We start from the raw sequence: 129,679 nt of genomic DNA, 5'->3' as shown, positions 1-129,679 counted from the left end.
TCACGCCTACAATCCCAGCACTTTGGGAGGCTGAGTTGGGCAGATCACAAGGCCAAGAGATTGAAACCATCTTGGTCAACATGGTGAAATCCTGTCTCTACTAAAAAAAAAAAAAAAAGTACAAAAATTAGCTGGGCATGGTGGCGCGTGCCTGTTATCCCAGCTACTCGGGAGGCCGAGGTAGGAGAATCACTTGAACCTGGGGGAGGCGGAGGTTACAGTGAGCTGAGATCGCGCCATTGCCCTCCAGCCTGGGTGACGAGAGTGAAACTCCATCTCAAAAAAATATGTATATGTATATAATATTAATATGAACTCATGTATTTTTTTCATTTTCAGTCAGCATGCATTTTGATGCTCAAATTGGTCCAAATTGGGCCAGTGAGACCTCCTTTAAGCTGAGTCCTATGCTTTTTTTGATGGGAGGGATGACTTTTTATCCCAATATTATTTCAAACTTAGCTGAGCAAGGTGGCTCACACCTGTAGTCTTAGCTACTCAGGTAGCCGAGGCAAGTGGATTGCTTGAGCCCAAGTTCCAGCCGTAGTGAATCACTGTCTTACCTGTGAATAACTACTGCACCTCAGCCCCAGCAATATAGTACGATACCGTCTCAGAAAAGGAGAAGGAGAAGAAAGAAGAAGAAGGAGGAAGGAGGAAGAAGGAGAAGAAAAGTTTGCAAAAGCAGTATGAAGAATTCCTGTATATCTTTTTTTTTTTTTTTTTTTTTTTTTTTTTTTGAGATGGAGTTTCCTTCTGTCACCAGGCTGGAGTGCAGTGGCACAGTCTCAGCTCACTGCAACCTCTGCCTCCCGGGTTCAAGCAATTCTGCCTCAGCCTCTCAAGTAGCTGGGACTACAGGTGCGCACCACCACACCCAGCTAATTTTTTTGTTTTCTTTTGTTTTGAGACGGAGTCTCTCTCTCTTGCCCAGGCTGGAGTGCAGTGGTGCAGTCTCGGTTCACTGCAAGCTCCGCTTCCCAGGTTCACACCATTCTCCTGCCTCAGCCTCCCGAGTAGCTGGGACTACAGGCGCCCGCCACCATGCCAGACTAATTTTTTTGTATTTTTTAGTAGAGACGGGGTTTCACCGTGTTAGCCAGGATGGTCTCAATCTCCTGACCTCATGATCTGCCCACCTTGGCCTCCCCAAGTGCTGGAATTACAGGCGTAAGCCACCGTGCCCAGCCTAATTTTTATATTTTTAATAGAGATGGGGTTTCACCATGTTGGCCAGGCTGGTCTCGAACTCCCTACCTCAGGTGATCCACCTACCTTGGCCTCCCAAAGTGCTGGGATTACAGGCATGAGCCACCATGCCCGGCCTCCTGAATATGTTTTAGCCAGATAAATCAGTGTTTACATGTCACCCCATTTGCTTTATCATATTCTCTCTCTCTCTCTCTCTCTCTCTCCATATATATGTAAAAAACTTTTTCTGGCCAGGCACAGTGGCTTACACCTATAATCCCACCACTTTGGGAGGCCAAAGTAGGAGGATCATTTGAGCCTAGGAGTTTGAGACCACCCTGGGCAACATAGTGAGACTCCAGCTCTACAAGAAGTACAAAAGTTAGCTAGGCATGGTGGCATGTCCCTGTAGTCCCAGAGATTTGAGAGACTGAGGCAGGAGGGTCACTTGAGCCCAGGAGGTCGAGGCTGCAGTAAAGACATTGTGCATCTTTGCCACTAAATACTTCAGTTTGTGTATTTCCTAAGAATAAGGCCAGTCTCAGCCAGGCACCGGGGCTCATGCCTGTAATCCCAGTACTTTGGGAGACCAAGGCGGGTGGATCACCTGAGGTCAGGAGTTCAAAACCAGCCTGGCCAGCGTGAAACCCTATCTCTACAAAAAAGTATAAAAAGTAGCCGAGCATGACGGCGGGAGCCTGTAATTCTGGCTACTTGGGAGGCTGAGGTGGGCAAATTGCTTGATCCCAGGAGGTGGAGGTTATAGTGAGCCAAGATCATACCACTGCACTCCAGCCTGGGCAACAGAGCAAGACTCTGTCCAAAAAAAAAAAAAAAGGCCGGGCGCGGTGGCTCAAGCCTGTAATCCCAGCACTTTGGGAGGCCGAGACGGGCGGATCACGAGGTCAGGAGATCGAGACCATCCTGGCTAACACGGTGAAACCCCGTCTCTACTAAAAAAAAAATACAAAAAAAAAATCGCCGGGCGAGGTGGCGGGCGCCTGTAGTCCCAGCTACTCCGGAGGCTGAGGCAGGAGAATGGCGCAAACCCGGGAGGCGGAGCTTGCAGTGAGCTGAGATCCGGTCACTGCACTCCAGCCCGGGCTACAGAGCAAGACTCCGTCTCAAAAAAAAAAAAAAAAAAGAAGAAGGCCAGCCTCTTATATAGCCACCATAATTTCATACAAAATTGGGAAATCTAACATTGATATCATATTCTGAGTTAATCCACAGTTAATTGTCCAAGTGTGGACATCTTTCCTGCATCCTTTTGACATTTCCATTATTCTTTGGGCACCTCCTCCCTGCCCAAGCCCTGAAGTCAGCCATTTTTCAGAGAAACTCCAATCCCTTTTACAAGGAAATGGGATTTAGAGGCCAAGCTCTGGGTGCTGAATGTGCTCATGGCTACTGGGGTGTCACTGCTTTCTGGGCCCTCTCAGGGGACACGGTTAGTGTCATGAGTTCATCTGAATATTTCTAAGCCACACCTCAGCCTTCTCCCCCTTCTTCCCTCATTCCATATTTGTATTGGGTTGAATTCTATTAAATTGCCCTAATTGACCTTTTTTTCTTTTCTTTTTCTTTTGAGACAGAGTCTCACTCTATTGCCCAGGCTGGAATACAGTGTCACAACCTCGGCTCAATGCAACCCCCCACCTCCCGGGTTCAAGCGATTCTCCTTCCTCAGCCTCCTGAATAGCTGGGATTACAAGCGCCTCCCACCATGCCCAGCTAATCTTTGTATTTTTAGTAGCTATGGGGTTTCGCTATGTTGGCCAGGCTGGTCTTGAACTCCAGACCTCAGGTGATCCTCCCACCTCTGCCTCTCAAAAGTACTGGGATTATAGGTGTGAGCTACTGCACCCAGCTAATCATTTTTGATCTATAAAAAAATGACAAAACCTATATGGTTCAATCTAATACCTCCTTTGTCCACAGTGAGAACCCTAATTGTCAGTAAATCAATATATTTATTCATTTGGTTTGTTCTAAAATGCCCTCCAAATAGTTTCAGAAGTACTGTGGCAATCTTGCTATTAACAACAGACCTACTATGGAAATTTCAAGATCTCTTTGTAGCTATTTTTGTCCTTTAGAGTATGTCCCATTAGAGAAAAATAGAGTATTGTGTTCAAAAGTTATTTGAATTAATTGGTGTTTTTTTGTGTTAGGTTAGGTTAGTGTATTATAGGCTTCTCCAGAGAAACAAAACCAATAGGATATGCATAGATATATACAAAAGGACAGCCTGGCCAACACGGGAAATCCCCATTTCTTTTTTTTTTTTTTTTTTTTTTTTTTTGAGACGGAGTCTCGCTCTGTCGCCCAGACTGGAGTGCAGTGGCGCGATCTCGGCTCACTGCAAGCTCCGCCTCCCGGTTCACGCCATTCTCCTGCCTCAGCCTCCGGAGTAGCTGGGACTACAGGCGCCCGCCACCACGCCCGGCTAATTTCTTTTTGTATTTTTAGTAGAGACGGGGTTTCACCGCGTTAGCCAGGATGGTCTCGATCTCCTGACCTCGTGATCCGCCCGCCTCGGCCTCCCAAAGTGCTGGTATTACAGGCTTGAGCCACCGCGCCCGGCCGGAAATCCCCATTTCTACTAAAAATACAAAAATTAGCCGGGCGTGTTGCCACACACCTATAGTCCCAGCTACTCGGGAGGCTGAGAGAAGAGAATCACTTGAACCCGGAAGGGCAGTGAGCCAAGATCACACCATTGTACTTCAGCCTGGGTGACAGAGCAAGACTCCATCTCAAAAAAAAAAAAAAAAAAAAAGAGGAAATGTATTATGGGAATTGGCTCAAATGATTATGGAGGCTGAGAAAGAAGTCCTGTGATCTGTTGTCTGCAAGCTTGAGACAGGAAAACCAGTGTATTATAAACCAGTGTGTAACTGAATACTCAAACCAGTGTAAAACTCAATACCCCAAACCAGTGTATAACCCAATACACTGGTTTATAATATAATTTAATTCAATCCAAGTCTGCAGGTCTGAGAACCAGGGAAGCGAGAGGTGTAACTCCCATCCTGAAGCCCAAGAAGTGTAGGATGGGCGGCTGGTGTAAGTCCTGGAGTCCAAAAGCCTGAGAACCAGGTTGCCCTTCTCCAATGTCCAAGGGCAGGAGGATGGATGTCCCAGCTCAAGAAGAGAGAATTTGTCCTTCTTCCACCTTTTTGTTCCATTTGGGCCCTCAACAGATTGGATGATTCCTGGCCGCTGTGGTGAGGGTGGATCTTCTTACTTGGGCCACTGATCCAAATGCTAATTTCTTCCAGAATCACCCTGCCATGAGGTTTTACTAACTCTCTGGGTACCCCTTAGCCTGGTCAAGTTGACACATAAAATTAACCATTATAGTCAGGTTAGGTTCATTTAACAATTTGATACGTAGTTAGGTTAGGTTTATTTATTTTGGTTTTTACTAAATTTGGGGGTTTCTTTTTTTTCTTCATCCTTTTTATAGTGCTATATTTTCATTATTCAAAATGTTTATTTGGGCCGGGCGCGGTGGCTCAAGCCTGTAATCCCAGCACTTTGGGAGGCCGAGACGGGCGGATCACGAGGTCAGGAGATCGAGACCATCCTGGCTAACACGGTGAAACCCCATCTCTACTAAAAAATACAAAAAAAAAAAAAACTAGCCGGGCGAGGTGGCGGGCGCCTGTAGTCCCGGCTACTCGGGAGGCTGAGGCAGGAGAATGGCGTGAACCCGGGAGGCGGAGCTTGCAGTGAGCTGAGATCCGGCCACAGCACTCCAGCCTGGGTGACAGAGCGAGACTCCGTCTCAAAAAAAAAAAAAAAAAAAAAAATTATTTGATTCAGGCAGGATGTGGTGACTCATGCCTGTAATCCCAGCACTTTGGGAGGCCAAAATGGGTGGATCACCTGAGGTCAGGAGTTCGAGACCAGCCTGGCCAACATGATGAAACACCACCTCTACTAAAAATATAAAACTTAGCTGGGCGTGGTGGCGCATGCCTGTAATCCCAGCTACTCTGGAGGCTGAGGCAGGAGAATCACTTGAACCCGGGAGGTGGAGTTTGTGGTGAGCTGAGATCACGCCACTGCACTCCAGTCTGGGTAACAGAGTGAGACGCAGTCTCAAAAAATATATATATATATATATACACACACACACACATATATATGTGCATGTATATATACTTATATGTGTGTATACATACATATGTGTATATGAATATATATGCGTGTATATATCTGTGTGTGTGTATATATACATATATATGTGTATATATTTGATTCCAAAGTATAAAGACATGGCCTGACCTATTTCTTCTCCCACTCATCCCAATGGAAAACCATTTTCTTTTTTTATTTATTTTTATTTTTTTATTTTTTATTTTTTATTTTTTTTCATTTTTTAATTTTTTTTGAGACGGAGTCTCGCTCTGTCGCCCAGGCTGGAGTGCAGTGGCCGGATCTCAGCTCACTGCAAGCTCCGCCTCCCGGGTTCACGCCATTCTCCTGCCTCAGCCTCCCGAGTAGCTGGGACTACAGGCGCCCGCCACCTCGCCCGGCTAGTTTTTTTGTATTTTTTAGTAGAGATGGGGTTTCACCGGGTTAGCCAGGATGGTCTCGATTTCCTGACCTTGTGATCCGCCCGTCTCGGCCTCCCAAAGTGCTGGGATTACAGGCTTGAGCCACCACGCCCGGCCAGAAAACCATTTTCTTTTGTTTTCTCTTTTTAGAGATGGAGTCTCGCTCTGTTGCCCAGCCTCCTGGAGTGCAGTGGTGAGACCACAGCTCACTGCAGCCTCAAACTCCGGCCTCAGCCTCCTGAGTAGCTGGGACTACAGGCACACACCACCACACCTGGCTTTTTTTTTTTTTTTTTTTTTGAGATGGAGTCTCGCTCTGTTGCCCAGGCTGGAGTGTAGTGGTGCTGTCGGCTCACTGCAACCTCTGCCTCCTGGGTTCAAGCAATTCTCCTGTGTCAGCCTCCTCAGTAACTGGGATTACAGGTGTGCACCACGACACTGGGCCAATTTTTGTGTTTTTAGTAGATGGGGTTTTACCACGTTGGTCAGGCTGGTCTCGAGCTCCTGACCTCATGATCTGCCTGCCTCAGCTTCCCAAAGTGCTGGGATTATAGGTGTGAACCACTGCGCCCATCCAAGAAAACCATTTTCATTAACTTCTAGGGTAGCCTGCTTGTTCTTCTTTTTGCAAAGATGAGCAAATTCCTGTGTCGGGTGCCAGGTGGGCACATACGTAGATTCTTTTTTTTTTTTTTTCTGAGACAGAGTCTTGCTGTGTTGCCCAGGCTGGAGTGCAAGAATAGTGGCGTGATCTCGGCTCACCGCAACCTCCACCTCATGGGTTCAAGCGATTCTCCTGCCTCAGCCTCCAGAGTAGCTGGAATTATAGTCACCCACCACCACACCCGGCTAATTTTTGTATTTTTAGTAGAGATGGAGTTTTACCATGTTGACCAGGCTGGTCTCGAACTCCTGACCTCAAGTGAACCACCGACCTCAGCCTCCCAAAGTGCTGGGATTACAGGCGTGAGCCACCACACCCAGCCAGATGTAGATTCTTAACCTCTCTTCCTCCTTATACAACAGGTGACCACAGGATACCACAGTCTCTTTTGCTGTTGTCACTGCAGCCCACGTTTTCAAAGATTTATGCATGATCCCACCTGCAGCCACCTGTGACTCCACTCTTCTCCACCATGCACTAAGTCAACAGCACAAAGTGCTCACTGCTGGATGTTGCAAGGGAAGTCACAGTGTCCAGGTGTGGAATGGTCCAGGCATGAGGTCCAGCCCCCTACCTACACTGAACTGAACTTTGACCTGGTCTGTGCTGGCCTCCAACATAGAGCTTGCCTGCCCAGGCCTCGGATCCTCACCTGTAGCACCCGCCAGACAGGTGAGTGGACCCTGACTTGGCACAGGAAGGCCAAGAGGTCATTGCAGGCAGTGAGTCCCTGGTGGGCTGCAGGAAGCCTGAGCTGGGCCAGAAGATGAGTTTGGGTTCCTCCCCGCAGGCTGCACAAAGTCAATCCCAGGGCTGACCCGGCCCCTGCCAGGCCCACTGAATGCCCAGCACAGGGGCTGTTTTCTGCCTGGCTTTCCCGTCTTCCCTTCCCGTCACCCTGTCAGGGAGCTCCTTGAACAGCTACTTTTTATCATCTGCCTCTTCCAGAAGACAAGCCCTACAAAGGCACACCTGCTATCCCAGCCCCATCTTCCCACACCTGGGACGGGGCTCAGGCGAGTAAATGGGAAGTGGTCATGGAACCTTCCTGTGGCTCATGGAGCTGGCTAACTTCTGGCCTCAGTCAGTGGCCTCCAGGCAGGATGGATACCTGGGCAGGTTCACAATCCCACCTCAGGGCCAGGCAGGGTGGCGCACCACTGTAATCCCAGCATCTGGGGCGGCTAAGGGGGAGGATCATACGAGCCTGAGTTCAAGCCCAGCCTGGACAACATAGTGAGACCCCATCGCCACAAAAAAAATTAAAAAGTGTGGTGGTACACACCTGTAGTCCAAGGTACCCAGGAGGCTGAGGCAGGAGGATCACTTGAGCCCAGGAGTTCAGGGCTCAGGCAGTGATCGCACCACTGCACTCCAGCCTGGCAACACAGGGTAGGACCTTGTCTCTAAAAATAATAACAACAAAAGAATCGCCACTCATACATAAATGTGCGAGAGGGCTCACGCTATTTATTTTATTAAAAGAATCTAGTTTCTATGTTGCTGCCGTCTGGCCACTTGGGACCTTGCTCAACCTCAGTTCTGAGGACAGCATAGTGCTGGTTCTTCTTCTTGGTCCGACCCCTCTCCGGTTTAACTAGTTTTGTGTTTGTTTGTTTGTTTGACACAGAGTCTCACTCTGTCACCCAGGCTGGAGTGCAGTGGCATGATCTCAGCTCATTCTAACCTCCATCTCCTGGGTTCAAGGAGTTCTCGGCCGGGCATGGTGGCTCACGCCTGTAATCCCAGCACTGTGGAAGGCCAAGGGGGGCGGATCGCAAGGTCAGGAGATCGAGACCATCCTGGCTAACACGGTGAAACCCTGTCTCTACTAAAAATACGAAAAAATTAGCCGGGCGTGGTGGCGGGCGCCTATAGTCCCAGCTACTCGGGAGGCTGAGGCAGGAGAATGGCATGAACCCGGGAGGCAGAGCTTGCAGTGAGCCGAGATCCCGCCACTGCACTCCAGCCTGGGTGACAGAGCGAGACTCCGTCTCAAAAAAAAAAACCCAAAAAGAATTATCGTGCCTCAGCATCCCAAGTAGCTGGGATTACACAGGCACGCACCACCACCATGCCTGGCTGATTTTTTTTTTTTTTTTTCATCCCATGGGTTTTCCTTCTGTAATGATTTTTGTGTTTTTAGCAGAGACAGGGTTTCGCCATGTTGGCCAGGCTGGTCTCGAACTTCTGACCTCAGGTGATCTGCCTGCCTCGGCCTCCCAAAGTGCTGGGATTACAGGCGTGAGCCACCGCACCCAGCCCAGTTTAACTAGTTCTGAGGAGCAACTGTAGCCAGGTCTGGAGAGGGCTCGGCTGCCACCTTCCCTCCCAGCTAGACAGCTGCTCCCAGAATCTGCTTTGAATTAAAAATGGCGTGGCCCTTTAAGAGAAGCATCCGCTGGCCGCCCCCGCCGCCGCCGCCCCTCTTTGATGTCGCTGGCGCTGAAAGGTTCCCAGTGGCAAGATCTGAGGGTTTGTTTCTGCCTCCCCAGAGGCCACGTGGGGATCACAGGGAGGGAGGGAGGGCGAGCGAAGGTCACATGGCCTCCCTGGCCTGCTGCCGCTGTTGCGGCAGGAGCAGGAGCAGGAGCGTGGGGACCAGCAGGCTGGACGGGTGGGGGCCCGGCCTGCAGCTCGTGAGGGCGGTGGAGCCTGGCAGCTGGGAGGGCAAAGGACCAGCCTCTCTGCCCCTCCCCTTGGCATCCAGGAGCCTGACCTCCAGCCTCCCTCACCTGTCCAGGAAGGAGCCACACACTCTCTGCGTGATGTCCCAAGAGGCTGCATCTCCACTGATGAGCTGGGACTCCCCCATCCCCATGCCCCTCCTCCCCCAGCTCTGGAAGGTGGCCTTTCCCTGGTGGGCCTGCCACTCCCAGTAGGCTACATGTTGGCACCAGCCAGGTGAAGCCTTAGGGAGGAGGCGGGATGGGGCGGGGTTCAGCTGCAGGGGTGCCAACAGGGGCAGATCCCGCCAAATACCTGGGTCCAAAAATGACGGCCTCGCCTCCCCACTGGGTTCCAGGAGCTCTCACCTGGGTGAAGGACATCCTAAGGCAAGGCGGATCCTTTCCACCAGGGAACTCAGAGGCCACTCAGTCCAGGCACTGGGGACGGGGAGAGGGCAGCCGCAACACCAAGCCCAGTAGCAGCCGCCCCGCCCGGTGGCCCCCCTCGCCCCTCCGAGGACCTGGGCGAGAGCCACAGCAGCTCCTGACGAGGGACTTGGCTCATTAAGGTCCCAGGATATGAGGCCAAGGGTCCTTCTGATGGATGGGGTGACTAGAAAAGGAGGTTGGGGAAAACCAAAAGGGGGCCAAGCTCTGCGACGGCAGCGCTTGGCCTCAGGGCACCTCCCCCACTCTGAGCCGACTGCAGAGCAGGGCCTCCCCCAAGAGCCAGCCAAGGGGAAAGTGGGCGGCCTCCCCCAAGAGACAGCCACATGGGGAAGCGGGTGGCCCGCCTCACTTCCCTGCTCACTTGGGCCTCAGAAGCCAGCAGCTGGGGCGCAGGGCAGCCCAGGTGGCCAGGCAGGGCGGGGCGGCTGAGGCCAGCACACAACAGCTGGGCCCCAGACGGCCGGCAGCAGCTGGAGCCCAGAGCGGCCCTGGCGCTCAAGGCCCTTGGGGGAGGGGCCCGGGATGTGCGGCAGGGAGCCGCCTCCAGTCTGGACAGGGAAGCCGGGTCCGCGGCTGCCTGACATGCTGTGTGCTGGAGGCTCGTATCACCAAGCTCCAGGGCCCCACACGAGGTCTCCAGGGGACCCCTGTACCGCCAACCACCCTCCATCACACCCTCCTCCCTCTCCGCCTGCACCCGCCCGCCAGCCTGGGCCCTTGCTGACCCCTTTTTCCCACGGAGTGGGCTCCGGCCCCCCAGCACAGCCGTGACCCGGGTGGGTTGACTCAGAACCACCTGGGCATCCCCAGCTCCCTCCCCAGGGGGAGGCAGTGAACTGAACCCTCACCCCATCCTGTCTCGGGGTGCCTCCCCTGAAGGACAGAGCCCCCTTTGGGCCTTCATTTCCCCAGCTTTCCTGCCGTGGGGCACACAGAGTCTAGGCTCAGTCAGAAGCCCCAGCGCCACCTGAATGGGAGCCTGGGGAACCCGGCATGGTCCTCCCTGAACAGGACAGTGGGGATGGGGCAGGGCCAGGGAAGCAGAGAAGGGCACACCCTGAGAGAGACACCACACAGAACCATGCTTCTCCTCCCCAGGCCCCCGTGTCTGCCCTCGCAGTCAACCTTGGTCCCTGGGGGATCGCCAGCATCCCCACGGTGCCTGGGCAGCATAACTGCCATTTATCACATGGTCATTGCCAGAGACGCTGAGCGGAGCCCCCAAACATCCTGCACCTTTGATGCTCACGAGGACCCTGTGGGGCAGGTGCTGTTCTCATCCCCGTTTTACAGATGAGGAACCCGAGACCCAGCTGCAGGCCTTGCAGCGGCCAGTACTTGGCTGTCCTACCCCATCCGCTCTGGTGCAGACGAAGTAGGTATCTGTCTAATATGCAAAAGGAGGATTCTGGAACACCCTACCTACCAGGAGGATTTCTAGAGTGGAGCCAGCCCACCCCACCCGAAGCTGGCCACTCCCCTCACCAGGCCTCAGGCCTCACCCCCACCGCCTGGTGCCCTGTACCCAGCCTGATGGTCGTTGGTCTTACACTGATACTTTTAGATAGAAGCAGGGTCTTGCTATGCTGCCCAGGCTGGTCTCAAACCCCTGAGTTCAAGCAATCCTTCTGCCAGGGCCTCCCAAAGTGCTGGGATTATAGGTATGAGCCACTGTACCCAGTCAAAATTAATTAATTTAAAATATCAGGCTGGGTGCGGTGGCTCATGCCTGTAATCCCAGCACTTTGGGAGAACAAGGCAGGTGGATCACCTGAGGTCAGGAGTTCGAGACCAGCCTGACTAACATGGTGAAACCCCCGTCTCTACTAAAAAAAAAAAAAAAAAAAAAAAATTAGCTGAGCGTGGTGGCGCATGTCTGTAATCCCAGTTACTCAGGAGTCTGAGGCAGGAGAATCGCTTCAACCTGGGAGGGGGAGGTTGCAGTGAGCCAAGATCGAGCCATTGCATTCCAGCCTGGGCAACAAGAGTAAAACTCCATCTCAAAAAAAAAAAAAAAAGAAAGAAAATCTAATCACATGACAGAGTACATTCAGAAAATTGTGCAACCACCACAATCCATTTTAGAACATTTTAATCACCCCAAAAAGAAACCCTGTATTGGCTGGGCACAGTGGCTCATGCCTGTAATCCCAGCACTTTGGAAGGCCAAGGTGGGTGGATCACCTGAGATCAGGAGTTCAACACTAGCTGACCAACATGGTGAAACCCCATCTCTACTAAAAATACAAACAATTAGCCGGGCGTGGTGATGCACGCCTGTAATCCCAGCTATGCAGGAGAATTGTTGGAACCTCAGAGTCGGAAGTTGCAGTGAGCCGAGATCGCATCACTGCACTCCAGCCTGGGTAACAGAGCAAAACTCTGTCTCAACCAAAACAAAAAAGAAAGAGAGAGAGAAACTCTGTACCCAATAGTAATCACTCCCTGTTTCTGTTTCTCCCCACCTCCGGGAAACCACCAGCGGACTTTCTGTCTCTATGAAGTTGCCTCTCTGGACACTCGAACTGAATCATACTGCATGTGCCCTTCCGTGTCCCGCTCATGTCACTTGGTTGATATCCTCAAGATTCGTCCACAGTGCAGCGTATGTCAGAACCTCGTTTGTTTCACGGCTAGAATACATTCCGTTGTATGGCCGTGTTCCATTGTCTTTTTTTTTTTTTTTTGAGACGGAGTCTCGCTCTGTCGCCCAAGCTGCAGTGCAGTGGCCGGATCTCAGCTCACTGCAAGCTCCGCCGCCCGAGTTTACACCATTCTCCTGCCTCAGCCTCCCGAGTAGCTGGGACTACAGGCGCCTGACCTCGCCCGGCTAGTTTTTTTTGTATTTTTTAGTAGAGACGGGGTTTCACCGTGTTAGCCAGGATGGTCTTGATCTCCTGACCTCGTGATCCGCCCGTCTCGGCCTCCCAAAGTGCTGGGATTACAGGCTTGAGCCACCGCGCCCGGCCCATTGTCTTTACCCACTCATCTGCCGATGGACTTTGGGGCTGTTTTCTGCCTTTTGGCTATTGTGACTAGTCCTGCTGTGAACATCCGTGAGCCAGTTTTTGTTTGAACACTTGTCTTCAATTCTCTGGGTGTATCCCTGGGAGTGGGCCTGCTGGGTCACGTGTTCTATGTAACATACTGAGGAGCCACCAAACTGTTTTCCACGGTTAGGGACGTGGCCACCGCACTGTCTATCCCCACAGCCATGCTCTAGGTCTCCAGTGTTGCCGCAGCTGCATCCACACTTGTTATTTTCTGTTTTTGATCGTGGTCATCTTAGTGGGCATGAGGTAGCATCTGACCCATTACTGGTGGACCTGGGTCCCCCTTCCTTATACCTGTCAGGGCCAGGGTGGCCCCGCCTTGATGCATGTGGACTAGAAGCAGAGGCCCAGAACCTGCCGGCCCACAGGACCTGCCATGGGAGCTGCTGCCAGACTCTGGGTGCTCAAAATTCCGGGTGGGGAGTTCCAGGTGCAGAGGATAAAGCTGCCCCAGGGGCTGGGGGAGTGTGAGGACAGAGCCAGTTGGTGTGAGTCAAGAGGAGGACATGGGTGTGAGCAGCTGCAGAGCCTCAGGAGTCCTCTCCCCAGCCATGTGGTTGCAGCCTTGTCAGTCATCCGGTCATGGCAGGGGCTTCAGAGGAGAGGGGGATGGGAGAGGTGGACAGAAGGGCAGCGGTTCTGGGGAAGTCTTGGGTTTGAGCCCCTTCTTGCATATGCTACCAGTGTTGAATAAACCAAAACATGAACTCACTGTGGTTCAACATGCAGGTTCATCTGCATTGCAGGAGATGTCTGCATCTATAACAGAGAGACTATAACACGCATATTCTTCTCCCTTCCTAGAATTTTCATCGGCGATCATAACTGCCACCCCTGCCATGCACTTTCACAAATGGGCTCTTATAATCCCACAACAGTCCTCTGACGGAGGCACAGCCATCCCCCCGTTTTAAAGGAGAGAAAGCGGCTGGGCATAGTGGCTCACACCTGTAATCGCAGCACTTCGGGAGGCCAAGGTGGGTGGATCTTGAGGTCAGGAGACCATCCTGACTAATACAGTGAAATCCCGTCTCTACTAAAAATACAAAAAAATTAGCCAGGGATGATTGCACACGCTTGTAGTCCCAGCTACTCGGGAAACTGAGGCAGGAGAATTTCTTTTTTTTTTTTTTTTTGAGACGGAGTCTCGCTCTGTCGCCCAGGCTGGAGTGCAGTGGCGCGATCTCGGCTCACTGCAAGCTCCGCCTCCCGGGTTCACGCCATTCTCCTGCCTCAGCCTCCTGAGTAGCTGGGACTACAGGCACCCACAACCGCGCCCGGCTAATTTTTTGTATTTTTAGTAGAGACGGGGTTTCACCGTGGTCTCGATCTCCTGACCTCGTGATCCGCCCGCCTCGGCCTCCCAAAGCGCTGGGATTACAGGCGTGAGCCACCGCGCCCGGCAGGAGAATTTCTTGAACCTGAAAGGCAGAGGTTGCAGTGAGCCGAGATCACGTCACTGCACTCCAGCCTGGGCAACAGAGCAAGACTCCATCTCAAAAAAAGATAAATAAATAAATAAATAAGAGGAAGCTGAGGCATAGGGAAAGGTCACAGGCCTTGCCTGGCATCTCCACACTGCACCAGGAGATGGCTCAGAGCCAGGGCGGTTTGGAGATCAACCCTGTGCAGCCAACTGAAAGACGCCATCACACTCTGGACTTGGAATAGCAGGTACCCGGTGGGAGAGGCCTCCTCCAGACAGGTTCCTGCTGGATGCTGAAATCTGCCCTGGGTCAGCCTTCCCCGCCAGGGTGTGGGTGGGAGAACACCTCAGGATGGGACCTACGTCTGAAGCTACTGCCCCTGGCCAGCCCCACACGCGGCCTTTAAACTGACCCGATGACAGGGGGACAGCAGGGGGGATTTTTGAGTGAGTAGAGAGCTAAGGGCGAGTCTCAGCTCTTCTGTTAGTGTCCCTGAACCTCAGTTCCCCTTGTCAGGGAAATGCTGCAACCCGCCCTGTGATGAAGGGGGAGGCTGTGGAATGGACTTGAGTTTGTAATAGCCTGTCTCCCTCTTTGAAAATGTCCCTAGGCCAGGCTGACCTCCACGGCACCCCAGCCTGATCTTAGGCCTTGTGGTTTACACTGGAGTGCCTTACACCCATCAAATGCATGGGGCAACAGCTCTCAGGGTTTACTCTGTTTCACAAGAGCCCAGGCAACGCAGTTGTCTGCAGGTGCCAGTGGTGCTGAGACTTTCTGCCTAAGCTCCTCACTCAGCCTGGGGCTGGCAAGGAGGACATCCACAGGGCCCCAGCCCTCGGCTCAAGGGACATCCTGGCTGCAGTCACAGCCCTGCGCTTCTGCTCTCCTGCCCCACGTGGTGCTGTAGGCTCCCCACTGTCCTGAATTAGGAGGGATTCTGGAAGCTCTGCTTGGGTCTAGATCCTTGTCCTGAAATGTAAGACCTGTTTCCTATCTTTAAAATGGGTGTCATGGTGCCCAGCAGGCTGCAGACCAGAGGGTCAAGGAGAAAGTCTGCCTGACCCCACTGGCCCTGTGTATGTCCTTTCTTTTGTCCATCCCACCCCCTGCCCACAGCAGGAAGCCTCCTGAGCCACTCCTGTCCACCCAAGTCCAGTATTGATTTCCTACAGGAACCTTGTTCTGACACCACCACCCGCAACCTCAGGAGTGGACAGGGGTGCTCTCCAAGGTGAAGCATCTCCAGGTGCCCTTCGTGGCATGAAGGGCCCCAAGCAGAGGCCTAGCGGGCAGCCACTGGACCCCTGGCCTCCTCCCCTAGTGGCGGCTGGGGTCCTCGTCATGGGGCCAGCAGCCAGGCTGGGGCGGGTGGAGATCCAGAACCTCACCTCTGGCCCCGTGATCTCCTAAAGTTGTAGCTTCTTCTCTGACCCCAGCGCCAGCAGGAGCGCCCCAGAACTGGGCGACTACCCCGCGGCGCCTTGCTGGGGCGCGCGGTCCATCTCGCAGGTCTCCGAGGGAACGAGGACCTTGCGCCCCACCTGTCCGCTTCTCTAGGAGGCCCCGGCGCCGCTGCTGCCGAGCCCTCGGCTCGAAGCCCTGTGTCCGCCGCCGCTTTGATCCCGGGGGGCCCTGCTGGATAAAAGTCCCTGGCGGCTCCGCGCCAGCGCCAGAGGGGGAGCGCAGCGGGGCCGGGCGCACCAGCGGGACGGCGCAGGGCCAGGGGCGCTGAGAGGACGGGGCCACTGGGTCGCCCGCGCTGGCCGCGGTGAGAGCGGGACCCCAGGGCTGCGCGGGGTGGAGAGATGCGGGCCGGGGTCCGAGTCCCCCACGGCCTGCTCTGGGCCTGGGCACTGGGGGATGGGAGGGACACTGGCGGCTCCAGGTGAGCTCGCCCGCCCCGCGTCCCCAGCCCGTCGGCCGCGGCCAGCTGCGCCGCGGGCGGAGTTCCCCGTCCCGCTCCCCCCGGCGGCGCGGAAAAGCCTCGCCCCTCCCCGTCGCCGCCGCCCCTTCCAGCTGCCCCGGGGGCGGGGGCGGCGGCGCCGGGCTGGCCGCGGTGAATGGAGCCGCCGGGGCCGCCCGGCCGCGCTGCCCCCCCACGGAGCCGGGCCGGGAGCGCCTCCGGCGGCCGCGGCGGGGTAGTCCAGGCCCCTCCGTCAGGCTTGCGGTTTGGGAAGAAAAGGCGATGCCTCCGCCAAGAAAAGAGCGAGCGCGGCCCCCTCCCCCCTCCGCCGAGCCCGGGCGGCGGCGGCGGCACATCTAACGCGCGGGCACCCGGGCCGCCGCGGCCCCCGCAAATAAGCCCAGCCTCGGCCCCCGCCGCTCATTGGCGCGGGCCGCAGCCAGCGCACCCAGACCCTGCGCTGCCCTCGGACGGCCGGGCGCGGAGCCCCAGCTGCGGAGGCCGACGGCACCCAGCCCCGAGAGCCTCGACGCCCAGCCGCGCGCGCGTTCTCCGCCAGGCCCGGCGGGCGGGAGCGGGGGCGAGGGAGCAGGAGCGCCAGTGCCCCCAGCATCCCCGGCCCGGCACCCTCCGCCGCCGCCGCCTCAAGGCCACCCGCTCCCCGCAGGTGGACGCGGCCATGGGCCGAGGGGTGCGTGTGCTGCTGCTGCTGGGCCTACTGCACTGCGCAGGGGGCAGCGAGGGCAGGAAGACCTGGCGGCGCCGGGGTCAGCAGCCGCCGCCTCCCCCGCGGACCGAGGCGGCGCCGGCGGCCGGACAGCCCGTGGAGAGCTTCCCGCTGGACTTCACGGCCGTGGAGGGCAACATGGACAGCTTCATGGCGCAGGTCAAGAGCCTGGCGCAGTCCCTGTACCCCTGCTCCGCGCAGCAGCTCAACGAGGACCTGCGCCTGCACCTACTGCTCAACACCTCGGTGACCTGCAACGACGGCAGCCCAGCCGGGTAAGGCCGGCGCCCTGCGCCTCCCCGCCCCGCCCGACGCGCCTGGTGTCCGGCTGGACCTTCCCTGCGGGCCGCGGCCGTTCTCTCCCCGGGGAGAAAGGGCTTCCGTCGGGAGCCCCGCAATGCTGGCCCCGAGGAGGGCCCGGCTCTGTGACTCTCCGTGTGGGGAATGGAGCGGCCCTGGAAGGGCTGGTCCCCGGCCAGCTCGGGCACTGACCCCTCGGCCTCCGGGCCCAGCCGCTCTGCTGGCGTCCTTCGGTCCCGGGGCGGGGAGATGGCAGCCCGAGAGCGCGCCTGGCTCTAGCGGGAACCGGCGACACCGGGGGCGGGAGAGGCTTGTTGCCCACCTCCCCACAGCCCCGAAGTAGAAGACGTGAGGCCGGGGGTCGGGGAGTGGCGGGGGCGCCCACGCGCTCAACAGGCCGAGGACACCCAGGGACAGCGGGAGACGTGGGCGTGGGGTCGGGGCTCGGCAGGAAGGCTCCCCCGCCGGGTCGGTGCCTCCCGCGCTCCCCGCAGCGTCCCGTGCCCCCGCCATGCGCGCTCCTTCCGTGCGGACGCGTTTCATGCTTCGAGAGCCGCCGAGCGCCCCGGGAGGACCGCCGCCCGCGCCGAGGTGACAACGGGACGCGCGCTGGGCTGGACGTGGGGATTTTCCACGCACCACAGCCCCGCGCGGCCCGTTCCCCAACCCGCGAGCGCCACCTCCCGGGATCGCCGCCGTCCCTGAGCTCCGCGTGGGCCTGGCCGAGGGCGCCCCCGTGCGACCGCCGCGCACGGCCGGAACAGGTGGCGCGTTCCCTCCGCCAGAGCTGGGCGCGCGGGGCGCGGCGGGGCTGCCGCCCCGGCCGACCCCCCACGGTGCGTCCTCCCCGCAGCTACTACCTGAAGGAGTCCAGGGGCAGCCGGCGGTGGCTCCTCTTCCTGGAAGGTGCGTCCGGGGTCGAGGCTGGGGGAGGCCGGGGTTCTCTGCGCGCGCGGGCCTGAGCGGTGGCCGTGTCCGCAGGCGGCTGGTACTGCTTCAACCGCGAGAACTGCGACTCCAGATACAACACCATGCGGCGCCTCATGAGCTCCCGGGACTGGCCGCGCACTCGCACAGGTCAGCAGCGGGCCCTGGAGAAGGCGGCCTCGACGTGAGGCCCGGGAGGAAGCCGCGCCCGCGCCCTGGAGCCCCAGCGAGGCCCCCGCCCCGCACATCGTGCCCAGCCCGGCGCCCGGGTTTCCTAAGAGCAGGGCGCGCCCTTCACTCTTGCCCTTTGGGGTCCATTCCACATTAACATTCAGGCGCTTACCCAGCAGTTCTGGCCCTCCCCGGGGTCAAAGCAGGGCAGGGGATTGAAGTCAAGGTCAGACCTGGTGTCGTAGCCCAGCTGGGCACCGTGGCCATGGTGTCTTCCCGGGGTAACTAAACCCGACTGCCCTGCACTTTCCCGGCAACCTTGATTCAGGCCAGCAGCACCAGCACACCTCCCTTGCTGGGGTCAAGTAGGAACCCCTACTCCTCGCCGGGGGTTCCCAGACCCGTCCCTACACAGCCTCCTCCCGCTAGAAAGACCCACCGCCTCTGTGTCCCCAGGCACAGGGATCCTGTCCTCACAGCCGGAGGAGAACCCCTACTGGTGGAACGCAAACATGGTGTAAGGGGGTGCAGGGTCCTGCCTGGGAGTCCTGCCTGGAGGGTGGTTCTTTCCGGGGGTCCTTCCTGGGGGGTCATGTCCTGGGATGGTCTTTCCTGGGGGTCCTGTTCTGGATGGTCCTTCTGGGGAGGTCCTGTCCTAGAGGCATTCTGGAGGCGTTTCTTCCCTGGCGATGAGGGGGTCCTGCCCTGGGATGGTGCTTCCTGCGTGGGGGGGGTCCTGTCCTGGGATGATCATTCCTGAGGGGAGTTCTGTCCTGGGTTGGTCCTTCCTGGGGGGGGCTCTCTCCTGGGATGGTCCTTCCTGGAGGGGGGGTCTTGTCCTGGGATGGTCCTTCCTGGGGGAGTCCTGTCCTGGGTTGGTCCTTCCTGGGGGGTTTCTATCCTGGGGGTCTTTCTTGGGGGGAGTTCTATTCTGGGATGATCCTTCCTTGCTGGGGGGTCCTGTCCTCGGTTAGCCCTTCCTGAGGGGTCCTGTCCTGGGATGGTCCTTCCTGAGGGGTCCTGTCCTGGGTTGGCCCTTCCTGGAGGGGGTTCCTGTCCTGGGATGGTCCTTCCTGGGGGGGAGTCCTGTCCTGGGTTGACCCTTCCTGGAAGGGTCCAGTCCTGGATTGGTCCTTTCTGGGGGATGGGTTCTATCCTGGGGGTCTTTCTTGTGAGGGCTCTATTCTGGGATGGTCCTTCCTTGCTGGGGGGTCCTGTCCTGGGTTGGTCCTTCCTGGGGGGGGGTCCTGTCCTGGGCTGGCCCTTCCTGGGGCGTGGGTTCTATCCTGAGTTGGTCCTTCCTGGGGGGCTCTTGTCCTAGGATGGTCCTTCCTCAGGGGAGTCCTGTCCTGGGATGGTCCTTCCTGGGGGGTCCTGTCCCGGGTTGGCCCTTCCTGGGGGGGTCCTGTCCCGGGTTGGCCCTTTCTGGGGGGGGTCCTGTCCCGGGTTGGCCTTTCCTGGGGGGTCCTGTCCTGGGATGGTCCTTCCTCAGGGGGGTCCTGTCCTGGGTCCTGGGGGAGGGGTTCTGTCCTGGGTTGGCCCTTCCTGGGGGGGTCCTGTCCTGGTCAGTCTTTTCTGGGGGTCCTGTCCTGGTCAGTCTTTTCTGGGGGTCCTGTCCTGGGGGTCCTTTCTGGAGGCTGCCGGGCAGCAGGCTCTGTGACAGGCTCACTCTGTTCTGTGTTGCAGCTTCATTCCCTACTGCTCCAGTGATGTTTGGAGTGGGGCTTCATCCAAGTCTGAGAAGAGTGAGTCCCCGACCTTCCCAGGGCACAGCAGGGCAGGGACAAGGCAGGACGGCAGGGCAGGGACGAGGCAGGACGGGGGGGTTCTGGGGAAAAGCTGACTCTCAGCTTTGTCTCACTTTCAAAGCCCTTGACAGTATGTCCCAGGATGCCTGACCCATGCATTCACTGCTCGCTTGTCCACGACTGTAGGGGGTCCTTATTTCTGAATATTCCCTGGGGAGGAGGCCCCAGCATGGCCTGGTGCACCCACCTTCCTCCAGTCTACCCCAGCCCCTGACCCCACCTCAGAAGATTCCCCCTAGTCCCCCAGCGGGGCAAGAACTCCTCTGCCAGCCATTCTGGGGTAGGAGGTGGTTCTCTCTGCCCAGGCCCCTACCTGAGGCCACCCCGTCCCTCTTGCAGACGAGTATGCCTTCATGGGCGCCCTCATCATCCAGGAGGTGGTGCGGGAGCTTCTGGGCAGAGGGCTGAGCGGGGCCAAGGTGCTGCTGCTGGCCGGGAGCAGGTGGGCAGGGCGGGCAGGGGCTGGAGGTGAGGGGCGAGGACGGTGTGCAGGGTGCATAGAAGGGGTGTGGGGTGGGGGTGTATGGGAGGCGAGGAGGGGGTGGAGTCTGTGCATATCTTGGCAGGTGGCTGGGAGGGTGAGAGGCTGGAGCTGGGAGAACCCACATCATTGGGGACGTCTCTGAGGCCTGGCTTCAGAGTGCTGGGTAACCCGACGCTGTCTAGACCCCATGGTTGTTGAATATAGCGGAAGGTTCGGGCCGCAGGGACCTAGGTCGTTGGTTAGAGGTTGGCCATGGTGTAACACCCCTTCTCCAGGGCCCGGTAGGTGAGGATCACCTCTGTGGGTCCCTGTATCCCAGCAGGCATGCAGGAGACCCAGGGGACATATGGGGAACAGATGAAGGGGCCTGAGGCCATGTAGTTTATCTTCATTTTCAGATAAGGAAACTGAGTTAAAGAGACAGAGAGAGGAAAGGGAGGAGAGAGGGGAGAGCCTGGCTGTGTCAAGGACATGTGACCTGCCAGCCTCAGCCCTGGACTGCTCTGAAGGGGACAACCATGGGTCTTGCACATGAACAGAGAATGCAGAATGCATCCGCAGTTCAGAACGCATCAGGACTCCTGCCCACCTTGGGGCACGGGCTGACGCTGAGCAGACTCTGGGGGGAGGTGAGTGCCTCTCCCCAGCCACCTGGCCTCACATCTGGCCCTCCTTGCAGTGCGGGGGGCACCGGGGTGCTGCTGAATGTGGACCGTGTGGCTGAGCAGCTGGAGGAGCTGGGCTACCCCGCCATCCAGGTGCGAGGCCTGGCTGACTCCGGCTGGTTCCTGGACAACAAGCAGTATCGCCACACAGACTGCGTTGACACCATCACGTGTGCGCCCACAGAGGCCATCCGCCGTGGCATCAGGTGCGCCAGTGGGGAGGGCCCGTTCCTGCGCTGCAGCTCTGCCCCAAAAGGGCCTGGGTGGAGTGGCATCTGTGGGTGGGGAGCTCCGGGGCACGAGGCCCACAGCAGCCTAACCTGTGTTTGTGGCTCCAGGTACTGGAACGGGGTGGTCCCGGAGCGCTGCCGACGCCAGTTCCAGGAGGGCGAGGAGTGGAACTGCTTCTTTGGCTATAAGATCTACCCGACGCTGCGCTGTGAGTGGGCGGCCGAGCGGAGCACACAGGGCAGCAGTGGGGTGGCCACACTTCCTTGCTTCTGAAAATCCACCGTGGACTCCAGTCTCTCAGGCTGGGCTTAGAAACCACTGCCCTGGTCCAGGGAGGAGGCCGGCTGTGTGCCAGGGGGACCAGTCGCTGCAGCGTGCCTGGGACTTGCCTGCCCTCAGCACTGACACCCCCCAGTCCCAGGCAAAGTGGGGCAGGTGGTCACCCTGTCTATACCGGGGGCTAGGGATGTGCTTTCGAGCTCATCCCCATGCTGCCCCTCCCTGCTGCAGGACCCCGGGCTGGTTCCTCCCCAGTCCCACACTCTGAGGAATGGTGAGGTTATGTGCAAGGGCATCATCACCAAATTTCGGTGAAAGTGGAGTCGCTGAGACAGGCCAAGGTCATGGAGGAGTTAACAAGAGCCCTTCTTCAAGGAAACGCAGTTTATGTAGTTAGTTAATTATGAACCTATGGATTATAAAAAGGCTGGTTTGAAAGAAGGAAGCCACATTCTGTGGGGGCTTATGACTGATACCCCTGGGGAGAGTTGGGCCAAGGCTAGCTGGCCTGTGAGCCTCAGCAGCACTGCAGGGGGCCGGGGGAGTGCTGAGCTCTGAGCCTGGGGTGAGCGGCACTGCAGGGGGCCTGGGAGTGCTGAGCTCTGAGCCTAGGATGTGGGGCAGCAGCAGGGGTCATGGGGAGGCCGAACTGAGCCCTGCTGCCCGCAGGCCCCGTGTTCGTGGTGCAGTGGCTGTTTGATGAGGCACAGCTGACGGTGGATAACGTGCACCTGACGGGGCAGCCGGTACAGGAGAGCCAACGACTGTACATCCAGAACCTCGGCCGCGAGCTGCGCCACACGCTCAAGGACGTGCCGTGAGTGCGTGGGCCCCGGGAGCCCCACGCTGAGTAGCTCCCTCTTGATTTACAAATAGAGGTCCTGAAAAAACAAAAGAAGAAAAAACAAAACAAAACAAAAAAAATAGAGGTTTTGTAGGCCAGGCACGGTGACTCATGCCTGTAATCCCAGCACTTTGGGATGCCCATGCAGGCAGATCACCTGAGGTCAGGAGTGCGAGACCAGCCTGGCCAATATGGCGAAAGCCCATCTCCACAAAATATGCAAAAATTAGTCTGGTGTAGTGGCAGGCACCTGTAATCCCAGCTACTCAAGAGGCTGAGGCAGGAGAATCACTTGAACCAGGAGGCGCAGGTTGCAGCGAGCTGAGATCGTGCCACTGCACTCCAGCCTGCGTGACGGAATAAGACTCCGTCTCAAAAAATACACACACACACACACACACACATATATATATATGTATGTGTGTATAAAACACCCTTTTTCTCTCTGTATATACAGAGAGAGACAGAGGTCTTGGGCCTGGCACGCTGGCTCATGGCTGTGATCCCACCCCTTTGGGAGGCCGAGGCAGCAGGATTGCTGGAGGCCAGGAGTCCAAGACCAGCCTGGGCAATACGGTGAAACCCTGTCTCTACTGCACATACAAAAATTATCTGCACATACAAAATTGTACTGCACATACAAAAATTATACAGGTAGTGTCACCTGTAATCCCAGCTACTCAGGAGGCTGAGGCAGGAGGATCACTTGAGCCCAGGAGTTCAAGGTTACAGTGAGCTAACCTTGCCTGCGGGAGGCAAGCAAGCTTCGATTGTACCACTACACTCCAGCTGGGGCGATAGAGCCAGACCCCAACTCAAAACAAAATAAAAGTAGAGTTCTGGATAGTAGCAGAATATTTGCCTGTCTGGGACAGCCTCCTGCCACCACCTGGGAGGGCCTGCCTGGAAGAGGTGGACTCTGGGCAGGGATTTGAGGCACAAAGGGATAAGGGTCAGCCGGGAGCTGGCTGACTAGGGGGAGGCCCGGGTCAGAGGAGCAGCTGGCAGCCACAGCAACAGGAAGGGGCGATGGCCAGGCTGGGGACAGCTCTAGGGGACTGGGGGTGGAAAAGGGGCTGAGGGGTTGGGGAGCTCACAAGCCACTCTCTCCTCTCCAACAGAGCCAGCTTTGCCCCTGCCTGCCTCTCCCATGAGATCATCATCCGGAGGTCAGTGTCCTTGCTCTGGGCAGCTTGTGTCCGTGACATCAACTTAAAAAGTCCACAGGTGGCCGGGCGCGGTGGCTCAAGCCTGTAATCCCAGCACTTTGGGAGGCCGAGACGGGCGGATCACGAGGTCAGGAGATCGAGACCATCCTGGCTAATATGGTGAAACCCCGTCTCTACTAAAAAATACAAAAAACTAGCCGGGCGCGGTGGCAGGCGCCTGTAGTCCCAACTGCTCGGGAGGCTGAGGCAGGAGAATGGCGTAAACCCGGGAGGCGGAGCTTGCAGTGAGCTGAGATCCGGCCACTGCACTCCAGCCTGGGCGGTAGAGCGAGACTCCGTCTCACACACAAAAAAAAAAAAAAAAAAAAAAAAGTCCACAGGTTCCTCAACCGCACTTGGCCTCCCATGGGCCTCTTCTTGGCCCTTCTAGGGGCGGGATTTCCTTGTAGGGGTGCCAGAGCCACTTGTACCAACAGCTGTATGGCAAGAATTAAGGCTCAGCCCTGGGCTGGGCACAGTGGCTCGCGCCTGTAATCCCAGCACTTTGGGAGGCCGAGGCAGGCGGATCACCTGAGGTCAGGAGTTCGAGACCAGCCTGGCCAATGTAGTGAAACCCTGTCTCCACTAAAAATACAAAAACTTAGCCGGGCATGGTGGCGGGCACCTGTAATCCAGCTACTCGGGAGGCTGAGGCAGGAGAATCGCTTGAACCCGGGAGGCGGAGGTTGCAGTGAGCCAAGATCATGACATTGCACTCCAGCCTGGTCTCAAAAAAAAAAAAAAAAAAGCCGCCTCAGTGTTGATGCCCCTCCCTCCATGTGACCCGCCTGGTTTTCCTCTGCAGCCACTGGACCGATGTCCAGGTGAAGGGGACATCGCTGCCCCGAGCACTGCACTGCTGGGACAGGAGCCTCCATGACAGCCACAAGAACAGCAAGACCCCCCTCAAGGGCTGCCCCGTCCACCTGGTGGACAGCTGCCCCTGGCCCCACTGCAACCCCTCATGCCCCACCGTCCGAGACCAGTTCACGGGGCAAGAGATGAACGTGGCCCAGTTCCTCATGCACATGGGCTTCGACGTGCAGACGGTGGCCCAGCAGCAGGGACCGGAGCCCAGCAAGCTGCTGGGGCTGCCGAGCGACGGAAGCTAGGCGGACCGTTTGGAGGAGATGCCAGCACTGAGGGGCCCAGCCACCGCTGCCCCAGTGCCACCTCACCCCCACCAGCAGGCCCTCCCATCTCTTCAGGACAGGGCCCCAGCCGTCCCTCTGCCTGGGTCTGCCCACCACCCTCCCTGCCCCTCTCCCACAGCCCAGCCAGAGAAAAAGGACCTGCTGTCATCCCCAGCTGTGACCTGGGGGCCCTTCCTGATGATGAGTGGGGAGCCAGAAGAGAAGCACTGGATTCCTCAGCCCACCAGCTCAGACAGCCCCCACCTGGCCCCGCCCATCAAGCCCTTTTATATTATTTTATAAAGTGACTTTTTTATTACTTTAATTTTTAAAAAAAGGAAAATAAGAAATATATGATGAATGATATTGTTTTGTAACTTTTTAAAAATGATTTTTAAAAAAGAGACAAAAAAGAACCTCACTGCTGGCGTGTTTATTTGCTTCATACGCTTCACACCTCTCCCTCCCCTCCCTGGCCCCAGGGCAGCAGGGAGACCCAGGGAGGAGCCATGGGGACTCCCCAGCTCCGACCCCTTCTTGGATGCACAGACTCAGAGCAGGGTCTCCTGGAGGGGCCCTGCTTCCCTTCAACCCTTCCGCAGGTGCCCACTTCCCAGGGCGGGTGGTAGTAGCTGCGTTTCTTTTTACTTATTCATTTATTTAGAGACAGGATCTCGTGTTGCCGAGGCTGGAGTGCGGTGGCACAGTCACAGCTCACTGCAGCCTTGAACCCCTGGGCTCAAGCAATTCCCCCACTTCAGCCTCCCGAATAGCTGGGGTTACAGGCACGCGCCACCACACCCAACTACTGTTTGAATTTTTTGTAGAGGTGGAATCTCCCTTTGTTGCCCAGACTGGTCTTGAGCTCCTGGGCTCAAGCCATCCTGGCTGCTCAGCCTCCCAGTGTGCTGGGATTACAGGTGTGAGCCACTGTACTTGGCCCCTTTTTATATTTTTTATTGGGAAGAAATTCACATAACAGGCTGGGCGCGGTGGCTCAAGCCTGTAATCCCAGCACTTTGGGAGGCTGAGACGGGCGGATCACGAGGTCAGGAAATTGAGACCATCCTTGCTAACCCGGTGAAACTCCATGTCTACTAAAAAATACAAAAAATACAAAAAACTAGCCGGGCGAGATGGCGGGCACCTGTAGTCCCAGCTACTCAGGAGGCTGAGGTGGAGCTTGCAGTGAACTGAGATCCAGACACTGCACTCCAGCCTGGGTGACACAGCGAGACTCCGTCTCAAAAAAAAAAAATTCGCATAAGATAGGACGAACCATTTCCAAGTGAGCAACTCAGAGGCATTTGTCACATTCAGAGAGCTATGCGATCCCTGGTTCTGTCTCGTTTCAAAATTCTTTTTTTTTTTTTTTTTTGAGACGGAGTCTCGCTCTGCCGCCCAGGCTGGAGTGCAGTGGCCCGATCTCAGTTCACTGCAAGCTCCGCCTCCCGGGTTTATGCCATTCTCCTGCCTCAGCCTCCTGTGTAGCTGGGACTACAGGCGCCCGCCACCTCGCCCGGCTAGTTTTTTGTATTTTTTAGTAGAGACAGGGTTTCACCGTGTTAGCCAGGATGGTCTCGATCTCCTGACCTCGTGATCCGCCCGTCTCCGCCTCCCAAAGTGCTGGGATTACAGGCTTGAGCCACCGCGCCCGGCCGTCGTTTCAAAATTCTTGCCAGGCGCAGTGGCTCAAGCCTGTAATCCCAGCACTTTGGGAGACCGAGGCAGGCAGATCACGAGGTCAGGGGTTTGAGACCAGTCTGACCAATGTGATGAAACTCTGTCTCTACCAAAAATATAAAAAATTAGCTGGGTGTGGTGGCATGCATCTGTAATCCCAGCTACTCAGGAGGCTGAGGCAGAATTGTTTGAGCCCAGGAGGCAGAGGTTGCACTGAGCTGACATTGCACCACTGCACTCCAGCCTGGGCAACAGAGCGAGACTCCGTCTCAGAAAAAACAAACAAACAAAAAACAACAAAAGAAAACAAAACAAAACCTTTTTTTTTTTTTTTTTTTTTTTTTTGAGACGGAGTCTTGCTGTATCTTCCAGGCTGGAGTACAGTGGCACAATCTCAGCTCATTGCAACCTCTGCCTTCTGGGTTCAAGTGATTCTCCTGCCTCAGCCTCCCGAGTAGCTGGAATCACAGGCATGCACCACCATGCCCGGCTAATTTTTATATTTTTAGTAGAGATGGGGTTTCGCCATGTTGGCCAGGCTGGTCTCAAACTCTTGACCTCAGGTGATCCGCCCTCCTCGGCCTCCCAAAGTACTGGAATTACAGGTGTGAGCCACTCCGCCCAGCCCCTAGTTTCAAAACTCTTATCAACCCAGAACACTTCCTACCCAGCTGACAATTCCTTAGACGTTTGCATTTTATTTATTTCTACCAGGTCATTCGTGCACATGGTTCAAAATTCAAAAGACGCAGAAGGTATGAAGGTGAATGCCCATTTCCCCCCCAGCCCAGGCTCCCTGGCTCTGCTTCCAAGGGCAAACAGCGCTACCTTGTGGATATTCCCAGAGATCATTTTGTGAAAATTCCAGTAAACAGGTGCACACATTTGTAGGGACCAGCCCCACAGGGTCGGTGGTTTTTCTCCCCATGTGCAGAGACAAGAGATTGTAGAAATAAAGACACAAGACAAAGAGAGAAAAGAAAACACAGCTGGGCCCAGGGGACCTCTACCACCAAAACACGGAGACCAGTAGTGGCCCCGAATGCCAGGCTGCGCTGATATTTATTGGATACAAAACAAAGGGGCAGGATAAGGAGTGTGAGCCATCTCCAAAGATAGGTAAGGTCAAGTGGGTCACGTGTCCACTGGACAGGGGGCCCTTCCCTGCCTGGGAGACGATGCAGAGAGAAAGAGAGGAGAGGCCGGGCGCGGTGGCTCAAGCCTGTAATCCCAGCACTTTGGGAGGCCGAGGCGGGTGGATCACGAGGTCAGGAGATCGAGACTATCCTGGCTAACACGGTGAAACCCCGTCTCTACTAAAAATACAAAAAACTAGCCGGGCGTGGTGGCGGGCGCCTGTAGTCTCAGCTACTTGGGAGGCTGAGGCGGGAGAATGGCGTGAACCTGGGAGGCGGAGCTTGCAGTGAGCCGAGATCACGCCACTGCACTCCAGCCTGGGAGACACAGCGAGACTCCGTCTCAAAAAAAAAAAAAAAAAAAAAGAAAGAGAGGAGAGAGAGAGGAGACAGCCTATGTGCCATTATTTCTGCATATCAGAGACTTTTAGTACTTTCACTAATTTTGCTACTGCTACCTAGAAGGCAGAGCCAGGTGTACAGGATGGAACATGAAGGTGAACCAGTGTGACCACTGAAGCACAGCATCACAAGGAGACGTTAGGCCTCCGGATAACTGCGGGTGGGTCTGACTGATATCAGGCCCTCCACAAGAAGGGGAGGACTACAGTCTTCTCTAAACTCCCCCCGGGAAAAGGACACTCCCTTTCCCGGTCTGCTAAGTCGCGGGTGGTTTTTCTTGGCACTGACGCTACCACTAGACCACCGTCCGCTTGGCAACGGGCGTCTTCCCAGACGCTGGCGTTACCGCTAAACCAGGGAGCCCTCTGGTGGCCCTGCCCGGGCATAACAGAAGGCTCGCACTCCGGTCTTCCGGTCACTTCTCACTATGTCCCCTCAGCTCCTATCTCTGTGTGGCCTGGTTTTTCCTAGGTTATGATTGTAGAGCGGGGATTATTGTAATATTGGAGGAAAGAGTAATTGTTACAAACTAATGATTAATGATATTCATATATAATCATGTGTATGATCTAGATCTACTATATCTCTTGTTGTTTTATATATTTTATTAGACTGGAACAGTTCGTGCCCTCGGTCTCTTGCCTCGGCACCTGGGTGACTTGCGCCCACACACATTGACATGCGTGCAATTTTTTCTTTTACACAGATGGCTACACATCACACACTGGTGTCTCCTCCTCTTAACACTGTATCTCAGGGTGCGCAGCAAGCTGCCACAGGTGTGACAGTCCAGGGCCTGCGGGGGGCTCTCCTGCACACTCAGGTGCAAAGGGTGCTCGTGCACAGCCTTGTCGTGTGGTCATCACATTGCATAAGGGCGAGTACGTCTGTGGGCTAAACCCCAGATGTGGGATTCCTGGGACAAGAACATGAAGCTCTAGCCTGTCTCCCCAGCACTTTGGGAGGCCAGGGTGAGATGATCGCTTCGGCCCAGGAGTTTGAGACCAGCCTGGGCAACATAGGGAGACCCGTCTCCAAAAAAAAAAAAAAAAATTAAAACATTGGCTGGGGGTGGTGATGCACACCTCTGGTCCCAGCCACTCGGGAAGCCGAGGTAGGAGGATCGCTTAAACCTGGGAAGTCACAGCTGCAGTGAGCAGTGATTGTGCCAGTGCACTCCAGCCTGAGTGACAGAGCAAGACCCTGTTTCAAAAAAAAAACAAAAAAACCAGGCCAGACGCGGTGGCTCACGCCTGTAATCCCAGCACTTTGGGAGGCTGAGGCAGGCGGATCACTTGAGGTCAGAAGTTCAACACCAGCCTGGCCAACATGGTGAAATCCTGTCTCTACTAAAAATACAAAAATTAGCTGGGTGTGGGGGCACACACCTGTAATCCCAGCTACTTGGGAGGCTGCGGCAGGAGAATTGCTTGAACCCGGGAGGCGGAGGTTGCAGTGAGCCGAGATTGTGCCACGGCACTCCAGCTTGGGCAACAGAGCAAGACTCTGTCTCGAAACACACACACACACACACACATCTCTGTAGTTTTGATAATACCGAGGTCACACCAACGCCAACCTTGGGCACCGTTGTGGGTGGAGCTTTCTAAGCAAAGCATTTCATGCCAATTGTTATGTGATCCCCAAGTAGCCCCACAAGGTAGGTTTCATTATAAATGCCAGTTTACAGGCCAGGCACACTAGCTCATGCCTGTAATCTCAGCACTTTGGGAGGCCAAGGTGGGTGGATTGCTTGAGACCAGGAGTTTGAGACCAGCCTGGGCAACACGGTGAAACCCCATCTCTACTAAAAATACCAAAAAAAAAAGGCCGGGCGCAGTGGCTCATGCCTGTAATCCCAGCACTTTGGGAGACTGAGGCGGGCAGATCACGAGGTCAGGAGATCGAGACCATCCTGGCTAACACGGTGAAACCCCATCTCTACTAAAAATACAAAAAATTAGTTGGGCGTGGTGACAGGTGCTTGTAGTCCCAGCTACTTGGGAGGCTGAGGCATGAGAATTGCTTGAACCCAGGAGGCAGAGGTTGCAGTGAGCCAAGATCACACACTGCATTCCACCCTGGGTGACAGAGCAAGATTCTGACTCAAAAAATAAAATAAAATACTCCAGTTTACAAAGAAACAGGCCCAGAGAGGCAGTGTGACCATAAGGGTTAGAGGAGGATGCTGAGGCCAGGCCAGCCTGAGCTTCACACCTGCCCTGCGGCCACAGCTCCATTCCCAGAGTGACCAGGACTGTAGAGACCCTGTGCCCTGGGGACATGTCCTGGGGTTTGACTCTCTGTGCCAATGAGTCAGGGCTGCCCTGGGCCCGAGAATACCCAGGAAGGACTGGTGCCCATGGGCAGGTGTCTGTCACCCCAGGCAGAGCCAAGTGGCCTGTCCACGATCCCCCTGGGCCTGAGAATACCCGGGAAGGACTGGTGCCCATGGGCAGGTGTCTGCCACCCCAGGCAGAGCCAAGTGGCCTGTCCATGATCCCCCTGGGCCTGAGAATACCCGGGAAGGACTGGTGCCCATGGGCAGGTGTCTGCCACCCCAGGCAGAGCCAAGTGGCCTGTCCACGATCCCCCTGGGCCTGAGAATACCCGGGAAGGACTGGTGCCCATGGGCAGGTGTCTGCCACCCCAGGCAGAGCCAAGTGGCCTGTCCACCATCCCCCTCTGGGCTCCTATGTAGTCTCTGGTGGGAATCCATGCAGTCCCAGCAGCCACGGGAGACAACAAGGTCAGAGACGTGGAGACCAAGGGCTGGAGGTGAGAGAAGGGGTCTGGGGAGTCTGGTGGTCTCCTCCTCGGGGCCTCCAGAGCCAAACCTCCAGGCAGGGCCTCGGACAGGACTCCCCACAAGGACAGAGCTCTGGAGGGAGAGGGGGCTGGGAGACCCGAAAGAGGCCTGGCTGTCGCCCTGTCTGGGGAGGGCTATGGCCTTTGCTGGGAGGGCGGGGCCTGCGGTGCTGTCGGAGCTGGGGAACCACATGCGAGGTGCTGGCTCCTGGCCAACTCTGGCTTGAGCACCGCGGTCCAGCAGCCGTGACGTTCGCTCCTCTGAGGTGGCTGAAAGGGACCTGAGGGCGGATGGTGGTATGTCGAGGGACCAGGCTCACTGAACAGGACACTTGTGGGTTGGGCCCAAAGGGATTTCACCAGTGAATAAACCCTTTCTTCCCACGTTTGTGCCGAAAGAGAGAGAGGCCCAGCTCACCTAACGGTCAATCGGTCAATTGGTGCCACACTTTCCTGCAGGACCAGGGACAAAACGAGCCCTAGGACACGAAGAGGACGCTGGCCTGTAGCTCCGTGGTGACGGTGACCCCAGGCTGTCTACGCTGACTTCTCACCCCGGGCTGTCCACGCTGACTTCTCACCTTTCCCAGGACGGTTGATACCTTTCATTCTCCGGAATGAAAACACTCAGGACATTCACCCAACACTGAGCCGTGTCTCTTCTAGCAGCGATGGCTGAGGCGTAGCCTTTGCTACACAGGGACCGGAAGCAGGGAACTTCCACTGTGTGACAACATCCATTGCAAATTTAAACTCTGTACTTAAAAAAAAAAAAAAAGCCCGCCGGGCGCGGTGGCTCGCTCCGGTAAGGCACTTTGGGAGGCCGAGGTGGACGGATCACCTGAGGTCAGGAGTTCAAGATCAGCCTGACCAACATGGTGAAACCCCATCTCTACTAAAAATAGAAAAATTAGCCAGGTGTGGTGCTCCGTGCCTATAATTCCAGCTACCCAGGAGGCTGAGGCAGGAGAATCTCCTGAACCCAGGAGGCGGAGGTTGCAGGGAGCTGAGATCATGACACTGCACTCCAGGTTGGGCAACGGAGCAAGACCCCATCTTCAATAAATAAATAAGTAAAAATAAAAATATTTGTGAATGTATACCGCAGTAGCAAAAAATGTGCCTGGCCCCATATCTTGGTCTCTGACGCCATTCCCCCAACATAAGGAACCAGGTTCCTGGGAGAAACATGGCTGACTCCAGGGCTGGGCTGGTGTCTGAGACAGGAAAAAAAAAACAGTGTTTTCCCTGCTCTCACATACTCAACAGTCAACATCCAACACAGAACACTTCAACTCTGGTCACCAAAATGTGTGTGGGGATTTTCCCCAAACGCCAAGTGAGTCTCCAGCCCACACGCGCTGGGTGTCCTCCAGCCCTGTTCCATTGTGACACTTTCTCCCTGCAGACGGTATCCGATCCTGCAGGCTAAGGTCTCAGTCCCACAAGCGTGTCCTCCATTTCTGATGCCAGTCCCAAGTACAGCTGTCCCTTTGTATCCTTGGGGGATGGGATCCAGGACCTCCAAAACACCAAAATCCACAAGCCTGGAGTCCCTGATACAAAATGGCATGTTCTTTGCATATAACCTCTGCACCGCCTCCTGTGGACTCAAATCACCTCTAGATTACTTATAACACCTGCTATGTAAATTCTATGTAAACAGTTGTTACATCATAATGTTTTTTAAATTTGTATTATTTGTATTATTATTATTATTATTTTTGAGATGGAGTCTCCCTCTGTCACCCAGGCTAAAGTACAGTGGCATGATCTCGGCTCACTGCAATCTCCACCTCTCAGGTTCAAGTGAGTCTCCTGCCTCAGCCTCTGGAGTAGCTGGGATTACAGGCACATACCACCACGCCTGGCTAATTTTTGTATTTTTAGTAGAGACGGGATTTCACCATGTTGGTTGGTCAGGCTGGTCTCAAACTCCTGACTTCAGGTGATCCACCCACCTCAGCCTCCCACAGTGCTGGGTGTACAGGCATGAGCCACCGCACCCAGCCTTATTTACTATTTTATTTTTGTTTTTTGTATTTTCTTTTCTTTTTCTTTGTAATGGAGTCTCGCTCTGCCACCCAGGCTGGAGTGCAGTGGCACGATCTCAGCTCACAGCAACCTCTGCCTCCCGGGTTCCCGCCATTCTCCTGCCTCAGCCTTCCGAGTAGCTGGGACTACAGGCACCTGCCACCACGCATGGCCAATTTTTGTATTTTTAGTACAAACGGGGTTTCACCATGTTGGCCTGGCTGGTCTCAAACTCCTGACCTCAGGTGATCTGCCTGCCTCAACCTCTCAACGTGCTGGGATTACAGGCGTGACCCACCATGCTGGGGCAGTATATTTTGTATTTTCAGTTTGAGATTTCTTAAATACTTGGATGTGGAACCTGAGGACAGACGGCCAAATGTAGCAGGTGTCACCCACCTTTGGGCCAACTGAGGTTCCCATGGCCCCTCCTCCAGTTTGGTGACTTTGCTGGAGTGACACAGAACGCAGGGAAGTACTTTCCTCATTTTATTATTTATTGATTTACTTTCAGAGATGGGGTCTCACTGTGTTGCCCAGGCTGCAGTGTGATGGCATAATCACAGTTCACTGCACCCTCAACCTCCTGGGTTCAAGCAATCCTCCCACCTCAACCTCCCAAGTAGCTGGGATTACAGGTGTGCACCACCACTCCCAACTAATTTTTTTTTTTTTTGAGACAGAGTCTCTCTCACTCTGTCACCCAGGCTGAAGTGCAGTGGTGCGATCTCAGCTCATGGCAACCTCGGTCTCCTGCGGTCAACTGATTCTCCTACCTCAGCCTCCCCAGGAGCTGAGATTACGGGCATGTAACAAGACACCCAGCCAATTTTTTTTTTTTTTTTTCTGAGACGGAGTCTCACTCTGTCACCCAGGCTGGAGTGCAGCAGCGCGATCTCTGCTCACTGCAAGCTCCGCCTCCCAGGTTCATGCCATTCTCCTGCCTCAGCCTACCGAGTAGCTGGGACTACAGGCGTCCGCCACCTCGCCCGGCTAGTTTTTTTTTTTTGTATTTTTTAGTAGAGACGGGGTTTCACCATGTTAGCCAGGATGGTCTTGATCTCCTGACCTCGTGATCCGCCCGCCTTGGCCTCCCAAAGTGCTGGGATTACAGGCGTGAGCCACCACGCCCGGCCTTTTTTTTTTTTTTTTTTTGAGACGGAGTCTTGCTCTGTCGCCCAGGCTATAGTGCAGTGACGCGTTCTCGGCTCACTGCAACCTCTGCCTCCCAGGTTCACGCCATTCTCCTGCCTCAGCCTTTCGAGTAGCTGGGACTACAGGCGCCTGCCACCGCGCATGGCCAATTTTTGTATTTTTAGTACAAACAGGGTTTCACCGTGTTGGCCTGGCTGTTCTCAAACTCCTGACCTCAGGTGATCTGCCTGCCTCAACCTCTCAACGTGCTGGGATTACAGGCGTGAGCCACCGTGCCCGGCCTCATTTTTTATTATATCACAGTATCACAGGAAATACACAGGTTGAACCTGGAATATCTTGTAGTGCCAAAAAGTAAGGAAGTGCTTACACACACACACACACACACACACACACACACACACACTCACACACACTGATGGAAGCATGTCGGGGGAGCCCAGCAGACCACAAGAGCCCCCGTAGCTCTGGATTCTAATCCAAACTATAAACACCCAGTCAGGCACGGTGGCTCACGCCTGTAATACCAGCACTTCAGGAAGCTGAGGCGGGTGGATCACTTGAGGTCAGGAGTTCAAGACCAGGCTGGTCAACGTGGTGAACCACCATCTCTACTAAAAATACAAATATTAGCTTAGTGTGGTGACCAGCGCCTGTAAGCCCAGCTACTCAGGAGGCTGAGGCTGGAGAATCACTTGAACCCAGGAGACGGAGGTTGCAGTGTGCCAAGATCGTGCCACTGCACTCCAGTCTGGGTGACAGAGCGAGACTCCGTCTCAAAAATACAACAACAGGCCGGGCGTGATGGCTCATGCCTGTAATCCCAGCACTTTGGGAGGCCAAGGCAGGTGGATCACAAGGTCAAGAGATCAAGACCATCTGGTCAACATAGTGAAATCCCGTCTCTACTGAAAATACAAAAATTACCTGGGCATGGTGGCATGCACCTGTTGTCCCAGCTACTCGGGAGGCTGAAGCAGGAGAATTGCTTGAACATGGGAGGTGGATGTTGCAGTGAGTCGAGATCATGCCACTGCACCCCAGCCTGGGTAACAGAGCTAGACTCCATCTCAAAAAAAAAAAAAAACTACCACCACCAACAAAGTATAAACATCTGTAAATTCACGCTGCTATAGACACATCATTGAACAAACAAATAAACGGGGGAGGAGACAAGTCTCCTTTGCAGAAAAATTCTACGTAATTTTTGCAGACACTCTGCCCCTAGGGAGGGGGAACCTAACCCCCCACTTCTTCCTTGGGGGCTGCAAATCGTGACTTCTCCACAAACGGCACCATGTGAACAGGGGGACTTCACGGTGGAGAAACCTGACAGGCTCTGAGTCAGCCAGGTGACCCAGGCCAGCCCCACCCATGACCTGGCAGGTGGAGAGCATACGTCCTTGACAGGCCGGGATGAGGACGGGACTTCAACCCTGCGGTCTTCCTCCCAAAACCCATATCCCCTGTCTAACCAAGAGAAAGATATCAGACCAATCCCAACAGAGGGACACACTCCAAAACACCTGCCAGCGCTCCTCACAACTGCCACGGTCATCGAACACGAGGGAAGCCGAGAGGAGCCTGAGACCTGAGGACTGAGTGTGCTATGGGGTCCGGGATGGGCTCCTGGGACAGGAAAAGGACAGCAAGTGAAACTGAGGCAATAGGAATCAAGTGCAAGCCTTAGTCAACAACAATGTGTCAGTATCGGCTGTGATTCATTAGCTGTAACAAAGCCCGCCCCCCATAGCTCACTAGGAGGTTAACCATAGGAAGGCTAGGTAAGGGCTGTGTGGGAGGCTGCACTACCTGGTCAATTTTTCTGCTAATCGAAAAATGTTCTAAGGCTGGGCATAGTGGCTCACGCCTGTAATCCCAACGCTCTGGGAGGCCAGGCAGTTGGATCACCTGGGGTCGGGAGTTCGAGACCAGTCTGACCAACATGGAGAAACACCATCTCTACTAAAACTACAAAATTAGCTGGGCATCGTGGTGCATGCCTGTAGTCCCAGCTACTCGGGAGGCTGAGGCAGGAGAACTGCTTTACCCTGGGAGGTGGAGGTTGTAGTAAACTGAGATTGCACCACTGCACTCCAGTCTGGGTGACAGTGTGAGACTTCGTCTCAAAAAAAAAAAAAAAAAAAAAAAGAGGCCGGGCGCGGTGGCTCAAGCCTGTAATCCCAGCACTTTGGGAGGCCGAGACGGGCGGATCACGAGGTCAGGAGATCGAGACCATCCTGGCTGACACGGTGAAACCCCATCTCTACTAAAAAATACGAAAACTTAGCCAGGCGAGGTGGCGGGCGCCTGTAGTCCCAGCTACTCGGGAGGCTGAGGCAGGAGAATGGCGTAAACCCGGGAGGTGGAGCTTGCAGTGAGCTGAGATCCGGCCACTGCACTCCAGTCTGGGCGACAGAGCGAGACTCCGTCTCAAAAAAAAAAAAAAAAAGAAAAAGAAAAAAGAAAAAGGAAGACCAGGTCTGTGAAATCTAAGGTCACATCGTCATAATCGAAGAATTAATTAAGTGTCTGGTGGGAGAGAGCTCAGACATGACGAGATGAAGGGTATATGAGTGTTTGTCATGCTATTTTATAGCCCTTCTGCGGATTTCAGTTTTTCTAAGTAAAACATTCAGGAAATACCTACAAGGATATACCAGAAAATGTTCAAAGTGGTTGAATCCAGGTGATGCAATTACAGGCAATTTTTGTTTCTCTTTGTAGTAACAAAGCTGGACACAGTGGCTCACGCCTGTAATTCTAGCACTTTGGGAGGCTGAGGCGGGTGGATTGCCTGAGGTCAGGAGTTCTAAACCAGCCTGGCCAACATAGTGAAACCCCGTTTCTACTAAAAATACAAAAACTTAGCTGGGCATGGTGGCAGGCGCCTGTAATCCTAGCTGCTAGGGTGGCTGAGGCAGGAGAATCGCTCGAACCCGGAAGGCAGAGGTTGCAGTGAGCCAAGATTTCGCCATTGCACTCCAGCCTGGGAAGAGCAAAACTCCATCTCAAAAAAAGAAAAAATTGGCCGGGCGCGGTGGCTCAAGCCTGTAATCCCAGCACTTTGGGAGGCCAAGGCAGGCGGATCACGAGGTCAGGAGATCGAGACCATCCTGGCTAACACCGTGAAACCCCATCTCTACTAAAAGATACAAAAAACTAGCCGGGCGTGATGGCGGGCACCTGTATTCCCAGCTATTCAGTAGGCTGAGGCAGGAGAATGGCATGAACCCGGGGGGCGGAGCTTGCAGTGAGCCAAGATCACGCCACTGCACTCCAGCCTGGGGCACAGAGCAAGACTCCGTCTCAAAAAAAAAAAAAAAGAAAAGAAAAGAAAAAACTTTAAAATTTAGTAAGAAATAATTTTGGCCAGGCGCGGTGGCTCAAGCCTGTAATCTCAGCACTTTGGGAGGCCGAGACGGGTGGATCACGAGGTCAGGAGATCGAGACCATCCTGGCTAACACGGTGAAACCCTGTCTCTATTAAGAAATACAAAAAAAAACTAGCCGGGCGAGGTGGCGGGCGCCTGTAGTCCCAGCTACTCGGGAGGCTGAGGCAGGAGAATGGCGTGAACCCGAGAGGAGGAGCTTGCAGTGAGCTGAGATCCGGCCACTGCACTCCAGCCTAGGTGACAGAGCGAGACTCCGTCTCAAAAAAAAAAAGAAATCTTTTTTTTCTTTTCAAAAACATTTCATATTTTAGTTTAAAAATGGAAGATTTGGGAGTGACTGCAAATGGTTAAATAAATAAATAAGTAAATAAATAAATAAAAAGGTTGAAGCAGGAGGATCACTTAAGCCTGGGATGTGGAGGCTACAGTGAGCTATGATCTCACCACTTCATTCCAACCTGGGTGACAGAGCTAGACCCTGTCTTGAAAAAACAAGAGGGGCTGGGCCTAGTGGCTCACATCTGTAATCCCAGCACTTTGGGAGGCCGAGGCAGGCGGATCACAAGGTCAAGAGATCAAGACCAGCCTGGCTAACATGGTGAAACCCCGTCTCTGTTAAAAATACAAAAAAAAATTAGCCGGGCGCAGTGGCTCACGCCTGTAATCCCAGCTACTCGGGAGGCTGAGGCAGGATAATTGCTTGAACGCGGGAGCCAAGATCGCACCATTGCACTCCAGCCTGGGCGACACAGCAAGTCTCAAAAAAAAAAGGGAAGAGTTGAGTGTTTTTCTAGGTGTTTAATGTGAAGAACAAGTGAAGAGCCCCGGAACGGCCCCTGCAGACAGTAACTAACAGTCAAACGTCTCTGCCCCAGGCAGGTTAGGGACAAGACAGAATGAGGGTGGGGAGGGGGGCTTGGGGAGTAGAGCCACGGTCTCCACGCTCTGCTCCCCCCATGGCCACAGTAGAGCCCTGTGAACCTCAGGCTATGACAGCAGGATCCTGAAGCCCACGCAGGCTCTGAACCACACGGCCATCCGGAAGAGGTGGGGTAAGTGTTGGGGAAACCCCCCTACCCGCCGCAAGCCCTGGCTGCCGCCTCCCGCCTCCTACACCCCTCCCCCACACAGCTGGCCCTGGAGGCTGCTGGAGCTGGGGTTACCCCGTGGGGACCCTCACGCTCTCTGCTCCCCTCCTTCTCCCTCCCCCTCCCCCAAGAGCTGTGAAACCAACTCACCAGACTGACAGATGCAGGTGCGCGGGAGGCGGCGGGAGGCGGAGGTGGGGGTGGTGCCAGCAGCCAATGGGTTAATGGTCCCGGCAGGGGCTCCACAGCGGACCAGGGGTCAGATGTCTCTCTAAGATGGGGACAGGCATGTGGGCTGCTATTCTAGGGCTCTGATCACGGCTGTCTATTTATAGTGCTGGGGGGGGCCGCCTCACATAGGCAGCAGAGAGGCTGCCCTGCTGCAATGTCACCATCGTCACCGCCTCTGCAGGCTGCGGGCACCTGCCACTACCGCAGGGAACTGAGGGGTCTTGATCCAGCAGGGACCCCAGGGCCTTGGAGCACTGTGTGAGCCGGAAACGTGGCTGGCCAGATGGGCAGCGCCATGGAGCCCCCTGGGAGTGCATACCTGCACCTGGGCGCCGTGACGTCCCCTGTGGGCACAGCCCGCGTGCTGCAGCTGGCCTTTGGCTGCACCACCTTCAGCCTGGTGGCCCACCGGGGCGGCTTCACGGGTGTCCAGGGCACCTTCTGCATGGCCGCCTGGGGCTTCTGCTTTGCTGTCTCCGCACTGGTGGTGGCCTGTGAGTTCACACGGCTCCACGGCTGCCTGCGGCTCTCCTGGGGCAACTTCACCGCCGCCTTCGCCATGCTGGCCACCCTGCTGTGTGCCACGGCTGCGGTCCTGTACCCGCTGTACTTCGCCCGGCGGGAGTGTCCCCCCGAGCCTGCCGGCTGTGCTGCCAGGGACTTCCGCCTGGCAGCCAGTGTCTTCGCCGGGCTCCTCTTTCTGGCCTACGCCGTGGAGGTGGCCCTGACACGGGCCCGGCCCGGCCAGGTGACCAGCTACATGGCCACAGTGTCAGGGCTCCTCAAGATTGTCCAGGCCTTCGTGGCCTGCATCATCTTTGGGGCGCTGGCCCACGACAGCCGCTACGGACGCTATGTGGCCACCCAGTGGTGCGTGGCCGTCTATAGCCTGTGCTTCCTTGCCACAGTGGCCGTGGTGGCCCTGAGTGTGATGGGCCACACAGGGGGCCTGGGCTGCCCCTTTGACCGGCTGGTGGTGGTGTACACGTTCCTGGCTGTGCTCCTGTACCTCAGTGCCGCCGTGATCTGGCCAGTCTTCTGTTTCGATCCCAAGTATGGCGAGCCCAAACGGCCCCCTGACTGTGTTCGAGGCAGCTGTCCCTGGGACAGCCAGCTGGTGGTGGCCATCTTCACCTATGTCAACCTGCTCCTGTACGTCGCTGACCTCGCCTACTCCCAGAGGATTCGCTTCGTGCCCAGCCTGTAGCCCACATCGGCAGCCCGCCCACCTCTGCTCTCTGGCCAGCAGCTCCAGGCCCTGCAAGGGAAACTCAGGTGAACCGAGGTGTCAAGTAGCGAGTAGGAGGGAAGTCGCGGGCTCAGGGCAGATGAAGTACAACGGGAGAGGTCGTGCCCCGACTTCCAGGCTGGGCTCACGGAGGAACGGAGGGACAGGGGCAGGACAGCAGGGCTGAGGCCCTGAGCAGACGCAGGGGAGAGCCTCACCTAGGCTAATCCCCAGCTCTCTCTCTCTCAGCATTTCCCGGCGCTCCTGGGGCTCAGTGCTGGTCACTGTAACATAAGGGAAAACTTTAAAGCCGCTGCTGTTGTGACCCATTTTGCAGCTGGGGACGCTGAGGCCAGAAGGATTTGCGAGGCACCCAGTACCTCCGTGAGTGTCTGGAGACCACACTCAAGCTGGGTAAGGCAAGCTGAAAAATGAATGACTTTCAGAGGAAAGACACCCAGCAGAGCAGCTGGGCCAATCAAGGGGAGGGAGGGGCGTGTGGAGCCGGAACCACTCCTGGCTCAGAGAGGCAGCTCCCAGAACCCTGCGAAGAGGGGCCTGCCTGGGGGAGCTGTGCCGGCTCACAGAGGAGCCAGAAATCTGGACGAGCCTCTCCCACCCATGTCTGGGAAGCCTCCGGGCTAGTAGCCACAGCCTTTGGAAGCAGGCTGCCTCCGGGGTGTCTGCCGGCTGGAAGTGGTGCAGGTGGCCTGGAAGAGCCTACAGAGCCCAGCGGCGCCAAGTGCACAGTGGACGGAGAGGACCTGGTTCTGCCATAGCCACAGAGCCCCACCTGGACACCCTCCATCAGCTGTGACAAAGCAGCATCAGCAGTGGCCGGGTGGGCATCTGTGCACTGTGGGCCTCTGTGGCACTGGGAGGGAGCCCAGCTGAGGACAGCCGCTGGACACAGAGTCTGGGCACTGCTTGCCTCTGCTCAAGGGTCCAGTTGCCCAAACACTCCTGACGCCGAGGCTATCATCCTCCACGCTCCAGCCAGCTTCTCCTGCACAGAAGCCCAGCCTGGACCAGCCAGGAGCTGACCCACTGGCCGCCCCTGAGTCCAGGCCGGGTGGGCAGGGGCACAACAGCCCCTCAGCCCATTGACTGGGTCCCACTGACGTCCTTGAGCAGGAAATAAATGCTGACAGTTAGATGCACCCTGCCTCTGGACCAGCAGTCTCTTCTGAGGGGACTGTGGGCACCTGCCCCTCCTGGCGGCCCCTCCTAGCATGCTGTGGGGGAAGGCTGAGGAAGAAGTGGCCCAGGATTGTGGTCAGGGCAGGCTGGGCTCCTGAGGGTCTGAGCAGCCTCCTGGGGAAGGGGCAGGCAGTGTCCTCTGCCTCAGAGGGGTGACAGGTCAGCCTGGCTCTGACAGGCCTGTGGCTCATGCCCATCCCTCCCAGAGGCCTGCAGCGCTCACCTCCTCCCCCATGCCCATCTGGGGGTCTCGAGAGGCCCCGGACACAGCAATGGACAGACGCATTGTTGTTCCTTTTGGATGGCGGTCCCCACAACCAGGCCTGTGTTGCTGCCATGAAGAATATAAGGAAAGGGCCTCGCTGGCCCCTGAGGAGGGGTCTTGCTCACGTTAGCCAACAAACAGGGTCTGGCCGACGTCCTTTACTCAGAGGGGGTGGGTCAATGGCAGATCTCAGACAAGGGCAGTCAGCTGTGGGGCCTGCTGCTGGCTGAGAGTGGCGGGGAGGGGTACAGGGATCACCTGCCTCCTGACTCAGGGGAGACCTGGGCACCAGTCTTGCAGGGGACCCAGCCTCCTCTCCTTTTTTTTTTTTGCTGGCCAGAATTCTGAAACGAGTTAATTGTCACCAACTTCCCAATTTCCTCCCTGTCCGGTGGCCTTCTGCCACCTTCTCAAAGGTCCTGAGGGAGAGAAAGGAAGGGGAGGAGACCCAGGGCTGGGAGGTCTGGCTGGGAGGCTTCCTTCAGAATCAATGCTGTTGATGGTGTATCCCTGGCCCAGAGGGCTGTCCATTTTGGGTTTTTGGGTTTTTAGGTAAAAGTGTTACTTGCTGTTATCACTTGGGGAAAACTGATTTTGAAATGGCCTGGGGAGCTTGGCTCTCAAAGCACCGTGGCGATGCTAGCCTTCGTGCCCCAGGTTTGAGCTGTCCATCTGGACAAGTGCCTCCCATGGCCACCACAGAGCAGCCTCCCAGTGTTGGTGGTGGTCATTACATGTCGACAGTGGGGGGAACAGGTAGACAGATAGCCAGAACACGTGGCGCTGCCGCTGTGGCAGGAGCGTCCCAGGCCTTCTGAAATGATGTGCTAGAATAGCCTGTCATCATCTAAGATATAGCACAGAAAAAATAAGGTAGCTCCTCTCACCCCTTGGCAGGGGAATGGGCTGCCAGTGATCCCTTCTGACTTCGCCCTTAATCTCACCACCGACAGGGACCCTGACTATCCAGAGCCCGAATCAGATGAACTCTGAGCATGCTCTCAGGGGGAAGTGACTGGAGCTTCACTCTCCCTAAAACCCAGGGCAGGCATGATGTTTGGGTATTGGAGGATGCTCCGGGTCGCATGGGAGCTGGGGCACGATGGGGTGGGCTTCCTGTGTTTGCTAGCGGAGCACCACTGTGTGCCCAGTCAGAAGAACACCTGTGGCTGCAGTGTCATGCCTTTCTTTTCTTTTCCTTTCTTCGTTTCTTCCTTTTTTTTTTTAGGTGGTGTCTTACTCTTGTTGCCCAGGCTGGAGTGCAGAGGCCCAATCCTGGCTCACTGCAACCTCCATCTCCCGGGTTCAAGCGATTCTCCTGCCTCAGCTTCTCAAGTAGCTGGGATTACAGGCGCACGCCACCACGCCCGGCTAATTTTTTGTATTTTTAGTAGAGATGGGGTTTCACCATGGTGGGGTTTCACCATGTTGGCCAGGCTGGTCTCGAACTCCTGACCTCAGGTGATCCGCCCACCTCGGCCTCCCAAAGTGCTGGGATTACAGGAGTGAGCCAACGCGCCCAGCGGAAATAGTGTTATATTTAAAATGTTTCCACTTAGCAAATTGTTTTCAACCCCCCCCCCCGCGCGCGCGCGCACACACACACACACACACACACACACACACACACACACACGAAAGAAAACGCGGTGCAGCCGGGCTTCTCCAAACTCGATGACAGGAGAAGGGACTGATTCCCAGAGAGCACCGGCCACGCGCCCAGGGCCGCCAGCTTGACGCGTCCGTGTCCGGGTGGCCCAAGACAAAGCCCTGCGTGCAGGGCCCCCTCGGACCGCCCCCTCCGCCCGCTTCCTCGGACCCCACGGTAGGTCCCAGGAAGCGCGACCCGGAGGAGCGCGGGTCAGGGGACGGCGAGCCTGAGAGGGGGTGTGTCCGGGGGTCGGGGGATCCCCGGGCACGCGAGCGGCGGGGCCCGGCGGACGGCGCGGGGGGGGGCGCGCGGATGATGCAACCGCTTTGGCGCCGCCGCGCGCTCTGATTGGCCAGCGCCTGGCGGCCGCGCCCGGATTTGCTGGCGCGAGGGGGGCGGGGCTGGGGTGCGGGTGCCGCGTGGCGGGCGCGGAGGGGTGGGGACGGGCTGCGCACGGTAGCTGGGTTGGGGTCGGGCTCCGGGAATGGTGGGCGGCGCCTGCCGGGTGGGGCGCGACGGTAGCCTAGCTCCGGGCGGGGCGGGAGCCCAGACGGGGGACCCCCGGGGCGCCGGGTCCTGCCCGTACTTTTCCCCCTTCCCAGTCATTTCCTCTGCGGAGCCTCTACCCCTGCGGTGGGTGCGGGACCCGTCGCCGCTCTGGCTAGGGGATCCGGAGCAGTTAGCGGGCCAGGGCCATCGGACAGCAAAGTGGAAAGCCGGGTGGGCACCCGGCTGCGGGAGGAGCAGTCAGGCTGGCACTGCCCTCCTAACTTGCTTTGATCCTGCCAGTCTCATCCCGCAGAGCCGGTGCCATCTGTGGGGGCTTTGGGCCGGGGGTCTCCCGACAGCATGAGCGTGGGCTTCATCGGCGCTGGCCAGCTGGCTTTTGCCCTGGTCAAGGGCTTCACAGCAGCAGGTAGGTCCCCAGGTGGGGGACGGTGAGGCCCCGTGTGAGAGACTGGCCCCTTTCCACTTCTGCAGGGCTGGGGGCTGAAGGTGGGGGCTGGGTCACAAGACCTGAGTCCTGGGGGAACTGGCAGCTTCTGTGTGTTTCGGGCTTTACCTGTGCTGTCTTACTCTTCTTCCTGGGAATGGGGAGGGAGGGAAGCCAGAACTGGCCATGAAGAGGAACTGTTTCCCCTCTCAGGCATCTTGGCTGCCCACAAGATAATGGCTAGCTCCCCAGACATGGACCTGGCCACGGTTTCTGCCCTCAGGGTAGGTGCAGGTGAAAGGGGAAAAGGAGACAGTCCCTGTGGGGCTGGGCGTGGAGATGCAGGAGTGCTCCCACCCAGTGAGGGCAGGGGCCCTGGGCTGGAGTCTCATGGACCCTGCCTCCTTGCCCCACCAATTTCTCTTGGGACCTGGGTGGTGAGAGTGTGTACAGGTAACAGGAGGGTGTTGCTCTGGAATGGAGCTCCCTGCACAGAGTTAAAGTTCCGAGGGGTCCTCTGGGGGCCTGGCAGGTGGGGCCACAGCCGGGCAGCCAAAGAACACACCTGGGGGCTGCTTGAGACCACCACTCACACGTGGAGAGCGGGGGTCTGGGGGACGGCAGTCCGAGGCTGGTGGCAGGGCGGTGGTGTGAATGGAGGCTCCTTTTCTGTCTGCAACAGGGACACATTCCACACAGAGTTCCTCCATTTCTGGGTGGGAAGGGTCATCAAGGCGGTGGTCAGAGCCCTGAGCCCCCAGCCCTGCCCACCCCCAACTCCATCATTCTCTGTGCCGTTCTACCTGTGGGGCTCTTGGCTTGGTGGGGGTGCAGACAGCCACAGGAACAGGCTAAGCCCACCCGTTGCCCCCTGCAGAAGATGGGGGTGAAGCTGACACCCCACAACAAGGAGGCGGTACAGCACAGTGATGTGCTCTTCCTGGCTGTGAAGCCACACATCATCCCCTTCATCCTGGATGAGATAGGCACCCACATCGAGGACAGGCACATCGTGGTGTCCTGTGCGGCCGGCGTCACCATCGGCTCCATAGAGAAGGTAGCACTGCAGGCCTAGTGGGGTGTGGAGAGAGGCTGTCTACAGCCCTGGCCCTCAGTACTTCTGTTTTCTTTTTTTTTTTTTTTTTTTTTTTTGAGACGGAGTCTCGCTCTGTCCCCCAAGCTGGAGTGCAGTGGCCGGATCTCAGCTCACTGCAAGCTCCGCCTCCCGGGTTTACACCATTCTCCTGCCTCAGCCTCCCGAGTAGCTGGGACTACAGGCGCCCGCCACCTCGCCCGGCTAGTTTTTTTTTGTATTTTTAGTAGAGACGGGGTTTCACCGTGTTAGCCAGGATGGTCTCGATCTCCTGACCTCGTGATCCGCCCGTCTCGGCCTCCCAAAGTGCTGGGATTACAGGCTTGAGCCACTGCGCCCGGCTAGTACTTCTGTTTTCATCTGCAAAAGGGTTGCAGTGTCCCGGCCCACTGGGACAGCTCGGGCACTGCTCGGGGGGGTGTGGGTGCATCTAGGCACTGCATCCAAGGCCAGACAGACACACTGGTTTCTCTTCCAGAAGCTGTCAGCGTTTCGACCAACCCCCAGGGTCATCCGCTGCATGACCAACATCCCCGTCGTGGTGCGGGAGGGGGCCACCGTGTACGCCACGGGCACACACGCCCAGGTGGAGGACGGGAGGCTCCTGGAGCAGCTGCTGGGCAGCGTGGGCTTCTGCACAGAGGTGGAAGAGGACCTGATCGATGCCGTCACGGGGCTCAGTGGCAGCGGCCCCGCCTACGTGAGGACCGCGGGGGCAGATGGCAGCGGCGGACACTTCCCAGGACCACAGGGCACATCTGTCCCTGCCCCCCTGGGAGGGCCACGGTGGAGGGCTCCAAGGCTGTGGGAACTGGAGCTTGCCCAGAAGGGAAGGAGAAGCCCAGGAGAGAGGCTCAGGGTGCCTTCTCCCCACAGGCATTCACAGCCCTGGATGCCCTGGCTGATGGGGGCGTGAAGATGGGACTTCCAAGGCGCCTGGCAGTCCGCCTCGGGGCCCAGGCCCTCCTGGTCAGTGTGTTTCCTGACCCTCTGGTGGGGCCACTCCTTGCAGGGCCCTGGGGCCTCACTGGGAGGAGCCAAGTGGGGAGTCAGTGGGTGTTGCAGTGGCTGGGGCGGTGCCCTGCAGAGGCAGGTGGGTGCTCACAGCCGTCAGCCTTTCTTCTGGCTGCAGGGGGCTGCCAAGATGCTGCTGCACTCCGAACAGCACCCAGGCCAGCTCAAGGACAACGTCAGCTCTCCCGGTGGGGCCACCATCCATGCCTTGCACGTGCTGGAGAGTGGGGGCTTCCGCTCTCTGCTCATCAACGCTGTGGAGGCCTCCTGCATCCGCACACGGTGGGCCCCCACCCTGCCCACTTCCCTGGTCTCCAGTCCTTGCGTGGCAGAGGCCTCCATCTCGCATACATCGGCTCATTCATGCACTCAGCAGATATGTATTGAACTCTGGCCTGGCGTTGGGCAGGACACGGGGCCCTGAGGTTCCCTGGGTTACCGTGTGCAGTGCTCCTCCCCACCTTCCGTTTCCTGCGAGGAGGGGACATCCACAGAGGGACCCGGATGCTCTGCCCTGTGCTCCCCACATAGGTCCACCATCGTCACAGCCAGGAGCGTCATTTGAGCCAGGGGCCACACCAGTGGGGTGGCGGGGTGGCCAGGCACGTTAGGAAACCTGTGTGCCTGGTTCCACCTTCCCCCTGCCCTCGCTGGGGGATTAAGTTAGACTAGCAGGACACACAGCAGCATCCAGGCACAAGGAAAATTCCATGGAAGGTGAAAAAAGGAAAGAGCAGGCGAGAGAGTTTACTGTATGCCTGGGATCCCACAGCTGGTCAAAGGCAGAGCCAGGCTGAGAGCTGCTGTCCCCAGTTCAGGTCTGCAGGGTGGGTGAGGACGTGTTTCTCGCCACACTGCCCACTCTGCAGTCCAGACGCTCTCAGACTCTGCGTGTGCCACCCTGTAGCAGTGAGGGGAACATGAGGGGCCTGGCCTCACCTCCAGCCTGCAGGAGAGACGGGCATAAACCCACGTCCTGTGGTGGGGCCATGAGAACTCAGGTCTGGGGGGTGCTGCGGGGAGATTTGGTGATGCTGAGCTGATTCCAGTGAGGTGAGAGGGAGCCCAGCAGCTGTGTGGGGTGTGTCACTGGCAAAGGGGAATAAGGTGAGGGGAGCCCAGCAGCTGTGTGGGGTGTGTCACTGGCAGAGGGGAATAAGGTGAGGGGAGCCCAGCAGCTGTGTGGGGTGTGTCACTGGCAGAGGGGAATAAGGTGAGGGGAGCCCAGCAGCTGTGTGGGGTGTGTCACTGGCAGAGGGGAATAAGGTGAGGGGAGCCCAGCAGCTGTGTGGGGTGTGTCACTGGCAGAGGGGAATAAGGTGAGGGGAGCCCAGCAGCTGTGTGGGGTGTGTTGCTGGCAGAGGGGGATAAGGTGAGGGGAGCCCAGCAGCTGTGTGGGGTGTGTCACTGGCAGAAGGGAATAAAGGTGCTGAGATGAGGGTGACAGCATTGCCCAGGGCTGATGCATTGGGAGCTGTGGGCTTCGCTCCCTCTTCCTGGGTGCACGCTTGTGCTCCAAACCCAACCTCTCCCTGCCTCTCCAGGGAGCTGCAGTCCATGGCTGACCAGGAGCAGGTGTCACCAGCCGCCATCAAGAAGACCATCCTGGACAAGGTGAAGCTGGAATCCCCTGCAGGGACCTCTCTGTCGCCTTCTGGCCACACCAAGCTGCTCCCTCGCAGCCTGGCGCCAGTGGGCAAGGATTGACACGTCCTGCCTGACCACCACCCTGCCACCACCTTGTCTTCTCTCATCACTAGGGGGACTAGGGGGTCCCCGATAGTGGCCCACTGTCTGGCTCTGATCAGCGCAGGGGCCAGCCAGGGGCATAGCCAGGGAGGGGCCACGTCACTTCCCACTGGAAATCTCTGTGGTCTGCAAGTGTTTCCCAGCCCAGAACGGGTGGATTCCCCAACCTCAACCTCCTTTCTCCTCTGCTCCCAAACCATGTCAGGACCACCTTCCTCTAGCGCTCAGGAGCCCGGAGGGTCTTCACCCACTCTTAACTCCAGTGTCATCTGGCATGGGCTCCTTCCTGAGTGCAAAGGTCAAGGGCCCCCTCTGTGAAGGCTCAGCAGAGGTGGGATCCCACACCCCCTCCTGGCCCCTCCCTGCCCTCCATTCAGGGAGAAACCTCTCCTTCCCGTGTGAGAAGGGCCAGAGGGTCCAGGCACCCCGAGTCCAGCGTGAAGGGCCACAGCCCCTCTTGGCTGCCAAGCACCCAGATCCCACGGACATTTGGGGAAAGGGCTCCTTGGGTTGCCGGTGAACTTCCTGTGGCCACCGCCTCCTGCTCCTGACCTCCCTGGCAGGGTGCTATCACTTCTGTCTTGGCCCTTCCAGTTTTATAAATTGGTTTCCAGCCCCTAGTGCCCTGACTTCTGTCTGCCAGATGAGGAGGGAGGCCCTGCCTGTCAGGGAGGGTGGTTACTGTGGATGGAATAGTGGGGCCTTCAACTGATTAGACAAGGCCTGCCCACATCTTGGAGGGCATCTGCCTTACTGATTAAAATGTCAATGTAATCTAATGCAAAGGTCTGCAGAGTCACGTATTAGTCTCATGCAACCCCCCCCTCCCCCGCCAGAAACAGAATAATGTTTGACCAAACGCTCAGGCACCCTGTGGCCCAGTCAAGTGGACACATACAGTCAGCCATCCCAGGATCCCAGGAGGTCCACAGGATTGGAGGAGCTGCTGAGGGTTGGGTTACAAGGGCCAGGGATGCTCTGATTCCTTCAACCAACACATAGTTACTGAGTATGGAGACAGCAAGATGAGGCCCCCTTCCCCCCTGAGGCAGTGCACACTGTGTGAGGGGAGGCGGGCTGGGTGGCAGCAGGGTGTCAGGCTGTGCAGGGGTTAGGAGAGCTGAGCAGCTTTCTGGAACTTCATCACGGGAACTCATTTCCAGAACCCCCACAGGCCCACAGCAGAATGATGCTTGGTATGTACGAGGCATGTGGAGGGGCGCTTGGGGGACAGAATCCAGCACTTCCCTCCGAGGGAGGGAAGACATGCAGGGGAACAGGAAGGAAACGCTGCGGCAGGGCAGATGGCATGGGTACATCCTCCACTGCCACTCTCCACCTGGCGAGAGTCCTGGCCGCTCCCCACAAACTGAGCACCCATCACACCCAGGCACAAAGGGGATGGCAGGTGGGGTGAGTCCCTGCTGTCTGGCTGGGATCTGGCAGCGCAGGAGCTAAGCAGGGGACACAGATGGCCAGTGCTGGGCCGGGAGTCCCTGCAGGCTCCCCTGAAGGTCCCCTCCTGTGTGGGTGGACGTGGGCATCAGGGCGGGCGGGGAATGCCCTTGTGTCAGGGCTGTGAGCAACAGAATCACCCCCTGCCCCAGCAAAGTGCCCGGCAGTGCTGGGAGACCCTGGCATCCCTCCTACCTGGGCAGAGGTGCCCCCAGAAGAGACTGTCCCACAGGCCACACGCCTGTCCCAGGACTAAAGCTGCCCCCTGACCGTTCCCCTCAAAGCCAATTTCCCTGCCAGCGCCACTCTTAGGTGCTGACGCAGAGCAAGATGAGGGATGTGGGGCTGCCAAAAGTGCTTCTGGTCTGGGGACACAAAGCCAGCAGGCAACATGGGTTTCAAGTGAGGCAGACAGGTCTTGGGCCCCAGAGGAAGCACAGGGAGGTGGGGAGGTGAGGAGGTGGCTGGGGCGGGGGGTGTTTGTTTCAGCAGGTGGGCCCTAGGAGCCTTCCCGCTGTGGGTTCCTGATTAAGCAGAGGCAGGTAGAGCCAGAGTCCACAGGAGGCTCCTGACACGCATGAGAAGTCTGGGGAGGTACATGAGGCAGGCTGTGGGGAGGCGGACACCCAGGAAGCCAGAGTGTGGGGACAGACCCAAGCCAAGCAGCATCACGTTTTATGTGGGTCTGCAGCAGGTCGAGGAGGGAGATGGCTCTGGGGGCCAAGGACCCAAGAATCCTGCTAGGAAGCATCGAAATACTGCCAGGCAAAGGAACCCTACATGGGGCCCTGTGGGCTGGCTGGATGGTGCCTCTCAGTCCTGTAAAGCCCCTTCCAAAAATGAAGCAGTTTGGAGTGAGTCCCTAGCAAGCCGGGTGGGCCCTGGAGGAAGAGCTGCCCGCCTCTGCTTGGCTCAGCTTCTGCCCCAGTTTATTGTTCATTTTATTTTACTTTTTTTTTTTAGAGATAGGTTCTCTGTCGCCCAGGCTGGAGTGGTCGTATGATCACAGCTTACTGCAGCCTGCAACCACTGGGCACAAGCAATCCTCCCACCTCAGCCTCCTGAGTAGCTGGGACAACAGGTGTGCACCACCATACCCTTTTTTTTTTTTGTAGTGATAGGGTATCTCTATGTTGCCAATGCTGGTCTCAAACTCCTGGGCTCAAGCGATTCCCCCACTGCCTCCCAAAGTGCTGGGATTACAGGCGTGAGACACCGCAGCTGGCTTGCCACCGTTTCTTGGTTGGAATTGCCCTGACTCCAGCTTGCCAGCTGGGGCCCTTGCCCTGCCCATTCTGCCACTCCTCTTCAGTGCCTGGCTGACCCCTGTCCATGGTACTTGTGCAGGACAGGCTCAGGCTCCAGAACAGCCCCTGGCCAGGCAGAGATGGGAAATGTCCACCCTGGGAGGGCCCTGCCTGGAGACCAGGAAGAGCAGGGCTGGACTGGACCCATGTCTGGGTGTGGACGCTAGCACCTGCCTCCCGGCAGCATCTGGTTGAGACCTGCTGCTCTCAGGAGGAACCAACGGGGTCTTAAGGTCAGTCCCACAGAAGGTGTAGCCTGGGGCAGGAGGATGCTGGGGAGATGCCTGTGGGAGGGAGGCATCCGGCTGTGATGGGAAGTGAGCTCCTGGAGGTGCAGCAAAGTCCAATCAGGGAGTCAGGCCTCAAGGTGGCACTTAAAGCTGGTCATGGAGATGACTGCGTGGAGTGAGAGGGATGCTTGGAAACCTGTGGGCCTCTCTCACAGTATCCCTCTCAGTAGAGTAGCCTTTTGTGGTTCTGGTGGCCTCATGGGCTTTGGCCCAAGCATGGCTGCACCACCGTTTCCAGGGACCAGTGCCCCAGGCTGTCTGTGGGGAGCTGGCCACGAGCCACTGGGGAGGTGACATCTTCATGCAGAGCCAGTGCTGGCCCTCACTGACCATGGAACACCTTGGGCTCTCTAGGATGACGAGGAGACAGGTCCTGGGGGTTTGGCTTGGACTGTTTCCACGAGGCACCTCCCTTCCCTCAATACCCTTTCTACAAGCCACTGTCTGCTACTCTGCAGATGACCTGGGACCCCACCTACCCCAAGAAGATTCTGGGGTGACGGGCAGCAAAGGAGCCTGGGCAGTCCTCGAGTGTCCTCCTCAGCCCATCCCACCCATCTCTATGACAGTGCGGGGGCGAGGGGGGGGAGCGAGGCTCTGTCCCAGGAGTAGAAGACAGCACCACAGTGAGGACGATTCATAAATCCGTTCCAAGTCGGCACGGAGGGTGCAAATGAGAGCGGGCTCGACCCTGTGAGGAGGAGTCGGGGTGCGGGAGTGAGTGGGGACAACCTGGTGAGTGTCTGCAGCGGGTTGGGGGCTGCCAGCCCCAGGCCAGTCACCCCTGGCTCCTGACGGCACCGTGGCTCCAGCTCCCGCTGTGTGGCACCGAGGGCGGGTCCTGAGGAGACTGGGGGGCCCGCCAGGTCCCCGCTGTGTGGACCCGGCCCTCACAGCCTAGCAATGCACGACTGCACACTCCCACGAAGCAGGATGCCTAGCAGCTCAGGGCGCCCTGCCCAGCCAGCCCAGTGTGGTGCGGTAGGATGAGGACGGGAGCAGGGAGGAGAGGCAGGAAGCGGGGCTGCACTCCCGGCCTCAGGGCCCCGTGTGCTGTTTTGTACACTACGGTTGAGGCCTCGGAAGCCACGCCAGGACCGTATCATGCCCCTAGAGCCTGTGAGACTCGGGCTGTGCCCAGAGCAGGGGGTGCACGACCCCGACGACCAAGGACACCACCATAAGAACCACATGCAGCCCCACAGCGCACATGGCGACAAGGTGCTGTGGGGCTGGGAGGACTTTCCGGGGTCTGGCAGGGACGGGCGGAGGGACGCTTCTGAGCCTTACACCGCACGGCTTCGGGACTCCGGGGCCGGCCTCTGTCCACCTGCATCATTCACGGACGGAGCCCAGGAGGACCCCACAGCCTGTCCCCGCCCCTTCCTCCCCGCTCACCTGCTGGCGGGGCGGCCACCCTTCCCCTCCCCGGCTTTACAGCTGCGAAGGGAAGAGGGTGGAGAAGAAAGTCCAGACACGGGATCCCCCGTTTCCCTTCCTCCTGAGTCCTCGACCCCTGCCGTTGGGCATCTCCAACAAGCAGCGAAGTCTTCCCCGGGCGGAGCTCTGGGCACACGTGGCGCAGGAGGGGTCCGGGCAGCTCCGGGTCTGCTGCGGGGTGGGGGGGATCGCCCCTCGCTGCTGGGAGCTGCCAGGCCGTTCCCGCCCCGCGCTTCTCTGGGACCCCCGACTTGGAATCGCGGGACCCCGGCGGCGCCGTCCTGACGCAAGAGCGCCTCCGCGTGGCAGGGCCCAGGCCAGCGCCGCCACCACTCGAGGGGGCGCACGCAGAACCTGCCCTAGCCCGGGCACTCGAGCTGGAGAACGCCGCCGGCGTCTGCGAGCTTGGGCAGGGGCCCTGGAGGGCGGGCGCAGGAGCCAGACGAGGCGCGCTCGGGCTGCAGGACGCCGGGGGCTGGGGGTGGGGACCTGGCGCTCTGGCCGAACGCCCAGGCCCGGCCCGTGAGACGCCGACCGGGGCTAGCGCAGCCAGTGTTGCCAGGGACAACGGCGCGCGGGTTGCGCATGCGCAGTTTGCCCTCCCGCCGCCGCGCCTTCCCCTTTAAGCGCCGGCCGGCCGCGTCGCCGCTTCATGAATGGAGCCCACGTGACCAAACATCATGTGACGTCTGTGGAGCGGCGGCGGCGGCGGTGGATCCCGAGCCTGGTCCGGCCCGGCCTTCCCAGCGCGCTCGGCCCGGCCCGCGCAGGCGGCGAGTCCCCCGAGCCCCGGGCCCGGACCCCTCGCGCCGGTCCCTGCCCCGCGCGGCCTCGGAGCGCGCGCGGCCCCGCCCCGTCCCAGCCTCGGCCCGCCGGGCCCGCAGTGTGGTGAGTGCGGCGGCGGCGGCGGGGGCGGCGCGGCGGGGGCGGCGGGGGCCGAGAGGGCGCGCGGGTTGGGCTCCTCCCGGAGCTAGGTGGGCGGCTGGAGGCCCGGTGGCGGGGGCCGCTGGTTTCGGGTCTGCCGCGCACCCTGCTGGCGGCCCGTGCCTCGATTTCCCCAGCGGTCAGGAGCCAGCTCCTGCCCCTGCCGCCTGGGTGCTGGGGGTGGGCCGCGGGCGGCGGCGGACCCGCGGAGCTGGGCGAGTGCGGAGCGGACTCGGAGACCCGGGCGTCCTGGAGGGAGGGGCACCGGACGGCGGGAGGAAAGGGTGGGGTCGAGTGAGGCGCCCGGGGGTCCGCGCCAGGGCCCGGCGGCCCGGCCCGCAGCTGCTGATTCATCAGGTGGCCGCGTCAGCGCTCCCCGGGCGCGGGGGTCCGCGACGAGCCCGGGAGGAGGGGCGGCGGTGGGGGGGCTGCGGGGAAGACCTTGCCCCTGGCTCGGGCTCGGGTTCCGTCAGTCGCGTGCCAGAGCCCGGAGGGAGACTTGCTGAGTCATCAGCATGAGGTCACTCGGTGCTTAAGCTGATATCGGAGGGGATTGGAGCGAGGGGCCTCGGGGATTAAAAGGCCGCCAGCGGGAGGTGGGAGGGAGCCTTGGGGATGTGGGAGGGGGCCAGGCCCGGCGCCTTGGGGTGCCTGTTTAAGTGAGCGCCGAGCGATCCAGTTGAAGGCAGGGGTGCTTGAAGAGGAAGTGGGGGTGGCTCGCTGCAGGTGTTCTCCCGGGGTCAAAGGTGAAGCCCCGGGCGGTCCACCCCTTCCCGGGCGGCTCTTTTCCGGCAGCTGGTCCTGGTCCCACGTCTGGAGCAGTTTCCCAAACTGGGAAATAGTTCCCTGAGTGAGGGAGGGGAGGAGCTTCGGTGGGCCGAGCTAGCCAAAGGGGAAGTCAGCTTTTCCTGGGACTGGCCTGGTTGGACAGCCCCTGGCTAGAGATCCAGGCCCTGGGAGAAAGAGGGGTGTGTGTACCAAGCCCTGGGTGACAGTGGGTTGGGTGGGGAGGAAGCAGGGGCAGCTCTACCAGGAAACGGCAAGGGGGAGGAAGCAGCCCTGCCTCTCTCCCCAGCTGGCGCTGGAGTCTGGGTTGAGACTGTAGGTGGTGGGAGCTTCAGGGTGCCTAGCCTTGGGGTGCGGCAGATGGGCTGGTGTGGATGGCACAGGGTGGCAGAATGCAGCTCCCAGTCACCCCAGAGTTGCCCCTACCTGAAGTGGGGTCTCAGTGTTGTGTGAAGTTAGCAAAGGGAGTGGCCCTGCTGGGTGTCTGGCCTGGCGCAGGACGCTTAGAAAGTGGCAGCCTGGGGGCGATGTGGCCAGAGCCACCTTTCCTTGGGTGTGTGGAGATTCACGAAGGTAGACTTCCTTTGCCCAGGAGTTTATGGCTGGGTTAGGCCACTTTGTGGTTTACCCTTAGTGATCCTCCCTCCGCATCCCCGTGTGCACACACACACATGCACACACACACACAGTTCCACTCTCAGTGAGCCCTGGGGCTTATAGATTCCAGATGTTTCAATGCTTCCGCTGACCTTTGACCTAGAGTTTGATGCCCTGGGAAAATTTCGGGGTCCTGGAGGGGCGTTTATGTGCATCTTCTCAGTCACTTATGCATCAGTGGAAACTAAGTTTTAGGTTCTGTTCAAAGAGTGACGTTCATGAACTGAGAGCTTATGGAGCAGAGACTATGACTGCCAGGGAGTTTCGGCCACTGGGCTCTGCAGCCGATCGGGCTGTCTTTGTTCAGGCACGGGAATTTCTACTTTAGCCAAAGGAGACGGAGCTCCCAAATCTCTCTCGCTTTCCTGGCTCTCAGTGTGAATGGGTGGACCAGGTACCCTGGCAGGTTGCGGGGCCTTGACCATCTGTGCCTCCTGTGTGAGGTGGGCTTAGCCTTTGTGGGAGCAGAGGGTGCGTGACAGGACCCAGCTCTGGCCAGCCTTGAGGGCTGGAGGAGGACTGGGGTTGGGGCAGCTTCTCCTCAGTCCAGCTCCTGGGATCCCTGCATCGTCCCTCTGAGCCCAGCTCCTGAGGCTGTCTCTGCTCTGCGTGTGTCCGTGTATCCGGGTTTGCCAGAGGCCGGGCCAGGAGCCTGGAAGCACTGGCTGTGCTCAGGCCTGCCCCTCCCCCGCCCCAGGCACACCTTTGATTAGGAGGCGATGGGTTGCGCTTGTGCTGAGTTCAGGCCTTCTGCGGAGGGCAGAATCTGTCGAGGAGGCACTTTTCCGTGTGATCTCTTCAGGAAGTCACCGCTGTCATTGTGCTTAGCAGCAGGCGTGGGGGCGATGGGGGTGGGAGAAGCTGGGGCCACGGCAGTGTCTCTGCACCCTGACTCAAGGCTGGGGGCCTGTCTCCTGAGGCAGTGTCCTGCCAGATGTGTAGGAAAGAGCTCCTGTGGGCCTTCTGACCTCCAGCTCAGGTCTTCCCCATCCTTTATTTGGAAGAATCCAGTGGCTGGAGTCTTGGGACCTTGCTTCTGAGCTGGCTTGACTGTGGAGAGGGGTCTCTGGCCTCCCCTCCCTGCTCTGGGCTTGCAGCCTCACGTCCTGGTCCAAGGCTGGGTGAAGTGGAGTCTTGACCCTGGTGAGAGTAAGAAGCCCCCCAGCCCATAATCTCCTGAAATGCTCCTGGCTGCTCTGGAGGAGACTCCCATCTGTCTGCATCAAACCTGGAAAGTGGGGGATGGAGCATGGGGTGGGGTCCATGCCCAAGGGTCTGGTGGGAGCTGGACTGAGCTGGGAATCCCAGATGGGTTTCTGGGATGAGGTGCACAGAAATATCCGTAGCAAGAAAGTGAGAGCGGAGTGCTAGAGGGACCCGAGTGGGTGAGAGTTGATTGTTTAGTCCAGCCTCCCCAGCACTTTTGTTTTTGCTCCCTGACCCTGTGGGAATTGACCCGGGGCAGGGACCAGAGAGCAGGCTGCCACTCGGAGGGGCCGACTCCACCAGCCTTCAGTTGGGCAGGCCCCGGGGTGGCTCACTGTGGGAGCCCTTGTGAAATACCCTGGATGGGGTGGGGCAGGGGCTGCTTCCTGCAACCCAAAGCCACAGGATGGTTACTCCATCAGTGGAGGAGGCAGACTGGGAGGGCCGGAGGGGCCTCGGGCCAGGCTCCTCCCAGCTGATGGCCTGCCACCTGGAAGGTGGGGGAACTCCCTGGTCAGTCCTGCCAACAGACCAAAGCTAGATGGACGGCCCACCCTCAGCTTCTCAAAGTTAGGAGACTGGGAGACTCAGGGTTCCCTACAGCCTCCTCTCTGGGTAGGTCCCCAGTGGGGCCCCTGTGCACCCAGGGAGCAGGGGGCTTTGTCCCAGGCCAGCTCAGGGGAGGTGGTTGTAGGAGGTAGGACCCTGGAAGATGCACGCACAGGGTCACTGGCTGGCCCTCACCTGCTATTGGTCAGGCTGGCCTTTCTGGCCCCCAGCAGCTCGGCTGCGGCTCTCCTGGGGCGCTGTTGGCTGGCGGGCCCAGGGAGTGCGGGCGCGGCGGGGGAGCGGGAGGCAATGTGCTGAGTCAGCGTGACTCGCCAGGAACAGCCGTGCTCTGGGGCAGTGCTGGGGTTATTTTTAAAGCTCCCGGCTTCCTTCTAGGCCTGCCTCTCCCGCGTCTTATTCCTTCTAATCTCTCCCCCGCCCCTTGTCTTGCGCCTGCCTCCCTAACAGCCTTCAGTTCCGCTTCTCCCATCAGACCTTCCTGACCTCCCACCTGGTTCTCTGAGGGTAGGGTGGACAGGAAGCAGCTCAGCCTAGCCTGGGAGAGGCCAAGGGCTGCCTCCGATCAGGTATTGGGGGCTGGGCACCTGGGCTGGGGGCTGGGCACCTGGGCAGCAGGCTGGGGTGGGCTGTGCGGCAAGGGCTCTGTGAACTGGGGTGGGGGGCGAGGGTGGTCTCCAGGGTACTGACCTCTGCTCCATGTCTTGCAGAGAGCGCCTGCTCGCTGTGCCCCCGGGTTATGACGACCCCCAATAAAGGAAACAAGGCCTTGAAGGTGAGTGGGCAGGGACAGGAGCCTTCAGGCCCGGGGTTGGGGGGCACAGTGGGCATGCCCGCTTGGCCTGTGACCCTGTGCCCTGTGCCCCAGGTGAAGCGGGAGCCGGGTGAGAATGGCACCAGCCTGACGGATGAGGAGCTGGTGACCATGTCGGTGCGGGAGCTGAACCAGCACCTGCGTGGCCTGTCCAAGGAGGAGATCGTCCAGCTGAAGCAGCGCCGGCGCACGCTCAAGAACCGTGGCTACGCTGCCAGCTGCCGCGTGAAGCGGGTGACGCAGAAGGAGGAGCTGGAGAAGCAGAAGGCGGAGCTGCAGCAGGAGGTGGAGAAGCTGGCCTCAGAGAACGCCAGCATGAAGCTGGAGCTCGACGCACTGCGCTCCAAGTACGAGGCGCTGCAAACCTTCGCCCGGACGGTGGCCCGCAGCCCCGTGGCGCCCGCCCGGGGCCCCCTTGCCGCCGGCCTGGGGCCCCTCGTCCCAGGCAAGGTGGCCGCCACCAGCGTCATCACAATAGTAAAGTCCAAGACGGATGCCCGATCGTAGGGACGCGCGTCTACCCAGGCGGGTCTTTGCGGGGCCACTAGGCACATGGCGAATTCGGCTGCCCTGTCCCTCTGTTTCCTTCTCTTCTCTTTCCTCCCTCTCTTCCCCGCCCTTCTCTCTTCCCTGCAAAGCACAACCTGTACCCCAGGGGCGCCGGGCTGAGCCCCTTTGATCTCGTCATTGTCGTCGTGTGTTTTGTATGTTGGGATTGGTCAGTTCGGCGGTGACGTGGGGTCGCGCCAACCCCTTTTGTACCAGGGCCATGCAGTCTTGGAGTCCAGAGTTGGTGCTGTGGGAATGGACTTGAGAGAGTTGCGGGAGAGAGAAGGAGAAGGCACGCTGGGCCTCACGTGTCCCCGAGCAGTGAGGGTTCCAGTGTGCCCTCCACTCCCGAGTGGCCACAGGCTTGTGGGCTGGGAAGGATTCACTCTCTTTAGCCCCAGGAGGGCAGCTCAGCTTAGCCCAGCACAAAGAGATGGGCTCTGCTCTGAGAGTAGGGCTGCCTTGAAGGCCCTGATGGGTGGACCACCAGCCTGGGCACAGTGGTGCTGGGGGCGTGCAGTTGGGGCCAAGGGCTGTGCGCTCAGGCCTGACCCGTTGCACTGAACAAGACCAAATCGCTGGCTGTGCACTTACGTGAGGGTGAGTCCAGTGTGCCCTGCGATGGGTCCCGTGTCACTGTTTACATGACCTATTTGTGTGGTTATATAGCCCTTTATTTAAAAGAGAGAAGTTCCTTTTACAAAGTTATTAAATTAATTATATGTTTAAAAGTTAAAGAAAAAAAGAGCTGCAGAGTATTTATAAAACTGTCTTTTAGAAAAAAAAAAAACAAGCAAGAAGACCATTTGACCATATAAATGGAAAAGGGAAGAAAGTATAATAGAAACTTTGCTAGTTAAAAAAAAAAGAAAAAAAAAATCCCTTTCTTGTAAACTTACGGACAACTCTTTGTGGCTGTTGGAGTTTAGTTTTTATATACACAGAGTTATCAGACATTATTTATAAAACTTAGTTTAAAAAAAGACAAAAAAAAAAAAGCCAAGCCGTGAGCCGACCAGAAGGCCGTCCTCTTTGATATCTTTTGCAATTGTACCGAAAGTGACTTACTCCTCTGCCCTTCCTGCTTCCGTCTCTTGCCGGTGCCGTGGTGTCGTCCGTGCCTGGTGAGGTTTTGTGCAGCGGTAAAGTGCTGGTGCTTCTGGTGACCTTCGACCTGTGGGTGTCACTTCTTGTGTCAGTTTTCCTGTGTTCGTTTTTTGGGTTTCGTTGTGCTTTTGCTTCTGCTGGCTTGCCGGACCTGGGCTGGGGTGCCAGGTGGCACCTGCTGCGTCAGAGCTCAACGAGTCTGTGCCCTCCACCTGCTCCTGGTCCCTAGGAGGTGAGACGTGGGGTTCTGTCACACTCCCCCCCGACTGAGCCTTGGCTACATCTGTGTCTAGGGCTTGGGCTGATCTGGTGGCCGGGTAGCTGAAACTGGGGGCCCCTTGGGGCCCCCCCACACTGCTCTACACCCACCACCTCTGGCCTTGGGTGGTGGTGGTGCAGGGACCAAGGAGTCACTGTGGGTGGCCACAGGGCTGTGGCCAAGCGTTCCCTGGCTGTCTTCCTCAGGCCTCAGTTTTGTTCCGATAGGCTTCATGTGGGGCCTCAGCCGGGGAACCCCTGGGGCCCGCACCGTGGGCTGCAGGTTTCGCCGCCTACTTGATCCCTGAGGTCTTTCCATGCTGCGGGTGGTGCTTCCAGGCAGAGTGGTTGGGGGCCCACCGGGCAACCCTTTCTTCCTTGTCCCTGCCTCACTCAGAGTCTTGGGAGCGTCCACCAGTGCAGACAAGGGCTACAGTCTCCAGGGCCGGTCTTGTCCCTCTTCTCCGCTGGTCCACGCTGGCAGCTCTTGGCTTTGGGCCTGCCTTCTGCCTCCCTTTGGGATCTGTCTTCCAGGGATCAGCTGCTTGGCTTCTGCTGGAGGTGCCTCCCTCTGGGGGCCCAACCTGCCTCCTGCTCCCAGTTCCTCACCAGAGGCTGCTGCCCTTCCTGGCTGGGCTCAGGAGGCTCCTTATAGGCATATGACGGGGAAGGGGTGCCCCCACCCACCTCCAAGAGGCTGCAGCCCCGTGTCTGGCCATGTGAGCCTTGGCCTTTCACCAGGGCTGCTGGTTTCTTCTCTGTGGGGCCCAGACTGCTGTAAAGCACACAAATGGGGGCTGGTAAGATGAAAAACTGGCCTGACGGGGCTTAACCCTGTGGGTGGTGGGATTTTGATCTAAGAGTTTGGCCTGGTGTGCCCATGAGATGGGAACAGGGATGTACCATCAACCCTTGTCATCTTCATGAGCTTTTCTTTGCTTTGAGCATTCAGAGACAAGTCCTGTTGCTACCTGGGTCAGCCTGAAAATGGAAATTCTGGCTGTTGATTCATGTCATTTAGTGACTTCATCCCCCTCCCCTCAGTCTGATCTTGTCTAAGTAGAATCCAGGCGTTAGTTGGAATCATAAGTATCCATAAAGAAAACGTCATGCTCTGCCTTGGAGCAGGGATAAACAGGCGCTCCCTGTCCTTGTGCGGCCCCCACTTTTGTCCTGGCTGCGGGTGGCCCTCCATTTTGAGCACCTCTGCCAGGCTGCAGACCTGGAGGCAAAGGGAGTGCGGAAGAGGAGGGTGTAAGGGTCGGCGCGTGTGAATGGGAGGTGCAGGTGCTGAATGGGAGGTGCAGGTGCTGAGTGGGAGGTGCAGGTGCTGAATGGGAGGTGCAGGTGCTGAGTGGGAGGTGCAGGTCCTCGGTGCGTTGGCAGAAGAGGCTTCTGGAGTTTCGAGGCCATACCTCCTTTCAAGAGCTTTGGATTTGGAGCGACTTCCCTGGGTCTAGGGGAGTGTTCCTGTCCCCTGTCAGGCCAGCCCTGTGGAGCCACTCTGCCCCTCTTCCCCTTCCCCTGGATTTCCTGACGTAGATGCTGTGTTCATGTGCAGATGTGAATGTGCTGTCCTTCTGATCTCTGTTAATCCCGCTTTCCTACTGAGAGGGTGGTGGTCTCTTCTCACCTCAGTTTTTCTGACACAGCGAATCGAGGGCTTTGGCCAAGGCCAGGTCTCTCAAACTTGTCCGCCAAGTAAACCGTGATATATGTCTTCCCTTCCACCTTGACTTTGCCCCAACTCCTCCTTTATCCTAACATGGACACTCAGATTTCAGAGGACTACCCAGCAGGGACAAGTCACCTCTCACCTGGAGAGTGAGGCCCCTGGCTGCTGCTCTGGGTGGCGCTGGTGTTGCTGGGGCTTCAGCTCTTGGTGCACGTTTCAGATAAGCATGCACACTTCTGACCGGTGGTCAGGGCCCGGCCCACGGCTCTGAGCGGCTGCAGCCTGCTTTGGGACGATGGTCAGGTCCCATGTTGTCCCTGCTGCCTCCCTCTGGAGTGGCCACTTGGCCAAAGCTCCCATCCACATCTGGAAAGTCTGAGCTGCGGCCTGCTGCACCGTTTCCGCTCTGGGATCTTGTGAGTTACTTTTTTAGGCTGTGGTTTGGTGAAAGGAACCAACACATTAACGATTTTTCCCCCCAGAAGCCACTGAATAATTCTTTTTGGTGTATTTTTGCCTTCCTGTTGGCTGTCTGGCCTTGGAGCAGGTCGGGAGAGTGAAGTACATAATCAGTGCCACACAGAGGCAGGGCATGTCTGAGACTGATGCCTGTCCTGCCTCTGGCCTGTGTCCTGGGTGTGTGCCGTACCTGCTGGGCCAGTCCCACACATTTCCACCCTGCCCCTGGAGCAGCAGCTTTGATACCATGGGTGTCCCTTGAGTCTGAGCTAGAGTGTGTCCCTGATAAACTGTGAGACCTCCCTGTTCTTGGTGACCCCAGTTGGGCTTTGACCCCTCCAGCAACCTTGTGTCCCATCCCTGCCCTTCCTCCCACCCCCTCAATCTGCTAGTCCCTGAAGCCTTTAACCAAACGGGAGTGGGCACAGAAAGCCTTCTCCTGGCAACAGGACAAGGGCTGCCCGCGTGTCCAGCCCTGTTGCTCTCCTGGCACTGAGAGGTGGATCCAAGCAGAGTTGATCAGTCCCCCTGCCAGCCCTGCCTAGGTCTAGCCAGGGGAGGTTGTGTGTGTGTGGGAGAAGACCCCGGGATGTGCTGGGGTGGGATGGAGGTTATTAAAGATCTAAGTGAGGAGGGGCTGGGGTTTGGATGCGGGGTGAGGCCCGAGCGCTCACACTTCGTGTAGGGCTGGCAGGGGCCTGACCTCGGGCAGGGCAGTGGCCTTGGTGCCCCACCCCTGCCCTGCGCAGTATTTATTGCTAAATTATTGTCCAGGAGGGGCAGCACTGGGCCTGGCCCCCCGGGTATTTATTGCTGTACATAGTGTATGTTTGTGATATATAAGGTTTTCTTTATTTTGTATATGATCAATAAACCTTTTAAAGAGACTGGCAGGTGCTTCTTTGGGGCGACGCGGCGGGCGGAGCCGGAAGAGGTGGGTGGGGGCGGGACCCGTCTTGCGCATGCGCCCTGAGCGCGGCCTGCCGTGTGAGGCGGAAGCGGAAGAGCGGGTCTCCAGGGGAGCGATGGCAGCCGGGGGTCTGAGCCGCTCGGAACGCAAAGCTGCGGAGCGGGTCCGAAGGTTGCGGGAGGAGCAGCAGAGGGAGCGCCTCCGCCAGGTACGCCGCCGTCGCTCCCCGGTCCGGCTATGCCCGGCCCGCGCCGCCGCTCACCGCCCGCCTGCCCGCAGGTGTCGCGCATCCTGAGAAAGGCGGCGGCGGAGCGCAGCGCCGAGGAGGGCCGGCTGCTGGCCGAGAGCGCGGACCTGGTAACGGAGCTGCAGGGCCGGAGCCGGCGGCGCGAGGGCCTGAAGCGGCGGCAGGAGGAGGCGAGTTCCGCGGGCGGCGGCCGCGGGCGCCCCCGGTTTCGGGAGCAGCCGGGGCGACGGGCGGTCCCGGGTGGGGCGGCCCGGGGCGGTGACCACCCTGGCGTCTTGGCAGGTGTGCGACGACCCGGAGGAGCTGCGAGGGAAGGTCCGGGAGCTGGCCAGCGCCGTCCGGAACGCCAAATACTTGGTCGTCTACACAGGCGCGGGAATCAGCACGGTAGGGAGGGAGGCGGGGGCGGACCCCAGGACGGAGTACGCGCTCCTGTAATCGCGAAAAACTCGCCTTTAAAGCAGCTTTAAGGTTTTTTCCCTTTCTTAGAGAAACACGAAATGACCAAAACTTACCTAAGGTAAACGCTTTTTAAACGCTTAGTTTGTGGTACAGCCAGTTAAAAACAGGCAAGGAGCAGAGATACGAATGGGCTGTAGTAGCTGACTGCTCGCAGTCACCCCCAGGTTATGTGGACAGAGCTAAGCCCAAAGCTGTCGTGATTCTCCACTGTGTTCTCTCCATGTTGAGGGAAGATAAGTAGAAAGTGACACAGTAAGAGCCGGAATACACCAGGTGAAGAAGAGAATTGCATTGTGTTTTGAGAAGTTTCACTGACAAGTTATCCTGGGCTGTGGGACATCACTAGCTTTGAAAGTGTAGCTGGCACGTCGTCCATCTAGTCCGATGGGTGAGTGTGGAGTGCTGGGCATGCGTAGGCGTAGCAGATCTGAAGGCCAGGTGATTTCTGTTCTCAGGAAGCCTTTAGGTGACAATCAGGTATGTGAACAAATAAGCATAATGTAAAGCTGGCTGTGCTGAATCACTAGAACAAACCCAGGCACACACTATGTGCTCTTGGAGTTGGGAAACCTACCTGGGTTGGCTTTTTGTGGGAGGTAGCCTTGATTGGGCCTTGAAGGATGGGTGAGATTTACAGGAGAAGGTGGGAATGAGGCACTCCAAGCAAAGAAGAGCAGAGGCTTAGCAGGAAGAATGCATAAAGGGAGTGCACTGCTGACTCAAATACCTGGAGCCCTGGCGTTTGGTCTCCTCCCTCCACAAGTCACATGTAAAAGTCCAGTCACGCTGGGCGCGGTGGCTCTTGCCTGTAATCCCAGCACTTTGGGAGGCTGAGGTGGGCAGATCATGAGGTCAGTAGTTCAAGAACAGCCTGGCCAACATGGTGAAACCCTGTCTCTACTGAAAATACAAAAATTAGCCGGGTGTGGTGGCAGGCACCTGCAATCCCAGCTACTCAGGAGGCTGAGGCAGGAGAATCACTTGAAACTGGAAGGCGGAGGTTGCAGTGAGCCTAGATCGTGCCACTGTACTCCAGCCTGGGCGACAGAGCGAAACTCTGTCTCAGAAAAAAAAAAAAGTCCAGTCATGTAATTATGTAACAGTCATGTGATCTCTTATGGAGCTTGCAATGGCAACTAGAAGCACATGCAGCTTGTGGATTTCATCTGAGTGTAACTGAGGTTTCTATCTTGAATGTGACTGTCCAAACCACTGCCGGGGGATGGTGCATTTTTCTGAGTTTAAGCAGGAGTCAGGAGTCCCCAAAAGGGAACAGAAGGCACCTTGATATCTTCTGTGCCCTCTCTGGCCTCAGTTTGTTTCACAGGATTGAAATCCTGGAAAGTTAGATGCTTATCTCATCTGGAGAAGTTGTTCTGCCTTTTTTTGTTTGTTTGCTTGTTTGTTTGTTTTGAGACGGAGTCTGGCTCTGTCGCCCAGGCTGGAATGCAGTGGCGCGATCTCGGCTCACTGCAAGCTCTGCCTCCCGGGTTCACGCCATTCTCCTGCCTCAGCCTCCCAAGTAGCTGGGAATACAGGTGCCCGCCACCACGCCTGGCTAATTTTTTGTGTTTTTAGTACAGACGGGGTTTCACCATGTTAGCCAGGATGGTCTCGATCTCCTGACCTTGTGATCCACCCACCTGGGCCTCCCACAGTGCTGGGATTACAGGCATAAGCCACCGCGCCCCGCCTATTCTGCCTTTGTTAAGGTGGAGCGGGAACAGTCAGCACTGGGACGTGAGAATAGACAGTTGCCTGCCCCCACCTAGGGATTCACCTTTTTTTTTTTTTTGAGACGGAGTCTCGTGCTGTTGCCCAGGCTGGAGTGCAGTGGCTGGATCTCAGCTCACTGCAAACTCCGCCTTCCGGGTTTGCGCCATTCTCCTGCCTCAGCCTCCCGAGTAGCTGGGACTACAGGCGCCCGCCACCTCTCCCGGCTATTTTTTTTGTATTTTTTAGTAGAGACGGGGTTTCACTGTGTTAGCCAGGATGGTCTCGATCTCCTGACCTCGTGATCTGCCCGTCTCCGCCTCCCAAAGTGCTGGGATTACAGGCTTGAGCCACCGCGCCCAGCAGGGATTCACCTTTTGCTAAATGTGTGAGCCGTGGGCTCGGCCCTGGGGGCACTTAGGAACATGACTAGTCTTCCCCTGCGGTGTGGAGGACACATGTGCCACAGAGCCCAGCTTTGTGCTCGGTGCCAGAGAGGCTTCCGGGGACAGGCAGGGCTGCGTGCAGCCTGGAAGGATGAGCCAGGCCAGGCGGGAAACAGAAGTCCAGGTAGAAGGGAGGAGCCGAATTGGGGTGCACTTCATATGGGCTCAGGCAGGTCAGCCTGTGGAATGAACAGATGCCAACATGCAGGCCGGCCTGGAATGTGGCAGGAGTGACAATGGCTTCCCATTTCTGGGAATTCTGCCAGTGCCTACGGTGGTGCCTTTTTACTTGGCTTACTTTTTTTCTCGACATGCAGGCAGCATCTATCCCAGACTACAGGGGCCCTAATGGAGTGTGGACACTGCTTCAGAAAGGGAGAAGCGTGAGGTAAGTGGGACAGGCGCGGCCTCCCATATAGGCTGAGCAGAGGCAGCATGGGCCTGAGCTCCGGCTGTCCTCACCTTGCCTTCCTTTCTGCCTGGCAGTGCCGCTGACCTGAGTGAGGCCGAGCCAACCCTCACCCACATGAGCATCACCCGTTTGCATGAGCAGAAGCTGGTAAGAACCCTGGGTGGCTGGTACACTTGCCTGGGACCAGGCAGAGCACCTTGGTGCGCAGTGGGCAACTGCATTCTCCCTCCGTCTGCCAGTTGACTCCCATCATGAGCACCCACCAAGTGGGTTAGGCCCCAGATTTGATCCTCCCATGCTTCCTCTCCAGGACAAAAGGGGAGCACCCCCTCTGGAACCATCCCATCCACAGCCAGCCTCAGCCCCAGAGCTGCTGGTGGTCTTTCCCCTTTGTGATTCCATTGCATTTTTCTGTGGACCTCAGAAGCCATCCTAGTTACAGGGGAGGCTTATAGGACATCTCTGGGGACCTTCTGCTGAACACCCTCAACCAAGGGGTGTAGGGGTTGACCTGCCTAGGTCCCGAGGCACCTGAAATGTCATGACCCAAGAGAGCATGGATCCGGGGTGGAGTGGCCCTTGCCAAAGCCCTGAGCCACTTCCCATCCTTGCCTTGACGGTGCAGCGTCTTGCCCTCCCAGCCACTCCAGGTGCATCAGGGCTGGAGGAGGGACATAGCCCCTCCCCACCACAGGCCCTCTTGAGTCCTGGTGGTTGGACCTGTTGTGTGTTTTACTTTCTAAGGCTCTCTGCGGGGTTGGAGCTACCCCTGGTCTTGGGAGCCACTGGCTGGGCTCATAACAGCCTCGCTGTGGCTGAGTACTGACCTCGCCGTCGCCACCCGTCTGCCTTCCAGGTGCAGCATGTGGTGTCTCAGAACTGTGACGGGCTCCACCTGAGAAGTGGGCTGCCGCGCACGGCCATCTCAGAGCTCCACGGGAACATGTACATTGAAGTGAGCAGTCCTGCGGTGACCCGGGGTCTCCATGGGCAGGCGGGTCCCACTCACTGTGCCCTCTTGCCTCCAGGTCTGCACCTCCTGCATTCCCAACAGGGAGTACGTGCGAGTGTTCGATGTGACGGAACGCACCGCCCTCCACAGACACCAGACAGGCCGGACCTGCCACAAGTGTGGGACCCAGCTCCGGGACACCATTGTGCACTTTGGAGAGAGGGGGACGTTGGGGCAGCCTCTGAACTGGGAAGCAGCGACTGAGGCTGCCAGCAGAGCAGACACCATCCTGTGTCTAGGGTCCAGCCTGAAGGTACGTGCTGATGATACCAGGAATGAGCCGAGCCCCCGCCTGCCCGAGGGTGTCCAGCTCTGTTGCCCAGCACTTTACAGACTTGTCCCCTGTGTGTGTGCTGTGTCTGTCTGTCTGTTTCCGCAGGTTCTAAAGAAGTACCCACGCCTCTGGTGCATGACCAAGCCCCCTAGCCGGCGGCCGAAACTCTACATTGTGAACTTGCAGGTAACTTGGGTTCTGAGAGTCACATCCTTAGACCTGGGTCTTAGAATGCAGAGCTGGAGACACCCCACACCCATGCACCAGGGCAGTCTGATAGGGCCCCCGTGGGTGCTCAGGGAGCACTGACCGAGCCCACGGGCCGAGGCTGACAGGCCACCAGGAATGGTCGGGCTGCTCTTACTCTCACTTGGCTTTCCCTGTCCTCAGTGGACCCCAAAGGATGACTGGGCTGCCCTGAAGCTACACGGGAAGTGTGATGATGTCATGCGGCTCCTCATGGCCGAGCTGGGCTTGGAGATCCCCGCCTATAGCAGGTGAGTAGACCATTGCAGCAGCCCGCTTCCCTGCACCTCTGTGTGCTGGGCCGTGTCTGTCTTCTCTCGTGAGCTGAGCGTGGAGGAAGCTCTGAGGTGTTTGCAGCGGTGTCTGAGGCATGACTGAAGCGTGGTGGTCTCCAGAGGGCCTGACCTCAGTGGTTCGCGGAGACCCTGCGTGTGCCACTCCTGCCCTGGCTGATGTGGCACACACAGTCCCCGCGGGGAGAGGGATTCTGCCCACGTGCTCCTGCTCCAGGCCTCCCCGTGGAGCTCTTCAAGATGCCTGGTGGGAAGCATCTCGAGGGGACGAGCACTTGGCAGCTCTGGTCAGACAGAATCTGTGTGCTTGGTTTTGGGAGTTGGCGTACTTTGGGAAAGCTTAAACAGACTGTGCCTTAATACAGAATTTGTGATAATTTAGACTTGGTGTATGTATTGAGTAAAAAGTTTACACTCTCTTTCTCTGTGAATTTTCAGGGTCTTATAGGGGAAATCAATAACTTCTTTTAATCAAAGGGTTCAAGAAATTAAGGATCCCTTCACCTTCTGGGCCTGGCACTTCTTGTATGTTATGTGTGTGGTGTTCTGTGATGTGAGCTATCGTGTACTGTATTTTTTTTTTTTACATTAATTTAGCTCATTTTCCTTATCAGTGCGTATCTGTATCTTAAGTTATGATCTGTGGTTCTGCATCTCAGTCAGACACATGCTTTCTTCACGGTGTCGTCTGTAGGCCACGCCTCCCTAGTCAGCTGGGAAGGGGGAGAGGGTCTGGTCCACCTGCCCCTGGCGGTACAAATGGAAGGTGGGGCCCAGAGTTGCTAGTGACTCATCCCTGGAGACGGAGGCAGCCCTGGGGCCACTGCTGCCCTGTCCTGTGTGTGCACGCTGCTCAGTGGTGGACGAGGACACGGAGTTCTGAGGAGACCAAGCTAGTGTGGGTGCTGACCTTTGAGTCACCACCTAAGAGGTGACCTCTCCCGCATCCGTTCTGCAGCTTGATAACAATGAAGCTGCTACCAACCAGAGCCCAGCCGCAGTGGACACAGGGGAGGGAACGGGATGGGAAGGCAGGGACCGCAGGCAGCTTTCCCGAACTGGGGCGGGTGTGGCTGTGAGAGGCTCCCAGGCCCGCCTGATGCCGCTTTCCCTTTTTGGCAGGTGGCAGGATCCCATTTTCTCACTGGCGACTCCCCTGCGTGCTGGCGAAGAAGGCAGCCACAGTCGGAAGTCGCTGTGCAGAAGCAGAGAGGAAGCCCCGCCTGGGGACCGGGGTGCACCGCTTAGCTCGGCCCCCATCCTAGGGGGCTGGTTTGGCAGGGGCTGCACAAAACGCACAAAAAAGAAGAAAGTGACGTAACCTGGCGCTCGATGAAGAACAGTTGGCACTTTGCAGATGGCCAGCGTCACGGTGAAGGCTGGCTTGTCCCCACGGGTCTAGTGAGAACTCTTTGGGGATGACGTTTTCACCGTGACATTTTTAGCCATTTGTCCTTGTGGAAGCCCCTTGCACTGCTGCGGTTGTCCCCTGATACGACTTGGCCATGGAGGACACCTGCCCATCCGGCCTCTATGTCAAGGGGTGGCAGCTGCACCTTTCTGTGAGAACGGAACTCGGGTTATTTCAGCCCCGGCCGGCAGAGTGGAAGCGCCCAGCGGCCTTTCCTCACTCGCCAGGCCAGTCTCAGGGCCTCACCCTATTTCTACTACTTAACGAAAAAGTGTGAAAACTTTATAGAACCCTCTCTGTACTGGACGTGCGGCAGAGGGGTGGCTCCGAGCCTCGGCTCTATGCAGACCTTTTTATTTCTATTAAACGTTTCTGCACTGGTTTCCAGTGTCCCCAAGTGGTCGGCGCGGGCTCCCCGGGCTCAGGTCTGCTGCCTGGCAGCGCGGTCTTGGCTTAAAACCCGCTTGGTTGGAGAAGGGACAACTGTAGATTATTGTGCCAAAAAATAATCAGAAAAAAACTCCCCTGGTTGGGACAGCGCCCCGTGGAGGTTCCCGGAGGTGGCGGCGGTGGGACGCCCCCTCGCGGCACTGCCCGGCCATCCCAGCACCAGGTGTGGACGGTGCGGAGAGGCCAGGTGTGGGCCGGAGGCGGGTCTCGGGCCGCGCGGCACACGCCATTGGCTGTGCGTTTGGAGGGGGTGGGACTCTGTCAGGGGCTCACGCCATTGGCCGCGCGCGGAGGTGCGGTGGGGCGCGGCGCTCGGGGGTGGGGCGCCGGCCGGAGGGCGCGCGGCGGGGCGGGGGCGGTGGGGGCGGGGCTCGGGCCGAATGGCGCACGCTATTGGCCGTGTGCAGCGGGTGAGGCCCGCGTGACGGCGGCTGAGCGTGCGCCTGGCGGGGCGGGTGGCGGCGCTGGAGTCGCCGGGAGCTGCCAGGCTGTCAGCGCCGCCGCTGCGGGGCCATGATCCGGAACGGGCGCGGGGCTGCAGGCGGCGCAGAGCAGCCGGGCCCGGGGGGCAGGCGCGCCGTGAGGGTGTGGTGCGACGGCTGGTGAGCGCGGGACCGGGGCGGGCCGCGGGGACGCCGGGGCCGGCTTCCTTCCGGGGCGCCGCGCCAGCCGTTGCCCGGGGACCGGGCCCGCGTTCTGGGTGGCGTCCTCGTACGGCGTGGGCCGGGGCTGGAAGGCTGCGGGGCGCGCCCGCCGGGAGGGTCGGGCTGCGGAGGCTCCGCGCCCTGCCGTGGGCGCCCCCGTCTACCCCTGGCGGAGGCCCCGCCCGGTCACGCCGACCTCCGGTGCAGCCACCGCGCTGAGATCTGGAGCCACGGCCTCCCTGCTTCTTCGTAACCACCAGCAACCAGCTTGGCCGGCTCCGGTCCAGGGGTTCCCCTGGCCTCCGGGCGAGCGTCCCTGTAGCTGGACATCGGGTGTGACCTGCCTGTCCGGGACCCGCAGTGAAGCCCGCGGGCTCCCGGGTCCTCCTCCCCGGGGCTAGAATGCAATCGGTGTTCCCTGGCCAGTCACACAGAGGGCATTGTTTTAAGAAAAGTTTGGGGTTGTCAACAAGTGAAAGAAAGATGACCGTTACTGATAATTTGCTACCTCTGACCCTTTCACGTGCCTGCCGCATGGAATCCCCGAAGCAAGCGCCTCTGATTAGCCCTTCCCAGGAGAGCAGGCAGGGCCTTGTTCCCTGTGTCTGAGTCACCTCTGGGAGAGGGAATGTGGCTTTGTGTCAGTGGACTTTGACCTTGCCCTGACCAGGCCCCAGCCCCATTCCAGGCTGTGGTCCCCTGGCCTAGCCTCTGACCCCTCCTCCCCTCCAGCCTGTCCAGTGGGTACATGGGCCCGCCAGACTTCACCCTGCATGTCTGCTGGGACTCCGTGCACTGTGGCAGGGGTGCTGGGAGGAAGCAGTGGTGTGCAGTGGAGCAGCTCTGCACTGTGTGGGCTGCCAGGGTCACACCTCTCCTGGAGAGGCAGGGACAGCTTTGTCCACTCTTGAGGGGATGGGCAGCTGCTGTAAGGAAGTGGCGAAGAAGCCAGGGCAGCGGGGCCCAGTTGGTGGCAGGGCTGTGTAGCTTTGGGCTTGAGAGTTCACATGTTAGCAGACCCAGATTTATGAATGAAAACTCTAGAACCAGGTGGCAAGGCAGTGGCTGTACACCCTTAGTGTTAAGCCTGGGGAGCTTCAGAGGCCGTCGGGGAGGAGGAAACAGGATTTTCAGGGCGATTCCCAGGGTTTTATTTTGTGGTTGGATTTGTTTTGGGTTAGCCCCAGGGACTGTTTGCTTATCGTAGTCTAGGATCCAACCCTACCCCAAGAGTTAACATTGGCCTATTTTAAAGTGACTGCCCAGGGCAGTTGATATTCGGTGAGGGAATAGGACACGTGGCCCTGCAGCTCACCGTGGGCTCCAGTCTGTCCTGCACCCACCAGTCCTCTAGACCCAGCCAGGCCTTGACGTCTCTGCCCCCGCCACCCTTTCTAGATCTGGCACAGGGGTCCCACTGTCAGGCCCAGGAGCCAGTGGGGTGGAGAGCTGAGCACCTACATCTTCTGAATCCTAGTCCCAGGGCTCCCAGCAGCAGCTTCTCAAAGTGCTTCCTAAGGAGTCCTCAGAGGAGCAAAACTCGGCCCCTAAGCCACAGGGCCACCTGGCCCCCACCCTTGGCACAGGCACCACCCACTCTCTTTGTCTCCACAGCTATGACATGGTGCATTACGGCCACTCTAACCAGCTGCGCCAGGCACGGGCCATGGGCGACTACCTCATCGTAGGCGTGCACACTGATGGTACGCACAGGTGGCCTCGCCCACCCACGGCCCCCCAGCCCTCCTGTGGGTTGCGCCCATTGACTGAAAGCCTGCAGGCCTGGGCCGCCTTGCCAGGGCTCAGCTGTAGGGGAGAGCACTGTAGGCTCACCCAGCTCAGCCCCAGCTGAGGATGGCCTAATGCCTTTCCCATCTTGCACTTCCTGTCCCAGCTAAAGAGAAGGGGCACCTGCTCCCCACCACTGCCAGCGTGGCTCCCAAGCCTTCAGGGGCTGAGCACCTGCTCTTCAGAAGGAACCTCTGCCTTTGCCTGAGACCCTCACAGGGGAGACAGCCACCCAGTTGACCAGCACTAGTGGGCTAAGGGCCAGGCAAGAGAGACAGCCTGTCCCCACCGGCCCTCTTGTGTGGCTACAGCTGGGTGCTGGGAAGGGGCCTCGTACGTGAGCAGCCAGGTGGGCTGGGTCCCCAGTCTCCTTGTTGTCCTTTTCCTAGAGGAGATCGCCAAGCACAAGGGGCCCCCAGTGTTCACTCAGGAGGAGAGATACAAGATGGTGCAGGCCATCAAATGGGTGGACGAGGTGGTGCCCGCAGCCCCTTACGTCACTACGCTAGAGACCCTGGACAAATACAACTGTGACTTCTGTGTTCACGGCAGTGAGTGGTGGGCCTGGGGCCTGGGGGCATCAGGTGGCTCAGGATCAGATCTGCTGGTGGGACATCTGGGAACAGGGGGCCTCCATGCCCTTCGAGGATCTGAGATATTTCTGGGCCCCTACCTAGAAATGGGCACGCGGGCACTAGGGCAGGCCAGGGGCTGAGAGGGTCCTGGGCTCTGAAGGGTCTGATGGCTTTGGGTTAAGGTTCCTTGTCCTTGTGTGTCACTGCTTAGATGACATCACCCTGACTGTAGACGGCCGGGACACCTATGAGGAGGTAAAGCAGGCCGGGAGGTACAGGTGAGTCTCCACCGTGGACCTGGCCATCCAGGGAGCTGGACACAGGGCCCCCTCCTGGTTCGTGCTTTGCTATTTCCTGGGAGCCCGTGAGGGGAGCGTCTGGGCCCTGAGCCATGTTCCTCACTCCAAGGACCGGGAACTTGAGGGATGGAGGTGCCATTGTGGGGTGGCCTGGAGGCCCTCACCATTTGGTGCTGCAGACCCGTGGCCTCAGGGCTCCAAAGGAACAGCTTTGTGAGGTGGCAGCTGTTGAACTCAGGGGACGTGGCTGGCACTGCTGCGGAGCTGGCACTGTATCTGAATTACCAGACGAGAATTCACTCGGCTGCAGATGCTCAGCGTTCAGGACGTGGGCGTGAGGGAGGCGGGGAGCAGAGCTACTGCCCAAGTGCCCGCCCTCTCCCCGGCATTGCACACCTGAGCCCCAGCAAGGGTCCTTTTCCGTGCTCCTGTCACTCCCTTTAGTCAGTAAAAGCGTGGAAGCCTTCCCCACGTTCCCAACCCAGGTTTTGTTATAGCCTTGCGCAGGGAGGGGACCCTCGTCTTTGGGGCAGCCGTGGGTTCTGCCGCAGCAGGGCCGCTGGTGTCCCTAGTGGTGGTAGCAGGAGACAGCCTTCCAAGTGTCCCAGGCTGAGACCCCACTCCCGCTCTGTCCCCCAGAGAGTGCAAGCGCACACAAGGGGTGTCCACCACAGACCTCGTGGGCCGCATGCTGCTGGTGACCAAAGCCCACCACAGCAGCCAGGTGAGTCAGGGGCGGAATCCCCAAGGCCCCTGGGTCAGGGTCGCCAGGGGAAAGGAGGGGCACCTCCCTGCCCCCTCAGGGCCCTCCTGCCCACTGCTCCCCATCCCCACCCGGTCCTGGGGTGGCCACGCCTAGAGGGCAGGCCCCTCAGCGCCGCTCTGCCCTTCTGTGCAGGAGATGTCTTCTGAGTACCGGGAGTACGCGGACAGCTTTGGCAAGGTGAGTGCGGCCGTGGAGGGGAAGCTGAGCGCGCAGCTGCAGGGGGCTCCCCCGGCCACCTGTCCTGGCCATCCCTTGGGGAGAGGCCAGCCCAGAGCCTCACCCTCCTCCCTCCCTGGCACTGACCAGGCACTGACTGCCAGGTTCGGCCGACTGGTGGACACTGGGAGGGAGGGCAGGCAGCGGTGGTACCGGCTGGCCGGTCACGGCAGCCACTGCTTGGAGGAGGAGCAAGGACTTGCTTGTGGACAGGTGTTCTCTAACCAAGTGGCCTGGCCTTCTCTCCCTTTGTAGCCCCCTCACCCGATACCCGCTGGGGACATACTTTCCTCAGAAGGATCCTCCCAGGTGACCAGACAGTGGTCTCAGGGTGCCGGGTCCCTCCCAAGGGCTGTGTGCAGTAGCCGCCGGGCTCCTTGCCTCCTCCTGGTGGTCACTGGCTGGGCTGAAGTGGTGTCAGCTGTGGTGCCTGCTGTGGTTGTGGGGTGGCACCACAGTCCTGCCTGACACCTGGCCTGGCAGTGTGTCCCCCGCCCGAGGTGACTGGCTGGAAATGGGATTGCTGGCAGGCGACAGCTGAGGGTTTGGTGACCCGGCGAGGGCAGGACCTGGGAGGCCTCCCCAGCCAACCTGCTCCCTCTCTTGGCTTGCAGTGCCCTGGTGGGCGGAACCCCTGGACCGGGGTATCCCAGTTCCTGCAGACATCTCAGAAGATCATCCAGTTTGCTTCTGGGAAGGAGCCCCAGCCAGGGGAGACGGTCATCTATGTGGCTGGCGCCTTCGACCTGTTCCGTATCCTCTGAGCCTCTGCTGCTCCCTACGTGTGCCACATGGGGTGGGACCTGGGGGCCTCACTTTGACTCCTGGGGCCCCAAACCGGGCTGGTTTGCAGGGGAGCAGCTGTCGGCAGGGAGGATGGTGGGGAGGCCCTTGGGCATGAGCTGTCAGGGAGCTGCTCCCTGTCATCTCCCTCCCGACTGCTTCTTAACCTGGGCGCAGACATCGGGCATGTGGACTTCCTGGAGAAGGTGCACAGGCTGGCAGACAGGCCCTATATCATCGCGGGCTTACACTTTGACCAGGTCACTGCCCTCTTGCTCCCTGGGCCCCTGAGCAGCTGATGGGCCCTCGAGGGGCCCTAAGGGTTGGTGTTGGGTGCAGGTGGTCTCTAGGAGGAGGCCCCAGGTGAAGTCAGAGGAGACCCTGCGGCGGGGGTGATCGTGGGCTTCTGGGGTCCAGAGCTATCCTGTCTGGGGCATCCCCACAAGGGCGGGCACCCTGCCCGACTTCTTCCCCTGAGGGTCAGCTGGGAGGGGCACACCCTGTCCCCCTAGGGTTTCGGGGCTGAGCCAGCCTCACTCTGGCCACAGGAGGTCAATCGCTACAAGGGGAAGAACTACCCCATCATGAATCTGCATGAGCGCACCCTGAGCGTGCTGGCCTGCCGGGTGAGTGGGGCCAGGAGCCAGCCCAGGGACGGGGACATTCCCACAACATCCCCCCACCAAGAGCCTCCCTGAGCCGGGGCAGGGGGCTTGGGTCCTGGCAGAGCCGCACCCAGCACCCCGAGCTCTGTGGCACATGCCCAGACTTGTTTGTTGAGGCAGGAGGGGGGGAGGTCGGGTCTCCAGGTGCTGTTCCTTCTTGCCTCCTGGAGGAGCCCCAGGGGTCCTCAGCCTGCCCAGCCTATCCCTGCTACTCACTGGAAGCCCCGCCCCATGTCTGGGCCATCTCCCACCACCCTGTGGCCCTGGCTTACCAGTAGCAGGGACCGAGCAAGTCTTTCTGCTACTGTCCCCACAGTACGTGTCCGAAGTGGTGATTGGGGCCCCGTACGCAGTCACAGCAGAGCTCCTGAGTCACTTCAAGGTGAGGCTCTGCATGGGCTCACCTCGTTCCCACACGGGCTGGGAACACGGGCGGGCTATGGGCTCCTCCTACACAGGGCCTAGGAGGTGCCTGGGCTGAGGAAGGGGCAGGGTCAGTTCTCCCAACCCCCAGGGCCTGTGCTGGGCTGTGGGTGGCTATGGCAGCTGCCTCCCCGGGGAGGGCTCCTGACCCCCACTCCTTCTCCAGGTGGACCTGGTGTGTCACGGCAAGACGGAAATTATCCCGGACAGGGACGGCTCCGACCCATACCAGGTGGGTCATGCTAGCCCTTGCTGGGCACAGGGGTTGCCATTGTCACCTCCCAGCCATTTAATGTCTCACTGTGCCTACCTGGGAAACGGGCATGGTGGCTGCAGCTGCTCTGACTACACCACTCCCACAGGACCCTGGGCACTGGTCTCCCTCTGGGGCAGGGCACCAGATGGGTCTTGGGGAGGTCAGCAGGGACCTTCATCCCGCTCCTCCTCTCCGGACCCCCAGGAACCCAAGAGAAGGGGCATCTTCCGTCAGATTGACAGTGGCAGCAACCTCACCACGGACCTCATCGTGCAGCGGATCATCACCAACAGGTGCAGCTGGGTGGGGGCACCTCGGAGCCGCCTCGTAGGCGCTCTCCGCTAGACTTACCCTGCCCTCCCCCCAGGTTGGAGTATGAGGCACGAAATCAGAAGAAAGAAGCCAAGGAGCTGGCCTTCCTGGAGGCCGCCAGGCGGCAGGCGGCGCAGCCCCTGGGGGAGCGCGATGGCGACTTCTGACCTGGCGGAGGCCCCAGCCGGCCCTCCCCCTGCTCTGCTTCTGCACCTTCTGCATTTGGACATAGGACTCTGCAGGGCCGCCCTCTCTAACTGGCCTGGCTCTGGAAGGGCTGGTGACGACTCTGCCTCCTGCCTGCCTTCGAGGTGCCTGGTTTGCAGCAGACTCTCCACCCTTTCCAGCGAAGCTGCTCAGAGAGGGCGTCCAGCACAGTGGAGAGGCCGGCAGTGAGACGGGCAGACGGCACCTGCAGCCCGAAATGCAGCACTCCTGCGTGCGCCCCCACCTGGTCCCCGGATGTCCCCACCACCTGGACAGAGGCCACACTGACTGCCCACCCAGCTGTGGCGGGAGGTGCAGAGCGGAGGGCTTTAGGGAGCAGCGACTGCGGTCACCCCTTTAGTTCTCTGGGTGCAGACCACAGCACCTCCCACTTGGCATCCCCCAACACGGTGTCCTGCCACCCGGCGCCGGCTCCAGGAAAACACGCTTGCCTTCATTCCCGGCAGCTTCGCCGCTCTCCTTATGGACTCTGTTCTGTTTGTACGTGGCTGATGTAAATCTCTTTGGTACAACTGAATAAAGCCTGGTGGCACTGCTGCGTGGGGCTCCCAGCCCTGCTGGGAAGGACCAGGGAAACACCCAGCAAGCAGAGCCTCTTGGCCCTGCCCCGACCATGCACCCAGCAGCCGGGTGTGCAGTGGGCAGCCTGGCAGTGAGTGAAACCCCGGCCTCCAGCCCTCCAAAGTCAGGGGCCACCCCCTATAGCAGGCGATGCTAGAATAGGAAGCAGAGCTGGGGCTGAGGCTCCTTGCCCCTCGGCCCCTCCAGGGGCCATGGGATCTCTGTCTCCTGCACGCCTGTCAGGGCCTGCCTGGAGCAGCCCAGAGGCTGAAGAGGCTCTTACTGCAGCCTCCGGGATGTGTTTGGGGAGCCCATAGATTGCCTGGTCTCGCCGCACTCAAAATGAGGCTTATGATCAGGACTTTTTTCAGCCCCACACTCCCCTCCAGAATGGGCTCTGCCGCACAGCACCTGACCCACGTGGGGCCTCCAAGGGCCTGTCCTCTGCTGTTGTGAGGTCGACCTCATGACCCAGCACAGGAGCCGGAGGCGAGGTGCACATGAGGCTCTCCACAGCCCAGGAAGGCAGCCTCTCACCCGGCTCTCCGAGCCAGGGGCCAAGGTGTGAGGGGCACAGGCCATCCTCATGCTGTCAGGCCCCTGCTTTCAGAAGTGGGGTGGTGCCGATGCTCCCACTCAGACCCCTGGGCTGCAGGGTCCCCTGAGCAGAGGCACCAGCCACTTCCCCATAGACAGATTGGTGCGGGACAGGGGCTGCTTGGGCCGCAGGCTTGGGGAGGGTGGAAAGGTCCCACCTGTTGCTGCCTGGGCCCGGAAGTGGGCCTGGCCCTGTTCCCTTAGAAGCATTGGAGGCCAGGGCCCAAGCCAGTGCTGGAGTCACACCCAACTGCGGAGGGAGAACCCACCTGTCTCCCACCCTCAGCTCTGGGTCTCTGGGGCCAGGGCTCAGGCCCCCAACTCTCCTCCTTGCCCCTGCACCCTCGGACTTGGCCTAGCCAGAAGGGATGGGGGCAAGAGGAAAGCAGCCAGGGGCTCCAGCCCATGCCCTCACAGATTTGCCTCTCGAGTGGGGGAGCAAAGGGCTAGGGAAGACACTGGGGACCAGGCCAGCAAGTGCCTCTGCAGTTTCTTCCAGGGAGCACCAAGGTTAGGCGCGGCTTCACCGCGGGGCTGGATTGTGGCCAGCTTGGCCCCTGGGTCTGAAGACCTCTGGGCGGCCCAGGCCAACCTTGCCCTGCCGCCGCACACTCGGCTGCCCTCTCATACCCAGGCTTGGGGACTTCCAGGTCCCGATCCCCTCGTGGCCTGGCTGCCAGTCCTCCAGTATCCCTCACTCCGAGGCCGCCTCATTATTTATTTGTTTACCATGAACTGCGGGGTGGGCGGAGTAGGGGAGAGCAGGGGCGCCGTCCCCAGCCGGCGGGGGGCCCCAGCAGTGCCCGGAGAGGTCCGGGTTCCGGGCTCAGGGGGCGCGGCAGTCGGCTGAGCGCAGGGACAGGAACACGTCCGCCTTGCACTGGAAGGTCCCGCGGCCGTCGGGCAGCCGCTCGCACCTCTGCAGGTTCGGAGCGACGTCCTGGACGCACACGGCCTGGGGCGGGCGGGCAGAGGCTGAGAGGCCGCCGCGCCCCCACCCGCGTCCTGCCGCCGCACCCCCGTCAGCCCCCGGCCCGCCCGCTGGACTCACGAGGCTCCGCAGTCTGGGGTGCAGCTGCAGCTCCGGGGAGGCGCCGGCCCGGCCCGGGGGTTCCGCCCCTCTGTGGGGCTGGGAGCGCCGCGCGTACGGGGACCTGCGGAAGCCGGACAGCAGCCCCGCGGCGCGGCCCACGGAGTAGGAGCTGCGCCCCGCCGCCGGCTTGTACCACGCGAGGCCGGGCGGCGCCAGCAGCAGGCACAGCGCCAGGGCGGCGGCTGCCAGTGTCGCGGGCCGGGCCATGGGGACGCGGGCGGGCGGGCGGCGGCGTCGGGGCTCGGAGCAGCCACCGCCTGGGCCGCCTTATATCTGCGGCGGGGGCGGGCCGAGGCTGCGGGGGGCCGGGAGGGGCGGCGGGCGGGCTGGGGGTGCAGCCGGCGCGCGCGGAGGACCCGTCGCACCTGCGCAGCCCAGAGGAACCAGCCGCACGGGTGAGCGCCCGAGGCGCGCGGGGATCTGCCGCTTGGTCGGAGCCCGACGCCCCCTCAAGCTCCCCACCCACGCCGCTCGCGTCCTTCAGGCCCGGCCTGCGTGGGCCTCAGTGGGAGCAGGGGAGGGCCCACGGGCGCTCAGCGCTAGGAGTCATCCCCCAGGAAGTCCCCAGTACTCCTGAGGCGGGAGAGCCAGCCACACTGCACAGTGCCCAGGGGGCGGTTTTTCCCACCCTGAGGGGTATTCTTGGCTCCAGGCATCAGAGTCCTTGTGGCTTGTGGGGCCCTCATTTCTTTCATGCCCTTCGGGGAAGGTTCCACCAGCAGGGCTGCTACTGACGGGGTGCTCTGGGAGCGGGGCAAGGTCAGGCACTGACCTCAGGAAAGCCACACCAAGGCACTGGGGCTCCACGATTCCTGGAGGCCCCTCTCTGCCAGCTCTGTCCCTGGAAGGGCACCAGGCAGGACTGCCAGCCGCTCTCTTGGCAGGTGACATCCGCCTTCAGGCTCACTGTGCCCTCACCATTTCATGCTCCCCCAAGGTCCTGGTCACGTCTTCTTTTGGATATCTCGCCAGGACAGGCACTGGCACTGGGGCCCTGGTACTTGTTTCTGGGTTCCGTGCTTCCCAGGTGTGATGGTGAATACTGAGGGTTATTTTGATGGGATCGAAGGATGCAAAGTATTGTCCCTGGTGTGTCCGTGAGGGTGTTGCCAGAGGAGATTCCCATTTGAGTCAGTGGCTGGGAGAGGCAGACCCACCCTCAATCCAGGTGGGCACCACCTAATCAGCTGTCAGCACAGCCAGAGGACAAGCAGGCAGAGGAACGTGGAGAGACCAGACTGGCTGAGTGCGGCCTCCATCTCTCTCCCGTGCTGGATGCTTCCTGCCCTCGAACATCAGACTCCAAGTTCTTCAGCTTTCGGACTCTTGGACCCACACCAGTGGCTTGCCGGGGGCTCTCTGCCCTTTGGCCACAGCCGTGGGCTTCTCTACTTCTGTTTTGGGACTCAGACTGGCTTCCTTGCTCCTCATCTTGCAGATGGCTTATTGTGCGACTTCATCTTGTGATAGTGAGTCAATGCTCCCAATAAACTCTTCATATATACTCTTCATATAGAGAGTCCTGTCTCTCCAGGGAATCTGACACAGATTTCAGGGGAGGCCTGGTCTACTCCCCAGGGTGCTGTGAGGAAGGAAGTGTCAAAAGGCTCACACTGGGCACAGGGCATTGGCCCCATGAATGCCAAGGGCTCCCCAGGTTACTAGAGATACAGCCTGCGCTCTGTCCAGAAGCAGCCTGAGACCCCAGGGCTGCCGCTCCCCCAGTGGCCCCTTCCCACAATTGTGGGGAGCACAGGAGCCTCCCAGGGCCACCCTTTCCTAGGCAGGGAAGCCTCAGACATGTGTGGACACACTTCCCAGTGTCAGGACACCGATCCCTACACTGTGGGAGGCCCAGCTCCACCGAGGAGCTGCAGACAGTCCCAGTGAGAACACGGACGCCTGCTTAGAGATGGTGGCCTTCAGTCTGGGGGTACCACAAGCAGCAGCTGCCAGCTGTGCACAGCCAGAGTCCCTCAGAGCCAGCCCGAGGGAGGGTCCAGGGCCGCCCGGCCATCCAGCAGGCAAGAGCATGCCTCAGGCCCTACCGTCTGATCCCGCGCCTTCTCCTCCCAGCTGTGACTCAGGGTTTGATGAGTGCCTTGACAGCGTTTCACGGAGATGTTTATTCATGAGAGTTTTCATATCAAAACACACCGAGACCGCATCAATATGCTGAGAACACAGGCACCCAGCGGCCTCCAGCAAGATTTGAGTAGTTTAATGAGTTTTTACTTATTGGATAAAAGTGTCAACATAGTGATGGGAAAACAAACGCAGCTCCAGCCCTTGTTTCCACCTTGTTACAGCCCAGGGGCGCTGTCCCCAGCAGCAGCTACCGCAGCCATCAGCGCCAGCATGAGGAAGGGGCCGCGGGACACCCCCTCCAGCGAGGGCCAGGCCGGGCCTCACTCCTTGAACTTCCATTCCTGGCGACACATGGGGCAGTGCTGCTGCACCTGCTGCGCGTGCAGCCACTTGAGGATGCAGTGCATGTGGAAGCAGTGGGAGCACTGGCCCCACACCAGCGGGCAGTCGTCGCCAGGCACCTTGCCTACAGAGGGGAGGCGGGGAAAAGGACAGGCATGACCAGGCTGGACACAGAGCATGTGACAAGCCAGGCAGGGGTGCAGGTTGGGACCCTGGGCAGTGGCTCCAGCCCTGCAGCCTCTCATGTTTCACAGAAGCCGAAATCAGGAGAGTTACCCAATCGGTCTCCTGACCAGCCTGCCCCCAGGCGAAGACCAGCAACTATGCCAGACATGAGGCCTCCACCCCAGGCAACCACGCCCAGGCTCAGGCTCATCATGCTCAGCGGGGAGCCCAGGGACCCTGCTGAGGAGGCGGCATCCGGGAGGAGGCACTCTGGTCTAGACCACTGTCCCGTGCTTGAGGCTGGGGAAAAAGGGCATCGTCTGACCTACAGGCCCTGAGCCCACCTGCAGACACTTGATCTGTGATGCCAAAAAGGTCACATGAATGGTCAAGGCACCAAGGAGACACACATCTGAGTAGTGAACTGGTCTCTTGATCAAGGGCATGAGGGGTGGGGCTTGGGGACCTAGAAGACCCTTCCCTAGACTTCAGGAATCCGGGGTGCCGCCCGGGCACTGGGGACGCCATGTTGATGGGCCCTGCCTCCCAGGACAGGCACAGGCTGCGGGCACCAGCCCAAACACCTAGAAATGCTTTCTCCATGGAGAGGGCCTGACAGAGAGGGATACTCATATAAGCCATGATCAAGAGAAACAAGTGTCCCTGATCTCCAAGAGCCTGGAAAACCCCATGAAACAGCTGCTGCCAGCAAAGCACAGCAAGTCCCAGCCCCAGCCCCAGCCCCGTGGCAGGGTCGGTCTGGCATTGTGGAGCTGGAGCTCGTGGCCGCCCTCCTGTCCTGGCGGCACCGGCCCCACAGCATGCCCACTCCCAGCCCTGGGAGGACCTGCCCATGGGGGCTTTCTAGCCTCAGCACAACTCTGCTTGAAATCACCCCTTTCAAATGAGAGCGAAGCCTGCGAGCCCCCTGAGGAGAGGGTCTGAGTGCGCAGGAGAGGCCCCGTTAGACAAAGGTGCCGCTTCGTTCTAGTGCGTTCCCCACCCGAAGCCAGCCTGGGGTGTCTGATGAGTCCGCAGATGCACTGAGGCTGACTCATTCAAGGACCTGCTGATCTCCTGATTGCATTTCTTTAAATTAAAACTCCTCTCCGCAAAACTGCATTGCCACAAGAGTCCTCTGGGATGCGGGATAGACTCACTGTTTACCAGCCTCGGGCTCCCACGGTCTTTGTTGAACTTAGCCACTCTGAATTTTTCAAAGGAGTTCAATTTTAGCAAAAGAAACCTGGTGCTGCTTAGCCCAGAAGCACATTAGACTTGTCAAACGCTTTGCACGTTAACACTGACTCACTATAACTTAACCATCAGCAGGTCCAAAAATCAGACTCTCAACTCCTTAGTGTGCAGCCAACAGGCCCCATTTTAACAAAGTCTGAGGCACTGTGCCAGTGGAGAGATGCTGAGAGTTCAGGGTAGCACCCCTCTGGATGTCCCATCACAGGTCCAGCTGGCATGGTGCAGGCCGGGCTCTGCAGGCTGCCTGTGGACCCTCCACTGCAGTCAGTCGGGGGCTGCCTAGTGCCGCCTCTAATCCACAGGATTCACCACCCACATCTGGCCCACAGATGCAGCCAGACTAGGCGTGGACACATGGTTTGGAGGAATTTCAGAAGTTAACCTGCTGCTCCAGAAGTTGAGTGACTGCCCTCAGAGCACCCCGTGCTGTCTTTGTTACATCCTTAAGAGCAATTTAAAAGGGATCAAACAAAACCATGCCTTGTGAATGCCTAGTTATTAACCTAATTAGCTATTAAGTACAAATCCAATCAGGCAGAGTCAATCAATAATTTCCTAATATTACACCCTACCCATTTGATTAAATGAGGATTAATTCCTGAATAATAAGATTTCTGTTTAGCTAGAGCCAGTGTAAAAGTTAAGCCTAGAATAACAAGTATTTGTACTGGCCAGGCACCACGCCTATAATCCCAGCACTCTGGGAGGCTGTGGCAGGACAGAGTCAAGAGTTTGAGACCAGCCTGGGAAATACAGTGAGACTCCATTTCCACAAAAAAAAAAAAAAAAAAAAAAAAAAAATTAAAAATTTATGTAGTTTTGTTCAGGCATGGTGGCTCACGTCTGTAATCCCGGCACTTTGCTAGGCCAAGGCAGGCAGATCCCTTGAGCCCAGGAGTTCAAGACTAGCCTTGGCAACACAGCAAAACCCTGTCTCTACAAAAACTTAAAAAACAAATTAGCCAGGCATTGTGGAGCCTGCCTACAGTCCCAGCTACTTGAGAGGCTGAGGTGGGAGAATCACTTGAGCCCAGGAATTGAAGGCTACAGTGAGCTATGATTTTGCCACTGCACTGCTGCCTGGGTGACAGAGCAAGACCTTGTCTCAAAAAAAAAAAAAAATTGTACTAAGATTCAGTCATTTCAACTTCACCTAAAGAAGCAAAGACAGGGGTGGGCGCAGTGGCTCACACCTGTAATCCCAGTACTTTGGGAGGCCGAGGTGGACGGATCACCTGAGGTCAGGAGTTTGAGACCAGCCTGGCCAACGTGGTAAAACCTTATCTCTGCTAAAAATATAACAAATTAGCTGGCTGTGGTGGTGTGCGCCTGTAATTCCAGCTACTTGGGAGGCTGAGGCTGGAGAATCCCTTGAACTCAGAAGGGTGGGTGTTGCGGTGAGCTGAGATGGTGCCACTGTACTCCAGCCTGGGCAATAGGGCAAGACTCTATCTCAAAAAAAGAAGAAAAAAAAAAGCAAAGCCAGATGAGTGTGGTGGTATGCTACTTGCAAGGCTGAGGCAGTGAGATTGCTGAAGTTCAAGTCCAGCTTGGGCAACATAGTGAGACCCTGTCAATCAATATGGGCATACACCTGGCCCCACAAAAATACGCCTGGTTACTTGGGATAGTAGGGAGCTTCTCGGTCCTCCCCATTCCCCGCTGTCCTCTCCATTGCCCACTGTCCTCTGGGGAGTTCTTCTTGTCCTCCCTGGGCAAAACCTTGACCCTTGCTTCTGCTTTACGTTCATTTTGGTCTCATGAAAAACCATTTTGCTGATACAAAACTCTGCTTTCAACCCAAATGTAATCAAACTTTTTTTTTTTTTTTTTTTGAGATGGAGTTTCACTCTTGTTGCCCAGGCTGGAGTGCAATGGTGCGATCTTGGCTCACCACAACCTCCACCTCCCAAGTTCAAGCGATTCTCTTGCCTCAGCCTCCTGAGGAGCTGGGATTACAGGCATGCGCCACCATGCTCGGCTACTTTTTTGTATTTTTAGTAGAGACGAGGTTTTATCATGTTGGCCAGGCTGGTCTCAAATTCCTGACCTCAGGTGATTCGTCCACCTTGGCCTCCCAAAGTGCTGGGATTACAGGCGCCTGCCACCATGCCTGGCTAATATTTTTTTTTATTTTTAGTAGAGACAGGGTTTTGCCATGTTGGCCAGGCTGGTCTCAAACTCCTGGCCTGAAGCAATCCGCCTGCCTTGGCCTCCCAAAGTGTTGGGATTATAGGCGTGAGCCACTGCACCTAGCTTATACCATTCAATTTTGAGAATTTTCAAATAAAAAGTTTAAACTAATCTTTTTTTTTTTTTTTTTTTGAGACGGAGTCTTGCTCTTGGCTCATGGCAACCTCCGTCTCCCAGACTGAAGCGATTCTCCGGCCTCATCCTCCCCAGTAGCTGGGATTACAGGCACGCACCACACGCCCAGCTAATTTTTGTATTTTTAGTAGAGATGGCATTTCACCATGTTGGCCAGGATGGTCTCCTGACCTTGAGATCTGCCTCCCTCAGCCTCCCACAGTGCTGGGATGACAGGTGTAGGCCACCACACCCTGCCTCGAGCTCTTGACCCTGTGATCTGCCTGCTTCGGCCTCCCACAGTGCTGGGATGACAGGCGTGAGCCACCGTGCCGGCCTCGATCTCTTGACCTTGTGATCCGCCCACCTTGGCCTCCCACAATGCTGGAATGACAGGTGTAGGCCGCCCGCCTGGCCTCTAATCCCTTTTTAATCCCACGTATTTCACAGCTGAGTTTCATGCTATCAAGTCTGTGCAGGATCTTTATACAAACATGAGTCCCAACCACCTGGCTTTTTTTCTATCAACTTTTCTTCATGAAATGACAATGAAAATGTTGGGGGGGTGCAGTGGCTCATGCCTGTAATCCCATCACTTTGGGAGGCTGAAGCAGGTGAATCACCTGAGGTTGACAGTTTGAGACCAGCCTAACATGAGAAACTCCGTCTTTACTGAAAAATACAGAATTAACCGAGTGTAGTGGCGCACGCCTGTGATCCCAGGTACTCAGGAGGCTGGGGCAGAAGAATCGCTTGAGCCCAGGACGCAGAGGTTGCGGTAAGCCGAGATTGCGCCACTGCACTCCAGCCTGGGCAACAAGAGCGAAACTCTGTCTCAAAAAAAAAAAAAAAAAAAAGAAAAGGAACTGTGGGGATGTCATGCAGGTTTAACAGGAGCCACGGGCCGGGCGCGGTGGCTCAAGCCTGTAATCCCAGCACTTTGGGAGGCCGAGACGGGCGGATCACGAGGTCAGGAGTTCGAGACCATCCTGGCTAACACGGTGAAACCCCGTCTCTACTAAAAAATACAAAAAACTAGCCGGGCGAGGTGGTGGGCGCCTGTAGTCCCGGCTGCTCGGGAGGCTGAGGCAGGAGAATGGCGTAAAAACCTGGGAGGCGGAGCTTGCAGTGAGCTGAGATCCGGCCACTGCACTCCACCCTGGGCGACATAGCGAGACTCTGTCTCAAAAAAAAAAAAAAAAAAAAAACAGGAGCCACCGAGGCTAGTGCAGCAGGCAGCACAGAGGGGACACTCACAGTCGGGGCAGCTCAGACAGCACAGAGGGGACACTCACAGTTGGGGCAGCTCAGACAGCACAGAGGGGACACTCACAGCCGGGGCAGCTCAGACAGCACGGAGGGGACACTCACAGCCGGGGCAGCTCAGACAGCACGGAGGGGACACTCACAGCCGGGGCAGCTCAGACAGCACGGAGGGGACACTCACAGCCGGGGCAGCTCAGACAGCACGGAGGGGACACTCACAGTCGGGGCAGCAGCCGTTAAATGCCATCCTGCAGATGCCACAGTTCTCATCGTTGGCCACCCAGAGCCAAGTGGCCACGCCATTCCAGCACTTAATCTTCACCTTCATGGCAACAGAGCCTGTGGTGGAGGGGAACAGGACGACTGGCTAAATTGAGTCTGCAGAGCTAGAACATTTAGGCGCCAAAATAGGTATAAGCCTGGCACAGTTTAGTCCCAGCTACTCAGGGAGCCAAGGCAGGAGGATCACTCCAGCCCAGGAGTCCAAACCTAGCCTGGGAAACATCGTGGAACCCAGCCTGGGAAACATCGTGAGCCCTGTTTCTATTTTATTTTACTTTTATTTTTATTAATTTTTTGTTTTTTGAGACGGAGTCTCACTCTGTCACCCAGGCTGGAGCGCAGTGGCATGATCTCACCTCATTTCTTGTGCCTCTGCCTCCTGAGTAGCTGAGACTATAGGCACGCGACTCCACACCAGACTAATTTTTGTACTTTTAGTAGTCGAGGTTTCACCACGTAGGCCAGGCTGGTCTTAAACTCCTGGCCTCAAGCGATCTGCCGCCTCAGCCTCCCAAAGTACTGGGATTACAGGCGTGAACCACCGTGCCCTGCTGTGAGCCCCATTTCTATTAAAACAAATAACAGGTAAAGGGCTCTGGGTACAGAGGGTCAGGGCTACAGGGGAGCTACTGCAGAACAGCGAGCCCTGGCAGCAATCCACTGTGGCTCACGAGTGTAATCCCAGCACTCTGGGAGGCCAACTTGGGAGGATCGCCTGAGCCCAGGAGTTTGAGACCAGCCTGTGTAACATAGTGAGACTGTCTCTACCAAAAAAAAAAGAAGAAAAGGAAAAGAAAGAACTATCTGTGAGGTTTCTTTAGCCGTCTAGAGAAAGGGCACACTTTTCTCTCCCAGGGAGGGAACTCAGCTCCTCACGGACAGAGAGGTCACACTGTCAGGAGTTTCATTTTACCTCATGTTGAGGATATCTTCAAAGATCTCAAGTGGGTCTGGCCAACATGACAAAACCCCGTCTCTACAAAAATACAAAAATATTAGCTGCAGGTGGCGGCTCATGCCTGTAATCCCAGCACTTTGGGAGGCCGAGGAAGGTGGATCACTTGAGGTCAGGAGTTCAAGACCAGCCTGGCCAACATACTGAAACCCTGTCTCTACTAAGAATACAAAAAATTAGCCGGGTGTGGTGGTGGGCACCTGTTATCCCAGCTACTCGGGAGGGTGAGGCAGGAGAATCACTTGAACCTGGGAAGCAGAGGTTACAGTGAGCCGAGATCATGCCATTGCATTCCAGCGTGGGCAACAGAGTGAGGCTCCATCACACGTACACACACAAAATTAGCCAGGCGTGGTGGCGCACACCTATAATCCCAGCACCCAGCTATTCGGGAGGCTGAGGCACAAAAATCGCTTGGACCCAGGAGGCAGAGGTTGCAGTGAGCCAAGATCACAGCACTGCACTCCAGCCTGGGCGACACAGTGGGACTGTCTCAAAAAAAAAAAAAGAAAAAAAGCCTGCTGTGGTGGCATGCACCAGCTGCCTGAGAGGCTGAGGCGAGAGGATAGCTGGAGCCCAGGAGTTCAAGGCTGCAGTGAGCCAAGATCACACCACTGCACTCCAGTCTGGGTGACAAGGGGAGACCCTGGCTCAAAAAACAAAAACAAAAGCAAGTATCTCAAAACAACTTAAATCCATGAAATGGGCTGGCCCTGACTCAAAAAACAAAAACAAAAGCAAATATCTCAAAACAACTTAAAATTCATGAAGTGGGCTGGGTGTAGGTGGCTCACGCCTGTAATCCCAGCACTTTGGGAGGCCAAGGCGGGCGGATCACCTGAAGTCAGGAGTTTAAGACCACCCTGACCAACATGGCGAAACCCTGTCTCTACTAAAAATACAACTAATTTCTCTACTAAAAATACAACAATTAGCTGGGTGTAGTGGCACATGCCTGTAGTCTCAGCTACTTGGGAGGCTGAGGCAGGAGAATCGCTTGAACCCAGGAGGCAGTGGTTGCAGTGAGCCAAGACTGCCCCACTGCACTCTAGCCTGGGTGAAAGAAGACTGTCTCCAAAAAAAAAAAAAAAAAAAAAAAAAATTCCATGAAATAGCACATTGGTTTTCATTAATAAGTTGCAAATATGTCATATAATTTCTTTTGGAGACAGGGTCTGGCTCTGTCACCCAGGCTGGAGTGCAGTGGTGCCATCATGGCTCACTGCAGCCTCGACCTCCTGGGCTCAAGCGATCCTCCCACCTCGGCCTCCCAAGTAGCTGGTAGTACAAAAGTGCACCACCAAACCCAACTAATTTTTTTTTTTTTTTTTTTTTTTTGAGACGGAGTCTCGCTCTGTGGCCCAGGCTGGAGTGCAGTGGCCGGATCTCAGCTCACTGCAAGCTCCGCCTCCCGGGCTTACGCCATTCTCCTGCCTCAGCCTCCCGAGTAGCTGGGACTACAGGCGCCCGCCACCTCGCCCGGCTAGGGTTTTTTTGTATTTTTTAGTAGAGACGGGGTTTCACCGTGTTAGCCAGGATGGTCTCGATCTCCTGACCTCGTGATCCGCCCGTCTCGGCCTCAACTAATTTTTTTTTTAAGAGATGGGGTCTCACTGTGTTGCCCCAGCTGGTCTCAAACTGCTGGGCTGAAGCGAACCTCTTGCCTCGGCCTCGCAAAGCGCTGGGATTGCAGGCGTGACCGCGCACGAAAACTTGTAAAGGATATGACTAGCAAATTGTGAGAGTGCAGACTCGGGGGTCTGCAGGTGGGGACCAAACAACCAACCCGCAGCTCTTCTGCGGCGGCTGTCGCCCGCCGAGTCCTCCGCTGGACCCCGCCGCGAGCCGAGCGCACAGTCCCGGGCGGGAGCGGAAACAAGGACTCCCAGCGGCTGCCGGGCACCCGCCGCGCCCGCAGGGCCCCCAGCGCCCCCAGCCCAGGGCGATCGGGTGGGGCGTGCGGGGAGGGAGGGGCGCGCAGGCTCCGCCCCCAACGGCTGCCGCCCCACCCCCTGCGCCCTCGCACCTTCGCCAACCTAATCACGCGCCGCCCTGCCCGCCCTTCCGTTGGCAGCGCCGGCGTCCGCGCGGGAAGGTATAAAAACGACCTCAGTCGCGGCCCGGCTCCCTCAGCAGCGCCCGCCGAGTCCCGCGAGCCAGTGCGCACGCGCCTTCCCGCCTCACCCCGTCCCGCGCGCGCAGCCGTCCGCCGGCGGCCAATCAGCAGTCGCTCCGAGGCCGTGGCACCGGAAGGCCTCACGAGGCGCCGGAAGTGACGCGCCGGCGTGCTGACGCGCGGGCTCGAGCCGATGCCCGATTCCGCGCCCGCCATGGCCGACAAAATGGACATGTCTCTGGACGACATCATTAAACTGAACCGGAGCCAACGAGGCGGCCGCGGCGGGGGCCGGGGCCGCGGCCGGGCCGGCTCCCAGGGCGGTCGCGGCGGTGGGGCGCAGGCCGCCGCGCGAGTGAGTCGAGGCGGCGGGCCCATCCGGAACCGGCCGGCCATCGCCCGCGGCGCGGCCGGCGGAGGCGGCAGGAACCGACCGGCGCCCTACAGCAGGGTGAGTGCGGAGGCCGGCCGCGCCGGAGAGCGGGAGGGGACCAGCCGGGGCCGGGGCGTCTCGCGGTGGAGACCCGGGCCGGCGGACAGATAGGGCCGGTGGAGCGGCCGCCCGGAGGTCCGGAGGGTGCGTGTGGGCGCGGAGGGGGTGGTGGGCGGGAGCGAGGTCGTTCTTTCGGGGCCCGGTCTCGGAGGCTGAGACCCTTCCCGGCTCTTTGTTTGTTCCGGCCGCCGGGGCCTCGTGGCGGCAGGAGAGGAGGGGACGCTGGGCGCGGCACCGGCGGCGGGAAGTTAGTCGAAGGGAACTGAAGTTGTGCGGCCGCGGTGGGACCGTGCCGCCTCGGGCTGGGGCAGCTGCTGCGCCGGAGGGAGCGCCGGCGGCCCCGTCTCGGCCGGATCCTCTCAGGCCGGGAAGAGGAAGGGTCCGGAGTAGCCGTGAGGGCCAGGAAAGGCCTGGACTGAGACTCACGGATCTGCTGTTGTTGCGGTTTTTTTTCTTCAGCCAAAACAACTTCCCGACAAGTGGCAGCACGATCTTTTCGACAGTGGCTTCGGGGGTGGTGCCGGCGTGGAGACGGGTGGGAAACTGCTGGTGTCCAATCTGGATTTTGGAGTTTCAGACGCCGATATTCAGGTAAGAGACGAGGGCTTCTCGGTGAGCCGTTCGCCCTGCACAGGACCGATCGTGATTTGGGGGAGGGGGCCCTGAGTCCCCTTCCCGCCTTAGCGAAGGGAGCGCTCCCAGCTCTCAAGGGCTGCAGGACAGACCTAGCTCTAGTAAAGCCGGGCTCAGTCCGCAGGCAGGTGCGAGCCTAGCCGAGCCTGAGGAACTGCTGCTGATAGTGTGAAGATGGGTTCTGTGAGTGAACATCCCCAGCCAGGGCTTCCAGTTTCTAACAGGGACCAAAACTGATCAAATGTGAGTGGTTGTTGGCTGTTTAACCCAGCCCAGTTGCTCTTTAAATGTTGTGCCCCTTTTAGTGGGTTAATGTGAGAAAAATAATCTTTTTTATGTACCTTATGAAGCACAGGAAGCCTGTGTGATTTTCTGGCTCTGTCTGCCTTGAGTATTGTCTTATAAAGACGTTGTACGCTGCGGTTTTATCACTCCCCACCCCCGTGTCCCTTCAGTGACATGATTCTCAAGCCCATCTTTGGTTGAAGCTTTTCTTTTTTTAAAAAAGAAAAATTGAATCCCAATGGCATTTAAACTTGTTTTCTGGTTAAGAAATGATTTTTTGGGAGTCAGTTTTGGAGATGGCTGGGCAGGGTTCAGTTGCCCACAGCCCAGCCATTTGCCTTGGGAGGACAGAGTAGGGCCAGTGAGCACTCACAGTGTCTCAACACTTTTTTTAAGGTGGTTTCTAGCATCCACTGGAAACCGCTTTTGGTGAACTCCAGTTCCCGCTGTGTGCCTGCGGCCGGAGTATCCCCACACTCTGGGTTCCCTCTCCAACTCCCAGCCTGCCTGAGGTCAGGGCAGTTTCCATGGCAGCGCTTGACTTCAGACTTTGCGGCAGGCTTGAGTAGGAGGAGAGGGAAAGGTGAGCCAGAATCTGCCTCTGGGGGAGGGGCTGGGGTCAGGGCTCCCGAATCTACAGGCCCTTCAAGCTGGTCTGATATCGGACTGCTTCCCTTGCTCTTGCTCTTGATCTTGGCCTTTACCGTTTCTTGGAACAGCCCTTGGGTGTGTTGTAAATTTTCCTTCGTTGAGGAGGATAGTGGCTTAATTTTGTGCCCTTTGCTAGTGGGCTTTGCGACTTCCTCTATCTGCATCATGGTACACGTGTCAGGTCCCCACAATGGCAGGAGCCCTCAGACCCAGGTGCTCTTGGAAGTTGCTGTCCCTTCTGCCCCACCCTTCCCTCATTTCCCGTTACCACTGTCCTGCCTCCCAGGGAACCACCCCCAAAGCAACTCACGCTTCCAGGGCCTGTCCCTGGGCCACCAGAAGGAACCCAGTTTTGTTGCTTTTCTGACAACTGTTCTTTGCAACTCCCAGGAACTCTTTGCTGAATTTGGAACGCTGAAGAAGGCGGCTGTGCACTATGATCGCTCTGGCCGCAGCTTAGGAACAGCAGACGTGCACTTTGAGCGGAAGGCAGATGCCCTGAAGGCCATGAAGCAGTACAACGGCGTCCCTCTGGATGGTGAGTCTGGGGGTAGACCCACGCTGACTGTGGGGCTTGTGGAGTTTGGGGCTGGCACCTGTCCAGGTAGGAAAATGGGGTACCCCTGTGGCTGAGGACACTTTGCATTTGCCCCTTTGTCTCTCTCTTCCATCTGCCACCTCTCATGCTGCCCCACACATCTGGACCAACCTCTTGTGAACCCCCATCCAGCAAGCTACATCCCTCCCCTCCTTCAGCTCCTTCCGGAAGATTCACTTCTGTGAAGCCTTCTCAGAACCGCCATAGTACACCTCTGAGTGCGGGGCTGTAGTCGTAAAGACAAAGGTACCGGTTCTTCTTCGTCAGGTCACCCACACCTCTCCACCCACGAGCACCCTGACACCTCAGCAAGCAGCCCACCCAGTCTGGACTGAGAAGGATGAGGAGGTGTTGGTGGGGTTGCTTCCTTGCCATTTTGTTCTCCCACCAGTATCTCCAGGCCATTTCCCTTGTCGGGGGCATTTGAGACACACAGAGGCCCTTTCCAGTGTTTGCATGGAGACCAGGGTGTGGTGCCAGCTGGGTTGGTTTCAGAGCCTCTCATTAGAACGTGCCCTCTTGTATTCTTTGCCGCAGGCCGCCCCATGAACATTCAGCTTGTCACATCACAGATTGATACACAGCGGAGACCTGCACAGAGGTGACTTCCGGGGCCTCTGGGGAAGGGTGTTGGCCTAGGGTGTAGCTGTATTGCCCTTGGGGTTCTTCCAGCTATGCGAACGGTTTCGTTTTCCTTGCTAGCGTAAACAGAGGTGGCATGACTAGAAACCGTGGCGCTGGAGGTTTTGGTGGCGGTGGAGGCACTCGGAGGGGCACCCGTGGAGGCGCCCGTGGAAGAGGCAGAGGTGCCGGCAGAAATTCAAAGCAGCAGCTTTCGGCAGAGGAGCTGGATGCCCAGCTGGACGCCTATAATGCGAGAGTGAGTCCCGGGGGAGCCAGCTGGGGGCCCGGTCGAAGCCACAGTGGGGAGCAGGCCTTCTGTGAATGCGAGCCTCTTTTTCCTCTGTGTTTCAGATGGACACCAGTTAAACAGACCGGCAAATCCGCGTGTGGAACAGGACCCAGGCGTTTCCTCTTGCTCCCTGGTCGGGGGTGGGCGGTGGCTGGGGCTGTGCGGCCAATGATGGATTTGTTTCTTTTATGTTTTAAAATAGGATTTAAAAACTCATGTAAAGGTTTTTTTTTTTTTTTTCCTTTTTTTTTTTTTTTAAATTCTGAAACAGACCTGTTTTGTACCGAGTTATTTTTGGGATAAATTTTACCGGTTGCTGTTGTGGAGAAGGTGGCGTTTCCACCTTTTCCATAATAAAATAGAAATGTGTGTAGAACTGGAACTGTTTGATTCGTCCCACTGTTGGAGTCCAAGCCTGGGCTAGGACTTTGGTGTCTGTCCAGCTGGTGGGGGGGAACCTGAGTTGGGGATGGAGGGTGCAGCCCCATCTGGTGTTGGACGCCTGACGCTGGCATGGGTTGTGGGGGTGGTGGGGGGTCCCCACTCCTGGAGGGCCGAAGCTGCCTGCTTCCTTTCTCATTCTCTTTCTTGCCTCACACCTAACGCCTTCCTCTCTAACTCACCAGGTGGGAGGACACCTTTGCCCGGAGCCACCTGTTGACCCTTGTGCCTGTGCCTCCAGGTGAGGGGAGGTTGGGGTGGGGCGGGCTGCCCTGTGTGCTGTCCACAGACTTCCCACAGCCAGAGCATCTCTGGGCTATTCCTTCCTTTCTGGTACTTTGGTTTTCAGAGAAACGTGGATTCAGCAGTTTTGACTTTGTAGTGTAATTCCTTTGTTTTTCTATATTTTTTTTTAATGTTGCCACAGAGCAAGGTATGAGGATTCTCTCTTAGTTGTGTATTTGATGAAGTGACTGGTGGAAGCTGTGACAATCTGTCCATTTAAGAGTGGGGCGGCTGGGCGTGGTGGCTTACACCTGTAATCCCCAGCACTTTGGGAGGCTGAGGCAGGCGGATCACCTGAGGTCAGGAGTTCAAGAGCAGCCTGACCAACATGGCGAAATCGCGTCACTACTAAAAATACAAAATTAGCTGGGTGTGGTGGCGCATGCCTGTAATCCCAGCTACTCGGGAGGCTGAGGCAAGAGAATCGCCTGAACCGGGGAGGTGGAGGTTGCAGTGAGCTGAGATTGTGCCATTGCACTCCAGTCTGGGCAACAAGAGTAAAACTCCGTCTCAAAAAAGAGTGGGGCAACGCCTGATACCTGTAATCCCAGCACTTTGGGAGGTCAGGGCAGGAGGATCTCTTGAGCCCAGAAGTTGGAGACCAGCCTAGGCAACATGGCAACACCCCGTCTCTACTAAAAATACAAAAATTAGCTGGGTGTGGTGGCATGCTCCTGTAGTCTCAGCTAGTCTAAAGGCTGAGGTGGGAGGATCGCTTGAGCCCTGGAGGTCGAGGCTGCTGTGAGCCATTATCATGCCGCTGCACTCCAAGCTGGGCAGTGGAGAGAGAGCCTTATGCCCCCGATGCTGGATTGGTGACAGCACTTTGAGAATGAGATGGGAAGGGGGACAAGGAAGCTCCCGAGTTTTGCCTGATGCCACTGTCCCACTGCTGGGATGTACAGAAGACCAGGGCAGTGGGTAGTGGTAGTGGAGAGACAGACAGGAATATACGCCGTGTCTGCAGAAACCTTTCCCTGCACCAGCGGCTCCTGCGGGCACACATCCCAGGCTAAGCTTGCTTCCATGCTGGGATGGACCTGGCTGAGTCATGGGCAGGGGAGTGTGACTAAGGGTGGCCCTTTCACTGTTGGTCACAGATGTCACTACAGGTCAGCAGCTGCCATCTAAGCAGCTTGCCCCATGCCAGCCAGGGCCACAGTGTAGAAACCCAGATGAGCAGGATGACTAATCTTGGCCCTTCCAGAAGCCCAGTCTAGCAGGAGAAAGGATTACTAAGTACCTAGCTTTAGTTGCTGTGAATGTGACAGGAAAATGTGATCAGTTCAGTGAGTTGGAATCAGGTTATCCCCAAGCAGGTGCCCTTGGCCTGGCCTCAGTGTTGGAGCAAGACCTGAGCAGGCTCATGCCAGGCAGGGGGGCTGCTCTCGGGGGCCGTGCTAGGACTGGCTCCCTGCTGCTTAGGAAGTGGAGAGGGCACCTGGTGGACTGGTATGATCAGCCTCTGCAGGGTGTGACAAATGCCAGGACTGACAGGCAGCGCTGCTTTGGTTGTGCAGTAGTGATGTAACAGGTATTTGGAGGGAGGAATGACTTACTGGCATTTGGGGCTTACTGGCATTCTCAGGAGTGAGGGGCATGGGAATGAAGTATTATGAGGCCTTGGGGGACTGGGTGGGTAGGTGTCGTTGCTGAGGGGTGTCAGCATCTGGAGTGCTCCGCATCGGACAGGCTGGGCAGAGGCACCAGCTGGCCCGCAGGAGAGCACCGCCTAGAGCCAGACCTCTCCAGTTTGTCAGCTGATAGCACGTGGACACGTTGAGGTAGTGTCCACATGTGGCATGGTCTTGGGAGGGTTGGAGGTTATGGAAGTAGAGAAAATGATGTCATAGAAACAATAGCTGGCATTTGCTGGGGGTCCAGTGGTGGGTCTTTGAGGCAGGTGCTGCCGAGTGGTCAAAGGAGAATGACCTGATTCTGTTCCTGGGGTGGGGGCAGGGCTGGCCATTTATAACTAGGGTAGAGGCTGGGTCTGGAAGCCACTGGGGCTTTTGGTGGGCAGCAGGTCAGGTAGCTGGGCTGAGCCTCATCGTACCCAGCCTTCATTTCCTTATTCATAAAACACAAAACCTTACTTTACTTCCAAGGCTAGAGAACTATTTAATTTATTGTCCCATTGGGGGGCTTATGAGACAGGAGCGGGCTTTTCCACTGACTGCACAGACAGCAAGTAGACCTGAGGTCTTGGCCAGCTGGGTCCTCTCCTGAAGGGTGCTGCCAGTCCTCCGGGCACAGGGCCTTGCAGGGCAGACACTCCACACTGCCCAGCGCCCTGCTGCCCCCCCACCTGGTGACTGAGTGATGTTTTGCTCAGGCAGCAAGCTATAGCCAACAAACTGAACTGACAGCCTTTGCCCCATGGGCACTCGCGGGGAACCATCTCTGCCTCTGGCAGTCCTGTAGGTTCCGTGGTGCCATGTGCCTGTAATCCCAGCTACTCCGGAGGCTGAGGCAGGAGAACCGCTTGAACCGGGGAGGTGGAGGTTGCAGTGAGCCGAGATCGCGCCATTTCACTCCAGCCTGGGTGAAAAAGAGTGCAACGCCGTCTTGGAAAAAAAAGAAAGCACAGGGATTGACCCAGATGGGACATATGACTGAAGGGTGGCAAAGCCAGATTACACTCAGGGTGTTCAAATGTGGGGAGAAAAGGGAAGCCCTGTTCTTCCTGGTCCCTTTCCCTGGCCGGCATGGGTTGAGAGTAGGAACTGGCCAGCCCCAGGCAGGAGAGGCAGCATTCCTGTGGGACTTGGAGCTCTTCCAGGGTGGCTCATGGCCTGCCCAGCTCTGTCTTCAGCCTGGGGTCCTTGGAGAGGGTCTCAGGTGTCAGCGTGCAGCTCCCACAGGTGCTCTGGCTTTTGGCTGGTGTGCACAGAGATCTAACCAGCAGTTTAGGAAGCTAATTGAATCATGTTCAGCCTCCTGTGGGTCAAGGGGCTACATTGTTGCTCTCAGAAATCCTTTCAGATCTCATGAGATGGTTATGTCTGCATCTGGCAACAGAGTTGTCATGTAAATGAGAAACTTTTCGTTCTTACCTACAGTGAACTGATGGTCTGATACAGGAAACATACAAGTGATAGGTTGCGGTCTAGCCTAACGGGAGTGGAGTGTGCGGCATGGTGGGAACACAGGCTGCAAGAGCACTCCTCTCTCAGGCTGCACAAATGGTCAGCCAGTGTCCGAGGCTGCAGCGCTGCTGGACGTTCTACATACATTTCATTTATCCTCTCAGCCATCTAGTAATACAGTCCTTCATTTTAGAGGTTTGTTTTTTTTTTTTTTTTGAGGGAGCACTCAAACCTTCATCTTCCTGGTTCAAGCAATTCCCCTGCCTCAGCCTCCTGAGTATCTGGGATTACAGGTGCCTGCCACCATGCCCAGCTAATTTTTGTATTTTTAATAGCGACAGGGTTTCACTGTGTTGGCCAGGCTGGTCTGGAACTCCTGACCTCGTGATCCGCCCGCCTCGGCCTCCCAAAGTGCTGGGATTACAGGCGTGAGCCACCGTGCCCCACAGGAAGTTCATTTTCTTACCCCACAGATACGTGGAGCCTGCTGCACTCCAGGCACCATTTCAGGTGCCAGGGAAACCAGCAGTGAATGAAACACGAAATCTCTGTCCTGGTAGAACACACATTCTAATGAGGAAAAGACAGAAGACAGTGAAATACAAGATGTCAGATGGCGAAAAGGCTGTGGAAGAAAACAAAGGGACCAGGGAGGAGCTGGGCGGGACCCGGCCAGTCTTAGTTCTTCAGGGTCAGGCCTGCCCTCAATAAATAAATGGGTATTGGGGGAAGCTTCACTGGCAGAGAATGGCAGGTGTAAAGGTCCCATGGTGGGAACACACTTGGAAGGCTCAAGAACAAGCCAGGCCCCCAGCATGGCCAGGGTGGGCAGTTGACACGGCATTAATACCTGGCCCCTGCTAGGCCATGAAGGAAGGAGCCCTGTGAGGACATCACCCAGAGGTTGTGGTCTAGCCTGGGGAAGAGCCAGCCAGTGTGGGGAGGCCACGGGCTGGGGCCCGGCATGGAGGGCCTCGATGTAGATGACACCTGAAGGCAGAGGACGTGGAGTAGACTGACTTCTGTTTTGTTTTAAAAATATATAAAATATAGGCCGGTCTTGGTGGTTCACGCCTGTAATTCCAGCACTCTGGGAGGCTGAGGAGGGCAAATCACAAGGTCAGAAGATTGAGACCATCCTGGCCAACATGGTGAAACCCCCGTCTCTACTAAAAATACAAAAATTAGCTGGGCATGGTGGTGCATGCCTGTAATCCTAGCTACTCGGGAGGCTGAGGCAGGAGAATCGCTTGAACCCGGGAGTTGGAGGTTGCAGTGAGCTGAGATTGTGCCACTGCACACCAGCCTGGCGACAGAGTGAGACTCCGTTTCAAAAAAATATATATACACACACACAGAGACATATACGTATATGTACACATATATATACATATATATATAATACAAAGTGCTTTCTTTTTTTTTTTTTTTGAGACAGAGTCTATCACCCAGGCTAGAGTGCAGTGGCGTGATCTCAGCTCATTGCAACCTCCACTTCCAAAATTCAAGCAATTCTTCCGCCTCAGCCTGCAGCCTCCTGAGTAGCTGGGACTCCACCTGTGCTCCACTACACCCAGCTAATTTTTGTATTTTTAATAGAGATGGAGTTTCACCATGTTGGTCAGGCTGGTCTCAAACTCCTGACCTCAAGTGCCCACCTCAGTCTCCCAAAGTGCTGGGATTACAGGTGTGAACCACTGTGAGCCACCACACCCAGCCTAAACTGTTCTTAAAACTTGTTTATGCCTGGGTATGGTGGTGTTTCCTTGTAATCCAGCTACTTGGGAAGATTGCTTAAGCCCAGAGATTTGAATCCAGCCTGGGCAATACAGTGAGACCCTGTCCCACCAGCCCCCAATAAAAAGTACAAAAAAGAAAACCAGTTTTTTTTTGTTTTTTTTTTTTGAGACGGAGTCTCGCTCTGCCGCCCAGGCTGGAGTGCAGTGGCCGGATCTCAGCTCACTGCAAGCTCCGCCTCCCAGGTTCACGCCATTCTCCTGCCTCAGCCTCCCAAGTAGCTGGGACTACAGGCGCCCACCACCTCGCCCGGCTAGTTTTTTGTATTTTTTAGTAGAGACGGGGTTTCACTGTGTTAGCCAGGATGGTCTCGATCTCCTGACCTCGTGATCCGCCCGTCTCGGCCTCCCAAAGTGCTGGGATTACAGGCTTGAGCCACCGCGCCCGGCCAGAAAACCAGTTTTTTAGTTCAAAAAGTAGCATTCAGTAATCACAAAAGGGTATTTACCCTTTTGTGGTTCCATTTGGTACACATTGGTGCGAACCAAATTGCCTTCCCAGGACCCTCCGGGGAGAATGCTGTTACTTACTGCAGGGTTGTCGGAAGTAAGAGCTTTACTGAGATGTAATTAACATTATGAAGTTCACCCACTTAAAGTCACTGCACAGGTCAGCGGCTTTCCCTATATTCACCGTGTCACACATCCACCACCATCGAATTTCAGAAAAAACACCTACCCACTAGTTAGGCCAGGCGCGGTGGCTCACGCCTGTCATCTCAGCACTTTGGGAGGCCGAGGCGGGCGGATCACCTGAGGTCAGGAGTTTGAGACCAGCCTGACCAACATGGAGAAACCCTGTCTCTTACTAAAAATGCAAAATTAGCCGGGCGTGGTGGCACATGCCTGTAATCCTAGCTACTAGGGAGACTGAGGCAGGAGAATTGCTTGAAACTGGGAGGTGGAGGTTGCAGTGAGCCAAGATCGTGCCATTGCAGTCCAGCCTGGGCAACAAGAGTGAAACCCCGTCTTAAAAAACAACAACAAAAAAACCTACCCACTAGCAGTCACTCCCTAGCCCCAGCGACCACTAACCTTCATTTTGTCTCTGGATTTGCCTATTCTGGACATTTCATAAAATCAGTGTCATTAGTATCTACCTTCTTTGACTTAACATAATAGATTTATTTTTTTTGAGACGGAGGCGCTCTGTCGCCCAGGCTGGAGTGCAGTGGTGCAATCTCGGCTCACCACAAGCTCTGCCTCCTGGGCTCAAGACATTCTCCTGCCTCAGCCTCCCAAGTAGCTGGGTCTACAGGCGCCCACCACAACGCCCAGCTAATTTTGTTTTTGTATTTTTAGTAGAGACGGTTTCATCATGTTAGCCAGGATGGTCTCGATCTCCTGACCTCATGATCCATCCACCTGGGCCTCCCAAAGTGCTGAGATTACAGGCATGAGCCACCACACCCGGCCAGGTTTCTTTTTTTAAGAGACAGGGTCTCGCTTTGTCACGAGGCTGGAGTGTGGTAGCTCAATCATAGCTTACTGTAAATGCAAATCCTGGGCTCAAGCAATCTTCCCACCTCAGCCTCCCAAGTAACTGGGACCACAGGCACATGCTGCCACATCCAGCAAAGTTGTTTTTTCTTTTCTTTTTTTTTTTTTTTTGAGATGGAGTTTCACTCTTCTCACCTGGGCTGGAGTGCCATGGTGCAATCTCGGCTCACTGCAACCTCTGCCTCCCGGGTTCAAGTGATTCTCCTACCTCAGCTTCCCAAGAAGCTGGGATTACAGGCACCCGCCACCATGCCCAGTTAATTTTTTTTCTTTTTTTTTTTTTTGAGACGGAGTCTTGCTCTGTTACCTAGGCTGGAGTGCAGTGGCATGATCTCAGCTCATTGCAAGCTCCGCCTCCCGGGTTCACGCCATTCTTCTGCCTCAGCCTCCTGAGTAGCTGGGACTATAGGCGCCTGCCACCATGCCCGGCTAATTTTTTGTATTTTTAGTAGAAACAGGTTAGCCAGGATGGTCTCGATCTCTTGACCTCGTGATCCGCCCACTTTGGCCTCCCAAAGTGCTAGAATTACAGGGGTGAGCCACTGTGCCCAGCCACTAATTTTCTGTATTTTTAGTAGAAATGGGGTTTTCCCATGTTGGCTAGGCTGGTCTTGAACTCCTGACCTCAGGTGATCTGCCTACCTTGGCCTCCCAAAGTGCTGGGATTACAGGCATGAGCCACCACACCCAGCTTCCAGCCAGTGTTTTTTTTGTTTTTTGAGACAGTCTCGCTGTCTCCCAGGCTGGAGTGTAGTGGCGTAATCTTAGCTCACTGCAAGCTCCATCTCCTGGGTTCACACCATTCTGCCTCAGCCTCCTGAGTAGCTGGGACTACAGGCACCCACCACCACGTGGCAGATGTGTTTTTAGTAGAGACGGCATTTCACCCTGTTAGCCAGGATGGTCTCTATCTCCTGATGTGCCCGTCTTGGCCTCCCAAAGTGCTAGGATTACAGGCGTAAGCCACCGTGCCCATCCCCAGCCAGCGTTTTTAAGGTGCATCTGTGTTGTACTATGTCTAAGACTATTCCTTTTTATGGCCGACTACTGGCATAGATATACCACGGTTTTTTTTGTCTATTCATCTGTTCATGGACATTGGGGTTGCCTCCACTCCATGACTTTATAAGAATGATGCTGCTGTGAACATTTTTATATACATTTTATATTAACATCTTTTCAATTCTCGAGTAAAATTGCTGGGTCATGAGGTAACTTTAATTTTTTGAGGAACTGCCAGACTTTTCGAAGCAGCTGCAGCATTTTATATTTCTACCAGCAATGTATGAGGGTTCCAATTTCTCCACATTCTCACCAACACTCATCTTTTATAGTTTAGTCATCCTACTGGGTGTGAAGTAATATCTCATTGTGATTTTGCTTTGCAGTTTCTTCTTTGTAATTCTTTTTTTTTTTAATGTCTTTAATCTCTATCTTTTTTATGTCTGGACTGAATAGACGTTACCATGGATAAATCGCCACCGTGGCAGATTTAGAAGGACTTTACTTGGAAACACACATATCCTAAATGGAATTAAATTTCCTATTATCAGTGGCATTCATCACATTCAACAAAGTTGCATCATAAAAGGTTGATTTTGTTGAGCATAATGAATACCTGAACTCCAGTTACATAAAGATGAGGATCATGTCTCTTCCTATTACCTTATGTCATTAAGTTTTATAGAAAAACTTGTCTCAGGCCAGGCACAGTGGCTCACGCCTGTATTTCCAGCACACTGGGAGGCTGAGGCAGGCAGATCACAAAGTCAGGAGATCGAGACCATCCTGGCTAACACGGTGAAACACCATCTCTACTAAAAATACAAAAAAATTAGCCAGGCGTGGTGGTGGGCGCCTGTAGTCCCAGCTACTTGGGAGGCTGAGGCAGGAGAATGGCATGAAACCGGGAGCAGAGCTTGCAGTAAGCCAAAATCGCACGACTGCACTCCAGCCGGGGTGACAGAGCAAGACTCTGTCTCAAAAAAAAAGAAAAAAAAAAAACTTGTCTGAAAAGTGCTATGATATTCTTGCTGAAATGGACATAGTACCATCTCAGTATCTTTAAAAAAAAAAAAACTAAAAACTAAATTTTTAAAAATTGTGTTTTGAGACAAGGTCTCCCTCTGATGTCCAGGCTAGAGTGCAGTGGCACAAACACAGCTAACTGCATCCTGGAACTCCCAGGATCAAGGGATCTCCCACCTCAGCCTCCTTATGCTGGGACTACAGGCAACCACCACCGCACCTGGCTGGTTTTTAAAACTGTATAGATGGGGTCTCACCATGTTGCCCAGGTTGGTCTCGAACTCGTGCACTCTTCTTGCACTCTAGGGATCCTCCTGCCTTGGCCTCCCAAAGTGTTGGAATTACAGGCGTCAGCCACCACACCCAACACAGCCTATTAATGTCAGTCTATTTCTCTGTTTAACTACGAATTTCCTGAAATGTTACCATTTTTATATTCAGATTTATAGAAAAGAAGCTTTTGTCTTTTATGACCTTGACACTTTTGAAGGGTACTGTCAGCTGTTTCGTAGAATGTCCCTTGCATTGGGGACTCCGACCTTATGACTGGACAAGGTTTTTGTTTTTTTGGTTTTTTTTTTTTGAGATGGAGTCTCACTCTGTCTCCCAATTTGGAGTGCAGTGGTGTGATCTCAGCTCACTGCAACCTCTGCCTCCCAGGTTCAAGCGATTCTCCTGCCTCCGCCTCCCAAGTAGCTGGGATTACAGGCGCCCAACACCACGCCTGGCTAATTTTTGTATTTTTAGTAGAGACAAGGTTTCACCATGCTGGCCAGGCTGATCTTGAACTCCTGACCTTGTGATCCATCTGCCTTGGCCTCCCAAAGTGCTGGGATTACAGGCCTGAGCCACCATGCCCTGCTGGTTTATTTTTTGGCATGAATACCACAGCTGGGATGTCCTCTTCTCAATGCATAGTGGAGATATGCAATGTCAGTCTGTCCAACTCTTGGTCGTATTAGTTCAGGTGGCAGTTGTGGCTGCCGGGCCTTCTCCACTACATAGTTACTGTTTTCCCTTTGTCATCCATAAATACCTTGGGGAGATACTTCCAGACTAAGTGAATGTCTGTTTCTCTTCCAAGTTTTACCCACTAATTTCTAATTTTTTTTTTTTTTTTTTGAGATGGAGTCTCACTCTGTTACCCAGGCTGGAGTGCAGTGGCACAATCTCAGCTCACTGCAACCTCCGCCTCCCAGCTTCAAGCAATTCCCATCTCAGCCTCCCAAGCAGCTGCGATTACAGGCACACGCCACCATGCCCAGGTAATTTTTTTTGTATTTTTAGTAGAGACGGGGTTTCACCATGTTGCCCAGGCTGGTGTTGAACTCCTGAGCTCAGGCAATCCACCCACCTCGGCCTCCCAAGGTGCTAGGATTACAGGCGTGAGCCACCGCACCCGGCCTACCCACCGATTTCAGCATCCACTGGTGGGTCTTGCAATGCAGTAATTATTAACTTAGTTTTCAAAGGTGATTTTTGCATTTTCCTCATTCCTTTGACGTTTATTAATTGGAATTCGTCTCTAAGAAAGAGCAGTCCCTTCTCCAGCTTTTTTTTTCTGAGACAGGGTCTTGCTCTGTCGCTCAGGCTGCAGTGCAGTGGCTGTATCATGGCTCACTGCAGCCTCGACCTCCCGGACTCAAGTGATCCTTCCATCTCAGCCTCCTGAGTAGCTAGAACCACAGGTGCTCACCACCATGCACAGCTAAGTTTTTGTATTTCTTGTAGAGATCGAGTTTCCTTATGTTGCTCAGGCTGGTCTCAAATTCTCGAGCTCAAGTGATCCGCCCACCTTGGCCTCCCAAAGTGCTGGGATTGCAGGCATGAGCCACTGCGCCAGACCTACCATTTCTTTCTTTAGATGTGTGTATCAGTATGAACTCAAGGGATGTTTGTTTGAGTCTGTGAGTCATAATCTGATACTGTCATGCTTTGGCCACTGGGAGCTCCTGGAGATTGTCTCCTGTGCCCCATCCTTATTTAAGCACTTCCTTATTTTGGGATGTCTTCGGTTTTCCTTGTCCCAGCTCTGGACCCAGCTACTTCTCCAGGGAGCCCTCCCTCACTGGAGACGGATTTAGCAACCAAGACCTGGGCAATGGCTGTGCTTGTTGCTTCTGGGCCCTCCTGGGACAGAGCTGGGAAGTGGATCTGTGACACGTGCTTATGCATTTACCCCCGTTGGTTTCTGTAGCTGTCCAGTTCCTACTGTTCCGGTCTCACCTGCCCCTTTCCTTATGTGTAGTTTCTTCCTGTGACAGGGGTAAACCTGGCTCTCAGATTGACACGACATTCACTTATGCCATGTCAGTGCTGTAGGTGAACTGCTCAACCTGTGCCCCCAGGAGGCACAGTCACTATGGAGGGCACCTTCCTTAATTGTGCACTGTTGTTTTTGTGTTTGACCTGTAGCGTCTACAGTACTGGTTTCAAACGTTGCCTAGATCTTTTCTTTCCACCTCCTCCTGCAAATTATGTGATTTGCATAATTTGTACATAGTTAGGTTCATTTGTTAGTTTGTATTCCTTTTGGCTTCCCCCATATCCTCGTTGACTTTTTCTTTCTTTTGTAATTTATGTATGTTATAATGAAATTTATATGAGGGTGTATAATTTTCATAAATGTTTATGGTTTACATGTATTAGCTGTTATTATTAAGAAGTCACCCTGGGATTGACTGGCCAACCATTTGGTGAAAGATAGCAATAAATAATACATCATGAAAGATTTTAATGTAAAAATAAAGCCATGAAAGTACCAGGAAATAAATCTTTTCATTTTAATTACATCAGCTTGTCTGTGATCATGCAGCCTAAGGTAGGCTAGAGTTAATTTTTATGTTATCTCTACACATTATTGAAGTGAATTATAAAATGTTGTAGCATGTTAATTACTTGTAAATTAATATCTATATATGAAAATTAATGTGAGCATATATTTAGTATATAAATCCTTCATAAGTAATTCAAGTTACTCTTAATGATATCTTAAGACTTAAGATTCCTTTTTTTTTTAGCTTGTGTTGAATATATCAACATCCAAGAGTTGATGATGCTGCTTAAGGAAAGAAACCTCATGTTTACCTTTGGAAGTTGTAAGGGCACTGACTTATAAAAATCGGGAAATAAAAGGAAAGAATCAGGCATTTGTCTTTTCTGTATGAAGTATTTAATTTTGGGGCAACAATTGATGACAGGGGGTCCTTTTTTAAAAAAATAAAGAACTCCAGCTAAGAAATACAGAAATAATTAGAAAATCAGGCCAGGCACGGTGACTCACGCCTGTAACCCCAACACTTTGGGAGGCCAAGGCATGAGAATCACTTGAACCCAGGAGGCGGAGGTTGCAGTGAGCCACGAGTGTGCCCCTGCACTCCAGCCCAGGCAAAAGAGCAAGACTTTCTCAAAAAAATCCCAAAATTAGAAAATCAGCATTTTGCAGTGCCCAATAAAATGATGCATGTGAGAAACAGTGAAAATTGACGATGACAGTTGAGGAGGCCACTGATAATGGGTGGACCGGACCAGCCCAGCTTCCCAGAACCAACCATACCTCACTACAGGTAGGACCAGAAGACAAGTCCAATGAGGTGAAGCAGCAGAAGGCCCCCAGCACTGCCTCTAGAACTCGCACTGGGCTCCTCCTGCCTAAGAAGGGCAGAGGATGGGAGAGGGTCCACAGGACACCGGAGGGATCAGCCCAGCAAATCCAGAACACAGGACATTGTCAGCAAAACACCTGCTCCTCAACACCTGAGTGGCACGAAGCACAGAAGAGGAAATGGAGGCAGTGGCCTCCCAGTGCACAGCGTGGCCTCTGTCCAGACCCTGATGTGGGGACACGATTGCAAGAAGAAGAAACTTGGGGAAAATTGAGCAGAGACTATTAGATGTCAGAAAGCATTGGCAGTTGTGGTGGGTGTGTTCATGGTATTGTTAGGTAAAAAAGAAGAGTCCCTATCTTTGCAGGACAGTAAGGACTTTTTTAACTTCTGTAAGTCACCAACCTGGGCAACATGGCAAAACCCATCTCTACAAAAAAAATACAAAAAGTACCCAGACTCATTGCTGTAACATAAAAAAAAAAAAAAATTAACTGGGCATGGTGGTGCTACCTGTGGTCCCAACTACTTGGGAGGATGAGGTGGGAGGATCCCGTGAGCTCCAGAGGTCGAGGCTGCCAGGAGCCAAGATTGTGCTGCTGTACTGCCTGGATGACAGAGCAAGACCCAAAAAACAAAAACTTCTGTAAATCAGACAGTCTCACAAACTCAAAACAAACAGAACCTTGGGAAACAATTACCACCAAGAACATGAATAGGCAGTTCACAAACATGGAAAAAGCTGGAAGCTGGACAAAGTAGTACATGCCTATAGTCCCAGCTACCTGGGAGGCTGAGGTAGGAGGATCACTTGAGCCCAGGAATTCGAATCCAGCTCGAACAACATAGATCCTATCTTAAAAAGTTTCGGCCGCGTGTGGTGGCTCGTGCCTGTAATCCCAGCACTTTGGGAGGCTGAGGCCGGCAGATCACAAGGTCAAGAGATCAAAACCATCCTGGCCACAATGGTGAAACCCCGTCTCTACTAAAAATACAAAAATTAGCTGGGCATGGTGGCACGTGCCTGTAGTCCCAAGCTACTCAGGAGGCTGAGGCAGGAGAATCGCTTGAACCCGGGAGGTGGAGCTTGCAGTGAGCCAAGATCGTGCCATTGCACTCCATCTCAAAAAAAAAAAAAAGGTTTTTAAAAAACAAAATTATTTTAAAAGTTCCAGTGATGCAAGAAAGTCAGTTAAAATAATGTGATGCCATCATTCTAGGACATAGCATTGGCAAAGACATATGTCTGTGTGTGTGTCTTTTGGGTTTTTTTGTTTTTTTTTTGAGAGACAGGGTCTCTCTGCTGCTGAGGCTGGAGTGCAATGGTGCCATTTCAACTCACTGCAACATCCGCCTCCTGGGTTCAAGCAATTCTTCTGCCTTAGCCTCCCGAGTATCTGGGATTATAGGCATCTCCCATCACGCCCAGCTAATTTTGTATTTTTAGTAGAGATGGGATTTTTACCATGTTTGCCAGGCTGGTCTTGAACTCCTGACCTCAGGTGATCCGCCCGCCTTGGCCTCCCAAAGTGCTGGGATTACAGGCATGAGCCACCATGCCTGGCCCTATGTGTACAAAATTTTGAAGAATCTTACAGACCAGTGAGTTTTCAGGGTTGCAGGATATAAAATCAACATATAAATCAGTTGTATTTTATATATTAGCAACCAACAAGCCAAAAATGACATTAAGAAAATTCCAATCACACAGTACTAGAGAGACTAAAATACTTAGGAACAAATTTAACAATAAAGTGCCAGACTTGTGCACTGAAAACTAAAATACTGAGCTAAATTTCCACTTTTATGGTTTGGGAGATACAGTATTGTTAAGTTGGTAGTTCTCCCCAGATTGTTCTATAGAGTCAACAGAATTCCTATCAAATTCCTTTTCCCAGGCCTTTTTATAGAAATTAAAATTTGTATTAATAAAATATAAGTTAAATGTATATTAATAAAGTTATGTGGACATTTATAGGACCTAGAGTAGTCAAAACAATTTTTTATTTATTTTTTTTTTTTATTTTTTTTTATTTTTTATTTTTTTTTTTTGAGACGGAGTCTCGCTCTGTCGCCCAGGCTGGAGTGCAGTGGCCGGATCTCAGCTCACTGCAAGCTCCGCCTCCCGGGTTCACGCCATTCTCCTGCCTCAGCCTCCCGAGTAGCTGGGACTACAGGCGCCCACAACCGCGCCCGGCTAATTTTTTGTATTTTTAGTAGAGACGGGGTTTCACCGTGGTCTCGATCTCCTGACCTTGTGATCCGCCCGCCTCGGCCTCCCAAAGTGCTGGGATTACAGGCGTGAGCCACCGCGCCCGGCCAACAATTTTTTATTTTGAAACAGGGTCTTTTTTTTTTTTTTTGAGACGGAGTCTCGCTCTGTCACCCAGGCTGGAGTGCAGTGGCGGGATCTCGGCTTACTGCAAGCTCCGCCTCCCGGGTTCACGCCATTCTCCTGCCTCAGCCTCCCGAGTAGCTGGGACTATAGGCGCCCGCCACCTCGCCCGGCTAATTTTTTTGTATTTTTTAGTAGAGACGGTTTCACTGTATTAGCCAGGAAGGTCTCAATCTCCTGACCTCGTGATCCGCCCGTCTCGGCCTCCCAAAGTGCTGGGATTACAGGCTTAAGCCACCTCTCCCAGCCTCTTTTTTTTTTTTTGAGATGGAGTCTTGCTCTGTCGCCCAGGCTGGAGTGCAGTGGTGCGATCTCAGCTCACTGCAAGCTCTGCCTCCCTGGTTCACACCATCATCCTGCCTCAGCCTCCCAAGTAGCTGGGACTACAGGTGCCCGCCACCATGCCCAGCTAATTTTTTGTATTTTTAGTAGGGATGGGGTTTCACCATGTTAGCCAGGATGGTCTCTATCTCCTGACCTTGTGATCCATCTGCCTCAGCCTCCCAACATGCTGGGATTACAGGTGTGAGCCACCGCGCTCGGCCTTTTTTTGGTTTTTTTTTTTTTGGAGACAGAGTTTTGCTCTTGTCACCCAGGCTGGAGTGCAATGGCACAATCTCGGCTCACTGCAACTTCTGCCTCCCGGTTTCAAGCAATTCTCTTGCCGCAGCCTCCTGAGTAGCTAGGATTACAGGCATGCGCCACCATGCCTGGCTAGTTTTATATTTTTTAGTAGAGACCACACTTCACCATGTTGGCCAGGCTGGTCTTAAACTCCTGACCTCATGTAATCCACCCTCCTCAGCCTCCCAAAGTGCTGGGATTACAGGCGTGAGCCACCGTGCCCAGCCTATGGTGAATAAATTTTCAACAAAGACGGCGAGGCATTGCACTGGGGGAAATCGCAGTTTCTCAACAAGAGGTGCCAGGACAGGTGGATGTTCCTACACACAGAAAAGATGTTCACTCCGTATGCAAAAGTTAACCTAAAAAATATGGACTGTAGATCTAAGTGTCAACAAGCATAAAATATAGCAGAAGATCACAGAAGAAAATACGAGGGAAAATCTTTACAATATCCAGTTGGGCTAAGAGTTTGTTTTTGAGATAGGGTCTCTGTCACCCAGGCTGGAGTGCAGTGGTACAATCATAGCTGACTGCAGCCTTGACACCAAGGGCTCAAGTGATCTGCCTTCCTCAGCTCAGGAGTTCTCAGGATAGCAAAGGCATGAGCCATGTGGAAAAAAACTACTTCACTAGAATAAAAGGTTTTGCCCCTTAGAAGACATCATTAAGAAAATGAAAGACAGGCCGGGCGCGGTGGCTCAAGCCTGTAATCCCAGCACTTTGGGAGGCCGAGGTGGGCAGATCACGAGGTCAGGAGATCGAGACCATCCTGGCTAACAAGGTGAAACCCCGTCTCTACTAAAAAATACAAAAAAAAAAAAAAAAAAACCTAGCCGGGCGAGGTGGCGGGCACCTGTAGTCCCAGCTGCTCGGGAGGCTGAGGCAGGAGAATGGCGTGAACCTGGGAGGCGGAGCTTGCAGTGAGCTGAGATCTGGCCACTGCACTCCAGCCTGGGCGACAGAGCGAGACTCCGTCTCAAAAAAAAAAAAAAAAAGGCCGGGCGCGGTGGCTCAAGCCTGTAATCCCAGCACTTTGGGAGGCCGAGGTGGGCAGATCACGAGGTCAGGAGATCGAGACCATCCTGGCTAACAAGGTGAAACCCCGTCTCTACTAAAAAATACAAAAAAAAAAAAAAAAAAAACCTAGCCGGGCGAGGTGGCAGGCACCTGTAGTCCCAGCTGCTCGGGAGGCTGAGGCAGGAGAATGGCGTGAACCTGGGAGGCGGAGCTTGCAGTGAGCTGAGATCTGGCCACTGCACTCCAGCCTGGGCGACAGAGCGAGACTCCGTCTCAAAAAAAAAAAAAAAAAAAAGGCCGGGCGCGGTGGCTCAAGCCTGTAATCCCAGCACTTTGGGAGGCCGAGACGGGCGGATCACGAGGTCGGGAGATCGAGACCATCCTGGCTAACACGGTGAAACCCCGTCTCTACTAAAAAAATACAAAAAACTAGCCGGGCGAGGTGGCGGGCGCCTGTAGTCCCAGCTACTCGGGAGGCTGAGGCAGGAGAATGGCGGGAACCCGGGAGGCGGAGCTTGCAGTGAGCTGAGATCCGGCCACTGCACTCCAGCCTGGGCGGCAGAGTGAGACTCCGTCTCAAAAAAAAAAAAAAAAAAGAAAATGAAAGACAAACCACATAAAATGTCTGCAAATCACATATCTTTTTTTTTTTTTTTTTTTTTTGGAGACTGAGTTTTGCTCTTGCAGCCTCTGCCTTCTGGGATCAAGCAGTTCTCCTGCCTCAGCCTCCCGAATAGCTGGGACTACAGGCGTGCGCCACCACATCCGGCTAATTTTTGTATTTTTGGTAGCGATTGTGTTTCACTATGTTGGCCAAGCTGGTCTCGAACTCCTGGCCTCAGGTGATCCGCCCGCCTCAGTCTCCCAAAGTGCTGGGATTACAGGTGTGAGCTACAGCACCCCATCTCATATATCTGATAAAGGACTGTATATAGGATATGTGAGTACTCATAACTCAGACAGCCCAATTAAAAATGAGGAAAGATTTAAATAGGTTTCTGCCCAGGAAGACTCATCAGGGAAATGCAGGTGCAACCCACAGTGTGACACGACACTGCTTCACATTCGTACAGCTGGGATTGAGCACAGCAGGTGTTGCCAAGCCTGTGGCCACCTGGAGCAGCCCAGTGTTGCCAGGGGGTGCAAAGTGGCACACCTACATTGGGAAACATTTGGGGACTTCCACTCAGGAATCTACCCAAGAGAAATGAAAGCACATGTTCATGAAAAGGCTTAATGCAATGTTTATAATGGTTTATAATGTTCCTAAATGTTTATGGCGGCATTATTCATAATGCACAAAAAAGAAACCATCCAAATGTTTGCCAACTGGAATGGTTACAAACAAAATGTATACCCACACAATCGAATCTTAAAAGGATAAAATACTCTCTAAAACATGAGTCAGCCTCAAAAACATTACACAGTATAATCGTCATTTATGTGAAGTGTCCATCAGAGGCAAGTTTATAGATACTAAAAGCAGGACTGTGATTGCCTGGGACAGGGTGTAGGGTGTGGGTGGTGGGAGCAGGCATCAGCTGAAAATAGCTCAAAAGAATTTGGGGCTGGGCAGAGTGGCTCCCAAAAATGCCCTCCTGTGTTCATTTATGTGTCTGAACAAAGCAGCTGCGCGCGTGTGTGCGAGTGGTGTCCGCTTCTCTTGGCCAGTCTGGGTTCCCTGCCAGAAGCCTGGCAGTATGGGCCAGACAAGGCCCTGTCTGCTTGGAGCTCAAGAGTGATTAAAAGAGGTGGGGTGGCCAGGCGTGGTGGCTCACACCTGTAATCCCAGAACTTTGGGAGGCTGAGGCGGGTGGATCACCTGAGGTCAGGAGTTCGAGACCAGCTTGGCCAACGTGGTGAAACCCTGTCTCTACTAAAAATACAAAAATTAGCTGGGCATGTTGGTTCACGCCTGTAGTCCTAACTAGTCGGGAGGCTGAGGCAGGAGAATTGCTTGAACCTGAGAGGTGGAGGTTGCAGTGAGCCGAGATTGCGCCATTGTACTCAAGCCTGGGTGACACACAGAGACTACGTCTCAAAAAAATAATAAATAAATAAAAAGAGGAGTCCACGCTAACGAGTCCACAGCCCTAACAAGTGCTGCGGGCTGGACGTGGGGCAGCGTCCCACCCAGTGTCTGGTGCAGGGCCTTTAGGGGCTTGGCCTCCAGTAGTGGAGAGCACAGGGCTGAGTGCGAGCACTACAGCTAGGCCAGGCCACTCACGTTATGCGGCCGTTCCTGATGCTTCAACACGGTCCTTGTGGGCGAATGTGTGAAATCTCGGAACAAGTGGAGTGGGGACCTGAGCGTCTGCGGTGAAGCCCAGGCTAAGGAAGCCCCTCATCTGCTCACGGTGCCAGGAGGTCTCTGCCTTCTGGTCCTGAGGAGTCGCGAGATTCCTGAGGGATACTAGGGTCTCTGCAGCTGTGCCTGCGCCAAGTAGCCGCGCGAGCCGCGCATGAATTCTGTCTCAACCTGGAGAAAAAAGCCGCGGCTGCGCCCTCGCCCACCACGAGCTTTCCATGGGGCGTGGGCGTGCAAGGGGCTCCTCCTTGTCCCAAAGCCCTGTCCTTCCACGGGAGACACCAAGGCTCTGGAGCGGCCCGCGCGCCGGCGCACTCGCCTATGTTTAACGAGAACTTAATCCCCGTGCCCGTTACCTCCCCGAAGTCCCGGGACTAGATAACAAGGCCCCGAAACGAGAGTCGCAGTAGGACCGACTGGGCCGGGGAGGGCAGCGAACTGCACCTGCGCGAGCTTCCAAAGCCCACGCGGCCGCCGCAGGCCTGCAGTGGGCGCGGGTTGGACAGCGGCGAGAGGCGGGACGGGACCTCGCCTCCTGGGCGCGGGCGCCCTGGGCTCGCGTGGGGGAAGTGCCCTGGCTTACAGAGGTGACGACTCCAGAACCCACGCGGAACGCGCCCACGAGGCCCGGCCGCAAGATGGCGACGCCGTGCCCCCGGCCACCCGCGCGCCGCGCATGCGCCCTGGCCTTCCCCGCCCGAGCGAGCGGAAGTCTCGTGACCCCGGAAGTGACAGGCAGGGCGGGCGGAGCGGCCGACGACGTTCGTCATTTAGTGCGGGAGGGAGCCTGAGCCGCGCGGCCGAACCCTCCGGTGAGTGGCCGTGGCGGGGCGGAGGCGGCGGGCCGGGGCGGGGACCGGCGGCGCCGGCGGAGGCGGGGGGCGCCGGGGTAGGGGCTTCCGCCTTTGTTCGCGCCCCGCCCTGAGCCCCCGGCGGGGTCTCGGCGGGCGGGGGCGCGGTGACAGCGGACCAGGGCGGCGCGGGTCAGGGCGGGGCCGGGGCGGGACCGGGTGGTGGCGGCCCCGGACCCACGTGCGGGACCCGGGCCGGAGGGGCGGCGGGGGCCAGGGGACTGCGAGCCCCGCCCGAGCGCCCCTGAGCTTCTTTCATGGCCGCCGAAGCGCGTGGGGCCCGGGCCAGACCGGAGGACCCCTCCCTGGGGACGCGGGGGGCGCCGGGCCGGCAGCCGCGGTCCATGGCGTTCCGGGGCGACGCGGGGATTGGGGCGCGGCCTCCCCCAGCGCCCGGGCCACGCCCGGCGCGGATTGCGGGCCCTGCGGAAGTGCGGGCCGCGCCCTAGGATCCCGGCGCCTGCGGCCACCCTTGCGCGGCGCAGAGGCCCCAGCGCCTGGAGGAAGCAGGGCGGCCTGGACCCCAGCCTGGGCGTCCCGGGTGGGCTGCTCCCTGATCCACCTCCCACGCTGCCGGGAAGAATCTGAGCCTGACATTCCCGCGCTCGGGTCCCTGCCGGGTCAGTGCTGCCCCGGGCACTCCCGGCTCCCGATCTACAAGAGGGCCCAACGGTACTGAGCGGCTGTGGTAGCTCCCAAGTGTAGGTCACAGACTCTCACAATTGTAGAGAAACCGGAGATACTTAGGATCCCCTGTGCCCCGTTGGCTCCCTGCGGTATTCTGGCTGCCTCTAGCATCCGAGCTCCAGGGGCATCCTGTTTGAAGGATGAGGATGAGGATGAGCCGACCACACAGGTTTACATGTGACTAGCGCGGCCAGAGGAGCATCCCTACTGAGGGATACCCAGCTCCGTTACCCGGTAGGGCAAGGGCCTGGGCAGCTCAGGAGCAGCAAGCCCATAAGAGAGGCTTTAGTGTGGGCCCTGCCAGTTGGGTCTGGGGCCTACTAGCCCCGCCCCACGCATGCCGGGGGCTGCTGCCTCCTCCATCGTGGAGGGGGAGGTGTGCCCTCTCTCCCCAGGACCGGCTGCAGTTCCCATTTTGTCTCAGATGTTATACCTGGCGTGGGGCACCTCACACTGCCCCAGAGGATGCCCCTGAGGAGGAGTTGGGCGGAGGAGAGGAGCGAGGGTGGCCCCCTTGGAGCCCTTTTGGAGCTCTGGCTGCAGTCCACGCTTCTGCTCAGAAAGTGCGCTTCCGTTGGGGATCCAGGTCCAAGGCCTGCCACCGTCCCGCCCACAGGTGTCCTGACCCAGGCTAAGCGTGAGCATGGCTGAGCAGGAGCCCACAGCCGAGCAGCTGGCCCAGATTGCAGCAGAGAACGAGGAAGATGAGCACTCGGTCAACTACAAGCCCCCGGCCCAGAAGAGCATCCAGGAGATCCAGGAGCTGGACAAGGACGACGAGAGCCTGCGAAAGTACAAGGAGGCCCTGCTGGGCCGCGTGGCCGTTTCGGCAGGTGAGTCTGGGCTGCGGGAGCCCGGTGACCACCCGTGCACTCCAGCTGTCTTGCCGCTCCCCAGCCCCTGCTTCCACTGGCGGGGGTGAGGCCCTCACCTCCTGTCACTCCCCAGACCCCAACGTCCCCAACGTCGTCGTGACTGGCCTGACCCTGGTGTGCAGCTCGGCCCCGGGCCCCCTGGAGCTGGACCTGACAGGTGAGCGCCCTGCGGCTGCGGGGGTTCGGGCGGCCCCTGGTGGGGATCTCGGGAAGTGCAGCCAAGGGGCCGCGCAGGGCTGGGGGCGCGGGGCTGCTGGGCAGTCACTGAAGGAGAGGTCCCCCCAACAGGTGACCTGGAGAGCTTCAAGAAGCAGTCGTTTGTGCTGAAAGAGGGTGTAGAGTACCGGATAAAAATCTCTTTCCGGGTAAGCTGTCGGCTGCTGTGGCCAGGGAAGGGAGGCGGGACTGGGGCCGACCTTCCCTGATCTTCGCTTCGGGTCCTGCAGGTTAACAGAGAGATCGTGTCCGGCATGAAGTACATCCAGCACACGTACAGGAAAGGCGTCAAGAGTGAGTGGGGCCCCGGGCAGGGCGGAGGGGGCCGTTTGGGTGCGTGGTGCCCAGCGGGGACGCAGGGCCGCTGACCGCCCTCTTCCTTGTGCCGCAGTTGACAAGACTGACTACATGGTAGGCAGCTATGGGCCCCGGGCCGAGGAGTACGAGTTCCTGACCCCCGTGGAGGAGGCACCCAAGGGTATGCTGGCCCGGGGCAGCTACAGCATCAAGTCCCGCTTCACAGACGACGACAAGACCGACCACCTGTCCTGGGAGTGGAATCTCACCATCAAGAAGGACTGGAAGGACTGAGCCCAGCCAGAAGCAGGCAGGGCAGACGGACGGACGGACGACGGACAGGCGGATGTGTCCCCCCAGCCCCTCCCCTCCCCATACCAAAGTGCTGACAGGCCCTCCGTGCCCCTCCCACCCTGGTCCGCCTCCCTGGCCTGGCTCAACCGAGTGCCTCCGACCCCCCTCCTCAACCCTCCCCCGCCCACAGGCCCAGCCTCCTCGGTGGTCTTGTGTCTCGTTGCTGCTTCTGCCTGTGCTGTGGGGGAGAGAGGCCCCAGCCAGGCCTCTGCTGCCCTTTCCGTGCCCCCCAGGTTCTATCTCCCTGTCACACCTGAGGCCTGGCTTAAGGAAGGAGCGGAGCAGCCATTCTCCAGGCCCCGTGGTTGGCCCTGGACGTGTGCGTTTGCTGCTCCGTGGTGGAGCTGGGGTGTGGGATGCAGGGTCTTGTGGGGGCCGGGCCATCCTCCAGCCCTGCTGCTCCCTGGCCAGCCCCTTTGTCGCTGTCAGTCCCGTCTAACCATGATGCCTTAACATGTGGAGTGTGCCGTGGGGCCTCACTAGCCTCTAACTCCCTGTGTCTGCATGAGCATGTGGCCTCCCCGTCCCTTCCCCAGTGGCGAACCCAGTGACCCAGGGACATGTGGGGTGTGCTGCTGCTGCTCCCCAGCCCACCAGTGCCTGGCCAGCCCGCCCCCTCCCATGGCCAGGACTGTGGAGATGGCTCCAGCGGCTTGGGGAAAGCCAAATTGCCAAAACTCAAGTCACCTCAGTACCATCCAGGAGGCTGGGTGTTGTCCTGCCTCTGCCTTTTCTGTCTCAGCGGACAGCGCCCAGAACCCACCCCCTAGAGAGCCGTCAATGGACAGCCTCACTCACCCCACCTGGGCCCAGCCAGGAGCCCTGCCTGGCCATCAGTATTTATTGCCTCCGTCCGCGCTGTCCCTGGGCCGCTGGCCTGCCGCCTGTTTCCCCAGGCTCTCGGTGCCACCACCCCCAGCAGGCCCTCCCTGACCCAGCCAAGAACAAACAAGGGACCAAGTGCACACATTGCTGAGAGCTGTCTCCTGTGCCTCCCCGACCCCGTCCCTGGTCTTCATGTTGTGTCTGCCAGGCTCAGGCAGAGGCACCTGTCCCTGCTTCTCCTTTTCTGACTGGGAAATAAATGCCCCTGAAGGAGCCAGGGCTGTCTACTGCTTGGCATTTTCAGGGTCTGGCGGGGGAGGGCCTGGCTCCTCTGCTGCCTGACAGGCTTTAGGAGACAAAAGGGAAGATGACCCTGGTGGGGTGGTGGGAAGGGAAGGGCAGAGCCCCCTTTGAAGTGCTGTGGCTGCTGGGCCTCTTGGAACTATCTGGGAAGAAAAGAATGTGACTCCCAGCGACACCAGCCCTAGGCAGCACAGTCTAGAACAGCGCAGAAGACTGTGGCTGCGGTTGCTGGTCCCTGCTGAGGGAATGGGGAGGCAGGCCTGGCCTGTGCAGCTCGGATGCTGCCAGAGGGAGAGCTGCTTGATTCCCTGGCTGGGCTCCAGGGTGTCAAGTTGGCTCGGCTGTCGGCGTGCCCTCCAATGACTGGATCCCAAGGAAACCCAGGGAGGAACAGGCCCAAGCCAGGGTGGGCGTGGTAGCCCCTGACGCATGTGGGTGCGGCTGTGGCTTAGGCAGGAAGTCAGTACCCAGGTAGGAGGGTCCACAGGTGCCTACTGCGCCAGCTCTTCACAGACACAGCCAGGTACCCTCCAGGATCGGGCAGTGCCAGAAACCCAACAGTGAAAAGGCTTGGTGTGATGGGATTGGCAGGAGACTAAGGGCATCCTCACTGCGGTACAGTGCAAAGGGGCTACTGGGAAACCACGCAGGGCCTCCTGGGGCAGGTGTGCTCAGCCAGGGGCCCCAACCATTACAGCATCAGGACAGCCCAGCTTTTCCGTGTCTGCAGTCACGTGGGGGTAGCACTGCCTCCTCTTTGAGCTCCATCTCCAAGAGCCTTCAGGAACTTCAAACCCATGCCCTTCTACTGGGCAGGGAGAAGAGGCGGAGTAACAAAAGAACCACTTACAAGTGTCCATTCAGAAATTACCCTTTTGGCCGGGCGCGGTGGCTCACGCCTGTAATCCCAGCACTTTGGGAGGCCGAGACGGGCGGATCACGAGGTCAGGAGATCGAGACCATCCTGGCTAATATGGTGAAACCCCGTCTCTACTAAAAATACAAAAAACTAGCCGGGCGAGGTGGTGGGCTCCTGTAGTCCCAGCTACTCGGGAGGCTGAGGCAGGAGAATGGCGTAAACCCGGGAGGCGGAGCTTGCAGTGAGCTGAGATCCGGCCACTGCACTCCAGCCTGGGCGACAGAGCGAGACTCTGTCTCAAAAAAAAAAAAAAAAAATTACCCTTTTTCTGGCCTGATGCCTGTTTCAAACTGCCTTCTGTGGTAAGGTGTTGAGAAAAATCATATTCCACACAGAGACAGCTGCTACCCTGGGGCCCTCCTACCGGTCATTCTGACGCAGGCCATGCTGCTCTGGGGTTTATCAGCAGGGCTGGGGTGGGCAGGGAGACACCTTCATGCCTCAGGTCACTAACCACACACCTGTGCCAGGGCATTGCATGCGGGCCCCACTGCCCCCTCACCCCATCCTTGCCAGGCTTTTGTGGGGGCCACAGAGGCTGAGCCTAGAGCTGACCCTATGTTAGACACCTCAACAGAATGGCACCTTCCTGAAGAAGCTAGTCCAGACCCAGATCAGAGCAGTCAGAGAGAAAGGCTGGGTCAGCCCCCAGCCCTTGATTCCGCAGGGAGCAAAGACCCTACCCAGCCTCTCCCAGAACTGCTCCTGGCCCCAAGTGAGGTGGTCTCCTGTCACACTGCTGCTTCTGCCTGTGCTGTGGGGGAGGTAGGGAGGTGGGGTGGTGAAACCACAGGCTGGAGGGTCACCCCACTGGACAGACACCAGCCCAGCCAGGGAGGGTGAGCTCCACGGCAGCTGCCCCTGCCAGGCAGTTTCCTCCATGCTCCCAGTTCGCTTCTTCCACGCTCCAGCAGAGTCCCCAAGCCCAGTGCCAGGGTGTTGTCAGCAGCTCGGCTCATCGGGCAAGGGCCTTCTGAGCTCGGGCTGAGCCAAAGGGCTTCACCTTCTTGCTCCTGGATTTTCCCAGCTTTGCTAGACATGTGAACTCAGACCCGGATGCCAAGCTGTACAGGCATGCTGCCAGCAGCCAGGACTTTGGGCTGGACCCTCCCCTGGTGCAGGATAACATGAGGTGGCACCTGCACAGTGGGCATGACGTGTCTCTCGGGTCCCAAGTCTAACCTGATCCTCGTGGCCCCACTTGGGACCTGTTTGTACTGCCTGGTGCTCCAGATAGGCCTCCCCGCCTCCAGCAGCCTGCACCTACAGTCTCCTCTCCCAACCTCCGCAGGTCCATAGCTCCCAGCAGTCCCCTAGCATCCACCTCCTCAGCCACCCCCAGGTGGACACTTCTTCCATTCAGGAGGGTGACAAGTCACAGTGCCAGCCAGTGCTAGGTCAGGGTCTGGGATGTGACCAAATAACCACAGGTTACCATGATTTCTGAGAACCTTCTCTGTGCCCAGCACTGCCCTGCACCATGATCACCTACTACACGCTGCAGGGCCCACGCTCACCACCGCGCTGCTGCTGGATTTCTCCCTCCTCTGGGCACGGCGGGCTGCTGCTCAGTGGGAACACAGGAGGGACTTCAGAGCACTGCCCAGGTGCCCATGAGCCTGCTGCTACCCCCACCATACCTTCGACCAGACTGCAGGCTGAAAGGGAGCTGTTTTGCTCTAAGAGCTCTATTGTTTTTTTTTTTTTTGAGACAGAGTCTCACTCTGTCACCCAGACTGGAGTGCAGTGGCGCGATCTCGGCTCACTGCAAGCTCCGCCTCCTGGGTTCACGCCATTCTCCTGCCTCAGCATCCCTAGTAGCTGGGACTACAGGCGCCGCCACCACGCCCAGCTGATTTTTTGTGTATTTTTTAGTAGAGATGGGGTTTCACCATGTTAGCCAGGATGGTCTCGATCTCCTGACCTCGTGATCCGTCTGCCTTAGCCTCCCAAAGTGCTGGGATTACAGGTGTGAGCCACCGCACCTGGCAGAGAACTATATTTTTTTTTTTTTTTTTTTTTTTTTTGAGACGGAGTCTCGCTCTGCCACCCAGGCTGGAGTGCAGTGGCCCAATCTCAGCTCACTGCAAGCTCCGCCTCCCGGGTTCACGCCATTCTCCTGCCTCAGCCTCCCGAGTAGCTGGGACTACAGGCGTCCGCCACCTCGCCCCGCTAGTTTTTTGTATTTTTTTAGTAGAGACGGGGTTTCACCGTGTTAGCCAGGATGGTCTCGATCTCCTGACCTCGTGATCCACCCGTCTCGGCCTCCCAAAGTGCTGGGATTACAGGCTTGAGCCACCGCGCCCGGCCGAGAACTATATTTTTAAGAGTAGTATCTGGCCAGAAGCAGATCACTTGAGCTCAGCAGTTCAAAACCAGCCTGGGCAACACAGGGAAACCCTATCTCTAAAAAAATAAAAATTAGGTGGGCATGGTGGTGTACACCTGTAGTCTCAGCTACTCAGGAGGCTGAGCCAGGAGGATCACTTGAGGCCAGAAGGCGGAGGCTGCAGTGAGCCAAGACTGCACCACTGTGCTCCAGCCTGAGTGACACAGCAAGACCCTGTCTCAAAAGAGTAATATTGTACACACAGTACATTTAAAAATCGCCGGGCACGGTGGCTCACACCTATAATCCCAGCACTTTGGGAGGCCGAGACGGGCGGGTCACCTGAGGTCAGGAGTTCGAAACCAGCCTGGCCGCCGGGCGCGGTGGCTCACGCCTGTAATCCCAGCACTTTGGGAGGCCGAGGCGGGCGGATCACAAGGTCAGGAGATCGAGACCACGGTGAAACCCCGTCTCTACTAAAAATACAAAAAATTAGCCGGGCGCAGTTGTGGGCGCCTGTAGTCCCAGCTACTCGGGGGCTGAGGCAGGAGAATGGCGTGAACCCGGGAGGCGGAGCTTGCAGTGAGCCGAGATCGCGCCACTGCACTCCAGCCTGGGCGACAGAGCGAGACTCCATCTCAAAAAAAAAAAAAAAAAAAAAAAAAAAAAAAAAAAAGAAACCAGCCTGGCCAACATAGTGAAACCCCGTCTCTACTAAAAATACAAAAAATTAGCTGGGCACGATGGCACATGCCTGTAATCCCAGCTACTCGGGAGGCTGAGGCAGGAGAATTGCTTGAACCAGGGAGGCAGAAATTGCGATGAGTCGAGATTGCGCTGTTGCACTCCAGCCTGGACGACAAGAGCAAAACTCTGTCTCAAGGAAAAAAAAAAATGCATCAATCAAAACATTTAATCACTAACCAGTTGGTCGGGCATGATGGCTCACGCCTGTAATCCCAGCACTTTGGGAGGCCAAAGTGGGCGGATCATGAGGTCAGGAGTTCGAGACCAGCCTGACCAACATGGTGAAACTCTGTCTCTACTAAAAATACAAAAATTGGCTGGGCGCGGTGGCTCACGCCTGTAATCCCAGCACTTTGGGAGGCCAAAGTGGGCGGATCATGAGGTCAGGAGTTCGAGACCAGCCTGACCAACATGGTGAAACTCTGTCTCTACTAAAAATACAAAAATTGGCTGGGCGCGGTGGCTCACGCCTGTAATCCCAGCACTTTGGGAGGCCGAGGCGGGTGGATCACGAGGTTAGAAGATCGAGACCATCCTGGTTACCACGGTGAAACCCCATCTCTACTAAAAGACACAAAAAATTAGCCAGGCATGGTGGTGGGCACCTGCAGTCCCAGCTACTCAGGAGGCTGAGGTGGGAGAATGGCGTGAACCCAGGAGGCGGAGCTTGCAGTGAGCTGAGATCGTGCCACTGGACTCCAGCCTGGGCAACAGAGCAAGACTCCCATCTCAAAAAAAAAAAAAAAAAGGCCGGGCGCGGTGGCTCAAGCCTGTAATCCCAGCACTTTGGGAGGCTGAGACGGGTGGATCACGAGGTCAGGAGATCGAGACCATCCTGGCTAACATGGTGAAACCCCGTCTCTACTAAAAAATACAAAAAAAAAAAAAAGTTAGCCAGGTGTGGTGGTACGTGCCTATAATCCCAGCTAGTCAGGAGGCTGAGGCACGAGAACCGCTTGAACCTGGGAGGCGGAGGTTGCAGTGAGCCAAGATTGCGCCACTGCACTCCAGCCTGGGCAACACAGCGAGACTTTGTCTCAGAAAAAAAAAAAACAAAAAAAAAACAACTAACCAATATTTAATGGGTCCCTTCTCCAAGCCTGAGACTCCCTAAAGGATGTCTGGAGCACCTGTGATGATCCAAAGAAATGCCAACCACAGGAGGGCCCTGACCCCCAAGGGCACACTCCTCGAAGGGCCTGGGCATGAGGTGAACACAGCCCATCTTCTCACCCGAGGGTTAGAAGGCACATGAGCAGGCCTCAGGAAAAGGGTAACAGCCCTCTACAGGTGCCCAGCGGAACCAGCCTGCATTCTTGGGGGCAGGACCCATGCCCTGCACATTTCCATCCACTGAACAACCCCCATAGAGGAGGGCATCTCAGGCCATCGCAGACCAGGCTTCCTCCCTCCAGCGTTCCCAGAGCCCACTTTTCCTGCACCTGTTGGGTTGGTGTAGGAAGCCAGTCCAAGGGCAGAGGCACCTTAAGAGGACACTCTGGGCAGCCATGGCATCCGTCTAAAATACTGTGATTCGGCCGGGCGCGGTGGCTCAAGCCTGTAATCCCAGCACTTTGGGAGGCCGAGACGGGCGGATCACGAGGTCAGGAGATCGAGACCATCCTGGCTAACACGGTGAAACCCCGTCTCTACTTAAAAATACAAAAAACTAGCCGGGCGAGGTGGCGGGCGCCTGTAGTCCCAGCTACTCGGGAGGCTGAGGCAGGAGAATGGCGTGAACCCGGGAGGCGGAGCTTGCAGTGAGCTGAGATCCGGCCATTGCACTCCAGCCTGGGCGGCAGAGCGAGACTCCGTCTCAAAAAAAAAATAAATAAATAAATAAAATAAAATAAAATAAAATACTGTGATTCGGCTGGGCATGCTGGCTCACACCCTAACCCCAGCGCTTTGGGAAGCTAAAGAGAGGAGGATCCTTTGAGGTCAGGAGTTCGAGACCATCCTGAGCAACATAGCAAGATTCCATCTTCAAAGAAAAAAATAAAAATGCTGCCATCTATCTAGGTTAGTTCTGGTTGGGCACCCTGGTTTTCATAGAAGGATGTCAGGCCAGCCACAGCCACCTGGGCTGAAGAGCAACCTTGTCCTCTGCTACTCTGGCCAGGCCTTCACCAGCACTGAGGTGTGTTCCACTGGCCCAGAGCCAGCCTGAGATTTCTCCATGGCCACTGGGATCCTCGCCTGGTCCGTGTGCCCTGAGACTTATCCACAGCCACTGGGATCCTTGCCGGGTCTGTGTGCCTTGAGTATTCTCCACGTGGTCCCAGTTCTCACTGTCTGTGAACACTTTTCCTTTTTATTTCACTGTATGCTCTAGACTAAGCTGCCGCCAAACCATCACAAGCTAATCAACATTATGTTAGTCAAATCTCTTCACTCTTTCCCCAACAGTGGACAAAACACAAGCTCCAATATTTAGGCATCTGAACTCTGACCTCGTACCTAGATGTGGTGGTACACAAATGTGGGGTGGGGTTTTTTGTAAGATACAGGGTCTCTGTCACCCAGACAGAAGTGCAGTGGTATGATCATGGCTCACTGCAGCCTCAACCTCCCGGGCCCAAGCTGTTCTCCTGCCTCACCCTCCCAAACAGCTGAGATTATAGGCAGGCAACACCATGCCCAGCTTGTCTCAGGCCCCAAATTGTGGTCTGTAAAACAGCTCACAGCAACCACAAAAATGCTGGAAGATAGTGCAGCAACCCGAAGCAATTTCCATCTGTCCAGAGGGCAGAAGGGACCGTGCCTGCAATCAAAACGAGCTCTGAAGAAATGGTGTTTCCCGAGTGGGCTCCAGGCCAGTGCTCAGCGAGGCACATACTCATATTCCTTCTAGGCCAGAAAATCACCCAGAGGAAGCAGACAGTTCTCCCAGCAGTTACAACCTATGCCTCTGACTGACCTTTGCTCCGCTGGCACTGGGGGGAGGGGCACAGAGGACCCAGTCTTGACCACAAGGAACTCACCTTCTAGGGCAGGGAGTTCCCTGTGTGAAGGATGAGAAGCATGAACAACTGATCAACAAACACAAACTCTCAAAGTACAAAAGCAACTTACTCTACGTTTTACCATTTCAAAAGTCAGGATGCTATTGCAGTCAATGTGTATACATTTAACGTGGGAGCATTTCCCTTTTCCCTGCCAAATTTCAACTTTAAAATCAGTGGTGGTGCTGCTTCCCAGCGGAGGAAAGTGAGGGGAATGGAGAGGGCAGGCACCTGGGGAAAAGGAGAGCAGCAGGTTCCAGGCAGTGAGGGAGAGGGTGGGCTGCCAGTGTCCAACAGTAACAAAATGCAGACCTTCTATGTAATTTTAAAGTTTCTAAAAGCCACATTAAAAGATAAAAGAGGAGGCCAGGTGCGGTGGCTCACACCTGTAATCCCAGCACTTTGGAAGGCAAGGCAGGTGGATCACCTACGTCAGGAGTTCGAGACCAGCCTATCCACATGGTAAAACCCTGTCTCTACTAAAAATACAAAATTAGCTGGGCGTGGTGGCAGGTGCCTGTAATCCCAGCTACTCAGGAGGCTGAGGCAGGAAAATCGCTTGAACCCGGGAGGCGGAGTGAGCCAAGATTGCCCATTGCACTCCAGCCTGGATGACAAAACGAGACACTGTCTCAAAAAAAAAAAAAAAATATATATATATATATAAGAGTAAACAAATATTATTTTTTGAGACAGGGTGTCTACCTGTTACCCAGGCTGGAGTGCAGTGGTGGGATCATGGCTCACTGCAGCCTCAGCCTCCTGGGCTCAAGTGATTCTCCCACCTCAGCCTCCCAAGTAGCTGGGACCACAGGTGCACACCACAGCGCCTGGCTAATTTTTTTTTTTTTGAGACGGAGTCTCGCTCTGTCACCCAGGCTGGAGTGCAGTGGCCGGATCTCAGCTCACTGCAAGCTCTGCCTCCCGGGTTCACGCCATTCTCCGGCCTCAGCCTCCCGAGTAGCTGGGACTACAGGCGCCCGCCACCTCGCCCGGCTAGTTTTTTGTATTTCTTAATAGAGACGGGGTTTCACCGTGTTAGCCAGGATGGTCTCGATCTCCTGACCTCGTGATCCGCCCGTCTCAGCCTCCCAAAGTGCTGGGATTACAGGCTTGAGCCACCGCGCCCAACCATGGCTAATTTTTTAAATGTATTTTTTGTAGAGACAGGGGGCGGGGTCTCACTATGTTGCCCAGGCTGGTCTCGAACTCCTGGGCTGAAGGGATCCTCCTGCCTCGGTCTCCAAAGGCGGTGGGATTACAGGAGTGAGTCACACAGCACCTGGCCTCAATATTATTATGTAATCCAACGTATGTATACAGAGTATTTCAACATGTAGTAGTCAAAGTAATTAACGAAATACTGTACCTTGTGTCCCCCAGCCCCTACACGCACATTCAGTCTTATTTTTTTTTGAGACGGAGTCTTGCTCTGTTGCCAAGGCTGGAGTGCAATGGCATGATCTCGGCTCACTGCAACCTCTGCCTCCCGGGTTCAAGCGATTCTCCTGCCTCAGCCTCCGGAGTAGCTGAGATTACAGGCGCGCGCCATCAGGCCCAGCTAATTTTTGTATTTCTAGTAGGGATTTCACCACGATCAAGCCGGTCTCGAACTCCTGACCTCGTGATCCGCCTGCCTCGGCCTCCCAAAGTGCTGGGATTACACGCGTGTGCCATCGCGCCCGGCCCTGCACACTCAGTCTTAGAAGTCTGATGTTCACTGCGCACTCACAGCCCGTCCCGAGTGGACTGGCCACATTTCAAGTGCTCGGGAGCCTCGGTGGCGGGTCGAGTCGGGAGGCAAACCCAGCTGCTGCCTTCAGAGTGAAGCAGCACCCAGGGTATTTCCACAGCTGTATAACGGCTGGGAGGTCTCCTGAACCGACCAGAGCATCTGAGAAGCACTAGAGTAGGGACAGCTTCACAGGATTTGGCAACCAGTGGGAAGGGAGGGAAGAGATCGTACAGGGCAAAGGGCCGCTCCCTGAAGGCCTTAGCCGGGAGGACCTTTCCTATGGCCGCTCAACGCAGGGGCAGCGTCTTCCTGGGGCCTGGGAGCCGGCAGGTCCCCAGCGCCCACGTCCCGCCCCTCCCGCCCGTCTCTCCAGCCCCATTCTCGTAACCCCCCGTCCCTGTGCTCTCATCCCCTCCGAGGCGTCCTCGACCTGTGCGCACGATTCCCGTGCCAAGGCCCTGCCGTCATGCCTCGGTGGGTGTTTTGCGTGACCTCGCGGAGCGCGTCGGACCGCGCCGGATATCACAGACCGAGCCCACCGCCGCCCCTAAGCAACGGACCCCACCTTCCAGGGCCGCCGCCGCACGCTTGACACGCGCGCCGGAAATTACGTCACCCCAGCTTCCGGCCCGGGGTCCAGGGGGCGTGCCAGTTGGGTACGCGGTCCAGTCAGAATGCAACACGAGGGGTTTCGGAGGCGCAGCCGCAGCTCCGCCCCTAGACTGGGAACTCCGCCCCACTGCCACGTTCGACGAAGGAACGCGCAGAGTGCGCGCATCCCTTGGCCAATCAGGAGGCGCAGAGCTCCGGCTACCGAAAGTGGCAGCCATTCCAGACCCGTAGAAGGTGTGGAAGAAAGCCACCAATTAGAAGCCAAGGCAGAAAAAGTTCTCGTCGGCAGCCAATGAAAGGCTAAGAAAGACAGCGAGCGCGAGGTCCTCGGCCAATCCCGGGCGAAGGCCAGGGAGGCCTCAGGAGCGTTTCCGAATCCGGGGCCGGGCCTAGTGTGAGTGTCCAATCCGAGAGCGTCAAAGACGAGCCTCGAAGTCCGCCGGCCAATCGAAGGCGGGCCCAGGGGCGCGTGCGCGCCGCGGCCAGCGCGCGCGGGCAGGGGGGCAGGCGCGCCCCGGACCTAGGATTTATAAAGGCGAGGCCGGGACCGGCGCGCGCTCTCGTCGCCCCCGCTGTCCCGGCGGCGCCAACCGAAGCGCCCCGCCTGCTCCGTGTGCGACATGCTGCGCCGCGCTCTGCTGTGCCTGGCCGTGGCCGCGGCCGCCCGGGTGTACGCCGACGCCCCCGAGGAGGAAGACCACGTCCTGGTGCTGCGGAAAAGCAACTTTGCGGAGGCGCTGGCGGCCCACAAGTACCTGCTGGTGGAGTTCTGTGAGCGCCGGGCCTGGCGGGCGGGCGGGCGGGGCTCGGGGCCGTCGGGCCAGGCTCTGGGACGCAGGCACGGCCCGGCCGCCCCCGGGGTCGGGATCCTCGGCGCGCCCGGGACTGAAGGGCGCCCTTCTTGGCCGCCTTGGGGGCCGTGTCCGGGGTTTCTCGGGGATGAGAGCCTGGCTGGGAGCCGGGGGGCCGTCCAGGTACGCGCCCTGCGCACGGCAGTATCTTCCTGTTAGTGCGAGAAGAACAGGAGCGACCTGTGTGAGCCAGCAGAGCAAGCCAGGGTCCAGCCCTGCCGAGTCTTCCCCGGGGGCCGACCCGGAAGGCGCCCCGCTCCTGCCCACCCCACCTTCACCTTGCCACAGTAGTCATTCCGATGGTGTCTCGGACGAGAATCCGAAGTCTTCCTCACGTCCATAAGGATTTGAGCTCTGTCCCTGGGGTGGGAATCTTGTGCCGGACACAGTTGCTAACTCTGTTGACAGATCGTCTTATTCCCGCACTCTAAGCAACTCAGGGCCTGTGTGCACGGGTGTGCATCCCGTACTCACAGCCAGTGCTGGTACAGGCCGCCACGTTCACGTCTTCACTTTTGTCTGTACTCTTAAAGGGAAATTCTAGGGAGACCCTTGCCTTGGTTGCCTACAGGTAATAAGAAGTCAGCAACCATTGAGAGGCTTGTCTTCCTGTGCTGACGGTGACATAGCAGAGTGGGCGCTGGTGTTGGTTGGTAGTGGTTTGTCGTTCACGGCCTCTGTCCTGATATTGCCCAAGAGCACCAGGCTATCAGCTCAGCCTTGTGCGTTAGGAGGGGTTATCTTGGTGAGTAGATAAGGTTTTTATGAAGGGAAGTGCCAGAGGAGAAAGGGAAGCAGTGCCGAGAAATCAAGGCTGCTTTCTAGCATCTCATTTCCGCTTCCAGATGCCCCTTGGTGTGGCCACTGCAAGGCTCTGGCCCCTGAGTATGCCAAAGCCGCTGGGAAGCTGAAGGCAGAAGGTTCCGAGATCAGGTTGGCCAAGGTGGACGCCACGGAGGAGTCTGACCTGGCCCAGCAGTATGGCGTGCGCGGCTATCCCACCATCAAGTTCTTCAGGAACGGAGACACGGCTTCCCCCAAGGAATATACAGGTGTGGCTGTGGCACTGCCCTTGAACTGTCTTTAGAGAGGGACTGGTCTGCCGGCTTGGAAAGGCACAGGCAGTAGTCTGAGCGGTGGGGAGGCCGGGTTCCAGAGGCTTGGAGGGATCCCGTTCCTCAGGCCGGGTTCTCCTGTTGTGTCCTGAGGGTCCTGTGAAGAAAGTTTTCATCCTGGAAGAACCTTCGAGTGGAGAACCTGTCTTGTCTGGTGCCACTCTGGGGTCGGCTGACTGAGGTCTGTCTGGAGACTGACTAGCGAGGAGAGGAGACTGGTGCCTTTCTGGCCACATGGGCTCTTTGTGCTGCCCCTCTTCCTAGGAGCAGCAGCATAGCTGTAGTTCTTGGGGTGACACCTGCTAGCTATTGTTTGGAGCGTGCCAGCTGCCGCGCCATGTGCTTGGGTGATTTCTCCTTGCATCCTCTCTGTGAGGCAGGCCTTTCCCAGACAAAGGGCTGAGGCTTAGAGCAGCTGAGTAACAGCATTGTGCCTGTCGGTAGCAGACCTCGAATCCAAGCCCACCCGCTCTGTCTGTAGCACAGGCCCTCAGCTGCTCATCTGCCACCTCTGAAGCTGCCTTCGTGGAGGCCGAGCCCCTGTGTAGCCAAATCAGTGACTGTGGCAAAAGAAGACTCATCTGTAAAACGAGTTCTGTGGCACGTCAGATGCACATGATGGGCGGCCCGAAAGCAGTTCATTCTAGTGTTAGCAGGGTTGTCCCCTTAAGCAGGTGTGCCCTGTCCTGTTCTAGTGGCAGCAAACTCTGTGGTTGCCTCTCACTTGGCTGTTTTCATGTTCTCTCTTTTTTTTCTTTTATTTTCTTTTCTTTTTTTTTTTTTTTTTTTTTTTTGAGACAGTCTCGCTCTGTCACCAGGCTGGAGTGCCGTGTGATCTCTGCTCACTGCAACCTCCGCTTCCCGGGTACAAGTGACTTTCCTGCCTCAACTTCTTGAGTAGCTGGGGCTACAGGTGCCTACCATCAAGCCTGGATAATTTTTGTATTTTTAGTAGAGATGGGATTTCACCACGTTGGCCAGGATGGTCTCAATCTCTTGACCTCTTGATCTTCCCTCCTCGGCCTCCTGAAGTGCTGGGATTACAGGCGTGAGCCATTGCGTCCGGCCTAATTTTTGTTGTTTTTTTTTTTTTTTTGAGACGGAGTCTTGCTCTGTGCCCCAGGCTGGAGTGCAGTGGCACGATCTCGGCTCACTGCAAGCTCCGCCTCCCGGGTTCACGCCATTCTCCTGCCTCAGCCTCCCGAGTAGCTGGGACTACAGCCGCCCGCCACCACGCCTGACTAATTTTCTTGTATTTTTAGTAGAGACGGGGTTTCACCATGTTAGCCAGGATGGTCTCGATCTCCTGACCTCATGATCCGCCCGTCTCGGCCTCCCAAAGTGCTGGGATTACAGGCTTAAGCCACCGCGCCTGGCCCTAAATTTTTGTATTTTTAGGAGAGATGGGGTTTCACCATGTTGGCCAGGATGGTCTCAATCTCTTGACCTCGTGATCTGCCCGCCTCGGCCTCCCAAAGTGCTGGGATTACAGGCGTGACCCACCACGTCTGGCCTAATTTTTGTATTTTAGGAGAGATGGGGTTTCACCATGTTGGCCAGGATGGTCTCGATCTCTTGACCTCGTGATCCCCCCGCCTCAGCCTCCCGAAGTGCTGGGATTACAGGCGTGATTGATGTTCCCATTTTTTACACGTTGACTTTTGGAATGCGAAGTGCTCTGTGCAAAGTCGCCGTGGTTCTGTCACTAACACTCAGGTTTGCAGATGAGATGAGCACTCCTAAATCCACTTGTTACTGGTGACCGTCTTGTTAGCACTGGCAGAATCCTTCTACATCTGAATGGGGTTTTCCCCGTTCGGACCAGGGAGTCAAGTTCTTTTTTTTTTTTTTTTTTTTTGAGACGGAGTCTCGCTCTGTCGCCGAGACAGTGCAGTGGCCGGATCTCGGCTCACTGCAAGCTCTGCCTCCCGGGTTCCCGCCATTCTCTTGCCTCAGCCTCCCGAGTAGCTGGGACTACAGACGCTCGCCACCTCGCCCAGCTGTTTTTTTGTATTTTTTTACTAGAGACGGGGTTTCACCGGGTTAGCCAGGATGGTCTTGATCTCCTGACCTCGTGATCCGCCCGTCTCGGCCTCCCAAAGTGCTGGGATTACAGGCTTGAGCCACCGCGCCCGGCCAGGAGTCAAGTTCTAAGAGGGAAAGGGTCAG

General features: G+C 56.8%; 11 protein-coding genes and 3 long non-coding RNA genes across 50 annotated transcripts in view; 10 read left to right on the top strand and 4 right to left on the bottom strand.

Annotated features, from left to right (window-relative positions):
• The first annotated feature begins 15,693 nt into the window (after positions 1 to 15,693).
• NOTUM (notum, palmitoleoyl-protein carboxylesterase) lies at positions 15,694 to 25,126 on the top strand. 3 transcript variants are annotated; one of them, XM_045376455.2, is made up of 12 exons: positions 15,694 to 15,793; positions 16,596 to 16,930; positions 17,809 to 17,861; positions 17,937 to 18,032; positions 18,510 to 18,570; positions 19,740 to 19,798; positions 20,201 to 20,303; positions 21,025 to 21,216; positions 21,349 to 21,449; positions 22,190 to 22,337; positions 23,486 to 23,533; positions 24,378 to 25,126. In XM_045376455.2, the coding sequence occupies exons 2-12, from the start codon at positions 16,608 to 16,610 to the stop codon at positions 24,682 to 24,684; spliced, it is 1,491 nt and encodes a 496-aa protein (XP_045232390.2). In that variant the 5' UTR covers positions 15,694 to 15,793; positions 16,596 to 16,607; the 3' UTR covers positions 24,685 to 25,126. The 3 variants fall into 3 exon arrangements, 2 of the variants coding, with proteins under 2 accessions (XP_045232390.2, XP_005585345.3); XM_005585288.3 differs by lacking the exon at positions 15,694 to 15,793 and having other exon boundaries at positions 16,064 to 16,930; XR_012426341.1 differs by lacking the exons at positions 15,694 to 15,793; positions 20,201 to 20,303 and having other exon boundaries at positions 16,064 to 16,930.
• LOC141408870 (uncharacterized) lies at positions 20,722 to 38,679 on the bottom strand. Its single transcript, XR_012426344.1, has 2 exons — positions 38,557 to 38,679; positions 20,722 to 22,401 (listed from the first exon to the last, which is right to left on the bottom strand). It is a non-coding gene; the product is annotated as an uncharacterized lncRNA (long non-coding RNA).
• On the top strand, positions 38,040 to 41,025 carry MYADML2 (myeloid associated differentiation marker like 2). 4 transcript variants are annotated; one of them, XM_065532149.2, is made up of 3 exons: positions 38,040 to 38,197; positions 38,305 to 38,370; positions 38,742 to 41,025. In XM_065532149.2, the coding sequence occupies exon 3, from the start codon at positions 38,921 to 38,923 to the stop codon at positions 39,842 to 39,844; it is 924 nt and encodes a 307-aa protein (XP_065388221.1). In that variant the 5' UTR covers positions 38,040 to 38,197; positions 38,305 to 38,370; positions 38,742 to 38,920; the 3' UTR covers positions 39,845 to 41,025. The 4 variants fall into 4 exon arrangements, with proteins under 4 accessions (XP_065388221.1, XP_065388220.1, XP_065388219.1 ...); XM_065532148.2 differs by having other exon boundaries at positions 38,288 to 38,370; XM_065532147.2 differs by having other exon boundaries at positions 38,285 to 38,370.
• On the top strand, positions 38,040 to 48,550 carry PYCR1 (pyrroline-5-carboxylate reductase 1). Of its 12 annotated transcripts, none has more exons than XM_074020954.1 (10): positions 38,040 to 38,197; positions 38,305 to 38,370; positions 42,559 to 43,155; positions 43,771 to 43,897; positions 44,129 to 44,199; positions 44,793 to 44,972; positions 45,487 to 45,708; positions 45,885 to 45,977; positions 46,141 to 46,304; positions 47,567 to 48,550. In XM_074020954.1, exons 4-10 carry the CDS (start codon positions 43,831 to 43,833, stop codon positions 47,727 to 47,729), a joined length of 960 nt encoding a protein of 319 aa, XP_073877055.1. In that variant the 5' UTR covers positions 38,040 to 38,197; positions 38,305 to 38,370; positions 42,559 to 43,155; positions 43,771 to 43,830; the 3' UTR covers positions 47,730 to 48,550. The 12 variants fall into 12 exon arrangements, with proteins under 12 accessions (XP_073877055.1, XP_073877054.1, XP_073877053.1 ...); XM_074020953.1 differs by having other exon boundaries at positions 38,288 to 38,370; XM_074020952.1 differs by having other exon boundaries at positions 38,285 to 38,370.
• Positions 42,849 to 44,608, bottom strand: LOC141408872 (uncharacterized). The gene is made up of 2 exons (XR_012426346.1): positions 44,481 to 44,608; positions 42,849 to 44,066 (listed from the first exon to the last, which is right to left on the bottom strand). It is a non-coding gene; the product is annotated as an uncharacterized lncRNA (long non-coding RNA).
• Positions 48,551 to 52,943: 4,393 nt separating the features above from the next.
• MAFG (MAF bZIP transcription factor G) lies at positions 52,944 to 62,148 on the top strand. Of its 4 annotated transcripts, none has more exons than XM_045376469.3 (3): positions 52,944 to 53,151; positions 57,114 to 57,178; positions 57,272 to 62,148. In XM_045376469.3, exons 2-3 carry the CDS (start codon positions 57,143 to 57,145, stop codon positions 57,722 to 57,724), a joined length of 489 nt encoding a protein of 162 aa, XP_045232404.1. In that variant the 5' UTR covers positions 52,944 to 53,151; positions 57,114 to 57,142; the 3' UTR covers positions 57,725 to 62,148. The 4 variants fall into 4 exon arrangements, with proteins under 4 accessions (XP_045232404.1, XP_045232405.1, XP_015293448.1 ...); XM_045376470.3 differs by lacking the exon at positions 52,944 to 53,151 and adding an exon at positions 53,244 to 53,544; XM_015437962.4 differs by lacking the exon at positions 52,944 to 53,151 and adding an exon at positions 56,353 to 56,451.
• Positions 62,149 to 62,254: 106 nt separating this feature from the next.
• On the top strand, positions 62,255 to 69,073 carry SIRT7 (sirtuin 7). 5 transcript variants are annotated; one of them, XR_285571.5, is made up of 11 exons: positions 62,255 to 62,383; positions 62,455 to 62,592; positions 62,705 to 62,809; positions 65,361 to 65,431; positions 65,530 to 65,602; positions 66,312 to 66,410; positions 66,484 to 66,720; positions 66,847 to 66,927; positions 67,132 to 67,238; positions 67,719 to 67,805; positions 68,403 to 69,073. XR_285571.5 is itself a non-coding variant. In XM_005585279.4 (10 exons), exons 1-10 carry the CDS (start codon positions 62,291 to 62,293, stop codon positions 68,599 to 68,601), a joined length of 1,203 nt encoding a protein of 400 aa, XP_005585336.2. In that variant the 5' UTR covers positions 62,255 to 62,290; the 3' UTR covers positions 68,602 to 69,073. The 5 variants fall into 5 exon arrangements, 3 of the variants coding, with proteins under 3 accessions (XP_005585336.2, XP_073877052.1, XP_045232397.1); XR_012426342.1 differs by having other exon boundaries at positions 62,705 to 63,653; positions 64,557 to 65,431; XM_005585279.4 differs by lacking the exon at positions 67,719 to 67,805.
• A 489-nt stretch (positions 69,074 to 69,562) lies between these two features.
• Positions 69,563 to 76,633, top strand: PCYT2 (phosphate cytidylyltransferase 2, ethanolamine). 8 transcript variants are annotated; one of them, XM_005585275.5, is made up of 13 exons: positions 69,563 to 69,743; positions 71,400 to 71,488; positions 71,963 to 72,124; positions 72,360 to 72,426; positions 73,087 to 73,171; positions 73,346 to 73,390; positions 74,044 to 74,182; positions 74,390 to 74,472; positions 74,761 to 74,838; positions 75,194 to 75,259; positions 75,467 to 75,532; positions 75,761 to 75,849; positions 75,924 to 76,633. In XM_005585275.5, the coding sequence occupies exons 1-13, from the start codon at positions 69,655 to 69,657 to the stop codon at positions 76,033 to 76,035; spliced, it is 1,170 nt and encodes a 389-aa protein (XP_005585332.3). In that variant the 5' UTR covers positions 69,563 to 69,654; the 3' UTR covers positions 76,036 to 76,633. The 8 variants fall into 8 exon arrangements, with proteins under 8 accessions (XP_005585332.3, XP_045232391.2, XP_073877049.1 ...); XM_045376456.3 differs by having other exon boundaries at positions 75,663 to 75,849; XM_074020948.1 differs by lacking the exon at positions 71,400 to 71,488.
• A 1,325-nt stretch (positions 76,634 to 77,958) lies between these two features.
• Positions 77,959 to 78,590, bottom strand: NPB (neuropeptide B). The gene is made up of 2 exons (XM_005585278.5): positions 78,306 to 78,590; positions 77,959 to 78,209 (listed from the first exon to the last, which is right to left on the bottom strand). Exons 1-2 carry the CDS (start codon positions 78,552 to 78,554, stop codon positions 78,081 to 78,083), a joined length of 378 nt encoding a protein of 125 aa, XP_005585335.1. The 5' UTR covers positions 78,555 to 78,590; the 3' UTR covers positions 77,959 to 78,080.
• Positions 78,591 to 80,552: 1,962 nt separating this feature from the next.
• On the bottom strand, positions 80,553 to 89,176 carry LOC102137941 (anaphase-promoting complex subunit 11). 4 transcript variants are annotated; one of them, XM_065532154.2, is made up of 4 exons: positions 89,036 to 89,176; positions 86,968 to 87,030; positions 85,992 to 86,111; positions 80,553 to 80,901 (listed from the first exon to the last, which is right to left on the bottom strand). In XM_065532154.2, exons 3-4 carry the CDS (start codon positions 86,098 to 86,100, stop codon positions 80,756 to 80,758), a joined length of 255 nt encoding a protein of 84 aa, XP_065388226.1. In that variant the 5' UTR covers positions 86,101 to 86,111; positions 86,968 to 87,030; positions 89,036 to 89,176; the 3' UTR covers positions 80,553 to 80,755. The 4 variants fall into 4 exon arrangements, with proteins under 4 accessions (XP_065388226.1, XP_073877064.1, XP_005585325.1 ...); XM_074020963.1 differs by lacking the exon at positions 86,968 to 87,030 and having other exon boundaries at positions 88,796 to 89,176; XM_005585268.5 differs by lacking the exon at positions 86,968 to 87,030.
• A 136-nt stretch (positions 89,177 to 89,312) lies between these two features.
• Positions 89,313 to 93,074, top strand: ALYREF (Aly/REF export factor). 2 transcript variants are annotated; one of them, XR_012426343.1, is made up of 7 exons: positions 89,313 to 89,576; positions 90,078 to 90,209; positions 91,578 to 91,725; positions 91,918 to 92,031; positions 92,323 to 92,386; positions 92,488 to 92,665; positions 92,761 to 93,074. XR_012426343.1 is itself a non-coding variant. In XM_065532152.2 (6 exons), the coding sequence occupies exons 1-6, from the start codon at positions 89,319 to 89,321 to the stop codon at positions 92,773 to 92,775; spliced, it is 795 nt and encodes a 264-aa protein (XP_065388224.1). In that variant the 5' UTR covers positions 89,313 to 89,318; the 3' UTR covers positions 92,776 to 93,074. The 2 variants fall into 2 exon arrangements, 1 of the variants encoding a protein (XP_065388224.1); XM_065532152.2 differs by lacking the exon at positions 91,918 to 92,031.
• Positions 93,075 to 93,241: 167 nt separating this feature from the next.
• Positions 93,242 to 104,984, top strand: LOC141408871 (uncharacterized). Its single transcript, XR_012426345.1, has 2 exons — positions 93,242 to 93,380; positions 104,858 to 104,984. It is a non-coding gene; the product is annotated as an uncharacterized lncRNA (long non-coding RNA).
• Positions 104,985 to 112,561: 7,577 nt separating this feature from the next.
• On the top strand, positions 112,562 to 116,171 carry ARHGDIA (Rho GDP dissociation inhibitor alpha). Of its 3 annotated transcripts, none has more exons than XM_045376468.3 (6): positions 112,562 to 112,601; positions 113,944 to 114,160; positions 114,276 to 114,359; positions 114,491 to 114,567; positions 114,649 to 114,712; positions 114,810 to 116,171. In XM_045376468.3, the coding sequence occupies exons 2-6, from the start codon at positions 113,971 to 113,973 to the stop codon at positions 115,007 to 115,009; spliced, it is 615 nt and encodes a 204-aa protein (XP_045232403.1). In that variant the 5' UTR covers positions 112,562 to 112,601; positions 113,944 to 113,970; the 3' UTR covers positions 115,010 to 116,171. The 3 variants fall into 3 exon arrangements, with proteins under 3 accessions (XP_045232403.1, XP_073877062.1, XP_073877063.1); XM_074020961.1 differs by having other exon boundaries at positions 112,562 to 112,678; XM_074020962.1 differs by lacking the exon at positions 112,562 to 112,601 and adding an exon at positions 113,068 to 113,341.
• Positions 116,172 to 126,100: 9,929 nt separating this feature from the next.
• P4HB (prolyl 4-hydroxylase subunit beta) overlaps positions 126,101 to 129,679 on the top strand; it is a 19,683-nt gene continuing 16,104 nt past the window's right edge. The window contains exons 1-2 of the mRNA XM_005585264.4: positions 126,101 to 126,315; positions 127,241 to 127,447. Of these exons, the coding sequence (XP_005585321.2) occupies positions 126,165 to 126,315; positions 127,241 to 127,447 (358 nt within the window). The 5' untranslated portion in view covers positions 126,101 to 126,164. The remainder of the gene's footprint in view (positions 126,316 to 127,240; positions 127,448 to 129,679) is intronic.

The sequence above is a fragment of the Macaca fascicularis genome, chromosome 16 (assembly GCF_037993035.2).
Source record: "Macaca fascicularis isolate 582-1 chromosome 16, T2T-MFA8v1.1".
Classification (NCBI taxonomy): domain Eukaryota; kingdom Metazoa; phylum Chordata; class Mammalia; order Primates; family Cercopithecidae; genus Macaca; species Macaca fascicularis.
This window is presented reverse-complemented; position numbering and strand designations above follow the sequence as displayed.

Excerpts from the sequence above, each read along its gene's own strand:
- MYADML2 (XM_065532149.2), top strand. The coding sequence starts at position 38,921 with ATGGGCAGCGCCATGGAGCCCCCTGGGAGTGCATACCTGCACCTGGGC.
- NOTUM (XM_005585288.3), top strand. The coding sequence starts at position 16,086 with ATGGAGCCGCCGGGGCCGCCCGGCCGCGCTGCCCCCCCACGGAGCCGG. Across the intron at positions 18,571-19,739 it reads TGGTGGAACGCAAACATGGT|CTTCATTCCCTACTGCTCCA; the intron begins GTAAGGGGGTGC and ends TCTGTGTTGCAG. Across the intron at positions 21,217-21,348 it reads GCCATCCGCCGTGGCATCAG|GTACTGGAACGGGGTGGTCC; the intron begins GTGCGCCAGTGG and ends TTGTGGCTCCAG.
- SIRT7 (XM_005585279.4), top strand. The coding sequence starts at position 62,291 with ATGGCAGCCGGGGGTCTGAGCCGCTCGGAACGCAAAGCTGCGGAGCGG. Across the intron at positions 62,810-65,360 it reads CAGGCGCGGGAATCAGCACG|GCAGCATCTATCCCAGACTA; the intron begins GTAGGGAGGGAG and ends CTCGACATGCAG. Across the intron at positions 66,928-67,131 it reads TCTACATTGTGAACTTGCAG|TGGACCCCAAAGGATGACTG; the intron begins GTAACTTGGGTT and ends CCCTGTCCTCAG.
- LOC102137941 (XM_074020963.1), bottom strand. The coding sequence starts at position 86,100 with ATGAAGGTGAAGATTAAGTGCTGGAATGGCGTGGCCACTTGGCTCTGG. Across the intron at positions 80,902-85,991 it reads TAACGGCTGCTGCCCCGACT|GCAAGGTGCCTGGCGACGAC; the intron begins GTGAGTGTCCCC and ends TCCCCTCTGTAG.
- ALYREF (XM_065532152.2), top strand. The coding sequence starts at position 89,319 with ATGCCCGATTCCGCGCCCGCCATGGCCGACAAAATGGACATGTCTCTG. Across the intron at positions 89,577-90,077 it reads GACCGGCGCCCTACAGCAGG|CCAAAACAACTTCCCGACAA; the intron begins GTGAGTGCGGAG and ends TTTTTTCTTCAG. Across the intron at positions 90,210-91,577 it reads TTTCAGACGCCGATATTCAG|GAACTCTTTGCTGAATTTGG; the intron begins GTAAGAGACGAG and ends TGCAACTCCCAG.
- NPB (XM_005585278.5), bottom strand. The coding sequence starts at position 78,554 with ATGGCCCGGCCCGCGACACTGGCAGCCGCCGCCCTGGCGCTGTGCCTG. Across the intron at positions 78,210-78,305 it reads ACCCCAGACTGCGGAGCCTC|GCCGTGTGCGTCCAGGACGT; the intron begins GTGAGTCCAGCG and ends CGCCCGCCCCAG.
- ARHGDIA (XM_045376468.3), top strand. The coding sequence starts at position 113,971 with ATGGCTGAGCAGGAGCCCACAGCCGAGCAGCTGGCCCAGATTGCAGCA. Across the intron at positions 114,161-114,275 it reads CCGCGTGGCCGTTTCGGCAG|ACCCCAACGTCCCCAACGTC; the intron begins GTGAGTCTGGGC and ends GTCACTCCCCAG. Across the intron at positions 114,713-114,809 it reads GTACAGGAAAGGCGTCAAGA|TTGACAAGACTGACTACATG; the intron begins GTGAGTGGGGCC and ends CTTGTGCCGCAG.
- MAFG (XM_045376469.3), top strand. The coding sequence starts at position 57,143 with ATGACGACCCCCAATAAAGGAAACAAGGCCTTGAAG. Across the intron at positions 57,179-57,271 it reads AAGGAAACAAGGCCTTGAAG|GTGAAGCGGGAGCCGGGTGA; the intron begins GTGAGTGGGCAG and ends CCTGTGCCCCAG.
- PYCR1 (XM_074020954.1), top strand. The coding sequence starts at position 43,831 with ATGAGCGTGGGCTTCATCGGCGCTGGCCAGCTGGCTTTTGCCCTGGTC. Across the intron at positions 43,898-44,128 it reads CAAGGGCTTCACAGCAGCAG|GCATCTTGGCTGCCCACAAG; the intron begins GTAGGTCCCCAG and ends TTCCCCTCTCAG. Across the intron at positions 46,305-47,566 it reads GCCTCCTGCATCCGCACACG|GGAGCTGCAGTCCATGGCTG; the intron begins GTGGGCCCCCAC and ends CTGCCTCTCCAG.
- PCYT2 (XM_045376456.3), top strand. The coding sequence starts at position 69,655 with ATGATCCGGAACGGGCGCGGGGCTGCAGGCGGCGCAGAGCAGCCGGGC. Across the intron at positions 69,744-71,399 it reads AGGGTGTGGTGCGACGGCTG|CTATGACATGGTGCATTACG; the intron begins GTGAGCGCGGGA and ends TTGTCTCCACAG. Across the intron at positions 72,427-73,086 it reads AAGCAGGCCGGGAGGTACAG|AGAGTGCAAGCGCACACAAG; the intron begins GTGAGTCTCCAC and ends TCTGTCCCCCAG.